This window comes from Equus asinus, chromosome 3 (assembly GCF_041296235.1).
Source record: "Equus asinus isolate D_3611 breed Donkey chromosome 3, EquAss-T2T_v2, whole genome shotgun sequence".
Lineage (NCBI taxonomy): Eukaryota > Metazoa > Chordata > Mammalia > Perissodactyla > Equidae > Equus > Equus asinus.
This window is the reverse complement of record NC_091792.1, coordinates 27,965,988-28,110,166: the sequence shown is the minus strand read 5'-3', so window position 1 is coordinate 28,110,166 and position 144,179 is coordinate 27,965,988. Positions and strand designations below refer to the sequence as shown.

Genomic DNA, 144,179 nt, shown 5'->3' with positions numbered 1-144,179 from the left:
GGGGAAGCTGCACTAAACTAGTAGTCTTGAACCTGTTGTAGCTGTCCTTAAATCATTTACTTTATCTTTGTTTCACTTTCCTAACTTCCAAAATCGAGAGATTTATGACATGTCCTTCAAGTTATCTTCCAATTCCAAAATTTTATGATTTAAAGATCTTTTCTTGAAGACTAAATTCTACTTTGTCTCAAGAAATTGGCAGTTATGATTATAGTTATCTAAATAATTGTTCTCACTATTGAATCTATCATATTTACTAATCATCAGTGGGAATGACTACCATCTTCTCAAAAACCAGTCAACTAGGAGGTGGTCTTTGTCAGGTAAGAAAATCCTAAGCACACAGGATGTCCTTTAACACCTGTTTGGGGCGATGGTCTTCTTGCAGTTTCATGGAAAGAAACAAGAGAAATTTTCTTTGCACTGGTGCTTTCCCAATGTATGGGTTATGGGAGGAAATTTCTGTTTCCTCAGCTTCCTTGGAGCATGGAGAGAAGTGTGTCTATCTTACCAAGAAGGCTCATATCTACTTCTCACATTCATGTTGTCTTTCCCCAAGACTTTAAATTCTTTTCTTACTGTAGGTTCTAGTAATTCATTTTGCTTTGCTTTTCTGTGTAAAACAGCCACTACTCTGTACTTAGAGGATCCTTTCTTCACAAATTTGGCTGATAAGTGGAAGGCAAACCTCTTTCATAGTTATCATACATTTATTCATTTTCTTGCTCAACTTGTAACTTACCTCCCTAAGACCTTTGAGCCATATTCTCTCTCACTCTGCTCCAGCTAAATGGATTCTATTCAGTACCTCAAGCACGCCAAGCTGCTTTATCCCTTGAAGCCTTACCATGCACTGTTCCATCAGTCTGATTTGCTCTTCCCTTTTGCTGTCTGCAAGGCTGACTCCTTATCTTAAATGTTGCATTCTCAAAAAGGGCTTCTCTGACAACCTTAGGCAGGACAATTTATCTCTGTCTCTACGAGTTAGGCCTTCTCTATTGTTTTTCACTTTCAGGTAGAATCCTATTAGTTCATGAGAAGATCCATCAAGTTGGCGTTTGACATCTGAGCACTCTTTCAAGGAAGTAGGGTCAGCCTGTCTGATTTACTGAGTCTCAAGTCTTTGAAGTCCTCACTATACAATGATCCAAGGAGTAGCCATGTGTTCGCTTAAAGCCTTGCCAGGGATCTTTGTGACTGTAAACAATTTTTGTCTTTTCCTTCTTTCCATCTTCAGGGACTTTGACCTTCTTCTCTTCCATTTCCCAAATTAGCTTCATTAATTTTAGAAGAACAATAGGCTCGCATCTCAACAACCTATCTATCCTAACTAGGGTTCCAAAGTCTCTTCCCATGGGACAGGTCCAGAATGACCTGTATTTTTATGTCTCCCTGGTTTCCACAAAAGCCTGGACAGCACGCTTCTCTGTCCATTCTGTAAGATGAGTCTCTTTCTCTGATGGCACACCCAGACACTTTAGGGAGGGATGTCAGGCCATAACACGGGCCATTCTCACAGTTTTTTCCTTCTTTCATTAGGAAGAGGTTCAGTCTTTTGCAAAAAAAATTGAGTGTCTCGGGTAGTGTTTAAGCATCACTTTCTAGACATCCCTTTTTTACAGGAGATCCCTGGAGACTGCAGAGAATCAGCATCCTCAGCAAGCTCCATTAAGGTTGCATTCACACTATTTCCATTTGAGCCTCCAGCCAAGCCCTTCGTGCAGACACGAAGGGCTTTAACTAAGAGGCTGGAAAGTCCTCATTTTCATCATCTTCTCAACTCTCTGGTACTTCCCAAACTTGCACTGATTTCTGAGAACCCACGTCAAAACTCGTGCATGTGTCCTCAAAGAATGTCACAGCCCTTATTCCAAAACCTCATTGCACCTGTTTCTAGGGATGGTAGTTATGAGTTTGTGCATAGATAGATGTGCTTCCCATTAGAATTACTGACAATCCAGGGTTGTATTTAGACATTTTATCAAGCTCAGGATTTAATTGTCTTATTGAACAAACCTGAAATTGGTGGCGCACAAAAACATGAACCTGTTTTACTTTTTCTCCTTGTCACTCTTTAAAGAGATTTATGACAGATTCTAGAAATTTCCCCTCCCTTTTTCATGAAAAAAAGTCCAGTCTGGTTTAGAATAGTTTAGAATTTCAATTTAATTTCTGATCTTAAACCTTTCTTCTCCTCCCCTTCACTGATCAGCCTAAAACTGTGTGTGTGGGTAGGGCTGGGCGAAACTCTAATCCTGAGACATTATCTCCTTCATCTTAGATTAGCTTGCCAGATTTAGCAAAAAGTATAAAACAAAACCAAAACAAAAAGGAAAATGCCCAGTTAAATTTGAATTTCAGATAAACAAATTATTTTTAGTGTAAGCATATTCCAAATATTGCATAGTACATACCTTGACTAATTTTTTGTTGTTGCTGTTGATCTGAAATTTAAATTTAACTGAGCATCTTGTATTTTATCTGGTAACCCTACTCTTATAGCTCTGGATTCTCCAGGGTGTCGGAGCTTGGAAAAGAGGAAAGGAAAGAGAAAAATGTCTTTTGTGTAACTGAGCACATGATCGTAAGCAATTCCCTCTTGATTGATTCTCAGGGTTCTGCTTTGCTGCCCTGAGTGGCAAGAGCTCAAATGGGGGGTCCTCTCATGGGGCCACGTGTACTCTTAGGAGGTTTTGCAGGTGACCTCCCAGTGCTCAATTTGCTGCCCCAAGGAATGTGTTCTTGTGTGACCTCTTCTGAGTCACCTCAGCTGCTGCCAGTGAGACCTCATGGCATAGGGGGAAGATCAGTGGAAGTCTAAAGTTATTAGAAAGCCTTTTGGCTCACACCTAATCTCTCTGAGTGTTTTTTTTGAAGACCTCTTCCCCGACATGATTTTGGTATTAGTTTGAGTGACAATGAGGAATAGATATTACATTTGAAATCTGTCAAATGAAAAGAGGTTTAAAAAATGTTTTAAAGGGACTCTTCACTTCCTATTTAAGTCTGAATGTTATTCCATTGTATGTATGTACTACATTTGGCTTATCCATTCCTGTTTGGTGGATATCAGTTACTTCCATGTTTCAGCTATTGTGAGCAATGGGGTTATGAACATGGGTGTACGAATATCTCTTCAAGAACTTGCTTTCAATTCTTTTGGGTATAGTTAGAAGTATAATTGGTGGATCATATGGTAATTCTATTTTTATGTTTTTAGGAACTGCCATACTATTTTCCACAGTGGCTACACCATTTTGCAGCAGTGCAAACGGGCTCCAGTTTCTTCACATCTTCATCTGTACTGGTTATTATTATTATTTTTAATGGTAGCCATCCTAATGGGTTGTGAGGTGGTATCTCATTATGGCTTTGGTTTGCATTTCCCTAATGATTAGTGATGTTGAACATCTTTTCATGTATTTCTTGGCCGTTTGTGTCTTCTTTGGAGAAATGTATATTCAAGCCTTTGTTACTTTTTTAATTGGCTTGTCTGTGTTTTTTGTTGGTGAGCTTTCGTAAAAAGTTCTCCATATATTCTGGATATTAGTCTTTTATCAGCTATATGGTTTATATATATTTTCTCCCATTCTGTGGGTTGTCTTCCTAGAGACAGAAAGTAGAATGGTGGTTTCCAAGGACTAGAGGAAGCAGGAATGAGAAGTTATTGTTTAATGAGTATAGAGTTTCAGTTCTGCAAGATGCAAAGAGTTCTGGAGATGGATGGTATTGATGGTTGTACAACAACGTGAATGTACTCAATACCACTGAAACATACACTCAAAAGTGGTTAAGATTGTCAATGTTGTGCATTTTACAACAAAAAAATAATTGGAAATAAAACTCACCTGGGAAAGCCTATGGGTAAGAAAGTGAAAATCTAACTTGTTTAAAGTGATCAAAATAAAACAACAAATTTTATTTAGTCATTAAAAAAGTGCTATTTTAAAAAGTGTGGGAAAGATATAGGAAAATCAAGAAGAAGAATTCAATACCCTTGACACTTACTGTCACTACCTCTAAGACTGACATACTAGGGAGAAGGTGGTTACTGGAGCTGGAGACAGAGCTGTGTGGACAAGGTCACCCAACAGGAATTGTTTCCTTCACCTCATGGGTACAGCCAGCTCTTGGTAACACTATAACTCTCCTTCCTCTCCCGCATCTTCTGCCCATTATCCCCAGGCTATCTCCAAGGACAGCCAGAGAACATGGGAAGCCATTGATGCAGCCCATTACAGCTCAGCCTCCCAGGGCAGAGAAGGGTGGAGAAGGGTTGGAAGGTGGATCTGCAGGAGAGGAGAAGAGAACATAACATTCTCTCCTTGGACTAATGACTTGATTCTCATACATTCTCTCTGAATTTTTTAGCCGGCTTTTATATAAGGCTGAAAGGATGTGTGATGTTTGAGGTAACAAACAGAACCCTTAGTAGGTCACATGGAGATGGGTCTGTTTGCATTCTCTAGAATGTGTGTGATATTTAGTATTGATCCCCCTCAACTTTGGGACTTGAGTAGCATTCTCAAATTGTTGGAAGAGTCTTATTCAGCATCCTGATTCAGGCATAAATGAGAGAAAATTATTAGTAATACACTACTTAGGGGAACATATAGGTTTTGTGAAGCCTGAACTTATATAATTTTGCAGAAACTCTTTAAGAAAAGAATATGAAGGGGCTAGCCCAGTGGCACAGCGGTCAAGTTCACATGATCTGCTTTGGCGGCCTGCAGTTCACTGGTTTGGATCCCAGGTGCAGACCTACTCACTGCTTGGCAAGCCATGCTGTGGCAGGCGTCCCAGATATAAAGTAGAGGGAGATAGGCACAGATGTTAGCTCAGGGCCAGTCTTCCTCAGCAAAAAAGAGGAAGATTGGCAGCAGATGTTAGCTCAGGGCTAATCTTCCTCAAAAAATGGAAAAAGAATATGAAAATACAAATACAAATTTAGGTATGAAAGAAACTTTGGATGTAGAATTAGAAAACCACAACATATTTTAAAGAGTTAATTAATGCTGAGGACATCACAAAATCCTCACAACACTAGGCTACTTTTTTCCTCTACTTTTGGGCTAAATACTCTTTGAACACTTCTTCATATAAGAAAGATTTTATAATATTTTCCACAAAGTATAGGAAGATAATTTGTTCTTTCCTTTGGGATGGTTAGTTAAAATTTATTTTCACCACTTACTATTAATACCATCACATCAATTTTCAGGATTGTAAAATTTAAGAAAATTGCCGTAGTGTATTTATAACTGCATACACTTATTTTTCAAGCATATTCTTGACAGAAGTCCATTCTTTTTGGCTAGATGTCAACATGAATCAAATTCTCTGCTTACAATTTTTTTTTCCTGAGGAAGACTGGCCCTGAGCTAACATCTGTGCCCATCTTCCTCTATCTTATGTGGGATGCCTACCACAGCATGGCGTGACAAGTAGTGCCATGTCCGCACCCAGGATCTGAACCAGTGAACCCATGGCCACTGCAACGGAATGTGCGCACTTAACTGCTGTGCCACCAGGTAGGCCCCTGCTTACAATTTTAACTTATCTAATGATTGCAAAAATTTTCCGCAGTCTAGCTTCTGGCTTGGTATATTTCACATCTCGCTTTTTCTCTACTGACATACTCTGGTTACAGGTGCTATAGAATTGGCTCACATTGTGATCTGACCTCTGGACCCGTGTGTTACTGTCATGAAGTTGGGTGTGTCTCCAGAGTGATGTGTTCCTGGAGGCCTCTCCCAGTGGGCGATGACCTAACCACAAACATAAATCCCTGAAAACCACATAAATCCTTCTCATTAAATGCAATAGAAATGTATCCCCACCTCAACTTCCACTGTACTGGATCCCAAACATGCCTGCAACCGCTCCAGTTCCAGAGCAGAGATTGGGGTGGAAAGAGTTCGTAGTCTTTAGTGGTTGAGATTAAAATATCTAATGTTTGCTAAGTTTCTAAAATTCATGACCATGCAAATACTTCTTTAGAACCTTTTAGCACACTGAGGGTCCTTGAAGCTTAAGCTTCATTTGCTTCATGGTAAACCCATCTCTGCTTCCTCGTTGTTTTATCCTGGAGCACATGAAAGCGCTTCCTGTGTGGTTGGATGTGCATGGGTTCTCCTCTCATGCTCAGGTCCTCTTATGAAATCCACCATCCTGTGCTGTCTCCTTCAGCCTCTATAAAATATACTCTCCCAGGGTATTAGCATCCATAAACATTGGGTCCCTTTGCTGTCTCTCTCCCAGTCCCAGAGGCTTTGGTAGATATTTAGAGCTAGGAGATTTAGTGGATATTTAGACAAAGTGGTAGGTTTCATTTTTCCTCCAGGGAGCATCTCAGCTGTCAAATGAACCAATAGGTAAGACTTCATACTTGAGGGAAGGCCACTTATATACTATGAATATTTGAGTCCCAGTCTTTTGTTGGCCAGGAAACCCAGACACATGATTAATGTAAGAAATCTCTAGATAATTGGGACCAAGATGCCTCAGTGTCTCTTTGCTCGCGACAGCCATCAGTAACGCCCTTAGAAAAATATTGGCCAATATTGTTTATATATTGCACATCTATAAAGATGTGAATATAAATTCATTTCATTTTTAGTCATCCAGTTAAAGTCTTAAATCTTGAAATCTCTTTTGGACCACTGACAGTTTTATTGTCAAGGTACTTACTGCTCTGATAATGCTTGTAATTTTAAATGAGGCCAGCATCTGAGGAAACTTGGACTAAAATTCTTGTTTCTTCATCCTGCCAAATTATGAGTAGAATACCAAAGTCAAAAAGACAGCTCTCCAAGTCTGGGAATAAAATGTTTCTCATCACGTTGAATTCTGCTACTGCTTATTTTGCGCTTTTGAATTTGTCATTTAAATAGTGATATCATATGCACATATTTGCAGATGTGTGCTGCTTATAAAGTAGTTTTATTTTTTCAGGAATTTTAACAAAAATAATATTATGTCCCTACCACCAGTGAATGGTCTTTTCTTACAACTGGACATACTAGTGGCAGATATTTAAAATAGGGATCAAGGCGAGATTGCTAATACTTCAAATATGATTTGGGACACAGATGCATATAAAATGAATTCTTTATGACCTCCCTACCAGGTTAAGTTCAGGCTTTTTTCATTCATTGTCATGGGAAAAGAACAAAAGACAATGCTGGATGAAAGTAGGGAGAGAAATTGGGGTACAGGGGATGCTTAAGGTGTATAATAATGACTAACTTATCTATGATATAGAGTTATTGTGACAGCTCAATAAGGTAGAGTACATTAAAACATTTTGGAAAATGTAAATGCTATAGCCAAGAATAATTAGGTTTGTGTTTTACAATTACATTTCTCTCTATTTAAATATAAATATTGACCTAATAATCTGTGCCCAGCAGAAGTTCTTATTTTAAAAATTCACGAAGATTTAAACGGATTTTCTAAAAATTTCTGGGAAGCCTCCTGGTTATAATTATTCCCATTAAGTTGAATGTAGTTTTCTAAAAATAGGTTGCTTTGGGGCAATGCAGATTTTAGAAAATAGAATGTTTGAAGACAGTTTTTACTGGGAAAAAAATTAAGAAGGCCAATAAAGACATATTCCTGCATATCATGAATAAATCTAGTGGAATAAAAAATGCAAGTTAAAGATTTCTTTCAACACAGTGTTAGCTTGTGTCTTATTTTCTTTTCACTATTCTTACCTTCCTATTTGTTAAACTATTGACAATGGTATTTTCCTATAAATTTCTATTAAAACTTTTTTTCTATCCAGTGGAGACAATGACCACAGATGTTGGTAGTTCCTGGTTCCCTTGTTTCTCCAAATTTCAATTTGATATTCTGAATGAATTCCACAAAATTAATATCAGAAAAAGAGGAGAAAAAACTTCATTTCTGATTATTGTATATGCCTGTTTGTCGTTTGTCAGCCAGCAAATTGTCAAATTTTGTGTTTAGTTTACAAACTTTGAATAAAAAGTAATCATTACACACAAGGTGTTAATTTTTAGTTGTGTGACTTCTAATTGATATATATTCAAATGTGGGTGGATATATATAAATAAATAATATGTACATATATATATATTTTTTAAACATTGGACCATAAAAGACTAGACTTCTGTTTTGCTATTTTACGATGTAATATTCCAGTGGTAACAACAAAGTGTAGCTTATAAACAAACTAATTTATTTATTAGATTATTTAATTTGTGAAGAAATGATCCCTTTGCTTAAAATAATTGAGGTCGCACACCTGTAAATACTTTTGAAACCATAAAAAACATAACACCCAAAGTTGCTCTGACGGCCGGAGATCAAAGGTACATATCAAACTGAAAAACAGACATAACATCTGATTTTTAATTCCAGCAAGCCACAGCCCATATTTCAGTTTATGTCTTTTCTAATGGATTCGGCAGGCCTCGCACTGGACAGCACATAATATCACCAGTTTGATGAGGTGTGACCTATCCTAAGGTCACTGGGTAACTGTAAAAAGAACTCTCACATATGCTTTCAAGTCTAGGGTTTCAAAGTTGGACAGCATTCCTTGCAAATATATTCAGAAACGAAGTTTCCAATTGCTATGCACTTTTAAAGATTTACTTTGCTGAAAAATCTCCTTTGGAACAAATAGCAATATTAGAGATAGAATCAAGGAATATTCGTGGCAGAAAATATTGAATTATTGTAGTGCAGCAATGATATTTGCATTTCATTAATGAAACAAAAATTTCTTCACTGTAAAATGAGGAGGTGGGTTCGATATTGTGTCATTTTCTTCCTAGCTGTAACAGTCTATAAGTAAACAATAAAGATCAATACCCTACAAAAAAAGCAGCAGAGCCAAATGGAAGTTCTGTTCTGATACTCCATAAGTTGGATCTTTGTTCCGGCTTTCCCTTTCAAATCATGTTTTCCTTCAATACAATAAGTATCCGAAACAGGAATCATCAAACTTACATCAAGCAAAAACTTACTGATGAGACAAACTAGGACAAATTCAGAAAGGTAGCTGATGTGTTTATAGTCATGCCATCCTTGCTCCTTTTACTTTGAAAATGGAGTTATTTGTTGTTGCTAGCAAATTCCTTAGCAGAACAGCCTCTGAATCTGTTTTAAAATGGTTAGAAGAAAAGAGCAAAAAATAATTTGATTTTCACTCTCCCTGATATTTTCCCTTCCATTACAAAACTCCACTTAAAAAAAAAAATACTTAAAAGCTCTTGTTTTTGACAGGCACCGCAAAGGCAGATTCCATGCTGGCATTCTCCCACAGCTGGCAGACGTCAGAACCCACAAGCACCTGTTGAATGAATCCCCAGTATTATCCAGAATGAGTTATTTGGAATAAGTCATTATTGCCCCCGGCATCGCCCCTTCAGTTTGAAAGTCTCTCCTGTCTAAATATGTTTTCGAAAACCATTGATAAGCAGAGTTGATGTGGGCAGAGATCATTATAAAGAAACGTCCAATGTCCATGCTTGGAAAATGGGTGTGATTTACTATGACATATTTGTGTGTTTGCTTTCTGATATGTCACCTAGTCCACACACGATTTCTAAGTTGAGAGTAGAAAATACAGGCCCAGAAGCGAAGGAGAGTGAGAAAATATGGCAGGAAAATTTGCATCCTAATAATGGAACAAAACACTCTGGTCTCTCTGAAATATATTTAACTTTTGTAATTACTTTCTGGAAATAGTTAATTTTTTAAAAGTACCCAATTGAAGAGTTATGTGCAACATGTGTATATTATCAGTTTTCTCCCTAAAGCTTTCTTAATCTAGAGATTATTTTTCTATAAAGATCAAGGAAATATTCGTTGTATGTAGAAACATTCTGAGTAGGATAAATTACAAAACTGCTTAGAGTAGTATAGTGTACGGTATAATTTTATCGGGAATGTAGCATGGTAACATAAAATTTAAATTATGAAATATGAACACCACAGATATTAAATAAACAATATGATAATGAAATTAAATTATTCTCATGAATAATATTTTACCAATCTTTGGAAAATTATGTGAAATATTTAGGGATTTTTGATAGAATTTAGAAACAAATCAGGATTGTGTCAACTTACCCATTTTGTAGATGAGAAAATTGAGATGAAGACAAGATAAATTATTTGCCTAATGTCTCAATAGTATTTGCCGTAGAATAGGCAGTGAGGACTTTTCTTAATCTATCACACTCATTCTCCTTCTAGGGATATGAGACTGCCATAGTGATGCGCATCAAATGTAAATCTAGTACCAGGAAAATTTTACGTAACTTCACATTGAAAATGTGTGTAATATTTCACAGTCACTCTGATGTAACATAAGTAAAATATCTTATGATTCTAATAAAGGTTTTGATTCATGGCACAATATTTTCTAAATACCAAGGTGATTTGTTATTTGAGCATTGTGCACTCCTTGTGTAATTGTACGCTCTACTTCAGTTATTAGATACAGCATACAATTTATAGAGAGTATGTTCTTGCTTTTGAACTTGAGACCACGTGATTTCTAATTTCTTACTAAACACAGAATCTTGGACGATAGCAAGGATACTGAAAGCTCTATAATTTAAGAGTTCTCCCTAACTGTAAAATATGGATAATAATTCTATTTACCAAATGGTTGGCACTTTTTGAATTCTTATCATGAGCCTGGAACTAAACAATATGAGGAACTAAACATATATCAACTCATTAGACCTCAGGATAACCCTTTGAGGTAAGTTCTAATAGTCATGTTATGAGGATTAAATGGACAAATACATGCCAAGCACTTAAGTGAACATAGCAAAAACTTAGTCTCCAAAGAGTTAATCTCCAAAACATTAGCAATTAGGATCATCTTAATGAAATGGTCTTCAAATTAAAATGAACCTAAGTTTAATCAAGATGAAGTCACTGTTGGTAGTGATATCACCAATGTCAAGAGAGTACATGAACAGTTACAGCCGGGATTATTTGTGAATTCAAGCCTCCTGATAGTGTCTGAAGATCAGAGTAAATCATCCTATCAATGTTGTGATGCTTCACATTTGTAAATCAGCTATTTTTATTTGTTCATTTTCTTTTAGGAAGTGCCTATTTTTACTGCACACAGACATGCCTTGAGAATGGGTTTCTAATGAACTCATTTTTGGTTTTGGCCACCAGGTTCTCTCCAAAATAAATGTAATAAAATAAAATCCATTGAGTGTAGTAAAATTTCAGATTCTGGTTGAATTTAGTCGATCCTTTAAGAATTTCCACCCCTTTTCCACAGTGGCTTGAATGGTTTTTTCCTTGCTATGCCAAAGGCTACCAAAAATCTCCTCCTTCATAAACAAAGCTTTTCAGAAAGAGTTGGGTCAAGGTTCTCCCACATGTTGAAACAGGGACTGATTCTAAGGGACTAGAAATTATTGACTTTAGCTAAAGCTGAAACTTGCCTCAGCATCTCCCTGGTCTGTGAGCAATAGAGCAATTAAGTTAAGTAAGATTGGTATACTGATTCTACTATGCCATGCAGCAACGGGTACCTGTATCAACTGCAGATGAAGAAAAGGGCAAAGGTCAATGCCTTCTGAATATTCACCTTAGAAAATGAGGAAATAGAAGTGTCTTTCCTATTAGATTCTGTGGTTCTCGATTAAAGAGTATTATCTTAAAATCTTTGGCTTTTTCTATTTTTCAAATATTATATTTGTATATAGCAATGCAGTCAACTAAAACAGTTATTAAGCAACAAGTGCTGCAATACGAAGTACACAATGAAGTGATTTGCCAGTGTAGGGGAGCAGACTTTGCCACTCCAAAATGTATCTTTTTGCCTTGAAGATTATTTTGGGCTGATTATTTTCAAGAACAAAAGACTTAGGAAGAAACTTTGACTTTCCCCTTAACTGCCTAAAAGAATTTAAGATAGAAGGTCTGATCCAGGAAGGGGCTGTCATGATAGATAACTCCAGCATAATATGAACTAGTGGTAGACAGGGAGGAATCTAGCAAGGCCCATTTGATCAAAGTCCTCTCCTGTCCCATTGTCTGTGATGGCCCAACAAGCACTGGTTTACCAAACGTTAACTCTTCATCTTTCTGTAAGTTGCTTCCTTTCCCTTTGAAGGCCAAGATCCTTGCCCCCTTCTCCTTAGATCACAATGACAAATAAACTTCCTTTTGCCTGACTATCTTTGGACTTCTTAGTGCTTATGTGAATCCCCTTTGTGCACTTATTAAGCTTTGTGGGTTTTTTGTTACTTTTTTTAAAGAGCCTGAGCTAACAACTGTTGCCAATCTTCTTTTTTTTTTTTTTTAAATTGCTTTTTCTCCCCAAATCTCCCCAGTACATGGTTGTGTATTTTAGTTGTGGGTTCTTCTAGTTGTGGCATGTGGGACACCGGCTCAGCATGGCCTGATGAGCAGTGCCATGTCTGTGCCCAGGATCCGAACCGGTGAAACCCTGGGCAGCCGAAGCGGAGTGTGCAAACTTGACCACTTGGCCACGGGGCCGGCCCCTTAAACTTTGTTTGATTTTCTTCTGTTAACCTACCTTATGTCACTTTAATTATTTGACCAGCCATGAGAACCAGGAGGGGAAGGGGGGAATTTTCCCCTCCCCCACACCAGTTAGGCACATGATTACTATCCTCAGGAAACCTATAATTTAGTAAACATAGGGATATATTTTAGATAGTTTTTTTTTTTAAATAGGAGAATGACATGAATCACCAGGTACAAAATGCTGTTGGAGATTGCAGGAAGTTATTTATGCAATACATTCAACTCAACATGACGGTATTTTTCTGTTATGATTAGGTTGCAGCTTTTTAGATGTAATCGTTAAAGATAATGTGCTAAACTCAAGAGCATATTGTAAAAGTGAAGAAGTTGAGCTCTGATGTTTTTCAGAAAGCCAAAAAAGGAAGAATTGGGAATAAATTTTGAAAAATATTTGTGAAGCTAAAATAATGATCTCAACAAAAATGCAAGAATAAAATATAGGCTGTACTCCTATAAACTAGTAACCTCCTTGGCTGGGCTCCAAGTGATCCTCTTTCAGATCGAGCAGTTTTTCTCCAGGAAAATGCAATATGTACATTGATTTGTCAGGAAAATGAGCCCCTCTGGAATTCACTGATGGCAATTCAATGCTAACTCAGAGCATTATATGTGATCTGATGTTACTCATCCAGAACACTTTTTTTTCAAAATGGGATACATTCTCCATTTTTAATTTCTTTCTTAGTACAGAGAATCTGTGTTGACTTAAGTGATTGCTTTTTTCTCCCTTCTTTTGCTTTCAGTTTTGTCTGTATTGTTTTGAAAGCGGTTCACTGCCAGGTGACTCTATTACTTGGTCAACTTTATAAAACAGTTTCCACTTGGATACAACTTAAATCTTAAATGGATATCCTGATTATTCTTCTGCAATCTCTTTATCAGCAGAAGTGATGACTGCCTTCCACAATGATACACAGGATGTTTTGCTGCAAAGCTATATTTGGAGTTTGCGTATATTATAAACACATGAAAAGATAGCATTTGTCTTTATTGGAAATTGTACAGAGTAGAAATATTTCCACAAATACTTCAAATATTAATTTGTCTCTAAAGAGTCAAGAAAAGAATGTGGTTTTAGACTCCAAGACTCTTTGAAAATGATGTCAGATCTTCCATAGTTGAAGAGACAATCTAGCAGAGTGCCGAATATATAGACTTTGGAGAGAGACGTATCTAAGTTCAACTCATTCCTCGTGGACTTACTGACCATGTGTCAGATTTCTTAAACTCTCTGAGACTTTTCCTTCATCTATAAAATAGGATTGTAGTATATACCCAATAGAGCTCTTACGAGCATTAAGTAGGCTAATGTGTGATTAGCAGAGTAAAACATCAGTGGCAGGAGATGACTATTACAAGGGCACAAAAAATTTTATCAAATTAGAACAAGCAGTTTGGAGCTTTTCCCATTGGAGAAGCTATCCCAGTCGTATTTGGTCTAGCTCTGTGAGAATTGAGAGATAAAGTATATTAAGTAGGTATGTGTAAAAATTATTGGAAGGGATGCCCCACAAACTACCTGTTCCTGACGTTGGAGAATAGTAGAGGGGATCATGCCATTCAGATGATGGTAGAAAAAAGTTTGCAGTGAATGAGTGGGCCCTGGTCTGGTTTTCCCTCAACAGAAAAAAAGTGAAGACATCAGTTTAAATAAGGGTACCAGAATATTTTATATCTCTGTGGCATTGTTCTAGGCAGAGGAGATGGAACAATGAACAAAACTGCCTGATTTTTCAGAGTTTACACATGGATGGGAAAGATAGATAGTAGATAAGATAAATAGGTAATTTATAACATATAATAGAAAGGGAGTAAGTGCTTTGGAGAAAAATCAAGCACAAAGTGATTGGGAATGCTGTATGGGATAAAGAGCTAGCTATCCAGGGTGATCAGGGAAGATCTCCTAGGTCAAGATTTGAAAGAGGGAGGGAGCTAGCAGATTCCTGGGGCTAAAATGTTCCAGACAGAGAAAAGAGCAAGGATAAATGCCCTGAGGCAGGAAGGCACTGGCATTCCCAGAGAACAGCAGGAAAGGCCACATGGGAACGGACTGGACGGGAGGAGGAGTCAATGCTGTCAGAGAAGGACTGCTGGAACTTCTAGGCCATTGTAGAGACTTCTGCTTTCATCTAGCGCGAGTTAAAAACCAGAGGAGAGACCTCAGAAGACTTCACATTTTAGAACATCATTCTCACTTCTGTATTTTGAGTCCTCAGTGATCTGTGAAGGAAATAGAGAAGATGATTTATTTAAAATCTTAAAATGTGAAAAGAGTAAATGATCAGAGTAGCAGCATATATTTATTGAAAGCTTTACCCTGCGGCTAAGCCCTGTATGAATTTAACATTCCGTAATCTCATTTAATCCTCACAACTAATGTAAGAGGTAGGACATAGTTTATCCCCATTTTACAGACAGGAAAATCAGTTCAGGGTCTAAGCAACTGGTCCAAGATCACAGGGCTACCGAGTCACACTGAGGAGATCTGATTCTAGATTCTAGGGTCCAGACCTTAATATGTCCTCCTTCTAGGACATTAGAGGAGATTTTAAAATTTGTTTGTGTATTTAAAATTTTTTCTTTAAATTCTGTCTTCTTTCTACTGGAAAGCCTAATTACTACTTATTAATAAAATACATTGCCTTTCATATTAATGACCATGAGTGAATGCAAATATCTTTACGTTTCCACTTACTGTATTTTGTAGCAGGGCCAGAAGGTCATCAGACAGTTTTCTGTAAATCACATCCAACATTACTTACATTAACATGAGTCCTCAGCATTGAGAGGCTTTTTAAAACATTGATTCACAAGTGTATGCGTTTTACATGTTGACAGTCTTTAGCTAGCGCAAGTGAAAAGTAAACATACTGTTTTTCAATGTACCATATATTTCTTTTTTCAATTTTGATGCATGATTCAGAGTCCTAATTAAATCTCTCCAGGAAAGTAGCAGATTTTGAAATAGATTGAAGAGAATAGATGTTTGCCTTAAATCTAAAGCCTCTTTCTCATCTTTGAAATGCCTTCTGTTCAGGTGCCAGTGGCTGGGTTACAGCCCAAAGTACAGCGATTGCTTTCAAAACAATCGAGATCCCTGAGGAACTTGTAGTTTAAATCCTAGTGGAAATATGACCATGATGGCCAATCCCAGCTTTACACAAGTGGAAGGCCTATCTTACTTTGTGTTTCACATGGAAAGGCTAGCCTTAGCTTGCTCCCTGCGATAGGCTGAATAATATCCCCCAAAGATATCAGTCTCTTAATCTCTGAAACTTGTGAATGTGTTATCTTCTATTGTAACAATACCTTTGAAGGTGTGGTTAAGGATCTTAAATGGGAAGATTATCCTGGATTATCTGGGTGGACCAAGGGTAATCACAAGGGTCCTTCTAAGGGGGAGGCAGGGGATCAAAGAGGAGTAGATGTGGCGACAGCAGCAAGAATTGGGCGTGATGCAGAGGAGCCACGACAAGGACAGCAGGTGGCCTCTAGAAGCTGAATAAGGGAAGGAAATGGATTGTCCCCTGGGGCCTGAAAAGGAACCAGCCCTGCTGCTGACACCTTGACTTTAGCCCCGGTGAGGCTGATGTTGAACTTCTGACCTCCAGCAGTATAAGAATAAATTTGTGTTGCTTGAAGCCATTAAGTCTGTGGTACTTGCTATCGCAGCAATAGGAAACTAACACGCTTGCCCATTTCCCTCAGGTTTCTGCTTCAATGTCATCTTGCAGTTGAGGCTTTCCCTGAGCTCCCCATATAAAACAGCAGTGCTTTTGCTACCAACCTGCCCCCTCTGTAGCGCCTTGCCTCTTCCTTTTACATCCTGCTCTCAAGAGTCCCTCCTTAGTGCAGGGCTTCATCCTGAAGGGCAGCTTCATTTGGTTAGTTGCAGGAGTCCAGAGGGTCCGGATCACTCCAGCACAGTCACCCTTTACTGTGGTCCTTTTCCAGTCACCCATGAATTGGAGCCTGCAAAGCCCACTTGTAGTTTGTGTGTGCGTGAGGAAGATAGTCCCTGCGCTGACATCTGTGCCAATCCTCCTCTAGTTTGCATGTGGGATGCTGCCACAGCATGGCTTGATGAGTGGTGTGTATGACTGCATCCAGGATCCGAACCCACGAACCCCAGGCTGCCAAAGTGGAGCACGGGAACCCAAACACCATGCCACCAGGCTAGCCCTCCACTTGCTCTTTTGACGGCTGTTTACAACTGGGCCTATTAAGCTTTTCAGTGAGTACCTCTCAGCAACATGTGGCTTCTTCAGCTCCTAGGGCCCTCAGAAGTTCCCTTTGCCTTTCCTCTGGCTTCTCCTTAACCGCTGCTGATATTCTGGGGTTCTTTCCTCTTTGAGTGGCTTGTGGCCACTGATTCATATTTTGGGATTTGTAATGATGCTCTGTTACTTAAATTTTTTGTTGATATTGTCTGTAGGTTTCGGGTCTTTGCTTGCTGTTTATATGGGGGATTCAGGGAGATCCTAAAACCATGCCTCTGCTGTCATCTCTTCCCAGAATCTTCTAATATCATTTAAATATTCACTAATCTTGGAATGGAGCTTTCCTTTGTTTTTTAAATAGGTTTTAGAGGAACACAGAGAAGACAAAAATATGTTATTTAGGGATTTGAAACCCAAATTGTTAATCAGTCCTTACTAAGTAAACTATTGGCCCGGTACAAATTTATACGTAACATTTTCCTATAACAGACCTCTCTTATTTAGAATGGAAGTCAAAGTCATTTTACATATTATATGTTAGGCACTATGCTGAGTATTCTGTGTCCATTAGGTCACGTACTTCTCATAGCCTTTTAAGGATATGTTAGCTCCATGTGACAGACAAAGAGACTCAGGCTAAGTGAGGGTGTTTGGTTTGCTTCAGCTGGTGGGTGGGATGCTTACACAACTCCGGCTCCTGAGAGAGATGGAAAGTCAAGGGCCCACAAAAAAGATGCAGTCAGGGTAGGGGTCTAGTTACAGCAGAAGAGAATGTGTGGAGAAACTGAGGCAGAAAATTATTCACATGGGCTAGGCTAGCATGTGGTGGGTTTGGAACAGTAGTAACAGGCTGGGCTTGTGGGTGACCAGGAGCTGTCTCTTACCTGACCGTGGGAAAAATGGTGACAAGACTTTCTCATCGTCCCTCCTGGGTGAGTGAGGTTGGAACTTCCCTACTTGCTCTCAGGAGCACCTGGGGTGAATAACAGGGGGAGCGGTGCTGTGCAATCAAAAGATGCCTTTATGCTAAATTATCTGTTTGGAGGAGGGTCAGCAACCTACTAGAAAAACCCAGTGAATTATTGTGTAAGTATTCTACAAACACATGGAACAAAAGACTGCTTTATCAGAGTAAGCAAGAGATGCTTTGCATTCTTCCATGCCCAAAACCCCCAAACAAACAAAACTTCCTACATGTATCATCAATTGCTTTTAATTGGAAGATACTCCTTTGAGGTTTGAGCTTATATCATACTTAGTATAAATTCCTCCAATAAAATTGCTTTTTTTATTGTTCTATGTAAAAGGAAGGGCATTTTCATGAAAAAAAAAAGATTATTTTATGTTATGAGGCACTTTATTGAAAAGAGGATTCAGTTGGGGGATTTTAAAAGATCAAAAAGATAACAGAAATATTCAGCTGAAAGGAGGGAAAAGGATGAATGAAGGATGCCAGAAATAAATTTTTCCTAATTTACCATTTTCCTAAGTGTGCCGCTGAAAATGTTCTCTTTAGAAGACTTTCCATGCCATAGGTAACCCATACTTCATCTTTTAAAACAGTCAAATATTTTGATTCTGTCAAACACATAAAAATGGTTGACTCCAATTTCTTTCTCCTTACATTTAAGATATGTCAGAGAAACATGAATTATTGTAATTGGATGCTTTTCTCATACTGCATTTGCAATTAAAATGACTGTAAAACACTCAGCCACGTACATATTTTTAAAGAATGACTTTCTTTTTTTCTTTCCTCTCTTCCTTCCTTCTTTCCATCCTTCCTTCCTCCCTCCCTCCATCCCTCCCTCTCCCCTTCCTTCCTTTCTTCTTACTGCTTTCCTTTATTTTTTCCTTCTTTTCTCAAAATGCAAACCAGCGTTGACTCAGTTTGCTAGGAAATGAAATGTGACAAATAGGTACAGTTTGAACCCTTATTTCACTGGCATGTTGAATACCAAGACTTCAAAGCTATAATTGGTCCAATTTCCTACCATTCTTATCTAGAAATCGAAGCCACAAAAATGTGGTCAAATAACTAGTTGTGACAAATACACTGAATGTTGCAGCTGGGCATTTAACTGAAATGGCTGCATTCTGACTTGACGGTAGTGGAAGGAAAAGGTCTCTTTGCCAAATTAAAAACACACTGCCAACTTAGAGCTTTGCAAATTTAAGTTGTTGCCAATCGCGCTGTACTTGAGTATGTAATCCCCAAACATAGTATAACTACCTGCATTATTTCCAAATTTTAAACATGCCCTCTCTGCGTCAGCTTTACTTATCATCTTCCCCTTCCTTTCAGCCTTCTCATGAGCACCTGTCAAGTCTTGATACTTTTTTTGCTTTAATTTTTTTTCAAAAAAAATGTTTGTTCCAGATTCATTGACACTTTCTCAGCACATGATGTATGTTTTGGGTTAGCTCCAGCCTGGCTTTCCTTTCTGGTTCTTTCACAAAACACTGTGCATTTGATCACTGGAGGGTTGGACGGGACAGACTGCTAGGGTGCAGTTTGCTCATTAACTTGGCAGATTGATCAATTCAGGGATTCAGCGGAAGGCAGAACAAGTACACCATGTTGATGTGTTTTGTATGGTTGTCATTTGAGTGGCTGCCTTAGCAGTTCTCGTGTTTACTCTCCCTACCTTTTCAACCAGCACATCCTTGCCACACACACACACACGCACATACATACACACACACACAGGTTTGCACAATCTATTTGACTCTCAGGGGTCATAACTATGCCTGTATTTCTGAGGTTTCTGCTACTGCTTGCCTGTTAGCCAGTCTTAACATTCTTTTTGCTTTGTCCTCACATTGTGTCATGCCATATATTAGACTTTTGATTACTATTTTGGACACTGGTGAATACACACATGCACATACATATATATGCAAGCTAAACAAAACAAATTTTTGAAGGGAATTCCACTATAATGTTTCAATAAAAGCACTGTTGCTATAAGGTACTAGCCAGGACTTCTAAACATATTTATTCCAGTATAATTTACCTTTCAGTATTATTCTTTCAAGACTGACTTGTTCTGTTTTCTTTTGCTTTATTTTTTATTTTTATTTACAATTATGTTTTCAAAATTGTAATGAGGAGGAAAAAAAGACCATGTTAGTTTAAGAACCAGGAAAGAATTCCTCTTCAGTGAAGCAAATGCATTTCTTGAGACAAGTATTGTGACGGGCCATTTGATTTGTGGAATGATGTCTCTCAGTGTAAGAATACGCTGGGCTAGGAGATGAGGCAAACGCAAGCCAAACGCTCTGAATGACAAAATAGGAAGTTTAAGTTTCTCGAGGAAGCCTGAGACTGAGAGAGAAGATGAAAGTAGGTGAGGAAAGACAAACGGCTAGAAAGTTTCCAGTCGTTGGTATTCTGTATGGAAGGAGGGGGGCCAGGTAAAAGTCTCCAGTGTCACTAGTGGCTAAGAGACTCTAAAAACAGATATATCTAATTTTTAATTTCAAGTTGCTCACTGTGTTGCTCTGATATGTAAACTCCCTCTCTTTAGCTCCTATTGCACCAGAGTTTCACATCAGTCTGTTAGATACACGTAAATATGCAACTTTGAGTGGTTGCTATTTGCATGTGTGTGAAAGGGTTGGGGCAGTGTCCAGTGGATTGAAGAGGTGAGGAAAATCAAAAGAATAAGCAAGAAGCCAAGGCAGAATGGTGATATAAAATTCAGCAGAACTAAAATCTCAGTGCCAACAATGGCTGGCAGAGTTACAGGCACTGCCCTCTTCCTCCAATCTGTCGCATGCGTGAAATAAAAGGTTTGCTCAGCTTTACTTAAGGGACAAGGGGACCTCAATACCATGAAGCACTTATTGCATCCAGAGGCTGACTTTTGCATTACAATGTAGTCTGCATGTGGGAAGCATTTCTGATTAGATTAACACCATGATATATGTTTTAAATTGTGCATTTATGTGTATTGATAGCTGAAGGAGATAAAAAGGAATAGAACACAAGGAGAAAGGCGAAAGAAGGAAGAGGAAGTGGAAAAAAAGAGAAGGAGGAAAAAGGATGTCAAAGTTCTATACTTTAAAAATTAATCATGAACTTTCTGCCAGTGCCCTTCTCTCCTACTCCTTTCCTTCTTATCTTACCTTTTTTCTTTCTCTTCTTTCATTCCCTCCTCTTTCCTGCCCTCCTACTTTCATTTTCTTCCGTGCAATGAAAGAACACAGATTGAGAGGTAGCAGCGACATGTAAGAATTTTGGGAAAAGGTAGCTTTCAATCAGCAATTCCTGCATTCTCTTTGGTTTTACTTAGATGATGCAGGAAAATGACTGTGCATGAGTGCTTGTGTGAGTCTTTGTATATTCAATGGGATGAAGTATATTTGCCTAAATATGGAGATGGAGGCCGAGTATGAGCTCATTACTGCAGAGCAGGTCAGGACACCGGAGAGAAAGAGGTAAGAGGGGGGAAAAGGCTGCTTAAAGGTCTCTAGGGGTGCGACACTGGTCTTCAGAGAAAAGCAATGTTGGGGCACGGAGACAAGACAAGGAGGGTGATTCCTGTGCTTTCTCAGGGGCACCATACCTGATTTTCAGATCATCTCCCTGTCATTTAGACTCTTATAGGTTTCCTTCTTGGTATTTATTATAACTAATCAATTTATTAGTTACTTCTTCCCTACTAGATTGTAAACTTCATGAAGGCAGGCATTTTAAAGAGCTTATATAGTGCCAGGCACATAACACACATTATTATATTATTGTTATTATTACTATTATAACTACTAAATATTCCCACCAGGTATAATACATGGCACATGGTATTTGCTAAATATTCATTAAATGTTTGCTGAAGGAAGGAATAAAAGGACAGGTGCACAGTGGGAAAGCATGGATGGAGGAGGGCAGTTTATGGATTGGTTCTCCCAAAGTGGGCGTTCTGATCTAAGAGCTCCGGACAGTGAGGTGTGTGACTTTGTGTATCGTTTATACGCCTTCAAAGGATGTACAAGTGGGAAGATAATTTGCTTAGCAAAATTAATTTGAATGCTTATGAATGTAAACAAATTTGAAAAATAATCCAATTTTAGCAAAATAATTTTATATTTTTTTGATTTTACAATTTATTTGTAGTTCTTTGTGACACCTGCTATAGCGAGTTAGCCATTTTACAAAAATTGTTTTGGTGAATTCTGGCCCTGAATTTCACATTGAGATTTTCATATAACTCAGGACTGTATTGAGTTCACAGTTTATTACTTGTTTTATATTCTGTTAGTGACAAGGATTCCACCCTCCCCTCCTTTCAATAATGCTTTTATTTTATTTGTAACTAAGCTCTGGAAAATTTCTTTAATAAGTTCTTTCCCAGAACAGAGTATGAAGTACAGGGCCTCTGACAAATCATTCTAGTGGTGTCAACATAAATCATGTTGTAGATATGCTGTCAGTAGTGATGAAGGGTGTACCCTTTTCAGAGATTAGGAGATTTCCTGCTTCTCAAAAGAACAAGGAGTGGAAATCCAAGTTGAGATTTGCCTGGAGTTACATTGTGATGATTCAATCTCATGACTGAAATCAAGGCACATGAGTCTTTTATAGCTTGAATTTTTGAAATGGAAATACCATAGGAATCATGGTATTTCAGCTGTACATATGACTCATATTTATAATTTCCCTCATTGCTTCTGAATATTCCCTTTGGAGTTCACACATTTCCAAACAGATCACAGTACATAAAATGAAGAATTTTAATGACTCTACACTAGGTGTTTTGAAATTGCTCACTTATGAATGATTTTAGTTTGCTTAGGTTTAATATAACCTCAACCATCTGCTACAAAAGACCACTTTCAGGCACTCTGTGATGATTGATAAAAATGTATATTACAGGAGGCTAAGTACTCTTCCCCAAATCTCTTTGATGTCACAATTTAGGCTTAGTCGAGTAAAATAATTACAGGCAAGACTAGACACAGCTTATGATTCCGAGAATTCCAGTGATCCCCTTGCTGGTGTGTGCTATGAATCCATCACTGGAAGTGATAGTAGTCACTGGGACTTTAGGTAGATTTTGAGAAGTCAGATTATTATGTCATATAGTTCAATTAAATTTTATTGATAAAATAATTCAAACCTACAGAAAAAAGTTATAAAATAGTATAACAAACACAGGGTGCACAATTCAGACTTAGATATTCTTTTGCCGTGTTTCCATGAGCTCACACCTTTTTTTTTTTATTTTTTATTGTTTTGAGGAAGATTGGCCCTGGGCTAATATCTGCTGCTGATCCTCCACTTTTTGTTGAGGAAGACTGGCCCTGAGCTAACATCTGTGCCCATTTTCCTCTATTTTATATTTAGGACGCTTGCCACAGTGTGGCTTTATAAGTGGTGTGTAGGTCCACAGCTGGGTTCTGAACCGGTGAACCCAGGGCTACCCAAGCGGAGCAAGCGTATTTAACCGCTACACCACCAGATCGGCCCCAACTCACACCTTATTTTTATTTGAAAGAAATAAAACACTAAAGAGCCCAACAAAGGCTTGTCCCTTGCACCCTTTCCTCTCTTGCCTCCTCAAAGGTAACCACTCTTCTGGAGTTGGTTATATCCCCATGTGTACTTTTATTCTTTTACTACATATGGAATGGATTCATAAACAATATGCAAAATTGTATCATGTACTTTTAAACTTTACATAAATTCTATCATGGCTGTGTGCATCCCACAGCAACTTGCTTTTTCTCACTTAAGCTTGTGTTTTTGAGATGTTAATACATGCAAATTTAGTTTATGCATTTTACCATTTGTATCACTTTGTATAGGAATAAACCACAGTTTATCTATTCCCTTATGATGAGCAGTTAGGATGCTTCCACATTGTTGCTGTTATGAACATTACTGCAATGAAAGATTCTTGTACTTGTCTCCTTTGAACACTTGTACGCAAATTTCTTTTAAGGTAGATTCCCGGGAGTGACATTCATAACTCATAGGGCAGGTCACCTTTAACTTTTCTTTTCTAAATTGCTCTCTAAAGTTGTATAAATTTATACTCAGATCAACATTTAGGTGTCTTTTCCCCATATTCTTACCAACATGTTGACGTTACCCGTCTTAAATATCTGTCACCCTGAGTGGGGTGAAATTTTAACTTTTCCTTCGTTTCCCTGTGTAAAATAGCTCATTTAGATTTGTTACTACCAGACAGAAGATACAGTTACCTCTTTTTATTTCCTTTAGGATCTCAGGCATAAGGAATTACATTCATTATATGCCTAGGTTCACGATACAAAGTCATTATTAGTCCATGCATGGCCATGTTTCATTACCTGTGTGTTTATAAATAATGTCATAAACACCCATGAGCTCTCAAACCTTCTCCCTTTGCATTCCATAACCTTGAATTTTTAAGTTTTGTCATTTTCTTGTCATTTAGGAGTTTAGTGTGTTTGCTTTTGCTTGTTTTTGAACTTCATGAAGAGAGTATCATCCTGAATACCTTTTGGGACTTTCTTTTACTTAACATTGTGTAAGATACACCAATGTTGTTGCATGCAGCTATAGTTTCTTCATTTTCACACTCTAGTCTCTAAATAAAACCCAATTTATTTAACATTCTCCAGTCGAAGGGAATTCAGATGTTTGTAGGTTTTTGGTTTCTGATTGTTTTTGTGAACCTCTCCTAGCGCACATGTGTAAGCCTTTCTCTTAGTTAAATTGCTTTGACTACAATTGGTGGGTTGTAGAGTATGCAAATTTCCAACTGTACTAATCTTTGAAAGTTCTTGTAAGAGGTACCTGTAAAACCATTTGAATTTGTGCTACTCTGTTAAGATTTTACAACTCTTCAATTTTTTAATAGTTATAGCGCCATTTGGGAGTTCTTTGTCTTCACAGGTTAGTTTTGTTATGCTAACTTTCTGTAAGAATGTGTCCATTTCACCCAGGTTTTCAATTAAATTTGAATAAAGTTGATAATATTCACTTATCTTTTTAATTTCAGTTGCATCATTAGCATTGTGTCTCCTTTATTGTTTATAATATTATTTGTGCATTGTCTTTTTTTTTTTCCCAAGAAGATTAGCCCTAAGCTAACATCCACCGCCAAGCCTCTTTTTGCTGAGGAAGATTGGCCCTGAGCTAACATCCATGTCCATCTTCCTCTATTTTATATGTGGAACACCTGCCACAGCATGGCTTGATAAGCAGTGCATAGGTCCACTCTTGGGGATCCAAACCAGCAAACCCTGGCCTGCCAAAGTGGAGTGTGCGAACTTCACCACCATTCCATGGGCTGACCACTGTTTGTGTCTTTTTATCCATCAATATTACCAGAAATTTGCTTTTGTTTTGTCACTCTTCAGAGATCCGATTTAGAGTTTATTGAACTTCTCTATTTTATCTTCATCTTCTATTTCAATATTTTAATTATCATCTTTACTTTCTTTGGGCTTATTGTTTGTTTCTGATTTCTTATGTCTGGCATTTACTCTTTAACTTTTAGTCTTGATTCTTTTTTAATGAGCAGTTAAAGCTGTACATTTCCCCTCTCAGGGAGGCTTAACTACTCACCACAAATTTAGATACAGTATTTTGACTTTTATTCATCTCTAAGAATTTTAAAATTTCTTACCATTTATTTCTGACCAATGAGTTTTTAATGAGGATTTTAATATTCCTATTTCCAACTTCTAACTTAATTGTGTTGTGGTCAGAGGATGTGATTTGTATGATACCTTTCCTCTGAAAAGTTATTTGTTTTATGGACTCATATGTGGTCAACTGTGGTAACTGTTCCATGTGTATTTAAGAAGAACGTGTTTTTAATTCTGACTCTGTCTTGGATGAAACTATGTTAGCCTGGGGAGGCCGAGGAGGCTGGATGAGAAGGTTGGTTAGGGACTAGGCATAACATAGGGTAACTTGTAAGCAAATTGTGGATTGCATACTTCTGAGATTGATGGGATAAACCTGGCCTAGATGAGGCCAAATTAGTTTACCTGCAGAATTGCTCTGGGATTATTTATGTCAGGCTAGTTCTGGAGAGCAGATGTCATGCTAAAAGAAAGCCAGGGGGACCTCGCTCATCTCATTCATATGTTACGGTCTGCAACTGGCGAACCTTAACCCCCACCTGTGCGGAAGAATGTAGCTGGGATCTCTGAGTGCACTTGACTCCTTCTTTGTCCTTTAAGCAGGTGAGTCTCATCTGATTTCCCCAAGTGGTGCTGGTTTTTCAGTCAAATTTATTATTACAATTTGTTATAAAGTGGTTGTGTACCTAATGAGGTACACATTTTCATGTTTTCTGCCAACTGAGTTTTCTTTTCTGTAAACAGTCTGATTAAATCCTTTTTGTCTTGAGTTATTTTTTGTATACATTTGCCTATATGTCTTTATATATTCTGGACCTTAAGTCTTTCTCTTGTTAGAAATGTAAATATCGTCCATCAGGTATAGCCTAATTCTATGTTTCTGGTGATTTTTAACATACAGAAAAATTTCAACTTAAGGTAGTAAATTTATAAATACTTCTCATCTTTTCTGACATTTTGTATACTTTTACAAATGTTATTGAGGAAATAGTAGGTACTAGATCTTGGGGATAGAGGAGTGAATACAAAAGACAAAGTCCCTACTCCTCTCTCAGTAGTGGTGATAGTTGCTATGATGGAAAATAAAACAGTAACGGTATGGACAATGTCAAGCATTAGGTATGAGGGCTAGTGTTTTATATCTGGTAGTCAGAGAGGGCCTTTGTGATTAGGTGACATTATAGCAGAGAACTTATTAAGTGAGGAAATAGGCTGTATAGATATCTGTTTTAAGAAAGTTCTCACTACTCTGATGATATAAAATTTACTCCTATACATTTTTATAAAACATTTTTTAAAATTTGATTTTCATTATCTAGGCCTTTAACCTGTCTAAATATTTTTGTGTGTGTATATGGTGTGAGGTAGGGGTGCAATTTCAACTTTTTCTGTCTGCATAGCTATTCCTACACCACGTATTAAACAGGCCACTCTGTCTCCATTGTTTTGTAGTGCCTCCTGTCATATGCCAATAGCTCTCTATATAATTGAGTCTTTTTTAGAAGCTCTCTGTTCTGTTTCATTGGTCTATTTATTTGTTTCTGTACCAATATCACACTAATCTATTGCTACATTTTGGTGAGAAGTCATGATTTCCTGTTGGTTGAATCCTCTTCTTGCTCATTTTTTTTCTAATTTGTCCTGGATATTCTTGACTTTTTACCGCAACATATAAATTTCAGGATAAGCTTGTCTAGTTTTATAAAATATTAAGTTTTTATTGTGAGTTTTCAATATCAATTCACTTAGCAAGAATTGCATCTTTAAGATATTGAATTTTGCCATCTAAGAAAAGAGCATATGTCTATATTATAAATCTTCTTATAAGTCCTTCAGAAAGATTACAATTTTTTCTAAACTTTTAATTTATCTTTAGGTACTCTGCATATTTTTTCAATTATTAATGATACTTTTTTTTAGAAGGAGTAGCATGGCATTTCACTTTTGTTGATTTTTTACTAGGTGTCAGACAATATTCTGTATATTTTCATATATTAGGTCATTTAATCCTCTTACATAGAGCCATCATTTAGGAAATTTGAACTAATGATAATTTTTAATGATACTTTTTAAAAGATTATATTTTAAAATTATTTACTATAGGTGTTTAGAAATGTAATTTTTTAAAATAATGATCATATATCCAGCAAACTTACTGAAAATTCTTATTATTTTTAATATATTTATTGGTAGGTTTCTTGGACTTTCTATTTAGATAATAACGTCATCTGTGAATAGCAAAGATTTTTTAAAAATAATTCTTAGACTTTCTATTTCCTTTTCTTGTTTTTGTGTAATTGGTTAGGAACTCTAATAAAATGTTGAATAGAATATGAATGTGTATATTTTACTATATTTGCATATATAAAAAGAATATATTATTTAAAAGATATGGAATGTATGATTTTTAGCATCCATTAATTACTCAATTAAAAGATTACACTGATTTTACTTTTGTTAAACTAACTTTATATTATTGAGATAGCCTAATTTGATTATTATGAATTATTAAATACATTGTTGAATATAGTTTGCTAATATTTTTAGGATTTATATTAATACTTTAGCATGCATTTATCTATGCTTCAAGTAAAACTTGACTCTCATTTTTCTTGTTTTTACTGTCTTTTTCTATTTTTTGATATCAAGATTACACTAGCTTAATAAAAAGAATTGGGAGATTTTTCTTTTACTACTTTGGGTAACAGTTTGCTTAAGACAGGAATTATGTATTCTTTGAATGTTTGTGGATCTTTTCTGTAAAGCTACCTATATGTATTTTGTTCATTTATTATATATAAGTTTTTAACTGCTGATTAATTTCTGACTATTAAAGAATTCAGAATTTCTATTTACGTTTGAGTCATTTTGGTAATATAGATTTTTCTAGAAAATTGTCCATTTAATCTGATTTTTCAAATAAATTGGCTTGGATTTGTACCTCCTCATACAGTTTTTAAACCAGTGTTTTCTTGGTAGTTTTGACCCCTATTTTTCTTTTACAAAGATTTACTTCTGTCTTGTCTCTGTTTACTTTGATCCATCCTGCCAAAAGTGTGCTTAATTTGCTAGCTTTTCATAGAATCATATGTTGTTTTTTAAAAATTTCTCATTATCATCTTTATATCAATTTCTATTATTACCTTATTATCCTCTTTTTCTTTACGTTCCTAGAGCTTTCTCCATGGTTCTATGTTACAATTTTATAGTTGTTTTGAAAATAGGTATTTATTCACAGTGGTTAAATATCAAATTTAAAAAGTATATAGTGAAAAGTTCTCTTCTACTCTAACCTAATGTGCTTAATCCATGCAGAGGTTTTGCGCAGTCATATTTATACCCACACCCACACAATTATTGTCCGCCTTTTGTTACTTAATATCATATACACTACATCATATTTTAGAAATCTATATCAACACTAAGAAATTTGAAGTTTTTTTCAATAGGTGGTTAGCATTCTGTTTTATATTTGGTTAATTATTTAACCATTTTAGTTTTGATGGGCATTGATGTTGTTTCAAAACTTTTGCTGCTACAGACTATGATGCAATGTTAATATTATACTGCATTTGACTTACCTCTCTTTATACATAGTTTTGCTGAATCACTTGGAAATATATTGCATACATCATGACATATATATTTTACACACATTTCTGAAGAATAATGATATTTTCTTCAATCACAGTTTTACCATGCCCAGGGAAATTAATAAAAATTCCAAAATATAATCCAAAATATAATCTTATTCAAATTTCTTCAGTTGTTCCAAATATATCTTTTATATCCTTTTCTAAAAATCTGAGGTCCAATCAAGTTTCACAAACTACATTATGTTGGACTGTCTCTTTAGTTTCTTCTAATAGAGAACATTCCCATCTTCCCTTGTTTTTTATTACCTTGAGTTTTTTGAAAATCTTAGGCTATTGTTGAATAGATTTTCTTTTATTATGGATTTTTCTGATTGTTTGCTCATCACTGGATTCAGGTTAAACATTTCAGGCAAGAATTTTACATAGGTGATACTGAGTTATCAATATTGGTAGCATCAACCAGCACTATTGATATTCACTTTGATAATTAAGATGGTGACAGTCAGATCTTCATCTTGTAAAGGTATGTTATCTTCTCTGAAATTTGTAAGTAATCTCTGGAGAGATAATTCAAGGTTGTGTGAATATTGTCTTTTCAACAAGATTTCACCCACTGGTTTGACACTCAGTGATATCCCCTTCTGAATCAATTATTTCCCTGAATTGAAAAATCATTGATTTTCTAATTCTTTCGTTCCTTTTACACATATTAGCTGTGATTCTTTAAAGAACTTTCCTTTTCTTCTCTCTCTCTCTCTCTTTGCTAAGTAAACTATACTCATAATTTAAAAAAGTGTTTTAAATCATTGCACTCAATATATTTTCTGATGCTCAAATTATCCCCAGTTAGGACAGTAGCAACTTATTCAAGCTTGTCTTTTTGATTAATTCTATTTATTATTAAGCACATCCTTGATTTATGAAATTGTATTTCTCTCAATATGGGTAAAGTTGAGCATCTTTTCATATGTATGAAAGCCATTTTGTATTTCCTTTTCTGTGCAGAATATATTAACATTCTTTGTTCATTTTCTTGGGTTGTTTGCCTTTTTTATTGATTTATATAAAATTGTTTAAATTTAGAGAGTAGATCTTTGGCTGTGATATTAAATATATCATTCCCATTTTATTTTTTGACTGTGATTTTTTTTGCCACATGGATTTTAAAATTTGTATCCTCTTAATATTATCATTTTTTATCATGGCTTCTGGAGTTTGTGTCGGTTTGATAAACCTGCACCTTTAGATGCTAACTGAATTCTACCACATTTCATTTATAGGACTTTTATGATTTCAGTTTTACATTTGTACTTTTGATCCACTAGGATTTTATTCCTGTTGTATGGTGTGTAGAATTGAAACAACTTTATGTTTTTCTAAATGATTATTCAACTTTCCTCACAACATTACTGAAAGCCCATATTTTCCTCTCTTGTTTGAGATGACGCTTTTAGCATTTGATAAAGTCCTGAATGTATTTGGGTCGATTTCTGGGCTTTGTGTTCTTTTGTATTACTCTGTTTTTAATGTACTTATGCCACAAACTTTTAAATACTGAAGAAATGTAGTATATTTTGATAACTTAGTATTCCCTCAATGCTGTTATTTGTCAGAAATAAAAAAATATTCTCATACAACTGCAGAATTACTTAAAAACAAACGAACTCTTGGCATGTTTATCTGAATCATGTTCTATTTATTAATTTAAGAAATTGATAGCTTTATGATATTAGTCTTCATATCCAAGAACATGACATACCTTTCCATTTGGTCAAGCTGATTTCAAATATATAAGTTTTACAAATTTCCTGTTAATTTTATTCTTTGGTTTTAAGTCTATTACTGTTATAAATGGCAGAACTGCTTTCATTATTTCATTTAAATTGTTGTTTAGGCAAAATCTATAGATTTTTCTATATTTATTTTCACTCATTACTTAACAGATGCTTTGATCGTAGTAGGGATTTTTTATGACCGTTTTGTTTTTTCCAGATAATTAATCATAAAATAGTGAGAATTTTTATCTCCTCTTTTTCATTTCTTTTAACCATGCTTAGGTTCTTTCTCTTGCCTAATTGCAGTGGCTATTATCTCATAGATAATGTTAAATGATAATGGTGACAATGGATTTCTTTGTCTTATTCCCATCATTACGAGGAATGCTTCCAGTGTTCCTAAGCACCAAAGAGCTTGCACAAGGCAGTGCATCCCTTTCCAACTATGTTTTATTCCAGTTCACCTCAGGTTAAAGTCCTAGTAATTGGAATATAACAGACTGACAGAGGCTAGCAATACTCTATTTGCCACTAGTGATGGGGTCCTTACTTCCATTTGACAGGTGAGTGAGTAAACTATGGATCCCGTTCTTGGAGTTTGCATTCTAGACTACGTTCAATATTAACCATCTTAGTTAAGAAGCTCTAGAAAAAGACTGTGAGGTGAGGAATCATAAGCAAATGATTTTCTAGAGAAATACGTTCATGAACATTGGTAAGGGAACACAGAAAGAAGGACAGGGAGAGGAAAGAAGACAAGCAAAGATACAATTTCAGGTAAACTCCCAGGCTGATCCTGCAGGAAGAGCACTCGAGGGTAAATTATACCCTAGAGTCTTTCTCAACGCAAGGCAAGGATGTTGGACTTTCATATTATCAGATTAGTGGGTCATTGGCTGACATCCATTGAGGATTGTAAAGGCCCAGGCACTTCCCATTCTGTGAACTCATGGGAGATGTGACTCCATTAGTCCAAGGGGAGTCCACTGAGGAGAATCACAGTATGCTTTTATAAAGCAGAATCACAAGCCAGGAAATGGGTGCACAGAAACAAGAAGGGTGATGTGAGGAAATATGGATAGGACATCAATAATTTGCTACAATTGATAATACGTTTTCTTGTTGATTCAAGACATATTGAAATAAGAATGTTGATATTCCCAACAACAACTGTGTATCCCATTTTCCTTGTAATTGGATAATATTTGCTTCACCTATTTTTGTGGCTATACTCCTAGGTGCACAAAGATGTTTTATCTGGGCAATGTTTCTGGTCATCCATAATTTTTTCTGTTAAAGTTTTTTGTTTTAACTTCATATGCTCTTTGTAAATAGAACCTAACTGTATGTGGATTTTTAATAATCCAATCTAAATCTTTGTCTTTTAACTGGTGCTTTTAATCCATTTAAACTTACTGATGTTATTGACATATTTGGATATATTTTTATAACCTAATTTTATGCATTTTTGCTTAGCTTGCCCTTACTCTTCTCTTTTTTGACTCTTTCCTGATTACAGTTTGGAATGATTGAAGTTTTTCTGTTTTCTTTTTCCTTTCCTCTGTTTTGGGAGTCATACATGGTCTCTTTTTTCTTTTCTCTTTCTTTTCCTTCCTTCCCTCCTTCCTTCTTTCCTTTCATTTTTGTGATTGCTCTTAAATTATTCACGTGAGTACATGACTTTACATAATCTAAATTATTATTGTCTCTATACTCCTATCCCCAAATCAAAACACCTTGGAAATCCTACTTTAATCACTTCTTACTTTTTATGTTATTAATTAGCTATACTTTGTTTAATTTAATTTTTTTGTTTTATTTTTATGAGAGCGCAAACAAGAAGATAGTTTGAAAATTCAAGTAATCCCACGAGGCTTATAACATAAACAGGTATCCTAGTTTTTCAATATCTCTTTCTATCCTTCCCCTGCCCACCTTTTTGCTCCCCAGAGGCAACACATTCCCCTTGAACCTGATTTTTCTCCTGTTCCTTGCCTCCATCTCTCTAAATAATAAGCCAATCCTGTTCTTTTATAGTTATAGTTTCGTATGTTACATATCAACTTTCTACTATGAAAGATGATAATTGACCATTTTGCTACATCTCTCTCTCCCTAATCCCCCCCTTTCACTTTCCCAATAGAACTATATAATAACATTCTTTATGCTTCGGAGTTAATAATTATCAGTTATATATCCAGTAGTTACTACTCTGTAACAGATAGTGAGTTAGAAATTGAGATGCAGGAATAAAAATTCAGTCCAAGATTAGGGCGCTAGCAATAGAATAAGGGATGGAGAAAATTAATACAAACTAGCTTTGCAATATAATGATTATTATGGTAGAGGTTAGTACAGGAGGTGAGAGAATGAAACATGAAGATATTAAGGGAATAGAATTTCAAGCAGAGAGAAGAGCAATTCCAAATGCCCTAAGGCTGCATGCAGCATGTCTATCTTGTAGGAAAAGCAAGCTCTGAATGTGCAAGAAGAGTTACCAGTAAGAGAGAAAAATCAAAGGAGAAATGGGTCGTCAGGTCCCGTATGTTCTCTTAAGCCAGAGTCAGCAAACTTCTGAAAAGAGCCAGATAGCAAACGTTTTCCACTTTCTGGGCCGCTCAGTCTCTGTTGCAACTACTCGCCTGTGCTGTCGTAGGATAAAAGCAGCCGAAGACAATATATACATGAATGGACATGGCTGTGTTTTAATAAAACTTTATTTACAAAAATCCCTGTCATAAGCCATTGCAGTGGCTTTGCATTGTCCTATCCTATTTGCAGTCAAGATATTACCAGACCAAGGGTAGGCAAACTACACAGGAGCTAATAATAATTTTTACAGTTTTAAATACTCACACACACACACACACACTCTCACAGAACATTGGCCAGGGACCATAAAGCCTAAAATATTTACTACCTGAACTTCTACAGAAAAAGTTTTCCAATTCCTGCACTAGACTCACAAAAATGAATTGGATACTTTTCTTCTTTTTTCATTCTCTTAAATAACTTCTCGAAGAAAAGGGTTATTTCTTTTATGAAAATTTGGTAAGCTTTACCTGTAAAACCAATGAGGCTTGTTTTGTTTTGTTTTGTTCTTTTCATTCAAAGATATCCTTGCTTACCACTCTAAATGGTTACTCAATTTTTCTATTTATTCAATTTTTCTATTTCTTCTAGTACCATTTCAGAAGCTAATTGTTTTATGGCAATATGTTCATTTACTCTAGCTTTTCATATTACTGGCACAAAGTTGTTCACTATATTCCTTTATTATTTAAAAACTCTCAGGGCCAGCCTGGTGGTGTAGTGGTTAGGTTCACATGGTCTGCTTTGGTGGCCCAGGGTTCATGGGTTTGGATCCAGGGCACAGACCTGCACATTGCTCATCAAGCCATGCTGTGGTGGTGTCCCACATACAAAATACAGGAGGATTGGCACAGATGTTAGCTCAGGGCCAATCTTCTTCACCAAAAAACAAAACAAAACAAAATCACAAACCAAAAAACCTCTCTCCACCTCTCTGTTTTCTCTTTTTTGTTTTACATTTAATTAATTTCCTAAGTTTTTCTTGTTCGCTTTTGTCAGACTTTTATTTATATAATCAGTGTTTACAAATAATTAGAATTTACTGTTGGGAATATTTTCTATTGTTTTTTTTCACTCCTGGAATTACCTTTTTTTCTTCTTTGAATATAGTCTTTTTCTCCTAAATTTTGTGCTGAGTATTTAGGTTATTTGCTTTTAATCTTTCTTATTTTCTGATTACTGTAACTGATATTTTAAAATTTTCCTTTCACTAAGAAGTCTTTACTGAGTCTCACAACTTTGAGCATGTAATTTCTATTATTACTCAATTTTAAGTATTTTGTGAATATTTTCCTTGCATTTCTTCTTTAATCTAAAAATAAGTAGATATGTTTTTAAATTTCCAGATAAACAAGATTTATTTTTTTAGTTTTATAATTATATTAATTTCATATTTTATTGCATTATGGTAAGAGTGTATAGTTTGCATGTTAATTCTTTGAAACTTGTTTGAGTTTCCCTTGTGTCTTAGACATGACATTTTTGTTAATGCTTTATAATAATCTGTATTTTCTATTTGGTGGATAGGAAGTTCTCTTTAGAACTGTCTTAAGTTTCTTAATCATGTTCTTCAAGGACCAGCCTGGTGGTGCAGCGGTTAAGTGCACACATTCCACTTCTTGGTGGCGCAGGATTTGCCAGTTTGGATCCCGGGTGCAGACATGGCACCGCTTGGCAAGCCATGCTGTGGTAGGTGTCCCACATATAAAGTAGAGGAAAATGGGCATGGATGTTAGCTCAGGGCCAGTCTTCCTCAGCAAAAGAGGAGGACTGGCAGTAGTTAGCTCAGACCTAATCTTCCTCAAAAAAAAGAAAATCATGCTCCTCAAAATTTCTATAGTTTTGCTTACTTGACTGCTTGATCTGTTTTTGAGAGGATATCATAAATTTCCAACTAAGATGCTTTTTTTAAAAAAAATGGAATTTTAACATAAATATAGAAAAGTACAAAAATCTAAGTGTACAGCCCAGTGAATTATCACAAAGTTAAAACACTCGGGTAATTACCCAGGTTGTAAAATAGTACATTACCAGCACCCTAGAACTGCCTTAGTGCCCCCCTCAATCACTAGAATCCACGTACCCCAAGATAACTGAGTTCTCACACCATAGAGTCATTTTGCTTGCCTTTAAACTTTATGTAAATCAAATCTTATAATATGTATACTTTTGCATCTGTCTTCTAACATTATGCGAGATTCATCTATATTGTACTTAGTTATTGTTCATTCTTTTTTATTGTCTTGTAGTAATTCACTGAATAAATACAATGATACTTCTATCCATTCTACTGTTTATGGACACTTGCATTATTTTCAGTACTGGCTATGAGAAGTGAAGCTACGATGAATATTCTCATTCATGTCTTTTTGTACATGGACGCCTTGCATTTTTATTGGACATTTTCCTAGGAGTGGGATTTATTGGTCGAAGAGTATGGCTATGTTTAACTTTTGTAGATACTACCAATCAACCCTGCATAATGAATGCAATAATTTATACTCCCAGCAGCAGAATAGAAGAGTTCAAGTTGTTCAAGTTGCTGCACGTTCTTATCACTCCTGGTATTGTCAGTCTTTCTCAAGTAAGCCACTGTGATGGTGGAATTTAATATCCCATTGTGGTTTTAATTGCCCTAATGACTAATGCTGTTGAGCAGTTTTTCGTGAATGTATTGGCCATTTTATCAAGTGTCTGTTCAAATATCTTGCCCATTTTCTATTGGGTTGTCTGTCTTTTTCCTATTGATTTGTAGGAATTTATTATTTATTCTGGAAATGAGATCTTTGCTTGTTGCAAATCCCTTCTCCCATTTTATTGTTCACTTTGGCAATCTCTCATGTCTTTTCATGGACTTAAATTCTTAATTTTAATATATTCCAATGTATTTTTCTTTTATGGTTAGTACTTTGTGTGTTCCTCTTTAGAAATCCCACTTACACCACGTTTAGGAATATATTCTATGTTTTCTTCTAGATCCGCACTATCCATTAGAAATATAATGTGAGCCACAAACTTGAACTTCAAATATAATTTTAATTTTTAAGTAGCTCCATTAAAAAACAGAATGAGAGGGGCTGGCCCCGTGGCTGAGTGGTTAAGTTTGCGCGCTCCGCTGCAGGCGGCCCAGTGTTTTGTCGGTTCGAATCCTGGGCGCGGACATGGCACTGCTCGTCAGACCACGCTGAGGCAGCGTCCCACATGCCACAACTAGAGGAACCCACAACGAAGAATACACAACTATGTACCGGGGGGCTTTGGGGAGAAAAAGGAAAAAATAAAATCTTTAAAAAAAAAAAACAAAAAAAAAAAAACAGAATGAGACAGGTGAAATTAATATGAATAATAAAGTTATTAAGGAGATGTATTTTTTAAAATAAGATTTTAAATTCCAGTGGCTCTTTTATAGCTATAGCACATACCAATTTGGACTAGCCATATTTCAAGTGCTAATAACCACATGTGTTTAATGGCTATCATATACCATATCAACTCAGTTTAGAAGCTTTAATGACATGCTATTTACATTGAGCTCTGCCATCCATATGATATTGTTTTTTGTGTGTGCCATGAGGTAACACACTGAGCAAGGAAACTAGGTAACTTGTAGAACTGAAGGAAGATCTTCAGGATCCAGGGCCAATCTGGGTCTCTTAGGAACGAAAACAGAGCTTGATGATTCTGGGATTTTCTATCTCTCATCTCTGCACATTCTCTTTTATTTCATCAAGATTTTCTTAACATTGCAGGGGACATGGGCACTAATTGTTCTGGGCTCACATCTTTACAACTTCCAACAAATGAGAAAAGATAAATCTAATTCTGTTTAGAAATATCCCAGCTCAGGTCACATTCCTATACCCTGTAGCTAGGGAGATGATTACTTTTGGCTAGGTCGTTACATGCCCATATATATAATCATGGGACAGAAATTATTACCAGAAAAAGGAAGGCACCATAGTGTATGTACCATGTCTATTTCTTACATGAGATGCTTTTAGAGACCTGGGGCTATTCCTTGTGCGCAGTAAGCACTAAATAAATATTTATAAATAGCATTAGCATAGTCTCCTAATTTGACAGGAATGCTTAAAATAAGGCCAAAAGCAGGAGGAAGAATATAAACTTATTTGCTTGGAACTCGTTTTTATGATACATACATATTTGAAGACCATCCAAATCCTTAGTTCATAAGTTTAGTTGATTATAAGGGCTTGTTAACATAGAAGATAACTCAACACTTTCTTTGTAACCTGCATTTTTTGCAAATTTCTGGGTGATTGGAAGAGGTATACTGGTGTCATTGGTAACTATGTACAGCTTTGCAGAATTTTTCAATGTAACTCTCTTTTATGTGAAAGTATAATCCTTTCAGCCATTAGTCTAACTTCAGCAAATTTCTTCATAATTATTTTTTTAAATATTGTGAATGAGGATTGCAATGTTATTTGATATTTAAAGAACATTTTTTCCTTCTTTAAAATTTATCTAACTTCCTGTCTGAGTGCAGTGTTAGTCTCAATTTATGAGTTCAGTCATTTAGCACAAAATTTAAAATTGAAGTGAGCTCTGAGTTAGTGAGAGATGAGAAGTTGTGCCCTGAGATTTCTAGTGTTCGACTTTTAACTCACATTTCTTCAGAGCTAATCTGTTCCCTTTTCTGGAAACAAAGTCCTCTCCTCTCTCCATTATGTGCATTAATCAGGAGAATTGTGTGAGTGGAAGGACACACAGAAGCAGGAGGAGAAATAGGGGACAAATCTTCCTTTTTTGGAATTTCCACAAGATTGAATGAGGAAAATTACCCATTTTTATTTTTTGAAGGCCATCCAGCTGAGAAAAAGTATTTATTTTGGCTTTATAAAAACCCTGACTTGGTATACCCAAAGCAAATTATGTAGGGATTAGGTAAATAATATAAAAAGGAAATGATGTAGCCTAATTATTTGGAGAGTGGAGCATTGATGTGATATAATTTTCTCAGGTGCCAACATAACAGAAAACGGCTCTGACATTCTTCATGCTACTTTTCTGGAGGCTGTTTCTTTCTTATATCTGTCTTGACCCTCCTCCCGGTTCCCACTTCTCGCACACAAGTGTTTTGTCTGCTGTTTTTGCTCAGACATTCGGAAGCACATTCAATGATGTTTGCAAATGTAGCCTCAGGGTAATGATAACATCCGATTCTCACTGAATCGAAAACTGCCTATACCCACAGCCAAAAGTGACATCTAAGATTTCTTTTCTTTTGGTATTTGTTTTATGGACTCTTGATTAAGAAAGTTAATAGAGTTTAAAAATGTTTTGCCTTTTTTACTGTTTCAAACTAAACATTCTATTTCTAATTCATTTTAAATTTATAATCATAAAATAACAAAGTTCTTACACTTTAGAAAAAAATCATACATAATATCATCACCTTCCACAAGTGTTATTCTGTGTATTCTTTTTCAAACTTTTGCTATATGCACGTTTTAATGTCATTGTAGTTATTGCTTAATTTTGAAATTGGATTTTTTTGAAATTGGATGGAACAGTATGCAAATGAAGAATATCTTTTACTTAGTTTAAGAGAGCACCTAGTGCTAATGAGAATCAGGAAACGACTATTTTCTAGAGTCACCGTGACTTTTAACTTTGTCACAGTCATATGGTGATTTTATATACTGATTTATTATGGGTAATAAGAAATAATTTTTATCTTTTGAAGTTGAGTCAGGCTTACAATTGTTATGTGCGTGACAGCAGCTATGCAGAATCATTCTAGCTTTGTAAATATTAGATTTGACTGTGTTGCTAGGAAACCCAAAATTTAAAAAAAATTAAACTAATCAGGAAACATCTTATGAAATCTAAATTGGGTTGTAATAAACTATGAAGCTCTTAGTTACGTTCTATTATCAAAACAGTTGCGTGTCAGATGTTTTATACGGAAGGGAAGTTAAAGAAGAAAGAAACTCTTTACAATGCCGTGATCATTTCCTGTTTCATTTTTCATTTTCTTTTTGCATGAAGAGCTTTTGCCCCTCTCTAAGAGTTGCTTTAAGTCTCTGGGAAGTTCTGTTCCTTATTTACTACTTCTGGATGGTTAAGATCCCTTTTAAGTGTGTGCTTTGTTCTCTGAAAAGCTTAGGTCAGTTGAGCAACATGCTGCTAATGTGAAAAAAAAAAAGAAAAAAGAGCTGAGTAATGCTGGCGCCTTCTCATGTGGCTGATGCAAACCTGGAGAATTTGCATCATCATTTAGCTGGAGTAAGTTGGTGTGACAGGCAGGAGCTTAAATACCAGCCCATGAGGAAGCTGAGCTGGTCTGTAACGATAGGGCGGCAGCAGCAGCTGCAGCAGCAGAGGTAGTCAGAGGAGGTGAAGGAGCCGAGAGCACCATGAACACACACGTGTTTCTGAGGAGTTATTAGATAGCCGTGAAAGAAAATACACCTTTGAGTTTTTACCTATGAACACAATAGCACTGAGAGAGACAGTCTGAAAGTAGAGAGGAAGAGATTGATCAGTCACACCAAGAACAACCAAAGTTGCAAGTTTGGGAGTTTTTTTTTTTCTGTGTTTCATTTTTCCCCCGTGTGTCACCACAATGGTCAGAAAGCCTGTTGTGTCCACCATCTCCACTGGAGGTTACCTGCAGGGGAATGTTAACGGCAGGCTGCCTTCCCTGGGCAGCAAGGAGCCCCCTGAGCAGGAGAAAGTGGTGCTGAAGAAGAAAATCACTTTGCTGAGGGGCATCTCCATCATCATTGGCACCATCATTGGAGCCGGAATCTTCATCTCTCCTAAGGGCGTGCTCCAGAACACGGGCAGCGTGGGCATGTCTCTGATAATCTGGACGGTCTGTGGGGTCCTGTCACTATTTGGTGAGTGCAGCTTCTTCTCTGGGGGTGTGTCTGTGGAGCTGGGCGGTTTGCTTTCTGAGAAAGCAAAAGGGAACTTTTAAAGAGTGAATGAATGGCAAAGGCTACGCCGGACTTTCTGATTTCTGTTTAGGTATGCGAACCACCCAAACACAGCGTCCACTGTTGGCAGGATCCTGAATTCCCTCAACTGACTTTCTGCAGGCTGTGTCCTCTTTTCCTCACTAAGACAATCTTCTGACTTTACCCTGTGGCGATGAGAGCAAAGGCTAACTCTGATGAGCCAGTAAAAGACATTTGAGCTTTCTGTGCGGGGCAGTTGTGCTTGGTTACGTATGTTTGGGGCATCTTGGCAGCTGACATGCTGAATGAAACACTTGTGAAGTAAAACCCAGCTGTAGCCTATTTAGACACAGAACTAAGCATTCGGCAGAAGTTTTACTGACTTTTTATTGGCAAAATGAACGGGCGGCAGTCTTTTCCTTTTAATTTTTTTTAACTTCATGTGCTTGCCAGTTCCTAATATTCTTTCAAAGGTCCTCAACGTGAGAAGCTGTGTGATGCACATAACTCAGTGCCTATTGTCAATAGGAATATTGCGAGGATCTGAGCGCACTTCAAATTATTTCCACCTTTCACATCTCCCCAATACCTTTAAATGTTTGCAATATAAATTGTAAAGTTGGAATTAGGCGTTAGTTTGCTGTGCTTGCCCAGATCTGTTTTCTTTCTTTATAGTTCACTTGGTCTCCAAAGACACAGGTAATTTGTCCACCTGTTCAGTGGGTTAATCTGAACAGAACTGGTAGAAGGATAACAATTATTAATTTTTCTTCAAAATCTAGATCTCTTTTATTGATTTGATAATTAATAGTAAAAAGGTAATAAATTCCCCCTCATGTGGTGGGAAACTTACTAGAAAGCTACCTGAGTTAGTTGTAAAGGTAACAAAAACTGGTGAATGGTCAAAAAAATTAAATTATTTTTATACTTTGGGTAGATGTCTAAGATTACTTGCTCCTCTCTGGCAAATAGTGTGTTTTGATTCCAAAAGACTCTAGTACTAATTCTTGGTCATAACTGTAGGACCTCGTCCTAACTCTTGGTCATATAGGTACCAATCTGATCATTCTTAAGACCTTGTGATGTTTTAATGCATTGGTTTGTCATTCAGCTAGAGAACTCAAATTTCCATTATTAGAAAGTATTTTAAATAAAACTTGTTAAAACAAAGCCTTAGTATAGAAATATCATAGAGGAATTATTTTTAGGTTTTTAATAAGAGTTGGTGGTATTCTACAGGGTTCTGGCACGTACACATATAGACAAACAACATAGACAGAAACCTAACTGTTGCTCTTCTTAAATAACTTTGTGCACCCTCAGTCTTTGATCTTCTACAACATTTGGTATATTCAGAATAAATCCACGTCTAAAAGGGAAAACCGTAACCAGCTTCCTGGACTCTGCATACTTATGCTCATGCAGCTTCCACTATGTGATTTGATTTTTGTACGCAATAAAAAGTTATTCAGATATAAAAAAATGGATCACTCTGAGCTTTGAACTAGTTAGTGATGTTGACCTGACTATGAAAATACGCTTCTGCATAAGTGTATCATCACAAGCAGAAGCTCAGGGGAAAAAAAGTTAAAGGGACTAGCTAAGGTGACACGAGATGGTATTCTTTGATTACTAATTGCAAAGTGTGCGCTCCTGTATTAATCTTCTTATCTACAGTTACATTGCCTTTGTCACTTAAGTTACCAGGAGCTTTTTGAGAGGATGCTTCCCTAACAGGAAGCAAAGCAACGTATGAGAAAAAAAATCCTTTGCCTTAAAACTCTAGAACTCTGGGACTAAGAAGAAATAATCTATATATGTGGTTTACAATTTTTTTAAAGTCAGGGTCAGTACATGGAGTTTTACATCCTGTTTTGAACTTTTTTCATCTGGGTAAAATGGTTCTGGAGCTTGACACCTTTAAATGAAAATCTCATTCCTCCAGAACTCAATTTAGACCTAGGGTAACCATCCTGGAGTTTCAGCAGAGCGTACACAGGTCTAGGTATTGATGCTCTGGCAATAAATTCTGAGGTACTTAAGACTCTTTCCAATAGCATTTTATATTGGATGCTTTTCTGTACAGCCTACCAACATGGTTACTGGTTTCCAACAAAGAGTGAATGGCAACTTTAATGAGTTATAAATAGGCAAACTCCCAGTGATCCCCCAATATCAATCTGCAGACTAGTTACTTTAGAATCATCTGTGTGAGTTTGGAAATAATAGATTTTCTTGGATCCCTCTATTGGAGAGTCTGGACTCTCTTAATTAGAGAGTAGTTCTGGGGTATGGCCTTAGAGTCTGTTTTCTATTTGTTTTTAAATAAAAAATTCCTCCCAGTGACTCTGAGACAGTGCTAGGTTCAGGAATAGCATAAGTGATACTAAGATTTCACTGAATATCCAGATTATCTTCATGTCGGACACTTCTACCTGAAGCTTTACTGATTGGCAATAACTTCCCACACTTGAATCTCTGAAGTCGCTCAGGCAAAAGTTGTGTTACATTTGAGTACTTAGCATTATGGATAGAACTTCTCGTAAAATATCCAGATTATATTTTTCATTTTCTTGGTAAGCAATTGCTCAAATTAATAGGTATAACTTTATTTCATGAGGTGCTTTCCGTGTGTCAGGCCCAGTACTGCCCTTGGCATTCATGATCACATTTATACACTCAACTCCCTTATGGGCTGAGACTTGCAATCTCCGTTTTACAGAGAGTGAAACTGAGGTTTTGCTCAAGTCCGTGTGAATTCTATTGCCAGATGTCAAAATTTGGTTTATAATTAATTCTACCTAAGGTACATAGATATAAGTTATAGCAGCTCTTTTTTAGAAGTGTGCTATGTCAACTACCCAGAAGTGTACACTTCAAAAACATCCAAGAAAATATTTTCTAGAAATAGAATATCTGAGTCAAAATTCATTTTGTTGACAAATAAAACATATCCCACAAATTAAGTGAAGTCTTGCAAGGCCCAGAGTCCATACGTTTCCGAAGTACAGATAAATTTTGTTTATTTTGATGTGCCACAGAAATACCTTGATTAAAAAGATTCTCAATATAAGGAGGTCAATTTGGAGTAGTTCCTTGTCTTGGTATGAAGTCATATTCTTCAAAAATAGGTTAGTTATTGGCATCTGTCTTCTCTTTTTCTCTTGTTCTGAGGTTTGAGATTCAAAATTCTTAATAATATGATGTTGTTTTAGAAGTTTGTCTTTACCACTTTAAGTAAAATTACATTGTTTGAATCGAATGAACTAGATCTCACATGTGAAGAAGTTGCAAGATCAAATGTGAAGAATTTGCAAGAGGAACTTGTGGATCTTATCAGATGACTATGTTTTTTTTGTCTTGAAATAAGGATGTCATTCAGACCAAAGCATGCAGTCACATCTCAGGCAGCATAAACGTTGCTGTATCAGTTCTGTTGCAGGATGACTTGGTAATGTTTTAACTTCGTGCCTTTCTGTTATAAACATTTCACAGGAGCCTTGTCCTATGCCGAATTGGGAACCAGTATCAAGAAATCTGGTGGTCATTATACATATATTCTGGAAGTTTTTGGCCCATTACCAGCTTTTGTACGAGTCTGGGTGGAACTACTCATAATACGGTAAGAGCATAGATAGAAAAAAATTAAGGAAAAATAGACCTATTCATTATGCCCTTCTTTGAATCACTTTGATTAGTTTTAACTAATTAGAAACATGAATGTCATGTGACTATGTTGTAAATACGTCTACATAAAATCTGTGATGAAATACCTCAATTAATGTTCTTAAGGAAGTTTTGCTCCTGGCAGTGGTTTGCCAACCATGCCAAACTTTTAAAGTATCTGCTTCTCTTTAATATTCACTTATTCTCTATGACATTTATAGGAAAGATGTTGACCTGAAAGCATATGAAGCATCAAAATCCACCTTCATAAATCATACCTCTTGACTAGCCAGACAAAACTAAATATCATGCTAGGAGTTGGAGCTTTCCTTTTTGTAGATTACACCATTAAGTTGTTTAACTTCACTTAATTTTTATGATTAGGAAACTTCTGTGTCTAACAACTTAGTGTGTCACCAAGTCTTATGCTTTACAACAAATAAAACCTTGACATAAATGACTCACGTCCTCAGCTTAAACAAATCCGTGAACCACAGTTGCGAAAGTCTTTTTTGATTTTATTGTTATGAAAATGTCTTCCTCTTCCTGATTGTCTTGGTTGAAAATCAAACCAAATAGTGCTAAGTCATTCTGAATAGCAAATTTCCTATTGAATGTGATGTCATATGAGAAGTTTAGAGTGTCAGAGTTCCATAAGGCTGACTGCTTCCATAAAGCGTGACTTGCACTTTCTGGTTAGAGTTTAACAGAGGTAACTAGGGGAGTTTGCTCTTACTGTAAACTTATCAGGCGTACACAGCTGAAAGCTCACGTAAGTTTTTATCCTTTCATTGGTGGCTAAGTGGCAAATGCAGAGCTAATAAGTATTGACAACATTAATCATGATTTTTCTAGTCCTAGGAGTCTCTTTTTTAACAAAAAGCTTCAGAGTAGTATTCACTCCTTTGTTAACTCTGTTCTCATTTTAAGAAATTCTGTATTATTTAAAACTTGTTATAATGGAATAATGATGAAGAACTATTTTGTTCCTTTTCTAAAATCTCGGATTTGCCTGAGACATGCCTTCCATTCTTTTCTGATGATCCGAATCTTACTCTTCAAAGGTCAGCTTAAATCTTATCTTTTCCACAGTTAATTTCCTGTTCATCTCGGTTTATAGTATTTCTTTCCTCTCTTAATTCTTCTGAAAAATGAAGTCTCTGCTTCTCATTTGACATTGAACATGATAACTTAGATTCTCGCTTAATATTTTAGGTGTCTGTGTTCTGTTTCCCCATTAAAACTGCAAGCATTTCAAGCACTTAAGACCAGGTCTCGCACTTTTCGTAACCCTTATACTACTTACTTCAGTGCCCTGAGTATCATAGATGTTAAATTCTTTTTGAATAAATGACTGAAATTTTAAGGTAGTAATAGTTTGAATACAACACACTCAGCATTCGAATGAGCGCACTACTTATTTAGAGTGCTTTCCTGTCAGGATAGTGGTCTTTGTATCCTGATCCAACTGGACTTGAATCCCTCTTCAGTCATGTATTGATTGTCTGGCTTTGGCTAATTGGTTATCATTATGACGAGCATGATCATTCCATTTGCGGTAGCACAGATATAGTGCTCATTCATTCATTTATTCATTCCACGAATTGCTACTAGATGGCGAATGGCAAGTTAAAGCTATCTAAAGTGGATTGAGCCCTAATTCCTGTTCCCAAGTAGCTCATAATCAAATGTTACTTTAATTGCAAGAGAGCTGCTTCATGGTATGTGTGTGTGTGTGTTTTGACAGAGGAAATTACCTAGATGTACTCTAGAATCTTTTTTAATAGGCTTTTGTGTTTCTTTGTAATAATGGACTCACATTGCTTGGTTGCTCTTTCAAACAGAGAGTGTAATGAATGACTTGAGGGGTGACAAGGTACCTGTGTACTTTAACATTTCTCTTCAGTTGACAACACTCATAGTACCTAAATACTTACTATTAAAACCATATTTCAGTTTAAGTCACTCTTGCCAGAAATAATCTGAAAAACATATCTTTCAAGGAAAGAATTATCAGACATCTGTACATAGCAGGGGTCATTATAATGAATTCACACATTCACCATAGATTCAATATTTATTGGGTTTCTACTGTATGATAGAGACTATACTGAACGCTGGGGATAAAATAGTGATTAAGATAGACACAGTCTTGTGGTCATGGAGCTCAGGGTCAAAGGAGGGAAATAGTTATCAATCAAGAAATCACACAAGTGAATATAATGTTCAACTATGATAAGAGCTGGAAAAGCGAAGCCATGAGGTTCAGTAGGAGAGTATTCTCTGGAGATCTAACCCAGTCAGAATGTTGGAGAAGCTTCCTTGGACCAAGGAAGATTGGACTAAGATCTGAGGTATAAAAAACCTGTCAGCGAGTTGCAGGGCCCCCAGGTAAAGGGTATTCAGATCCTTCTAGTGGGAAGAAACAAACTGAAGAGGAAGGGAAAGCTTAGACCAAATGGAGACTTAAATGGAGGATTTTTGCATATTCTGAACATATTTTGAAAGCACTAAAATGACATGATCCTATTTTAACTTATACAGCAAAAATTGATAAATGGTGGAGAACAGGAAGAATATGTTTGAGGAGAAGAGGAGAGGATCTCTAGTAAAAGAAGGAAGTCAAGAAATTTGTGGCGCTGCCTAATATAAGCAGGCCAAGGTTGGAACACATAATGGTGGTTCGTTTTATGACAGTCTAGGGACCGAGCTTGGGTGTTGGGTCACCAAGAGAAGGAAGAGAAGCTGAAAGGGAAGATTGGCATGAGAAATTAGGTAATTCCCTGGACTTGTCCGTGTATCTAAAGAGTATACATTCATATATACATATTTTTAAACTGAAAGGCATGTGTAATTTTCTCATAGGAATATTTGAAGAATTAAGGTAGAATGGTTTGTTACCTAACTTGCTACATACCTGAACTTATTTCATTTTCTTGTCTCATGCCTGTTTTCTCAATTTTATAAAATTACAAGGGTACTATTATTTTTCAACTTATACTTTGCATCTAAATATTTCTATGGAATTAAGAATAATCACTTGGCTCTTCAGGTTTTTGTCTGTACTGGAAAAATAAGAATAATACAATGTCAAGGATATAAGCATATATTTGCGATGAGCACTTATTAATACTAATTTTTTAAGTCGAGTTTTGTGTTCATGTTCTGACCATGCCCTGACCCTTGAGATCTGCACTTTTAACATATTCATGCTATGGCTGGGGTTTAGTTGTTGATTTATTGAGAAGAAGACTGCTTCTTGTGAAGTTCAGCTCTGTCAGGATCTCAAGTAATAAACTAGATTTTTTTAAGGAAAAGTGAAATATGAGAGAACAAAACTGATAGCACTTAGTCATGCTCCCATGGATATGTGAAGTTTAAAAACTAGCCACCAGGGCTGGCCCAGAGGTGTAGTGGTTAAGTTCACATGGTCTGCTTTGGTGCCCCAGGGTTCGCAGGTTCAGATCCCAGGTGCAGACCTAGCGCTGCTCATAAGCCATGCTGTGGCGGTGTGCCATATACAAAATAGAGGAAGACTGGCACAGATGTTAGCTTAGTGACAATCTTCCTCAAGCAAAAAGAGGAAGATTGGCAACAGATGTTAGCTCAGTGCCAATCTTCTTCATAAAAACCAAAACAAAACAGAACAAAAAGCCAGACACCAAAGTTATGGACAATATTTCATTTGGAATTTCTCTGACAACCTAATCAAATATAGAGTTCTGAAAACTATAGACTTGCATCTTTAACATGTTCCATATGCTGAATAATGATACCTCAAAGTAGAAAAAGTTTGGTGAAGACACTATTCAGTTTTTTCCTGTGGTTAATGTGAATATATATTTTTATTTTTTTTTCCTAGCCCTGCAGCCACTGCTGTGATATCTCTGGCATTTGGACGCTACATTCTGGAACCATTTTTTATTCAATGTGAAATTCCTGAACTTGCAATCAAGCTCATTACAGCTGTGGGCATAAGTGAGTATCGTGAGTATAAATATGAAAGAGAAAAAAACCCACAAAAATATTTGGCTATAAAGACTTTTTGCCTGGTGGGACTGTGCCCACATTGTAGTGTTTTGTTGACAGTTCCTTGCCAAATTTATGTTGGAAAATAAAAAAAAGAATAAGAATTTGGAGTGATCCCTGATATTCTATTACGTGCCAGTTTTGCAGTGAGTCAAGACATCTGATGGCTAATCTTTTAAAATAGGACAACAAAAACCACTTTGTTAGGAAAACTATAAGTGGATTGAACAAAAGAATAGAATTCTTCAGAGGAAAAATCAATTATTTCATGGATTTTTTTGAATGAGAAATTACCCTTCCTCAGTGATAACTTGTTGAATGATAACTCACTTATCCCCATGGAGTGATGTTTATGTGTTGGGTTTGTACATAGTGTTATACATTTTATAACGTTAGCGGCTGTCACTTTCAGTGTCATAGTTCTAGCTGTCCATTGACGGTCATGATAAGAGTCTTCCTTCAATAATTGATTATTAGTAACATTTCTCAAATTACGTCTCCAAGTTAGGAAGTTGTTCCTTTTTATCAATGGGAACAGATATTAGGAATTTTTTTTAAAGGAAATAAAAAAGAGGAACATGCACAATATTACATAAGTGACATGAAGCCAAATATGACTCTAACTTCCTATAGGAGTCTAGATTTCAAACTCTTGAGTATTATGGGAAACAACTTATAAAGAACAAAAAAAATTTGTTGACTGATTTTTATGAGAAGAGGTCTAAGAATTTTCCTCTAGCAGAGAAGTCTATGGAATGTCAACTTGTTAAACTTGGAGAATTACGCAGCTTCAGTTTTCTCAGGCAGCAGAAAATTGGTGGTAAATGAACAGCATCAATGTGATGTTCAGATCTAATACCATGAGCTTGTGTGGGATGAACCATCTGAGCATAGGGTTATAGTTCAGGTTCTAGAGACACACAATCTAGGACTGAAACTTAGTGTCACAATTTCTTAGTTATGTGATTTGGAGCTAAATATTAAACCGTTTTAAGTGTCAGTTTTATTTATGGGTAAAATACCTGTGAAAAGATAATCTATCTTGAATGGCTGCAGAAAGATGAAATTACGTCAGAGTTTTAAGGCCTTTAGCAGAGTGTGTTCCCCATAGAAAGTTCTTGATAAATCTGGTGTCCCACTAAGGGATTGGACTAACAGCCATTGTTGTACCCATTACATTCTTATCCCTCAAATGACTAAGGTAGAATTATATCACAATTATTATATGCGAAAAGAGAAGGATAGGTAGCATTTTTGAGAGCTCTATAAATTGACAATACTGGTTAATAATTAGAATCTATAACCAGCAAACTTTCAGTAGATTTTCTGTAAACATTTATGAATCCACAAATATTGCCTGCTTGGACTTGAAATGAGATGGATAATGATAAAATATTACTCTTTCAGTAACTCTAAGTGACCTTCTTCTTACTTATCCCAATTCTATTAAACTTCTTAAAGGGAAAATTTGTATTTTAGAGTAAGAGGAAACCATTCAAGCTAAAATTTTAAAGCAATTATAGGTAAGGATAACTAAGTATGGGCCATTTACAAAACTCCTGGAGTAGGAGATTGGAATGGAGATGGGCTAGAGATGGAATAGTTAACAAAGAGCCTGAGTAAATCTTGGATGAACCTAGACACTTCCTTCTATTTTTTTCATTAGTTACAACATTAGTTTACAAATTTTGATCTTCCCATCGCAAGCTTGAGATTCTGAGGAAATGTGTTCTCATAGTCAGAAGCACTGAAAGAGAAAACGGGATGTTCTTGTGACTCAGTGGTTGGTCATGGCAATCAGAGGCCTAACTGGGAGAGTCAAACTGTCTTTGAGAAAGATTTAGCCTTAATGGAGCAACAGCGGGTGGAGAATGGAGACTGAGAAGGAGAAATGTACCTGGGGGCAAATCTCTCACATTCTGCATTGTTCAAAGTGACTATAACAGGTGATTTTCTGCCTGTTTGGGGTGGAAGGGTAGGAAACAGAGTTTAATTGCGTGAGTTGCCTCTATGTATTCCCTGGGGAAGGAAAGAGTTTGTGGGAGTTTGAAATCTCTAGTTCAAGTGGAGAAGAAGAGCAAACCTGAAGGATCTTGTTATAGTCAAATCACAGCAAAAAGAAATTTCAAGCTTTGTTAAATGTCAACCAACCATTTGAGAAATGATAGTGGGGTGGCAGTGGGGAGTTACTAAATACTAATTTACTCCCGTCCCTTTTTTTAACGTACTCTACTTCAATTCTATCAAATTAATAAAGATGAAAAGTTTTTGCTTATCCAAAATCCTGTCCATTCTGGTAAACACGTCAGGCACATGGAGGTTTAACTGGGAAATCTTAAATACTCACATTTGGCGCTCCCTCTAGTGCAATACTGACATTACGCCCTTTACTTTCTATGGAACTCTGTGAATTTTCACTGTCCTTGTAGGTAGGTTCAATAAGCATTGAAGTATGTTTAATTTTAAAATGATATTTGGTCTTTGGTTCTGGTCTTCTGAAACTACACCTTATATAAGAATACACTTGAATGGCAGAATATTATAATAAAAATACTCTTGTCAAAATGTGAGATCTAGTCCCAGATCCACCCCTGACCAACCTCTCTGAGTGTCAGTGCCCTCCCTAGTTTAGTTTATGTAGGAGAGTAAAGAGTCTGCCATGCTTTTCATACCTTGTGGGAATAATTAAGGGCAGCAAATAAAATAACACTTGCAGCTGCACGGTGAAAAAAATTAGCCAGTTCTACAAATGTGTGACTGTATTTGCAAAACTGTGTTATCCTGGCATCATTAAATTACGTGAAAGAAAATCTGGGACCAGGTCTGTGCTAGCATTTCAAATATAGCATGTGGTGTGGCTCTGTTCAAATCTTCAGAAGTCTGGCTATATGTCCTCCTTTTCCACCATAGCTAAATTACCAACACAACCAATTCTTAGGTCCATATACATAGTATTGACATATGCAAGTACTGTGGAACAAGAACCATATCCTTCAGGAGGATGACCAATAAAATATGGAATCCAAGTGTCCTGAAAACCCAGCCAAGATAAACATGAACCTTAGCAGAGAGGAAGAGCCATCAGGTGTTTGAAAGAATGAGGTAGACTAGAGGAAGAATATATGTTTTTTGAGCTACTTCCTCATTGTTACCTATGAATTAGCTGTAAGAGTGGGGTCAGCTTTCCTAGGCTCTGCGCCTATCTTCACACTTAGTTATATGAACAGAGACAAGTTAAATAATATCCTGAGTCTCAGCTATTCACCTCAGAAATAAGGCCAATGATGGTAACAATGTCATAGAAATATGAGGATTAAATAACATTACCATGTAAAGTCTTTGTACAACGTCTGCCACATAATAACAGTTTACATTTGTGTAATGCTTACCATTTTTATTCTCAATCATGAGATCCTGGATACGGACTATCCTCTGCATTTTAATGGTGTTTGTTGGTATACATCCTCTCTGAAATTAATGCATCCAGGAAATAAATGCTAACAAAGAGATAAAAGGCAACCCAGGCAGCTGTTACAAAAAACAGTGGCAGGATCCACTTTAACTCACCAGGTAGCATCCATACGGCATCCATATATTTTCTCAGTTTAGCACGAAGCAATAAGAAGTCAGAAGCCAGGGAGAACCCGAACATGGGAGAAAATCTACTATATCCAGGCTCAGTGATCTCACTCCGCAAAACCAGAGACAGACTGGAATTATGGAAGTGCAGAAAGGAATGCTTGCCAGTCCTTAAATCACTGCCGTAGTCCTTGACATTCCCCTAAACATTCTCTTCAAATACTGCTCCCTTCAAATATATATTTCTTACCTCCAGGATTTATACATTTAGCTTTCATGGCTGCAGTTCAGATCTTAGGAAACTGCATCATAAATAAGTAAATAAAAACTATATGTCCTGGTATTTTAATTTTGGCAACATTTAAGGAAAGCAAAAAAAAAAAAAAAAGAAGCTCAAATTGATATAAGTACTTCCTAATGTGTGAAATTAGCAATTATTAGTCAAAGGAAGTAAAACTAGGACCAGAGAGCTTGCTCAGATTTTCTTGATTATTACAATGTGGGGATAGTGTCTATAAAAAAGCAGATACTATTTGTTTTAGAAACTCAGAAAGCTCTTGCATTTAGTGAATCCCAAATCCCTTTTCAATATTGTTAGATGAGCAAAGTAACGTGGACTTAAATTTCTCTGTAAAGACACATGATGAAACAGCTGTTCTGGCCACTGGAGGACCTTCACGGTGCCTCTGTACTAGCTGCCTTGTTACTTGTTAAGCTGTATCCTCCAGGTCATAGAGGTACCTCTCAGCTGGAATTTGGTGTACCAAATAATGAAAACAATGTCTGGGTGCTCAGATAAAGCAGGGTTTTGAGAAACCTTTGAGAGAAATCAATCTTAACCAGAATTTTTAGTTCAGCATCTGAGAGGAAAGCAAGGCGAGATTATCAACTCACAATATTTGCTTGATTTTTGTCTTCCATTTTTCTAAGAAAACTTTACAAAATATAAAAGGAAATCTCAAATATTCACTTTTTTCCATTCCAATAGACATTAAGTACTTACATTCTTTAGGAAAGTTACAAACCTTCTTTCCTCTTTTCAAATATATAGACAGAAGTTCCAAAAATAAAAATACCTCTTTCTCTCAAAAATAAAAATACCTCTTTCTCTCTTCCCTCTCCCTTCGTCCCTCCTACCCTTCCTTTCCTCTCTCCCTCCTTCCATCCACCTTTCCTTCTTGCCTTCCTTCCCACTTTCCCCTTCTTCCCTCTCTCTTTTCATCCACCCTTCTTTTCTCCCTTCTTTCTCTTCCTTCCTCCCTCCCTGCCTTCCTTCCTTTTTTTCTTTCTCTTTCTCCTTTCTTCCTCCTTTTTCTCCCTTCCTCTCTGTATACTCAGCTCTTTTCTATTGTGGAGTATTTTCAGAAATAGAGACTGTTTGGGGTTTTAGGGGCTCTACTTAAAAGAACACAGTGCTCTTTTTTGCTGGTGGGAACATGAGTCCAATGTTTTTCAGGCCAATGTTGAATCTCCTTAACTAAAATAATAATCCTTTTCAAATGATGACTTATTTGTTATAGTGTAATTTGCATAGAAAAAGGAAAAGAATTGCTGGATGATGAAGATGAGAGGAGAGTTGCATTAAATTTTTTTCAATATATAAGTGCTTTATATGTGGGAGAGAAAAATTATCTTATTTTTTATCCTTCCTCTGATAAAATAATGCACTTTGCCATTAACAATGGACCTGTTTATTTCTTCATGTTTTCAGTTTCAAATGTAGATAAAATATTTCCCTTAGCTTCCCATGTAGCTTCTCACTGCTCTGGACTCCTCATTACTGCTTTGAAACATTTCTTCATTAGTAACCCCCTATTTAGCTTTGTATGGGATCTACTGATCCCTGATTTTTCCCAACGTCAAATTTTCTTCAAAAATAAAAATTGCTTTATTGATATTTTACTTAAAAATGGCGTATGCTCATTATAAAAATTATTAAAATAATGCAGAAAAATAAATATAAAAATTGAAAATTGTTCAGTATTCTATCATCTATAAATACTCTCTGTTAAAGTTTTGGTAAATGCTCTTTTAGATGTTTTTCCTTCCCTTTCTCTCTGTCTTCGTGTTTTTATCTATCTGTCCATCTATCTATCTATCTAGCAATTGTCTATCCTGTCTTTGTAACTTTCTGTATTGGTCAGTAATATGTCATGAACACCCTTTCATGTAATAAATATTTGAGTGCATCGTGATTTTAAATGGCTTCATACTAAACCATTAAAAAAGATGTACCTTAATTAGCCTTCCTTTAGGAGGCTAGATTATTTTAAAATTTTTGCCATTACATGTTCTGTGTTGATAACATTTGCACTGATTCTTAAATTCTGAAATGAGCTACTGATTACAGCAGGCGATGGAAACTATGAAGATAACTCAGTACTGAAGATATAGAAAACTTCCCACTGTAACTTGAATTATAAAAATTCTGTATTTTTTTTTTATACCTAAGAAGTATCTTCATACAGTTTTGTTATTTGTTTGCGGAGAATACACCTTTTAAAAAATAAAGCTTATAGATAATAATTGCAAATGCCAGATAAGAAATAGCTTTTTTCAAGGGTGGAGGCGAGTAACTAAGCATAAGTTTGGAACGAGCGTAAGGTTGGACTCCACTGTCTAGAACAACCTCAGTCATTCTGGCAGAGCACAGGAGGCAGGGTCTCAGAGTATCACCACTCATTTCGTGCCTCCTTGGCTGAAGGTAGTTTTTCTAAATTGAGGATCTAGCTCATTTATTTATTCAACAAAACTGGGCCGGGTATGGAGCTGGATACTAGCAATACAGAGATGAATAACACTTGTTCTATTCTCAAGGTTCTTATGGTCCACAATGTAGGGAGAGTGGATAGTTGAGTGCTGCTCAGGAAACTGGAGACAGCATCGTTAAGACAGAGAAATTCTACTGGCTTCAGTCCCAATGTGTCTTCTAGTCTGAGATCTAGTCTGATTCATCCTTAGAACATTTTTTCAAGTCCCCAAATCATATCTTGGAAGCCTCTACTTTTAGGGTAGGTTGAAAGTCTCTCCTTGATGTGCTAACTGGAAAGAAGAAGAGAAATCCAAAACTTGCTGGCTAAGGCTAGTCCTGAGAGTGAACAATAAGGTCCCAGCCAACTTCTCGACATATTGTTCCATCTCGAGTGCGATTCCACTCTGGCAGGTGAATATGCATGCAGTCATTGAGGGAGAAGATAGCTGCCTGCCACATCAAGCCAAAGAGCCACATCCAGCAATCTGATTGCATGCTGTGATGAGTTCAGGATTTGCTTAGAAGATATTTTTGTATCATTGTCAGGGCACCACAGTCTTTGTCCACTCTTATTGACATGTACAAAGAACAAGAGATGACTTCTTACTGTCTGGAGATTTTATCCAAACTTCTCAAACGTTAATGTACATAAACGTTAGAAGATCTTGTTGAAATGCAGATTTGCATTCAGTAGGTCTAGGACCATGCCTGAGATTCTGCATTTCTAAAATGCTTCCAGGTAATGCCAACACTGCTGGTTCACGGATGGCACTTTGAGTAGCCAGGATCTAAGACGTCTTCATGCCAATGAGGATTCACCTTTTGTAACTTCATCTATTTGTTTGCAGCTGTAGTGATGGTCCTAAATAGCATGAGTGTCAGCTGGAGCGCCCGGATCCAGATTTTCCTAACCTTTTGCAAGCTCACAGCAATTGTGATAATTATAGTCCCTGGAGTTATGCAGCTAATTAAAGGTATGGACTGAAAAGTAAATGCTTTTTAGACTATGAATCTGCTTTTGGTCTAACACTAACTTTCGCTTATACTAGCAGAATCCCTTAATTAGTCTCTGCCTGTGGAACTTAGTCTCTATACTGTCATCTTATTGATTTGAAAGTCTGCTACACTGGGGATGAGTTGGTATTTACAACTGAATGGCAACAAGAGGATTAAGACTGGGTCAAGCAACAAAATAAGGCATCGGTGAATTATCTTGGTATAAACTGTTGAGAGTGAAAATTCAAAGTGGAAAAAAAAATCTGCCTTTACTTATAACCACAAATAAGTAAGTCCTCTTATTTTTACTTTAAAGTAGTTCAATGGTAGTAATAAAGATTAAAGAGAAAAAGATATTTGGAAACTAATGAAAGATGATCAATAATTATTTTCCTTTATGGATATTATTCCTTTTACCTTGAGAATAGAATCTTGACAGAAGGGGATTGAGACATGGGAATAGCAATCCTAAAAATGAAATATTAATTGACAATAAAAATAGTTGTAGAAACAATTTTTATTGTTACATTATTTTTTATGTAAAATCTGCCTTTCTACAGAAATGTGACACCATTTTCTGGGCGTATTTGTCTTATAGAGTTGACTATTTAATAAGAAAAGATGAGATGGTTGAGGAGGCGATGTCATTTGGAGTTTCAGTTGTTTTAGCAAAGAAGGTACTTGTTTGGATTTAGTGAAAACTGTTGGAAGAGAAGGAGGTTGAGGTGAATTATGTAATTAGCAATGGGCATGATAGTAGGAAATAAATAGGAAAGTGAGACAAAATTGTCAAGAAGTGACATATAACTTGGGCATGTGAAGTATTTAATGTTTACATTGATACTGTCTGTTCCAAGAAAGAGAATTTATAGAGAAATTTAATGAAGTTGCAGGAGAAGAATTACACAAGGCGAAAGGAAATGCCAAAATTCAGCAAAATCATGGCTGATAGTAGAGGCATTAAACAATAACAAACATCAAGAGATCAGTCACTCTGCAGCTGGGGAACAGGAGCTGCTGCTGGCCATTTAATAAGCCTAGTGGGAGATAGAGCTCTCCTGGCTAAATGTTTGCATCAAATCCAGCAGCCTCAGCCAACTCAGAATAACCACAATAAGGCTTCTTAACGCTATACCTTACATTGAAGAGAAGACGTGCACTCGCTCTTCTGGTTCATCTTGGCCTCTCCGGAGCTGGCCTGCTCTTGTTTTATGTGATCCATTAGAAATGTAGGGAAAAAAGTCTGTTTTGTTAGTGCTTTTTTTTTTTTTTTCCCCTGGACTAACTCTTTAGTCTTCTGTAAGGAGTTTCTTCCATTTTTGGAAAGTGTCGAAACTCAGGGTCATTGACACACTTTATTCTAGTTTAGTTTGCAAAAGATGATATACTATCCTTTAAAACTAAGATTTTTTTCTTTCTTTTTTCTTTTTGGTGTAATGTAAGACTGCAGTCAGTGTCTACCACTTATTTATATGTGTGTGTGAGGTGAGGTGAGGTGAAGTTGCCAAAGGTTACTGTATTGCAAATTCTATGAAAGCAGAGTCATGATAGAGCTTTTGGACGTTCTTTTGGCACTTACAATAGAATGATTCTTTAATTAAAACTTATAATATCAGTACTTAATGTGACCAGGCTTTCTTATATATTTCACCTAACAGAGAAATACCCTGAGAGTAGTACCAGAGTCTGCAGTAAATTTTAATATTTGGAGAGCATTCATAAAGGGTATATTTATTACTATAAAATGGAGACTTTTTTTATCTCAAACTTAATCACATGTTTTTCCCATTAATTTGAAACTCCAGGAAGAGAAAAATTTTACTAATACACGTTGTGTATTTGTTTCTACTCTAATCAGATCCTGAAAATAGTTGTGTGTTCTGTCTTCACTTACAAAGATTTGTTAAACTTTCCTTTGAATATCATGACTTTCATCTTCCTGAGACCTCTAGTATGCAGCCAAAATATTCCTGAAGTTTAGAAACAGCTCGTTTCTGTAATACTCTCAAAATGGCTCTTTTTGGGATCGCTGCTTGGGATCTGATCTTTACAAAGTTTGTTTTCTCTTATTGATCATTCAGCGCCACACTTTTAGGAATAGTGTCCGTAAGGCCAAGGGGACCACAGATCATGATAAAAGAATATTCAATGAATGTTTTTATCTGAGTTCCAGTATTTATATTTCCCGTCTATGTGGACACAGAAATGTTTCAGTAAAGCAGGCACTTCTGAGTTCAGTATCATTTTAAAAAATGAGCTATATTTGGGTATTGGACGCTTTGAGGGAAAAATCATTTAGTGTATAACTCAACATTCTCCATTTTTAGTCTCAAAACTCACACATATTTTATTGATATGGCAACCCAAGCAAAATGGAGATAGGAGTGAAGAGAGGGTCTTACGTACATCATCTACCTCCCAACTCCCTTTTATTCACTTCTGTGAAGAGAAATTTTGAAACAAAGTCACATTTCCCATTTGGATAATCTCATTTTCTGTTTTCTTTGGGAAATAGAGACATTTTTATGCTTAACTTTGAATATTGGCTGACTGAAGTAAATCTGAATTTCTAGTTTTTTAAATTATTCAAATTATATACAAGAAAAAGCCCATTATGATTCACAAAGTAGAGAAAAATGTGATGAATAAAAGTGTTCAATCCACATGTTGCAAAATTCGTTAAAATCTATTTATTTTAGTGTTCGGTATAATTTCTTTTGGTGTTTCTAGGAGGAAACCATGCCATTCTCTAGGACAGAGTAGCAGACTATGTAAAGGGCCAGATAGTAAATATTTTCAAGTTTGCCTGCCATGTGGTCTCTGTTACCACTACCCAACTCTGCTGCTGTAGGGTGAAATCAGCCATCCAATCATAGTATAAGTCAGAATACTGGGGCTGGTCCCGTGGCCAAGTGGTTAAATTCACGCACTCCTCTTCAGTGGCCTAGGGTTTTGCCAGTTCAGAACCTGGGCACGGAACTAGCACCGCTCATCAAGCCATGCTGAGGCGCCGTCCCACATAGCAGAGCCAGAAAGACCTACAACTAGAATATATAACTATGTACTGGGGGACTTTGGGAGAAGAAGAAGAAGAAGAAGAGGAAGAAGAAGAAGAAAAGAATATTGGCAACTGATGTTATCTCAGGTGCCAATCTTTAAAAAACAAAAAATTAGTAATATGTAAAAAAGTGGGCCAGACTGTGCTCCAATAAAACTCTGTTTAGAAAAGAAGCTTGGCGTAGGAGGGGGGACAGGGGAGCATAGATTTGGTCCACAGGGTTTTCCAACTCCTTTTGGTATCTAATGAACTATAAGGGAAAAGCAGAAAGATAAATGATATGAGAGAGTAGTTTTGGGTTTCTCACCACCGCCTCATTGAGAATAGACCCTTGGATATTTCTTCCCAAGCATTATATCATCTTAAAAAAATTCTGTCACACTCCTAAAAACTATAATTTACAGAAGACCCTTTAGTCTTTCATGGTCAAACTCTGTTAAGAGTAGAGGCATGCTTAAATAAGGGATGCTTTTTAAATGCCATGTTCCTCTTTGCTGTGATTTTTATTTAGAGAGAAATGTGAAGTAGTGTCAGTGATGATCGATCTGTTTTTGGGACTTCTTCTCTAGAATGGATACAGTATTGATAGTTTAAGTTGGTAATGAGCTGAGAGAAAGAAATCTACACCTGAAACTATAATTCATCCCCTTCCCTCCCCCCCTCATGTTTATGGTTAAAGATTGAAAAGTCCTAAAATCTTTCTATGCTCATTGCAGGGCAAACACAACACTTTAAAGATGCCTTTTCAGGAAGAGATGCAAATATTATGGGATTGCCACTGGCTTTCTATTATGGAATGTATGCATATGCTGGCTGGTAAGTTGATATCTCTAGATTTAGTGGTTTGATGGTTCATAAATTCCTTCAAGTGTTTTGATCAAGTGCTAAGCAAGGTGCTAGGCGAATGTGAAAAGCCATGATCCAGTGTGATAAACTTTACTTGAAATGAGGAAGACAGTGTGCCTCCCTCCCCCAGGCCAATTACTGTGCACAGGACTTAACACAAACGTAACTGAGGTTCCCAGTGAAGGCCACTCCTAGATTTAGCAAACAAATGCTGGGCCTTAAGAACCAGAACAAGTCACTTTTAAGTATGTATCAGTAAGGACATAACAGTGCCTTGAGAAATTAAAGATTAATACTTTGATTGTCAAAAGGCCTTTCAGCTGAAGCTCCAAGGGTGTTTACAAATAGTGATTAATTGATTTTTCTCCACCTTGCCATGAGAAAGAAATAATTCAGAGGTAGAAATAAGTAAGATGTTCCCAGGAGGTAAAATGGTACTCTAAAGGCAGAGAAGGAGAAACTAAGATAGTGAAATCGGTGTATGAGTAATCTGTTACATTTGAAAGGACCTTACACATTCCTTAAAATTTCCTCAACATTTGAAAACAAATATGTGGTAAAGATGATTACAATCACTATGCCATGGGTACATTTCTTTTGATGCATGTCCAAGTCTGGTACTGTTCTGGTTGAAGTATTGGAACGCTGTATTCATGCCTCGTTTTCTTCAGGAACCTGAATAACAATAATCATGGATAAGAGTGGGATTTTTTCCTAATTAAATTTTATTGATCTAGTAAGATTTAGTTGAAGTGACTGTTTCAGGAAAGCCCATTGGGTAGAAAAGTATTATTTAAATATAAAAATCATTGTAGTAAAATTAAATTTCACTGTTTTGAAGTAAGTAGTAGCAAGATTTCTTTTTTATTATTTATGGAGCTAATAGTTTCATAGCTTTAGCTGTGAGGATGTTCTATGAGCCTAAGAATAATGTCAGAAAATGACACTAGCTCAAAAATTATGTAAATGCATTTCAAACACAAATATAATTTCCTTTTGTTTCTTTCGTTTTTAGGATCTTATCTTCCAGCTAATGCATGAAATATAAAGATATATTTCAAAATAAATGAACTATTTACTCTATTAATCTCATTGAATTATGAACATATAGCATTAGAGGGGAATGAGGAGAGTACAGGAACTGAAAATTTTAGCACGGCTTTTGAAGCAGAATATGTTTGAAGGTCTTTAAAAATTTGTAGGTCTAAGGAGTCTAGTGTAAAATATTTGTATATTCCCGGAATATTTTTATAACCATTGTGTATAGGAATTAGTCTTGAATCACTCAGTAGTTTTGAAGTCTTGTTTTTTTTTGTCCAAAAGACAATGTGATGTGAGGAAAGTACAGAGTTGTGATCACAGAGTTAGTAGCAGAATAAACTGTTCTAGGGCTACTCAGCCTGGATCAGAGCTCTAGAGGCCTCGGGCAGCAGCCAAGCTACTGGGAGGGTCTCCGGGAGATGCCAGAGCAAAGTGGGGAGGTGGCAAAAGCTTTCAGCTAGAGCCAAGTGTTGGGAGCACGGAATATTCAATCAGGAATTTGGAATGTGGAGATAGTCACAAGGGAGATTTGATTAATTCTATTGAATGAAGTTTCTTTTGCCTGGGAGTACCATGCATCTGTTCCCACGGAATCTTAAAATATTCTTCTACCCAACTCACTCCCCCACTGCCAGCACTGAATATTCAGGTCACCTGCTTTATGGAGAGGAAATCTTCTCCACTTCTGGAGGCTTTTGAGGGCTGATAGATTTCCCTATGTATAAAGATTCTTTTCATTTTGAGTTATCCTATTATCTTAACATTAAGTTTTATTGATGCTGAATCCAAAGTGTTACTCTTCTTAAAATGATTATAAATAACAATTTAGGTGAGACAAGCCATAATTAATACTTCATGAAGCGGGAAGTCTTTACTCTCAAGAATCCAGAGAACTGCAAAATGGAGCAGAAGAAAGGAAGCTTTTATAGGATAAAGAATAAAGAACAAGGGAGAAAAAAATGGAAAATGAATAAGGAATGGGGAAATAAGTCTAGAGCCCAGAGTTGGCTTGGCATTTGCAGATTGAGTGGCTCCATCGTGGGTCTAGAAATTTACTTCAACACTCTGTTTACAGAGTAAATGAGGTTTACATGAACATTCATTTACACTTCTACCCAATAATCCTCACGTCCACTCCCTGTTTTAAAGAAAGGAGACTATTGATTTTCTTATGCTTGAGGGTTCAATCATAGTATCAGAAATTAAGACCAGGATTTTAAATGGAATGTTATCTGATACAAGTGGCTTATGCAGGGGACAGATAAGTAACTATGTTTCCATAACAGGTTGTTATGCTACCTGCATGCTGCTTTGTGGATAGGTAGATATAATCTGATTGTTAATCAATGGCAATCAGTTTAAGAAAAAGGAAGCTGTGTTTAGAAGAAATAGTCTCTTGGTTTGGAGTTCCCAAGGAAAGGTTAGTATCTGGATGTAAATGGAGCAAGATGGAGACTAAAAGAGTTCCCACAGAGAAGGGGTATTTATTCTCTTTCCAAATGTGGGCCTGCCTCTCTGACCTTTCTCTGTCCTTCATGATATAATTACAAGACTGGGTTGTGGAATTATAAATGGGCCACTGTAAATGAACCTCCACTCCCTGTGCTGCTGCTGTGACAATGTTTGATGCAAAAAAAAAGTGTGGGGGACATAGCAAGTAAGTAAGACAGAGCAGCTATTGTCGTCAGAACCTAACCACCTGGGGTGTAAGTAAAAGCAGCAAGACATTGTTGTCCTGGAGGCCTTGCCCTGTTGGCAATTCAACTCATTCATGTTGAATAGGAAAAAGACCCTGCCAAACCTTGAATCTGAATAGGGTAGGCTTTTGGCTATAAGGAGTGCAGAACCTTTTTAGAATGATGAGAACTCCTTCACACAAGCATGATTAGAAGGAAAGAAATCATTAACCCAGGCCAGGTCACAGAGTTGGGTCAGAACAACTTTAATATTACTGCCAATGTCTGCATTCAGAGAAATACGTCTGCTAGTCTCCTTTGTGGCCCGGGGGAACTCAACCAATTTCAGTCCCATATCCAGATCCAAAGTTAAATATTGCTTGGTGGGGTTTTTTTTTTAATTGTGTGATAGAAAATAGTTTCTTGGTGTCTTTTTTCTCCCTTTTAAATCCTATCCTCAGTGGATTTAGTTTTTCTAAAGCTGGGGTTATTTTGTACCATTGCGTCAAATCTAATCTGAAGAATAAGCTTCTTTTTAAAATAATTCACATAGTTGGGTACTGGAATGCATTGCCAGCTTTGGGATGTCTTTTATACACAATCATGGAAAAGCTGAACAATAGATCTTGTGAGCGTTCTCTAGACACCTTGAGAAGATGTAAAGCCATGAGGAAGTTCTGGACTCATTGCTGAAGACTGGGAGAGCATAAAGATCTATTTCCCACAGGATGTGAATGTTTGGACCAAAATAAGAAGCTTTCTCCTTCCCACCTCCCACCCCGCCCCAAGCCCTTTCCTTTTCCCTAGAGCTATGGCAAATATTTGAAATTGTGTTCTTTTTCATAAATATTTCCTTTCTTGCTTTAACATTGTTGGAAAACACCAGTTTCTAAAACAACTGTTAAGAAGGAACAGGCTATTTTTGACATGAGAAGGCTGGAAATATTTCTTAGTGTGTGTGTTTTGTTTGTTGTTTTTGTTTTTTGGCAGAGTGGGGTAGGGGTGGAGGGTTGGTTTTGTGTTTTGGCTTTTTTTGCATTTTCTTCATGTACTTCTCATTGCCTCAGGCTTATAACAAACACATCAAATCCCTAAAAGTGAATATTCTAGATATAAGTATTGATTGTTGCTTGCCTTCCTGGTGTAACTACAACCTCTATGTTTAGAAACTTACCTTCTAGTCATTAAAAAAAAATCTTTTGTTGCTAACTTTTTAGATCACCTTTATTGTTCCTGTTCTTTTGACTGTTCAAATGTTTCTACTTAAAGCATAGTTTTTAAAATATTAGACGCCTTAACCTTGTTAAAAGGTAAACTGAGGCATATCAAAATTTTCCAGAGTTTATTTAAGCAAAAATTGATTTAACTCAGGCAGCATCCACTAGAAAGTAGCCCTGAGGGGCTGTACAAAATGAAAGACTTTCATAGGCAGAAGGGACTGGGAACAAAGAAGTTATACTAGGCAAAAAAGCAGGTATGGCAAGGCTACTTTCATTTAGGGGATGGCAGGAGTCTAGTAGGCAGATTACCTAACTAGCAGTGATCAGGCGATTCCTGATTGGTTTAAGATTCCATTTCTGGGAGAGCCGAAACTATAATTAAGTTTCAGTTTGGTGGGTGGCTTAGCATTTTGGCAACTCCATTTTGGGCCAGTTGTCCTGTTTATAACAACCATAAAGACCAACTGCCTATTTATGAATTTAGATGAGGTTTTTATAAAGATGGAATAAGACAGGTTTTCTCATCTTTGTTTTGTAAGTTATGAGATACCTAAGGTATATTAAAGGCTGATGGGCTAATATTCCAGCCGTTTGGTTTGGATTATAGAGAATTTGTACCTATAGACTTGTGTTTCTCTGTACCTACATAATGGCTATTTTACCTTGTAAGGAATAATAAGAGAAAAGAGTATATGGAAAATATGATTTTTTTATTTTGTGGAAATTTCCTAAGCCTATAAAGTGAAGAGTTAGAAAGGGCGTTGTCTTCGTACGGTTAGCTCTCCCCCATCATGATCCCTGCGTTTTCCCGTCTTTACCACCCAGTTGTCTATGTGTGCTTATTTGAGATTGGAGTCTGACTCAATCTTACATCTTGGAACCTTGAGAGGGAACTATAAGGGTATCCAGCAGTCCCTTTAGATTAGAGAAAGAAATCAACAGTGCAAGGGGTTAAGTATTCCTGGGCGGGATAAGTAGAGTCACAAAGGAAAGGAAAGGAATCTGAATTTTTCTAGGGCCATGACTTTAGGGTAATATTTGTAATCCTATGGAAATTGAAAGTGAAATATTGTGTGCCTAGAATGCTTCTTGTCATGTAAGCGACCCAGAAAGTGTTCAGGATTTGGGAAATATTCAAAATGTTCTGCTCTTTAGTTATCAACTTACGGTGTAATGACTAACAGTGTTTCTAAAATTAGCTGCCTAAATATACAAAAAAGAGTAATAGCAACTTCATAGTCTCGTGACTTGAGACTATTCGGATGGAATGCATATTGGAAAACAGTGAATTGAGAGGAAGAAATGTGAACTGAGAATTTATTAACTTTTATCCCATTTTTGGTTCCTATTTGCCCTCTGTGTTTATATCTAGAAAGCCAGTTCCCTAAAACTGGGAAATGTTATTGTCATACTTCTGTTGCCCTATAAGTTTCGATTGACCTGTCACCATGACTAAAATCTGGACTCCCAGAAGCCAAAGGCCATCTTGTAGTAAAATTCTCTTCTCACTGCCCCTGCCACAGCTTGTGCTGCAGAATGCTAAACTGTTGCTCCTACCCCTGTGCGTAACCACTCTCCCACACCCCCGTGCTCATGGTCTATACTTAGTCTGGAAAGTCCTTACACCACTTCACCAAGGCTAAGTATTAAGCATTTTAAAGACTCAATTTGGGTGGTGCCTCTGCCAGCCTGGGTTAGACCTCACCCCTGGTTCCCCTGGTGCCCTGTGCGTGCTCCAGCATTGTTTCCCAGCCTGTATCATATTATTCTCTAGACCATTCTATAAACTATGAGCTCCTTGATGAGAGACTATGGATTTTCCACTTTCATTCCCCCAGTGACTGACACATGATAATCTCATATATTGCTGGTGGGAACACAAAAATGGTAGAAAATAGTTTGGCAGTAAACATACATCTACCCTATGATCCAGTGATCGTATTCTGAGTGTATGCCCAAGAGAAATGATTGCATGGTTCCCAAATGGACATGTATGAGCTTATTTATGGTATCTATATTCATAAGAGCTATAAATTAGAAGTAATCCAAATGTCCATCAATAGTAGAATGTATAGCGTTACATTCATACAATGAAAAGAAACAATAAAGAATAATGAATTATTGCTACATATAGTAACCTGGATAAGAATCAGAAACATAAAGTCCAGCCAGACACCAAAGAATAAATATTGTGTAATAGTTATACAAGAAAATATTAGTCTATTGTGATGAAACAAGCAAAACTCATCTATGGTGATAAAAGTCAGAATAGTGGTTGCCTTTACAGGAAGGTGGGAGGGATAGTATTGACTGGAAAGGGCCATGAGGGAACCTTCTAGGGTGCTAGAAATGTTTTATTTCTTGATCTTGTCGTTGGATACATAGGTATATAAATGTGTAAAAATTCATCAAGCTATGCATTAAGATCTGTACACTTTACTGTTCATATGTTACACTTGTAAAAATATGTTAAGAGGGGCTGGCCTGGTGGCACAGCGGTTAAGTTTGCAGGGTCTGCTTCGGTGGCCCAGGGTTCCCCGGTTCGGATCCCGGGTGCGGACCTGTGCACCGTTCATCAAGCCATGCTGTGGCAGGCATCCAACAGATAAAGTAGAGGAAGGTGGGCACGGATGTTAGCTCAGGGCCAAATTTCCAAAAAAGGAGGAGGATGGCAGCAGATTTTAGCTCATGGCTAATCTTCCTCAAAAAGAAAAGAATGTTAAGAAATAGAAAATAACTCCATAAATGTGGTTTAACAGAAAAATGATTTGTAGGAGCTTTTGGTTGTTGGAGATTTTCATCTTACTATAATTTTTTTTACAAAGTTTTCATAATTTTGAGTTTGATTTTAAATATTTAAAATTTGAAACTTTGGACAAAATGTATTAATAGTTTGTAATTCATTTATATCTTTTTAGGTTTTATCTCAACTTTCTTACTGAAGAAGTGGAAAATCCTGAAAAGTAAGTAATCACATTTACTCTGAAATATTTATAAAGCATAAAATGTAAAATTAGCCAGTCCTGGTGGTCTAGTGGTTAAGATTTGGCACTCTTGCCACAATGGCCCAGGGTTGTTTCCCAGTCAGGGAACCATACCACCCGTCTGTCGGTTGTCATACTGTGGAGGCTGCGTGTTGCTGTGATGCTGAAAGCTATGCCACTAGTATTTCAAATACCAGTAGGGTCACCCATGGTGGACAGGTTTGAGTGAAGTTCCAGACTAGGAAGAAGGACCTGGCCACCAACTTCCAAAAAAATTGACCATGAAAAATCCTTTAAATAGCAGCAGAACGATGCCTGATAGAGTGTCAGATGATGAGAGGATGTTGCAAAAAGACCAGGCAGCATTCCACTCTGCTGTACGGGGGTCATCAGGAGTCAGAGTTGACTTGCTGGAACTAACAACAATAAAAAATTGTAAAGTTACATAGTTGAAAAAATAGACCTAAAGAATGAATTCAGCATGAGCTAATCAACTTTATCATCATCATCATCATCATCATCATCATTCTCTTAAGCAGATACAATTTATTTGATTTATCATAAATTACATGTAAATAACTATATTATATACTCTACATTTAATACTGAATATCTGATAATCTGAAAGCAGAAGAATAAAGTTGCATTTTTGGTAACCTATCTCATGAAAACATATACATACAACTTAACGTGGACTGTTAGCTACCCACAAGTGTTCCATGAGACACGAACTCCAAAAGTTGATTATTTCTAATAATTTACATGAGTTTTTTCATAACTATGCAGTTAAAGAGAATAATGTAATTAATGAATAATTAGCTATGAAAGCCTAGAAATAACTTTAGGTTATTATAGAAACTTGTAAATTTCGGCAGCTAGATGATTGCTTTTAATTTTTGTTTTAAGGTAATACTTTTGATGATTAGATGATTTGATGATGATTTACATATATGTTTCTAAAATAGACTAACTTAGAAAAATGAATTATTTTTATGATTTGTGTGTAAACATTTTACTTTGTATAGGAAAACAACACATTCTATGGACAGAAAAGGGAAATTTTAAGAAGTATGGTGTAAGATATCGACAGAATTATAAAGTTATTTAATTCACCTGACTTTTATTGTGCATCTACCATATTTCAACCATTGTGCTATGAACGTCCTAGATGATGAACAAGACTTTTGTGATCAGGAGTCTATTGTCTATTCAATGAGTCAAATGTGTAACATGGTGTGGTTGGTACCATAATAGTTTATTTACTCAGTTTAACAGAGAGAAGGAGGAAATACTTAAGTCTATCTAAGGTGATGTTGTTTATATAGAGTCTCAAATGATGAGCAGCTATTCCCTAGGTAAATATGACAGCGAGGGAGATAGAGATAGAAATGGAGATAGAGAGATAGAGAGAGAGGAAAAAAAGGGAGAAAAACGTCCAAGAAAGGGGACGACAAGTACAATAGTATAAAATAGCCTGGACGTTGGAGAATATGCTTAAGGGTTGACAATTCAAATTAAGATAGACTAAGAAATTCTGACATCAAGTATATTGGGAGATAGTAAACTGATTAGATCTGGCCACATACCAAGAGTTGTCAGAGTTTTTTTTTTTGAGGAAGATTAGCCAATCCTCCTCTTTTTGCTGAGGAAGACTGGCCCGGAGCTAACATCAATGCCCACCTTCCTCTACTTTATATGTGGGATGCCCACCACAGCATGGCTTGACAAGCAGTGTGTAGGTCTGCACCCTGGATCCAAACCTGTGCCACTGGACCGGCCCCCAGAGTTGTCAGAGTTTTGAACACACAAACCAGTAACTGAGGTTAAAATGATCTTTCACATTATCTAATTCAACGGTTATGAAAATCAGTGTGTAATTTAAACATATGAAAAGATATTTTATTGAGAAATATGGCAAATTTATGACAATATTGTCTTATTTATAAATGGAATTGTGGTAGAGTTTATACATTTCTAGGAACTAGTTCTTTCTAGTTACCTTATGAAATTATAAGCTACCTTATGACTCTAAAGCCATTGATGACAGAGGTAATAGGTTGGCCTGTCTTTTTAATTGTTTTTGAGAATAATTAGTGTGTAGGTAGCAACACAGGAAAGATGGCTCTTACTAGATTTTATATAAAATATTTATTGAATTTCCGTTGTGTGGAAGAGATTACTATGGATTATGACTCTCTCTTTTTAGTCTAAAAACATTTTAAAGCGACTAATTACTAAAATCTAATATCAGAGTATATTTCTTATGAAAAAATGGCAAAATGTAGGTTTGTGGCTATGACCTATAACATAACATTCCTTATAGGGTACATTATATATATAGTTCACATTTTCTTTTAATGTTATTTAACAGTGTAAGCAAAAATTTTTGTTTGCATATATACAATAGTGTGTATATTAATCATATCTTTAAACTATTTCCACCATTATTATCCTGACCTGAATTCCTGATATATTCTACCAGAGTGGTATGCCAGTCAAGAATTCTCTCTCTCCCTCTGTTTCTTAATTTAATGGTTTTAGTTTCACACATTAATAATGTCTGTGATTCAGTATATACAAATACTAAAGAAGAGTGATGTTTGGATTCAGTGTTTTTTTCTTACAGAGAAATTTCCTCATCTCAAGAAATGAGAATAGTAATAGCACTTACCTCACTGGGTTGTGGTAATTAGTCAATGTGTGTAAAGTACTTAGAGTAGTGACTGTCATTTTTTAATCTCCCTGAAACTGTTTGGTTTTTACTATTGTTGTACCCTTATTTTAGGAACAAAGCAAAATGTTATTCACCTAAGTGTTTCCTAGTTTCAATATCCTAATCAATTATCTTTCTTCAGTGTTTTTGAAAGAAATGTGAATTATTTCACATTGTGTTGAAGCCTGTTCTCTAAACTTTCATTATGGAAACTTAATATGCATTTTACAATCTCTCCATTCTTGTGTATCGATTTCATTGAATTTTTTTATTTAGAGAAAGTAAACTTGTATTTTAAAGGAAAAATGTAAGGTATAAGAGTTTTATAATAATTTAAAAGTGACTATCAAAACTGATTTAGACTAAGGTTATTATCACTGGTTACGTTAGATGAAGTATTTTCATTTCCTGGGAATTATGATTCTGCAAACTTTATTAAATATTCCTGGAGTACTTTCAATTTGATATAATATTGTAAGATCTTAAACTAAGGAACTTCTCAGGAGAGAGAAAGTCCAAATCTCTGGATTTTTGAGGTCAAGATAATGAGTAACAGCAAAGACTTAAGTTGAGGAAAGAAACCTCTGACACATTTCGTTCTTTCATGCTAGGCACTCAGACATTCAATATTTGCGTGGAGGATTCTGTGTAAAACTAAGCCAACACATTTATTTTTTAAAATCAGACTATGAGAAATCCACAGAGAATCCTCTTAATGGAAAGTAAAGTTTAAATTTGTATTATGTATTTATTAACCAAACAAATCCAAGGTTTTGAGCAATTTATTCAATGTCTTAATTTTAAAAATAACATTTCCCTGCTATGTTGACAATCAGTCCAGGTCTTTCAAAACTAAATCTTATTGTTCAAACACAGAGAATGCTTTGGGAAATATTTACGGTTGAGTATAGAGAACAGATGGTGAAATTCTGTGGACCTAGTCCAGACGTGTAATTTGTATTATTTTGTGGGTAGACACAGCTCCAAAATACCTATAGTTATAAGGAAGAATAATTATAATTCCACCTCCTTTGTGACATGCCAAGATAAATGTGTTTCCCAATCAGTCACGGGCGCATGTGTCCAGGTGTGCTGCAACGTGCAACTTTCTGGCAGCTGGTGAAATGAATCATCAAGTAAAGATACAACACCTTTTCCTATCCTCCTCCACCTAGGCCATAAAATTTACCTAAAATTGTGACTAATAGAAAAATTGGTCACTAATTTAGAACACTGAAAATAGCGATGTGATTTAAAACACATAGAATGTAGAATAAAGTTTCATCATCACAATTGACTACTCTTTACGTATAATTTAATTTCAGTGGAAATCTTTCGAATTATCTAACATTACACTATGGAATAATTTCTGAACTGCTATTTGAGGCTGACTTATAGAACTGTTCCTTAAGTGTAACAAGTGAGAGAGAAACTGGGAGATTAACAGAATCAGAATAACTGGCTCATGACTTCTTTCTTCTATCTCACCTACTCTTTAAAGCTTGTAAAGCAGTAAGCCTAAAATTTTGGGCAAAATTCTTGTTACGTGATTACATTTATAATGTTAAAAACGGTTCCCATAGTCTTCCTTGTAATGTTTTCTTCTCTGAGGGTAGCTTTACATCTATGGAAGTATTGATCCTTTAAAAGGCATTTATCATTTTCATGTGAAAATACAGTAATTATCATTGAAATGTTGTAAGAATATAAAAATTTTGTATTTAATAATTATCTCTTGCATGCTGGCTAGCTCCAACAAGAACAATATTTTGAGAAGCATGGAATGTCCAAAATTTGGACCATGAAGGTGACAGAATCCTAAGGAATATGTGAATTTTAAAACGTTATTTTCCCCCAAAATGAAATGTGTAGTAGTAATGATTGCTAATGTGCCCATTGGTTATTAAAAATGGAAGGTTTTAAATTTTCACATATAATGAGTATTGCCTTACGACATTACTTTTGTGGTGACCGTGCAATCTATCATTGTTCAAAAAGTTACACAGTGCAAAGAACGTATCATTGAGATGTATAATGTTTGTAATCCTGCTCTTAGATTGATAAATCATGTCTTGTGTTGATGGAAGCCAAAAAATGAATTGCTTTACTTTGACCTTGGGGCTCGGAGATTATTCGGTTTGTCTATTAGACTTGTTCCAGTGTTCTTCTCACTTCATTTATTCCCTCTGTTCTGAAGAGTTGGAAATAGTAGACTTAGAGGAAGTCAGTAAAGCTTGATATCATCAGTCATTTTTGAAGAGCAGGCTATCAACGTGCTCTGAATAATCAACTTTAATAGAAGGTTTAAATAACCAGTGTCATGTTTAATTAATAGTTTGCCTGCTTCCAATTTATATTAATTGATGCCTGAAAGTCATCACACCTTGTAACAATGATAACTTAGAAGAAGAGAAACTCAGTTTGGGAAAAATGCCCAAAGACATTTAAGGCAGTGTGATCCATCAGACTGGTCCACAAATGGTCCACAAAGGTTCATTTGCATTCAGTTCCGATGTTGCCATTTTAAATTCTTAGTATATGTGTGTTTCATTCCTTGTTGACTTGTATTAAGCCAGAATAAAGGCATTTATTAAGAATATTATACGATTTTATAAGGGCTATTGCTTATAGAACATATAAAACCATTAACCTGATTAAAAACACAGCAAAACAAAACTAAAAACCTTGCCCAAAGGTGTTATAGGAGAGTTACATCATGAAACATCAAAAATTGATTTGAAGTCTTTTATCTTACCTTTTGGCATTTTAGGGATGCAGTTTTCTATGAAAGCAAATCTTCCTCTTTATATGCTTTATAACTTTCTAACTTAACAGTTGCTAGAAAATAGCATACACTGTCTTGCCTATATATGTGTAGATTGCAGTAATATTATATTTTGTGATTTTTTATTACAAAGAAATATTATCTATTTTAGAATATTTCCAAAGTTTCTTTTATAAATGCCCAAGTGATATATCTTCTTAAGGTATGTAAACTAATTTTCACAGAAAGTTACCTCACTATAAATAAATGTATACAGAAAAATATGAATTATTAGGCAGAATTAATTTTTAAAAATTTTGCCAAATGAGTCTTTTAAAAATGATGTCTCCTGGAGCCAGCCCCTTGGCCAAGTGGTTAAGTTCTTGCGTTCCGTTTTGGTGGCCCAGGATTTCGCCAGTTCGGATCCTGCATCTGGACATGGCACTCCTTGTCAGGCCACGTTGAGGTGGTGTTCCACATGCCACAACTAGAAGGACCTCCAACTAGGATATACAGCTGTGTACCAGGGGGAATTTGGAGGAGAAAAAGCAGGGGGAAAAAAAAAAGATTGGCAACAGTTGTTAGCTAAGGTGCCAATCTTTAAAAAAAAAAAAAAAATGATGTCTCCTAATCAAGTTAATTTGTGAAATTGGATTTCTACTCAAGTTTACAAAGATCTCTTTGGAAAAATAAGACGTCTCTGTGTTAATGAGAATACAACATTGTTAGGATTATCTTAATATGTGACAGAGCTTCTCTTTAATTGTTGAAATAATTGACACCTAAATTGAAATCATTCTATTTTGTGCATTTCTTCTGGAAATACATATAGAAAGTTTGGCAAAGCCACTTTTAAACATGTTTCATGGTAGGAAAATAATTATACTGGTCGAGCCACTGAGGCAGATGAAAGGTCAGTATTTGGCCAGCTGTCACAGAGAAGAGATGATTCTATGTTCAGAGAACAAGGTCACCAAGTTGCTTTTTCTTGCCTTTGCTCAGTCTAAAAATTTCTCACTAATGGAACATGTGGTTGATGTACCCTGGGATCAAAATTCTTGCATTTCTCAGCTTCACATATGCATAAAAAATACATTTGGCTCAAACACAGTTTGTTCATGTAAGGCTGAAGTGTCAAATAAGTGGTGCAGAAATTATAGGATTATATTATAATATTTTATCAGGCAGTAATCAAAGAAGACAGATATTAATCCTTCAAGTGCTTTGTGGAAGCCATTTAGATTTTTTTTTTTTTAATTTTAAAGATTCTAACCCTACTATGAGGCAAAAATTTGAAGGTCAATGCTTTTGACTGTTTTACATCCTTTCATATTAGTTGTTTCTAAATTCTATTTTTAATTTTGTCAAAGTTTATATTTTGAGTCTAGAATCATAAACTTGTGTTTTAGGAACAATAGTTGCGGCTGATTTAATTTTACCCTATCTTTCTGTTCCCTTTAATTATCCATAAAATAAGAGACCTCAAGCAGTATGATGAGTAGAATCAAAGAATTTCAGAATTAAAGGGCGTCTTGGACACTATCTAATCCAGTTTTTCACCAGAGACACAAGTCTCTGCTATATCTTTAAACAGGTATAATTTATATAAAATAAAATGAGAAACTGACTATAAGTTCCTTGAACTGGGCTACCCAGTATTTTTCACTTACAGATGTTGATTAGCAACCTGCTAATTGCGATGATCATTTCAAGTTTTTTGTGTATATCTGTGCTAGAATTTCCATTTATTGGTTTACAGCTATTCATTTGCAATGAGAAAAGTATTATTTATTCATTAATTGAAAATTTATTGTTTTCAAATTTTTTATTGAGATAATATTGATTTATAACATTGTGTAAATTTCAGGTGTACAGATTGTTAGTTACCAGAAGGGAAGGAGGATGGGGGTGGGTGAAAGGGGTAAAGGAGCACGTGTGTACGGTGACGGATGGCAACTAGACTGTTGGTGGGGAACACGATGTAGTCAAATTTTGATAGATTGTTAGTTGAGTGGCATAGGTAGGATGGGTCAAATATCTTGACTATAATAGATACAACCGAAATGAGGAATTAAATGACACACACCAGAAGTTACAGAGTTGGAATCCTCTCATCTGAAAGCAATGCCTTCTACAATCTTCATAAGTCAATCATTCGATTGTCTCCTGCTTTCAAGTTCACACTTTACTAGCTCCCCTCATCCAAATTCTCATTTCTGCAAATCAGCTACCCTTCTCTCTGCCCGGGTTTGAAAGTTAATGATTTTACCCAAAAGGTGGCTCGTAAAGAAATTTTACACTCTGTGTTATACTTGGTGAGAAAAGTCTTGGACCACTCATATCTAGTCTGTGGCCTGCTGCCTGGTATTCCTTCAGATACAATGTTGTTTAAGATTCTCACAGGAGCAGAATAACATCCCGTGTTGTTCATCAGGGGCAGAGACAAGATGCACCCAGGTCATTATGTTTACACTTGCCATGCTCTGAAATAATTTTGATCATTTTGTTCTAGTTGTGTTCAAACATTGACTCAGCTTATAGATCTACTCAGGAAAATGAGCAACTTTTGAAATGCATAGGTGCATCTAAAACTGTATTACCAATGTAAACGTCTAAAAGGAACCAAATGAAGTTAAGGCTTTTTAGTACAGAAAGATTTACTTCACTTTTATGAACTATAACAATATTTACTTACTGAGTCTTTGAAAATAGCACTGGTTCAGGAAATCAAAATTCTAATCCTGTCTCCTCTTAACTAGCTGTTTGACCTTGGCCAGACCTCTAAATTGCTTCTGAATCTTTGCTTACCACTTTTAAATAGAGGGTAATAATCCCTATAATATAGTTCTCATGGGGTTGTGAGGATAAAATATGAGAAATTCAAAAATGTTAATGAGCTCGACAAGTAATATACAAATACCATCTGCAACCAAAACCTATATTCTTCAAAGATTAGAATATTTCATAATCTTTGGAAAAAAATTAGAGGATTAGCATAATTGTTTTATGAACGGGGGTGCCTTTTCTACACACATGACCTATTAATCAGCTTGAAAAGTTGTTCTGCATCATCAGCAAAGTACCCAATTATTAGTAGTTAAAAGGTTCAGAAGATGATGAGAACTGCTTTTTATTTAATAGTCTCCAACCTCCCTCAGGTGGCAATATGCTCACGCATCATAATCAGAATGAATTTCTTAGTAGACTTTTTTTTTCCTTCTGAACCAAATCTTTGTATGCCCACACCCATACTGTTGTCATCACACTTTTAGCTGGTGGTGCTGATATACTGGATGGACTATTTGTACTTCGACTGCAGTCACCTATTTTTAGGTGCACTATCTGACTGAGAAACTCCTTTATGAAATCTGACAAACAAGGGCTTGATCTGAGTGGCTGGTATCATGTATTTAAATTTTTATTTTTATTTCCAGGAAAAAAACTATTGAATTAGTACAAAATAGGAGAACATAAGCATTAGTTTACCCCCAGATGGTTTTTATGAATTTTTGTCTAATTAAAAAATGCGCAGTCTTTATTAAAAATATAAATAGTATTTGTGAGGGACATGCCCAGTGGCATAGTGGTTGAGTTCAGCACCCTTCACTTCGGTAGCCCCGGTTCATAGATTCAGATCCCAGGTGTGGACCTACACTACTCATGAAGCCATGCTGTGGCAGCATCCCACATATAAAATAGAGAGAGACTGGCATGGATGTTAGCTCAGGCCCACTTTTCCTCAAGCAAAAAGGGGAAGATTGGCAACAGGTGTTAGCTCAGGGCCAATATTCCTCACCAAACAAAAAAATAATAATTTTTATATATATATATATATATATATAGTATTTGTGATTTGAGTAATAGATGGATTACAGAGTAGCACTTTAGATTATTTTGAATAATACAATGTGTATTATTTCCATTCTTCTGTTGCTAAAGTTGAAACTCATAGATGTGAATTAACTTCTCATGGCATGTAATTAGTATATGAGAAGATTAGGATTATAATCTATGCTTGATATGATTCATGGAGTGTTTGTCTGGCTCCAGAGCTCATACTCTTCCAACATGCCAGTTTGTCTCTTTGGGAGGCAAAACGGAAGTGATCCATGGGTATACGAGGTGGTTTAATAGCTGACTAAGGAAGTAACTTTGCTGTGGAAGAGGAAGTTGGAAAAAGACTAGGACCTCGAAAGGTAGACTAGAGAAGTGAAGGTATCTCAGACATGGGATGGGCATACCCACAGCTGTGGAATCATTTAATGATTTCAGAGAATAATGTGTAGACTGCTCTGTCTAAAGCAAAGGCTTGTGAAGGGCAGTAGAAGACAAGCTGGTGGGAAGGTGTGGATGCTGGGATGTGGCGAGCCTTAGCTTCCATTACAAGAATTTTGGGCTTGATCCCATAGCCAATGGAATAGGGTACATGGGGTGTGTTGCAAAATTTTGGTGTATATGAAGCAGTGATTGGGGAAGATGAGCCTGATGGCGGTTTCAATGGATTTTCTTTTTGTGACATATATAGAGTTTAAAGAGAGTTGTAGTTCAAGCAGTCACATTTCAATCTTCTTTTATATGTTTATTTTTCATCAAAGTAAGTATCTTTGAAAAGTTCATTGCTTCCTGGACTTGAACCATTGCTAGAGTCAGAAAAGTTGGCAAATCATGTGGCATAAAATTCTGGCAAATAGCATCATCATCTCCACACTGTCCCAGCTCAAAGATATGGACTAAATTGCTTAGAGAGAAAGAAGAGTCAACATAATGTGCACATACTCTCTTCAAGAATTTAGAGGGCTTTTTAAAATGAAAAAAATGCTGTCATTTATTCTCCATGCCAATGGAAGAGCGAATGAGATTAAATTAAATGAGAAGAGAGCTCATTTCAAAGTAAAATTTATATTACGAAAATGATCAAACAAGAGAATTTGGTTAGGCATTGGACTTCTCAAAATAGAGATAAAAGGGATTATCATTTAGCCACAATTCTTCAGACATTCAGGTTGAAAAAAATGAGGCAGACCACTGACTAAGTTTCTTCTAGTTCTATAATATTATGGTTCTGTCTTTAGGTTAGTGAATATATAGGAACCAATGTTATTAGGGAGGGGTGCCACATACTAGTAAAAACCTTTACTTAGAGTTTAAGGTAAAATAGAAATCCTAGGTCAGAGTTTGGAAATATTTCAAATAACATGTGTGAAAGATCTAGCTTCCAAACATTTGCTAGTCTAGGGGAAGGGTGTGTTAAGGAGGAGAGAAAAATAGCAATGCCAGTACAGGACAAGAGTTGGGCTGGGAGGCAGCTGGCACTGTCAGGCACAGTGACATTCACGCTGGTCTTGTGGGAAGAGCTCTGAACTTGGAGTCAAGTGACTAGGATTCCAGTTCTGGTTCTGGAAATATTTAATTTTGTGACCTTAGCTACATTCTTTATCCTCTCTGAGTATCTGATTTCTCAGCTGCAGAAAAAGAGTAGTAGAGTAGCAAATTCTGAGTTTCGTTTCAGTCCTAGTATCTTCTATGATTGTTGTAGACGACCCACAAGTACCTAGTTTGACAAGTGGAAGAGATTGTTTTGGGCCAATAGCTGAGGGATAGAAACTTAGACAGTAGATCTGTCTCAGAAAGAAAAGTGTCATGAGCACAGACACAGAAAAAGCAATTCTGTGGTCAGTGTCTAGATCTCATGATGATTGCAAGATTAGATCGAACTAAAATTTTTTGAGTTATTTCAAAAAATGGTAAGAAATTTCAATGGACAAATGGGGAGAATAAAGCCAGATTGGCACCCAACCTTGTGGGAACTTAATTATTAGTTCTGAAGATCTAGGGTTAAATCCAAGCTGTGGAGTCTAATTCACTGGGTTTTCTAAGGGGACCCCTTAAGGACAGGGTCTTGTGATATGTGGAGCGCACCAGGAGGAATACACTTTCTATTAATACACTTGTTAGGGTGGTCAGTAATGTGTGTGACAATAAATCCTGGATTCTATTTATATTTTTATCATATATACCTAAAGAAGGTATAAAATGGTCTCTAGACATCTGTGGTGCAGGCTAGTCATACTAGCCTTTTACTGTGTGTCTCTTTATTTTTCTGAAGAGTCTAGACATTTACTCTGAGGGAATTGCCTATGCAGAGAGGTGTCTTCTCTGATAGCTCTACTACTTTAAGCATTAGACATTTTCAATAATCCAGTTACGATTGCATTTATTTATTGATAATTTTATGCTGCCTACCTAAAGAAAAAGAGAGAGAGAGTTTTGTAATAACTTTCAAAAATGTACATTCATTCTTTTACCCAACTGCTAAGGAGGTATTCTAAAGCTTATCTTGCAGAGTTTTTGTGAGAATTAGAAATAATATACTGCTGTGTCTGACAATACCTGGCTCAGAGTAGACACTTATTTAATGGCAGACCATTTATTTTTTATTATTGTTATCAAATATCATGTCATTAGCTCATCTGTAATCCAGTAGGGACTATCAGATCAGGATTTGTGAATGCGGGCAAGCTGTTTCTTTTCTTCTGCATTTCTTAAGTGTTGGGTTTGAAATCCATTATGACAGGGTAAAAGACACCCTTTTTTGGAACACTTTGCTGTGGGAAGCAGAAATTATCTCAGTCTCAGAGTTAGGAATTTCTAATCTCTGACACTAGAGGTTGTTTTTCAAAAACATATACTATTTTGTTGGTTTTCTAAGGAGCCAAATTCATGGCTTTTAAAAATCAGATGGTTTTCCCAGCTAACTATTTACTAGTGTGCCATATTCTCATTTTCCTCTTTTCTCATATTCTCTCTTTTGCTCTTAAAATTATAGATAGGGAACTGATAGAGCTATTGTAACAAAAGCTTAATAATAATTACTACTGATGCATAATAATTGAGAATGCAGTGATCAAATACCAAGGCCACTGTTTTATATAGCAAGATATACAGTATTATATGGAAAATAGTTCATGAAATTGTCTATGGCATAACATTCAAATATTTCATAATATTTGGAAAACTAAATCTTGTGATATATAGTCATTTAACACAAAATGAGAAAGAGACTAGAAATTCTAACATATGACTTTATAAGAAGAGTTCTTTCTAGGATCTGGTAGACAGCCCATTACCCAGTGCTTTTTATAGGCATCTCGCGTCCCACTTCCTTCAAAGTGTCTTTACTGTTGTCCTTTCATGATGCCATTTCTCTTTCCCCTCTGACATTCTACTGTCATGGTCATTCTCTCAGAGATAGATAACAAAGGATGTGATAATGTCTCGAAATTTCTAAATTGTCTCCATTTCCATGTTATTTGTGTGTACTAATAGTTCTCCACCCATTTCCCTTCTTCCATTCATACACTGGCATGGCTGACCTAGTTTATTAGACTAACTCACTGTCACAATTAAAAACACAATGAACTTGACCTAGAGAAAATAAATCACAAAGGTCTGGGATGTTAGAACTGGAGGGGAAGTAGCCATCGAATTTTCCAACCCTTTCATGGGTAAAGATAAAGAAATTGAAGCTATAGAGATAGATTAATTTATCTGTATTTACAAATTAAAATCCTGATTCCTTTCTACTTCTCTTTCTAAACACTTAGTTTGTTGAATACAAATCTAAGAGAGATGGATCTGGCAAGATTTTAGCCTTGAAATTATCTGGGGGAAGAATGTATTCATTAGAAGTGACCTAAATGTCATTTGAGAATAGAACAAAACTGCTTTTAAAAATGTGTAAAAGCATTAACATTTGCCTGCCTTCAACTTTTTAAAGCTGTTATTCAAACACATAATGAAAGAGGTCCTGGGCTAGCTGAATTAAGTAATCTATTCCAAGTAGTTTATTGAAGGTCATTTGGTTACAAGATTAAAACAGGAACTTTATGATTGGGAAGTGCTGAAATGGTAGAATGTTATAAGGAAATCACTGCTTTTTATTTTCTCTAACATCTTTACAGATATACTGGTTCTTAAAATAGTTCTGATATCTCTTTGGGGGGCAATATTTAATTTTTCTGTATTGATATTGTCAAACGATCAAAATCTCACTTTTTATATTCTGGCCTGAGGCAAGGAAAAGAGAAATTGATGAAGAAAACTTGATTAACTTTGTTTTGAGCCAGAAAATGACAAAAGAAATGAGTGAGTGAGATAGCGAGAGCATGTCATGATTCTAAAATACTGTTTTGTAGCTGCTCAGGGGCTGGAGGAAGAAAGGTTAAATGTGTTTTAAATGTATGTAAATGTTCAGCTATTTGATCCTCATAATGGTGTGTACTCTTGCCAAGGAGAGGTAATCAAGTGGCACATGTGGGGAGAAAGCAGCTATGAATTGAACTCAGTGATGTTTCTCTCTGGGCCATGGAGCTGTTTGTCTTCATGCCAAGCCACAACCTGAACTCTGAACTGCCTGGTGGGAGAAAGCTTGTTTGGCTATGTAGGTGCTTTTCAAGCCGAGGAGTTTATGAGGCAAGTCTGTGATGAGGCAGAGCAGGAGTTTCCTGTTCTCCAGCATAGTGTTAACAGGGCTCCTGTTGTTGCCATTTCCATAGCAACTCCTGGGCGGAATTCCTTCGCCTCTCAAACCCGCCTCCCAACGCCACACCTCTGATCCAGGTGCACCTAGAAGCATGAGATATCCTGATTATCTCATTCTCATATTTCTCCTAATAGACACACTTGCTTATTCCATTTTTAATTGACTGGGACGCAAATCTCCACTTAGTAGCCGTGGTCAAATGATCCATTTAGACAAGTGATGGAAAGGGAAATTTCTATGTATTCTGTAACTTACCAACAAAAGTCAAAGTGAAACTTTATGATTTTCATAGTAATTTCAGTAACAATATGTAGCCTTTCCCCTCTTTCTTTTAGTAACAGTAGTTGGTCAAATTTTAAAATGCCAAAAAAATATGCAGAAGAAAATGAAAATTACCTAAAATCTCTTAATCACATCAAATAGAAGTAATCACTGTTATTATTTTGGTATTTTGTTTTCTCCCCCTCTGTGTGTGTGCACGCGCACGTATGTGTATGTATTACGTTAAAGTATTTGAAACACATTTACATATGCAGTTTTCTTCATAACCGTGGTATTCTATGTGCTTGTTTATTTAATGTCTGTTTCGGCTGTGAGGGCCAGGGCCCTGTTTGTGTCATTCATTGCTGTATCCCCAGCAACTTGAAGGCACTGTGAAGCCTGCCCTGCCATCTACATTTGTTGTATCTCAAGCTCAGTTCTACCTATTCATCTAGATCTATCTTGCATTTTCATTTGATGTCATTTCATTAGATCTTACTAGATCTTTAAAATCTTAGTAAATGTCCTTTTTAATGGTAGTATATTTCATTGGGTAGATGTACCAATATTTACTCATTTTCCTGTTAGGCGTTGAAAATGTTTCCCATTTTTCTTAGTATAATAATGTTGTGTTATACATTTAATATATAAATCTTTGTATATAGTCAATTATTTTCTTAGGAAGGTGGTTGGAAGAGAATTATTATGTCAAAGGCAATGAACTTTTGAAGTCTCTTTCTGTATTACCAGGTTACTTTCCAAAGTGGGTATATCAATTTCCTCTCCCAATAGCCTTAGTGAATAGTTAATCAGCATTGAGTGGCCTTATTTACAAAAATCTTTGTTAATTGAAAAGCAAAAATTACACCTCATTGTTTTTATTTTGTTGTGAGGAATAATCACCCTGAGCTAGCATCCATGCCAGTCTTCCTGTGCTTTGTATGTGGGGTGCCTCCACAGCATGGCTGATGAGTGCAGTAGGTCTGCACCTGGGATCTGAACCCACGAACCCCATGCGGCCAAAGTGGAGTGTGCAAACTTTTAACCACTTGGCCATGGGGCTGGCCCCCACCTCATTGTTTTAAATGGTATTTTTTTAACCAACCTGAGGCCTAGTATTTCCCCCATGTTTAGTAGCTGTATATGGTTGCCATTTGGGGGCATGAATATTTGTGATTCAACAGAATTCTTTGCGTATTATGGATATTAACTCTTTATCCATTATATTGTTTGCAAAAGTTTTGTCACAGTTTTTCATGAAACTAAATTTTCTTTATGTTTGCTTAAGAATGTTGAATTTAAATGTAGTAATTTAATGTTAGATATTTAAATTTAACTAAATTTAAATATAATCATTTTAAAATTTGTCTACATTGCTTTATATCATAAATCTTTCTGCATCTCTAGATCATTTAAATCTCTCTTATATTTTCTGTTTGTTTGTTTTTTCCTGGTTTCTTTTTACATTGAACTTTTTTCTTTTTTTTGAGGAAGATTAGCCCTGAGCTAACGTCTGCCACTAATCCCCCTCTTTTAGCTGAGGAAGACTGGCCCTGAGCTAACATCCATGCCCATCTTCCTCTACTTTATATGTGGGATGCCTGCCGCAGCATGGCTTGCCAAGTGGTGCGTAGGTGCACACCCGGGACCCAACCAGCGAACCCCAGGCCGCTGTAGCGGAATGTGCAAACTTAACTGCTTTACCACTGGGCAGGCCCCTTTACATTGAGCTTTTTAACTTATCTGGAACAGATTTCTTTTAGCATGACATAATATAGGTTCTTGATTTTCCCTCAAATTTCCCAATATTCCAGCATTTATTGAACAGTCATATTCCCCCTTAGTTTATGACATATACTTAGTTTATAATACTCACATTATAAATTATACTTGTCATCATATTATATGTTAAGTTTTATGTTATATGTTAAATTGTATTTCAAGATAATCTATTCTGCTCCACTTATCTTTCTATTGATGTATCAGCCAATTATTATAAAATTTTTATTATTAAAATTTTTAATGCTCTTTCTTATCTGGAGCGAAAGGTGGCTTTAATTATCACTCATTTTCTCTGAGTAAATGAACATCGAGTATAACTTATGTTTGTTTGGAGACAGTTTCTACTCAGCTTTTCATGCATAGAAAGAGAATCTCTATAGTGCTTTGCATTTAAAGCTCATAGTTTTCAAATTATCTTGGCAGTATTATCTGATAATACAATCTGCACTATATAAAGTTGTATTCTACATGAATGGCTAAATCCTTTATAGTCTGGAAATTTCTTTTTCTGTGAATTACAGTTAATTATTAACTTGGTTTCTTCTTCCAGATTTAAAAAATACTAACCAATTAAAGTAGCCTGCAAGGCACCTTCCATTGATATTTACTTTTTTCCCCCTTTTGGCTTTTTTTCAATCCCCGAACTCTACTAATAGAGCACCTTTTATAGTGATTTTCTATTTTCCATAATATTTTTTAACACAGTACTGAATGCCAAAATATTGGTGAAAATATCAATGGAAAGGTGCAAAAAAGTATTTATGATCCTTATAATTGCTGAAACTGCCCTAAAGGGATTAAGCATGAATAAATTTATTATATATATCCAACTAGTTGAATTTATATTTCTGAGAAATAGTTCTTTACCGTATAGATTATAAATGTGGTAAAAAACATGGTTCCTAAGCAACATATGTTAGAAAGAATAAGATACTTTCTTCCTTGACATCCTTCTTTTTATCTTTGAACCAAATATCTGTTGGAAAATATTCAAATCATATTTTTATTCATCTCCTAGATGTTTGCTACTTTCTTACAAAATGAGAACGGCAATGTTAGATTATTTCATTACTAGCCTTTGTTTTCTCATGGTGGTTCCAGTTCACTTGGTATATTCTAAACTTCTGCATAAAAATCAACACAAAGCGAATTGTGTTGCTCTCTCAAATCGAACAGTCAATCAGGAAGCTCAGTGTTTTGACCAGGAGTGTGAGGCAATTGCTGTAGAAATTTAGAAACGAGTCTCCCTTGTTCCCCTTTCCCTCCCTCAGTGACAGCATTTCAGTCTGGGGTCCGTTTCCATTGGCTGCTTCCTCTAGATTGTGAGGCCTGATCCCTTCTATGGTTCTGGCGCCCTGTTTGTCTGTCCTGCTGACTCCCTGCTGCCAGCTGCCAGCCACCTGTGCTTGTGCTGAGTTTGTGTTTTATGGGAAAATGTTCATGTGTGGCTGCTGTGTTTGATATTAAACCTGAGATGAACTTTAGGAGGTTTCCTGCTTTTTATTAAAAATGATTTTGGCTGGGGGCTGTGTTATCCTGTTCATAAATCAGGTATTCTCAAAGATTTAATAATTTAGAATTCCCATGAGGATTTGGTGGAATAAACATTTCTTTTCTCTGTTAAATCTGTCTCTTAACTTTTTTTCTTATTCCTCTTCTCTGCATCCACTTATTTATTTTTTTAAAGAGTTCTTTTGGAGGTTTGTACAGATTTATCTCATGACTGTGAAAATTATGTAAAAGGAGGAGTCAAAATGCTGGCTTAGTTTGGCTGGAGTAATTTAAATTTGTTAAGTTTCGTGAGTCTTCCCATCGCTATTGTAAACATGCTTCTATTTTAATTTGTTTTTCTTTTTAATCCAAGTTATATCTTCCAAAGTAGTTATCTTCTCTCCTTCTCTCCTTGTTTTAATGGACTATTTCTTTTAGGACATATCCTAGAAATAATAGGTTGATAAAAAGCAAAAAAATAACAGAGGCTGAAGAGGCCAGGAACTCTGTCCAAATGCAGTTTACCAGCTGCATGAAAAGCAGAGTTATCCTTGAGGGTGACAAACCGTCCCCATAACTCTTCTCAGAAATGTTTGCACTAGAGATTTAGAGGAAATACTTTGAGGACACTTTATAATGCTCAGTGAACATTTGTAGAATTTGGTGAGTATGAATATGTAAAGATTTTTGAAAAGACTATGAGGAATAAGAAGATGTTTTGTTTTGTTTTTCCTCATATTAAAACTAGTAGGGAATGAGGAGTGGGTGGGGCTGGCAGCATGCGTAGAAAAAGGAAGATTTTTCTGAGGGCGAGACTTTTGATCTGGGTCTAACTAACAAGAATGAGGCAATCACATGAAGAACAGGGTGGCGGGGGGCCTCCATGTCTTTTCCTGTTTGAATTTTGGATTCCACGAGACAATGAATGTTTTGCTGTGGTTGATGTTTTTATCTCTTTACTCATAATAGTGTCTAGCATAAAGATGATATTTGATAAACATTGGTTAAATGGATGAATTCTTTATAAAGGACTTTAATAGATACAAATGACAATATCCTTAATAATATCACTACAGATGTTCTCTTAAAATACAAATGACTTTTAATAAATATTTGCAATAAAGTTTTGATAAAAGCTGAAGGCATAAAATATAGTGACTCATGAAGACGTGTATCTATGATAATAGGGTCCATGTAATGTGGTATTTGGAGGTCTGATCTGATTACAGATACCGTTTTAGACTCTGGAAGAGTGGACAGACCACTTATCCTTTAAATGATCTTCTGTAATGATCAATGTTTTCAGCCAGGCTTACACATTGAAGTTGTATTGATGGAAGGTGCTTTGATGTGCTGATATTCCCAGCTGAGGATAGAATAATAGTCTTCAGAACACAGGAGAAGAGATTATAAAGTTGGCGTCCTGTTCTCTCCTCTGAATGACAGAACAAGGCAAAGGCAGACATTTCCTTAGAATGCTCTGGGGCATGAGCAAGTGCTTAACTGAGCTTCCAAAGTGTTCTGTTAAACAATCTTTATGAATTAGCTTTATTTGCTAAAATGATTGAATAATGAACTTTCAAGTGAAATGGACTTTAGACTTTATTAATTCAACACCCTCTTTAACTGATGAGGAAATTTAAGCTTATAGAAGTCCAGTGATCTCCTGCCCCTGATAGTGACTAGGACATGACTAGACCCAGCCTTCAGAGTGGAGTCCAGAGAATGTTTCATAATTCTATGAAATCAAGTTAAAACAAATATCAAAGGCAAAACTCCAGGGGAAAGATGTTGCAAAAAGACTATTTACACTTGGGGCAGTATACATCAATTTTTTTCTTGATTATAGGAATCTGGGGAATGGAACTGAGGAAAAGCATGGCAGAGAAATATGGAACAGAAGGGAAATTAAGGGGTGGGTGAATGTAACGACCACTTCTGTTGTCCTAGGGCAGATAGTCCTTGCGCCATTGCACAGTATGCATCACTTGAGAAAATTATCCCTGGAAAGAAGGTTGTCTATGAATTTTTATAGTCCAGGAGAAGGCATTAGCAAATACAAAATAAAAGCACAAAAGATTATTTTTCAAAAGGTTTAACTTTTTCCCTGAAAGATAGAAGATCACAAAATTTCCATTTCTGCTGAGAATATGAATCTTTGTAAATGGACAGCCTGAGAAGAGGAGAGGCAGGCCTCACAGGAGGCTCTGCCATTCTGTGGGCCTTTGTGGTCTTTTCAGGGAGCTGTCACTGTTCCAATCAGGAGTCTTTACCATCACTTTTTTGACAATGACAGATCGTCTCTCTATACCGGCAGGGGGATTAGTCCATCACCTCTGTTCTTTCTCATCTTCCTGTTTCTCTACTGCTCCATTAATCTGCTATGTCGTGTTCTCTGTGGCCCTGCCGTGTGGATTTACCAGTTCAACTAAAGACAGGCCATAGCTACTGCCTTCCCCGTGACCATACCTTTCCTACTAAGAATTTCCCCCTCAATTGCCCAGAAGTGTAAATAGGGATTTATTGCAGTGAAAACTTATTTTTAACTTTGTAGGGTCAAATATATACATACATACCTGTATAATCATTCATAATAGACACTTTATGAAACCAATTCATATATTTTTAAAACTACTTTAGGAAACCAGCATTATGTCCAAAAATTGAGCTCAAGACACAATTTGACTGTGGAATCCAGAGCAATGATTTTAAAACTATTTGAAAGCACTGGATCACTTCTATTGTCTGGCAGAATCTCAATACGTAGAAGAGGACCGATCTGGTTGAAGTGAGTGAGAACAGGGTAGTCTGTAATCCTATTAATTGTCCACTTTCAATTCTGATTCCCAGAGCACCTAGTTGGAAAGCCAGTTATCTACTTGACCACCAGATATCGAAGTAAAATGATGACTAATAATTAGTGTTGTTACTGTAGGTCAGAAATGGTGCAGGCAGCTTTTGGGTAGAAGCAGTAGTCCATTTGTCCTGGTTGAATGTCTCCATGTTTACCTGTTCCATTCCTTATTGTGCAGCTGCTCACAAATGTGACTGGACCTGATTTATGTGTGTGTAGTAGGAGAAGTATTACCAGTTCCTTCTAAGACGTGTTTCTGGCCAGAGGGAATTTCCACTCTAATTCCCATTTACTATGCCAAAGTGGGTATATTTATTTTAAAGCTGCCTTGTTCTTAGTATATTTATTTAACATTGTATTGTCTATTATGTATCCTTGGGCAAAACAAAGGGCAGTTGTACTTTGATCTTTATTGAATTGGTGGCAATTGTCAGAATGCAGGAGATTTTATATTTCAAAATAGTTAACAATGGGGTCTATCTTTGCTCTGTTTCTGGGAAGTTTGAATAATAGTAATTTGTTTTATCTTAACTTTTTCAGATGTAAGTGTTTTTATTTGATTTTATATGTCATAATAATGTCCTTTGCGGCATTATTTTAGGAATCGGTGACCCAGATTCTTTTCAATGGTTTTGCCACTCTATATGTCCTCTAACTCACTGTCAGTTAGGGAAAAGGGGTGACAAGGCAATCCATTACTTAACCACCTTGGCCTTCAATTGACACATCAATTGACACACAAGAATGTGTCACATTCCCACCTAGATACAGAGAGTCTGGGAAATGTGGTCTATCTGTGTAGCTGCTTCTCAAGAATAGCTTACACTTTGGAAAGAGGAACATAGAATTGTGGTGGGTCGTTTAATTGCCTCAGCCACACATCTGAATCTCAGAAAGTCTATTCTAAAAAATGGTTCACTGAGTTGTTGCAGTACCTTAGTGTACTTTAGACAAATCCTGAGAAAATAATGCAATTTTAAAGGATACGTTGTAAAAACAATATAACGCAAAATAAGAATTGAGCATTAATATGAAATTTAATTTATTGCTATTAAAGTATTTTGTCTTCTTAATTATTTAATTGCTAACATTTTATTTGAAACCGGTTTGTCTGGTCCATTAGAACTTGCCTGTTAATATCTTTGTGTTTACCCATGATAAATGTGGATAACTGTAACACATCTGAAAGACACACTGTAAATCTTTAGAAAATGAGAAAAAATGAGATGCAGAAATGCAAATTTTTTGACTTTGTATGAAATGCAAGCAAATGAATATTTACTCTCAAGCTACAGTTTGCGGAATAATTTTATTGAGGCATGAATTTATTCTAATAGTAGGATAAAAAGTAAAGTATTGTAAGGGGTAAAAATACTTATACTAAGGCTTCTGCTTGCTTATTACCCTCTGTTTCTGAATGGTAACATTCCATTTTAGTTCATTTTTCTATGTGGTTTTGCTGTACTCTCTTCCTCCTTTATGTGTCTGCGTACATTTCTCCACGAGCCTCCTTCAGCCCTGCTGTCTTGTAATCTGTGTCTGTTCATTTCTTACCTCTCCCTACAGGTCTCTCTGTCTTCTCTTAATGTTTACGGAGTTCTTCATCTGTGGACAATGGAGAACGGTGAGATTTAGATAAGACATCAGTGGTATCGAAATTTAGAATGTCTCTGAAGACACCCACAGCCTTGCCATGCTACTGTAAGAAGCAGGGCAGGTGTTTCATGCTTGAAATCAGTGGGATCACTGTGCACCTTTATGTGACAATCTGCTTGTCACATCACTGTGTTCAGCCTTGGCCCAGAAATTCTCATGAAGGTAGAACATAAACCATAGACCTTGAAGAATGTTCATAAATAGGTTTATTGAATGTATTCTTCCTCTTGCTACGTTTTATCTTTCAGTGACACCCCATGCCTTCCCCCCAACAACTTGCTGTGTCTTCTCAAGTGCCTTTCTTTTGTTTTGTTTACAGACTAATCCCCACTCTGGGTGGATAACTAGACAGAGGGTGATAGCACTAAATGACAGTGAGGCAAAATCACTGAAAACATGCAGAGGAATTCATCTGATTGCAATCATCTGTAACCTAATTGCCTCAAGTCTGGAAAATGATCGAGAACACTTATTTGTTAGTCAGTCCCTGCTAGAAACATCAGAAATCACATAGCCGGATAGGACGCTTGCATGTCTAGGGTCTCGGGAGAGTTTGCTGTGAGCAAGAGCCAGGGGAAGCATGTAAAGATGTATGGAAGACAAATCATGTGAATGACAAATATGGATAGATTTTCTTTGACATATGATCTTATCCTTTTGTCAGTAACACATGACTGAAGTTTGAGGAGGGGGATAAGATTAACAGCAGTGGTAAGAAAAAAAGAATAATTCTGCAAAAAAAAAAAAATTTGGTGGATCAAAAGAGAGAAGTAAGAGATGCTTGAGTCATTTCTGGGTCAGATCTACAGAAAAACTTTCAAGGTCTCTATAGGGTCATTATAAAGAAAATGTGAAATAAGTATGATTCTAAAATAAATACTTGGAATCAAAAGGTACTTAGTGTAATTTTAAATACTTTATATTGAGGTGAATCACAGTTATTTTTCAATTATATATACGCAAATAGTCCCTAGTTTACTAGTAGAATAAAAAAATACTTTGAAAAAGCATTTTTCTTTTATTTTTTGCCTCTCATGTTGTTGGTCATTTTCTTGTCCTTCTTAATCTCTCCTTTTTTTCTTCTTCATTTTTCCTGAATGGCAAATACATGTGTTAAAATATTAATTATTTTTAAATAGAAAATGTGAAGCATCAACCACTTCTCTTAGAAAATTCCAGAAGAGTAAGTTTTAACAGAACTGACTGTTATCACACCCAGCCCCATGGCTCAAACTCAATTTTAGGTGCCCCAGGGTCAATGAGTTCTATGGTCTCCATTGTGTGTATCCAACACAGGGAATTATATGAAACATTTTGGTTCATACAAATCTCAGAAGATTTCATTCAAGTTATAAAAAAATTTTAGGAATTTCCTCAATTTAAGTGATTACAGAATTACTCCTAAGATCTGAATATCAGAAATCCCTGTAACCATCAGCTATCCTCAACTCTCTGGAGAATCAAGCTAGGTTTCCTTCTTCTGTTTTCATAGCAAGATCTTTTTAGCCAATATGAAGAACTGGAACTATGGTCATTTCTGATGCTCTATCATACAATTGCACAGCATATTAAAAAAATGTATCCCGTGCTGCATTATTTGCAAGTTTGTGATAACTATTAGGTGCATAGAAAAATATACTTGGCTTAAAATCTGTCACATTGTAACTGTCAGCCTTCTGATATTTGCATAATTTATATAAAATATAATACCTGTCTGTCAGCATGTAAAAATCCTAGAGACCTTGCACCTAGAGTTAAAGTAAGCACAAGGCAGCCATGATATCATGAATGTGAAACTTAGAGCTGGAAGATCTAGGTTCAAGTTCAGCCCTCTCACTTACTACTTTTGTGACCTTGGCCACACCATAAGCTCTCTGAGTCTTGGTTCCCTTGTTTAAAATGGGCTATTACCTCCTATTTCAGTGGGTTGTTGTGAATTTTGTTTGTTATTTGTTCTTACTCTATCTCATTCCACAAAGGATTTGAAATGACATGTGTATATTTGAAGATAAAATATATTTGCTGGTGCTTTATAGATTATACAAATATAAGATATTAGCCATTACTATTGGGACTATTTGTACTCCTGGGAGGTGTATCCCTTAGAATGAAAGTGTTTCTAAGCAGATGTTCCAGACACTTCCATTTAACAATTTCAAATAAAACAAGTATTTGTCCATGTGTGACATAGACTGGTTAGAGGTGTCAGTTTAAAATAAACCTACAAGAAGAGAAGACTATCCAAGATCTTTTGATTGAAGACCATTTGCAACTAATAAAAATATCAGATTCTCGCATCCTTAATGCCTGTTTTTTGAAAAGACTATATATAATGACAAAAAACTCTTAAGGCTTAAGTAATTCTTTTCAAAACATTTTTATTTTGTTAATCATAACAAACAAACATTTTAGAAAGAGTCAAGTCTTAGGTTGAGTCATTTTTATTCAGCTTAAAGATAAGGCTTTTGTTGCACTTAGAATTGTGGATAGCTCACAATAACACAGAGGCTTTGAAATATCTGTGGCCTACCAGTTCCTTTAATTCCTTTTATTATCATGTGCCGTTTGCCTTAATCTTGGATTACTCACCATGCTTATCTGCCCTCTGCATCTAAAGCTACCGGAAAGATTGCTCTGGCGTGGCCTAATAGCTTTTATCAACTCACCTAGTGAGGCTGAAGCTTTGATGCTTGAAACCCAGGAGTTGACCACATGGTGCCAAGCCTTTCTGAACAAGTCAACAGCTTTCCTCTGTAAATGATTACTGTTTATGTCAAGGCGGCAACACACTCCTCTCCTTCCCTTTGTCAAAGTGCAGTGGAACCTAAGGACAGAAGCTAGTGACTATTTTGTCAAACCTCCTCCAATTCCCATGGCTTAATTTTACCCGGAGAGGAATTATTGGGTGTGTGTGATCTGTGGCCAGGTTAGACCCTCTTTTCTTTCTCTTTTGTCCTGTTTTAAGCTCCTTTGGTTTTTTCCTCTGGTATCTAGATATTATGTTTGGCAGATAGTAAAATTCTTAATAATCTATTTTGGCTTATCTGACAAGCATGCCTACTTTTCCTCCTTTTCTACAAAACCTGTCTATGGAAATTTATGAAGGGAGCCTCTGTTGTCTTGTAAATTAAAAAGAGCAAACTATTTCCTAAACATCGAAACTATTTGAAAACATTCTATTGACCTTACATTCATGTTACACAGAAAAATTATAAAAATCATGGAATAAGTTTTTTCCCCCTTTATAGTCAATGAAACTGCATTTTCAGTGAATCTGTGAGAAATACAGTCTTGATAAGAGCTTTCCAATAAATATTATGTTCAACAATTATGATTTCTCTGAAAATTGAGTTTGAGAACCCACGTGCATGAGAAGGAGAGAACACTTCAGTGGTTAAAATGCTTTGACTTCAAGGCAGGATAGATCTGCAGCTCACTTCTGGGTTTCCACTTATCAGCTGTGTATCCTTGAACAGTTATTTGAATTCTCTAAGACTTCATTTGCTCATGTATAAAATGGTGATGTTGTTTCTAACTCACAGGATTTTCCAAGGATGAAATGAGGCCAATATGTAAAGCGTCTAATAAAATGTGGGGTGCATAGCAGCCACCACGTCAATGGCAGCAGCTGCTGCTGTTGTCTTTGTTGTTGATATGCTGAGGACAGAAAAAGGGAACTGACCTGGAAGGTTAGATTTTTTAGGATCACTTCTACTAAGATCAGTTTAGAAAGTCTCCGTCGGAGAGACCTTCATCTCCAGGCAGGATGCAGACAGGGCAGCTACCTTGGAGGAGCCGGGCTGGGAGATTCTCTGCTGGGAGGACCACAGCCCAAGTTTCCGACTTTCCTCTCTCTGTTATTTTGCAGCGTCACATCATGCGCCAGTGCTACCTGTCCTGGACAGGTTAGGTTACTTCTCTACACTTAACAATAAGTCACCTCCCTTTTTATTAACAGAACCTTGACATTTCTTAATCCTATTCTTGCAAGGCTTTCCCTGCCCATTCTCTCTCTCTGCTTGTCTCCTACACAGAAAGAACTTAACACTCCATTTGGGATGTTATAAAAGCTGAAAGGATTCAAGTTTAAAATAATACAGTGAGTGGTTGAAAAGATGCATCTACACCTCCATGTTCTCCTTCCTACCCATTTGCATTTGCACATAGCCTTTCTTTCAAAGAAACAGAATTCATCTTTAATTCCCCTGATGCCATTCACCCCTTTGTACCTAATTGGCTCAGTGATTTCCTTTGCTTAAATTTAGCATTTATCAATCACAACCAGTAATGCACGTTATGGTGTTAGCAGACAATTCCACAGGACCCTCTTCGCACTGGGGAAGGGGTACATCTGCTACTTTCATATCAGGATGGCGGGATTTAGAGGTCAATGTGTTTCCCCATCAAGGCTTAAGACTTTGGGGAACAGGGGAAGCGTCAGGCTCCAAGCAGCATAATGAATGGCAGTTGCTGGCTGGCTCAGTTTGCCTGTTCTCAACAGGGAATAGTGCTGCTCAGCATAATGAGCTGGGACTTAGTGTGCTAAACACACTCAGCTTTGGGAATGAGGCAGGCTGTGCCCCCTCCTCCTTTTTTCTCCTGGTTCTGAACTGTATTTTCATCTTGGAAGAAATTATATTGAGGTTTTCATTAGTGGCACCCAGCAGGGTTAAGGGCCTATGAGAGCTGATAAGCTCTATGGCTAAAAAAACCATCAGCCTTTGTGCAGAGAGCTGAAGGTTTAAGTTGCTTGAACTGGAAAGAGTCTGAAGAGGTGATTATGTTAAGCAAGTAATGTGTATCGCTAACATGGAATCAAATTATTAGGGTCAGTAACTTCCTGGCTTCCCCAGTGCATTAAATGAAGACATAACATTGCATCTGTGTCAGGTACTTCTAGATGCCACATAGTGTCAGCGCTGTCTGGTCATATGTACTTCACAGTGGGTCACCTCTAATTTCATGGGTTTCTCTGTGCTGTTGCTTTAATAGATACTCATGATCTTGAGCTTCCTTTGAACTCACAGCAGGGCAGTGCAAAGTCATTATTGTGAGCACTGCTGTGATTTTTGTGTTATATACAAAATTATTATCATCCTCATTTAGAAAGGTAGATATATCCTGCTTTCATGCTTTCAAAAGTGTGCACTTATTTGCTAGTAAGGGAAGCTACTAAAGGGGAAAACACTGAATGTGAAAGATGTTTTTCAGGACTGGTATTGGAAAAGTGTCAAGGTGGAAAATTAATATTAGAAAAGCATATAGGATAGTGGTGCCCAAAGTGGTCGCTCGGCCAGGTGTCAGAATCACCCAGGAATTTGTTAGACATGCAAATCCTACTGACTCAGAGAGTCTGAGATGGGGCTCAGCAATCTGTGTTTTAACAAGCCTTCTAGGTGATGCATGCTCAAGTTTGAACAACTCTGCTATAGCGTTTATGGAGTATGTAATGGGATGGACTCATATGTTCTGGGGGCAGAGCAATAGATAAGACAGATGAAGTATCTGCCCCATGGACCTTATTAAATTACAAAGGAGTACGTGGTACTTCACCCTGATGAAATGTTTATATATACCCAACAGAGCCTGTCATTATTGTATGTACCATTTTATTTTTCATTGCAATTAGTCTGTTATCTTCTTTGGTTTCAGAGAATGATTAACAAAAGATGACTAATAAGTGATTCCTTTGTGCATTTCAGAACCATCCCCCTTGCAATATGTATATCCATGGCCATCGTCACCATTGGCTACGTGCTGACAAATGTGGCCTACTTTACGACCATTAGTGCTGAGGAGCTATTGCTTTCCAATGCCGTGGCGGTGGTGAGTCCAATTTGGGAAAATGCCAATTTGAATTTAGGTTAATGAGTCGATACAATTTTTTAGTAGCTCCCTCCAGCAGAAAGTGTTTTGGAATTCAGTAATCTTTTCTTGACCTGAATGATAATGAGTATTTAAAAAATTTAGAACAAACCTTAGTGTATTCCATTTAACTGATGCAGCTAAAATCCTATATGATTTCTCTGTACCGTTAATTTCACATAAAACATTTCCACATATACACTCTTGACAATCTGTCAAGGCCTGTTGAATAGAAGGCATTGTTCTTCCAACATGTCTTTAAGGACAGGTGGGCAGTTACTGAATTTAAATGAATGCATTTTTTCATATGCAAATTTCAGTTTATTCTGTACTCTTTTCTGTTTGTAAACTTTTCAAAGGCTAACAAAATTATTTTTCCAAGTACCCCTTAAGACTTTTCAAGTGGACCATATATACTTATTTTTTCTAGTATGTCTTTTTGAATACTAGTCATGGAATGTTATTAATTTTTGCAAATACTGAGTTATTCAAAGTTAAAAGATGTTGCTACAGCACTTCTTAGAATATTAAAGATGCTAATGTGCAGTTTAACTGCCTTATGCTAATGCATAAATGGATACTCATCATTTTACAGCACTTTCCAAAATGTATTTGGCTCCACGACCATCTTGGCTCTCAAAGGTCATGGTATGGGACTGTTATTCTGTGACGCATACTTTTATTTTGTATAAAAACTTAGCTAGTAAGAGTGCATTCATTCATGACCTCATAACAATGAAGGGTGAAAAAATAACTTTCCATATGTCAATTCCTTTTAAAATAGTCGCTATTACCTCATATCAGCAATATCCACAGGGAACAAATTATCTCATTTCATCTGAACTTATGTACGAGTTCACTGAATTAAAAAAAGACTCTGCCCACTGCTGTAAGTCCTACCAGACAACAAAATGTACAAAGCTTACCGATGTCAGGTCAGCCATCTCATCTTACTAGACAAAGGGCAGCACTTATTCTTGGAGCGTAATGTGGTCCATTAATTATACAGCACCAGCTGCATCAAGGACAATTAAAGAATCCCACATATTTTTTTTGGAAAATACATTCTTGGTGGAAATTTGCAGTGTTGCACATACCATGGCATAAAAGGATATTTCAGAAGTTTTGTTTCTCTTCTATATTTTCTGTGGCTTGAGTTCTTCAAACTTGTATTTGTATTCTATCCTTTTTATAGGAAACCACAGAAGGAACTGGCAGATACCTGAAAGGCAGGGAGTGACTCAATAAACAGAGATTCAGCTAATGTGATTATTCCGTGCAAAAGAATTTCAGCACTGCTCATGTGGATGATATAATTGATTGTCATCAATTATTTTTTGCCACACTTTTATGTCATAACAGTGGGATTGGTATATGAAACAAGTATCTGTAATACTCCTCAGTGTACATTGGTACTTCACTATAAAAATGTGGCTTTCTAGGCTAAAGAGAAGGTATTGGACAGAAGGATTTCTGTCTCCAGAAGGAGAACTTCTGAATTGAGCTTTTTCCACTTACCAGAGTCAGAGACGACAGATGTCATAGTTGATGAAGATTCAATAAATAGATCATTGCTTTTTGAAAGTAGAGAGAAGGTACTTGTTTTGACCTTTGCCCATAGTTTTGCAACAAGCCATGTCATCGTACCTGCTTTTCATTATTGTCTAAGAAGTTAGTCTGACCCTAACTAAAAAAGAAGGATTATAAAACATACACGTATCATCAGGCTAATAGAAAGTCATAGAACGAGTCTGGCCTCAATTGTTTCATTTTATTCCACTTTCTGGCAAAGCATTAATTTTCTTCGTTCTGTCTTTCACTAGACCTTTTCTGAGCGGCTACTGGGAAATTTCTCATTAGCAGTTCCGATCTTCGTTGCCCTCTCCTGCTTTGGCTCCATGAATGGTGGTGTATTTGCTGTCTCCAGGTGAGTGAGTTCAAGCATTTCTAGAAATGCATTTCTGTTTTTGAGATTGGATGTAATAAGGATAAGTTTAAAAAGAAATAGTGCCTCCAAACCTATTGTTTTTAAAGAGACATGCAAGATCGAAGTCTTCATCCAAGCATCAACAGCGTGTCTTATTCTGCCCATTAGAGGGCACTGCTTGTCTACTCATAGCCTACTCTGAAGCTGTCCTGTAGTGGTTTTTTACAGTATATCTAGAGTCTAACAACAGCATTTTATTTCTGGTGATAAAATCTTTTGTTTCTCTAAAGGTGGCGAGAAAAAAAGTAAAGTAAGAGACACCAAAAATCACCACCCCACCATCTGTATCCCTTTTGTTTTTGTTTGATGCAAAAGTTCCTTTCGTTTTAATATAAAATTAAAACCGAACAGATAAGTATGAATGTTACGTGTGTGTGTGTGTGTGTGTGTGTATTGTGTTGGACTGAATTGATAACACACATACAATGCTAGGAATCTAGAACTAACTTCACCATCAGCTATTTATGTACAGGGAGAGCTATGCTGAGTGGGATGTTGCTATTGTTTTCTGCTCAAAGAATAATATGATATGTTGGCAGATTTTACAAAATTCTAAGTCAGATTTCTCATGATGTTTTCTACCTTATCTGAAAAGTGAAATCTAAGTAATTACCTAAGAAATTCAAAACCATTTGGTATGAAAAAGGGGCAAGCTTTCTCTTAGAGTTCTGGATTTTTCCCTTTGAAATGATCAATTATGCAGTCAACTCCACCCACATTTTTCTCCCATTAGGTTATTCTATGTTGCGTCTCGAGAGGGTCACCTTCCAGAAATCCTCTCCATGATTCATGTCCGCAAGCACACTCCTCTGCCAGCTGTTATTGTTTTGGTAATGCATATTAACAAGTATATCTAGTTATAACCTCAAAGAACAGGTTAGCAAAGATTTCAGACCAAACTTTAGATCGTGCTTTACTTTCTTATTCATTGCTAAATCGACTCTGTGTATGTCTTGGTGGAGTTTGGGAGGCAAGATGTTTTCCATCACTTCCCTTTATTCAGTATCTGATGCTTATTGGATGCTATGGGACAATAATCACATCACTTCTTTTTCACCTGTGTAGAAATTTGTGTGGTTTAAGGGAAAATGATTAGCTTGGCTCTTATCATTGACATAGAGCTCACACAAAAGGATATAGAATAACATGTCCCAAGTCTAGTTACTGGAAGTGGAACTAAAAGCCACAGTCCCAAAACACCCACATCTCTCATCATAGGCCCCTTAGAATGAAAAGCGTGCAAAATTATAGAAAAAATTGATGAAATCCTAGACAGTGCAGTGATTCTGTGATTAAAAGTGAGACATTTGAGAGCAAACCTAGGTGGAAGAAGTAAAAGCACCCAAACTTAAATTTGAGTTGTAGAATTCCTCATGCAGAGAAAAGCATTTGTGAAATGTGGATACAAAAGACTACGCAAGGGGTAAAAGACCTCAAATACCCACTGGCAATGTTATACTCATTTTTCCCTACGATTTTGCAACATTTTTCTCAAATGGAATCTGCTGTCAGGAGCAGCATAGCACTCACTGAACATTTTTTTTCATGCATTTAATTTGTTTCAAAATGTTTCCTTGAAATTTCTTTGCAAAGTACCCATACTCTCTGTGCTGAAAGTTAACATCACTTGTGGGAACAGAATGTATTACTCACTGAAGAGGGCTTTCATTTTAAGCCTCGGCTATCAGTCATGCTGTCCTTGGCATGTGCAGCTGCAGAGACTTGCTACGCTGATCTCTGCGCTTCATTCTTTTCTGCGGTCTTGAGGGTCACACACGGCAAGCACACGGGGAGAGACCGCGTGGAGAAAGAAAAGGTCACTGTTTTGCATTCACAAGATGACTGGGTCATCTGGAAGTGGCTGTGTTTCACGTGTGCGCGTACCCAAGAGCTCATCAGAAACTATCTGCAGAGCTTTCTGTGAATTTTGCAATTGGACGCACTTTTCATTTTAATTATTAGTTATTCACTAATCGTCTCAGCCTCTGGTCTTTAAATTTTGAGTGGTTGAGTATCCCGTGTTTTACTCTTTGAAAACACATTCTCTTCTCTCAACTGTAAAAGCAAGTAAAACCCAAACATCCATATAAAATTCTGTCTGAATAAGTGGCAATGACAATGGCCCTCTTATAATGGTACTGGTGGGTAAAGGGATTATGCAGAATATAGAAAGGAGGTTAGTTGAGTATAGGTTTTAATCACAATAGTAGTTTATCAGTATAAATAACCATTTGAAAACGCTAATATAAAGTGTAGTGATGTTATTGTTTGATATCCCCTGTGTTCCCTATTAACTCACTGAGTGTGGTTTTTCTCCCCTTCCCACCAGCACCCTTTGACGATGATAATGCTCTTCTCTGGGGACCTCTACAGTCTTTTGAATTTCCTCAGTTTTGCCAGGTGGCTTTTTATTGGGCTGGCAGTTGCTGGGCTGATTTATCTTCGATACAAACGCCCCGATATGCATCGTCCTTTCAAGGTAACCTCAGCAATCTTGATGGGTTTACATAAATCTTTCTCCTAATACCTAGTCCTCCCTTTGTCATAACTTGATGATGAGGAACTTGGACTGGGGGCAGCATCTTCTGGAATAAAGTGTTTAACTCTTGCAGGTAGTGCCTTCATAGTAGGTTTATTTTTAGCTTGGAAAAATAGTTCATTCGGTTTTTTTATGTGTTGCACTGAGCTTTATATGTCACATTTTTGAAAAGATGTGGTATTAATATAGGATGTTTGCTGTGTTGATTTTTCATGGATGTGCCCAATGACCTGATGTGTTCAAAGTATGGAATACTTCTATCTATCCATAGGCCAAATAGTTGTGGGCAGCCATGTTGAGAAAGAGTGAGGCAGATATGTCTGGAATTATCACTAATTAAAACTCTAAAATGATGGTGCTTTACAAAGTAGGCGTTTTAAGTATTCTTAAATGTTATGACTTATTACCTTGCTCTTTTTCTACATTATACCCTTTAGAAGGAATAAAAATGCAAAATATACAGGGAAAGCGAACATGTATGAATTTACCACTTAATAGAAAGCCCATTTACCATAACCAAGCATTTCCTTTTGGGAGGGCAGAAGAATATGCTTTTCAACTCCTCCAGCCTTGAGCATTCATGGATTGATTTGACCTCACTATTTATTTGCTTTTAAGAAATAACACAGATAACGTTGTCAGTATGTTGTCAGAATTTGTTTCTAATTATGTTCCTTGCCTAATGCTGGCAATGTCTTTATTAGCGGTTGAATAGGAGTTGGCCTGTTTTATTTCTGTCAGTTCTCATTGTGAATCTCCAACAGAAAATCAATATGCACTGAAAGGCTTTAACATGTAACAAGCAGCCTGTGCTCTTGGCTCCACATGAAAGTGGATTCTAATCATAATTATCAAACAGCCAATCTTTTACAATAAAAAACATAAATCATAATGGTACTTAACTGTAAGATAATTCAAACAGAACATCTCTAATGAAACACACTTATTCATCCTTAGGTTTTATTCTATCTGACAATTTTTAAAAATTTAAGGGAGTATGTTTATGACATTCTCTGTGCCCCATTAAGGAGATTTTGCTGTTAAGGTAAGGTAGGATGGTGCCTGTCGCCCGGTTCCCTGATGAAAGTTGTTCACCCCATCACATGACTGACCTGCTCATCTTGAACCACTTTGTCTCTTGAACTATGTTTGAAGTGATTTTTTTCTGTTCTGTGTCCCAGGTGCCGCTCTTCATCCCAGCTTTGTTCTCCTTCACATGTCTCTTCATGGTTGCCCTTTCCCTTTATTCGGACCCATTTAGCACAGGGATTGGCTTCGTCATCACTCTGACTGGAGTCCCTGCCTACTATCTCTTCATTATATGGGACAAGAAACCCAGGTGGTTTAGAAGAATGTCAGGTAAGACTTTGAAGCAATTTCAGGACCTTTTGCGAGACCAAGTTGAAGAAAACCCATCCATGTGTACATACGTGACATGCACATCTCAAAGTTTAAAAATATGTGTGGCAATTGCTAGTTTGAATATGTTATTCCATTTTAATTAGAACTGAGAGAAGACAAAGCAGGAAGGATGTTTAAGGTACAGCCACTGAATCCTTTCAGGATATTTAGTCTGGGCTTCTCTAATCACGTCTTAGGAGAACAGCTCTTTCAGATAGAATTTTGTCCGCAGTTCTGTAAATGACCTAATTGCTCTTCTGAATCCCTTGCTAACCTAATTATTTTTATTCTGGGTTGAATGCAGTTTATTGATTCTATATCATAACATACTGCTTGATGAGTGATATGAGATTTGGTGGCAAGTTAGGCAGAGACCTGCAAAGGTCTTAAATATCATGATTGTAACACTACCCTATTTAATAGGCATGGCGAATCCCGGAAGGGTGGGTCATAAGAACAGCAAGAACAATGAAGAGAATAGCAGCTCACATTTATTGTGTGATTTCTATGTGTTAGCATATCTATGACCTTTTTAAATCTTTATAACAACCTTCTGAGGTAGGGAAAACTATTATCCCCATTTTATAGATTTTGAGATGTAGCATGGGACGATTCATGTGACTTATTCCCAGTCATACAACTATTAAGTAGAAGAGCTGGAATTCAAATTCAGGCAGTTCTGCATTTTAGAAAAATCATCCTGGGCAGTCAGGATGGATTAGAGACGGTTGAGGCTGAGGACAGAGAATCAAGCTTGGGGGTTAATGCGGTAATCCTGAAGAGAATTGAGGAAGGTCTGAGCACAGGTAGTGTCAGCAGGATCTGAGAGAAAATGAAAGATATTGAAGAGGAAGAACCAGCAGTGCTTGGTGTTGAGGTAATTTGGGGGAGGAGAAAGCATAGTTGATCAGTAGGCAGGAAGCGTGCTTAGGAACACCTGCTTTTGAAAGCTCAATGCTCTGTAAGGGCCTCTGCCAAGCAAGCCCTTTCGCTCACAGCATCATTTCATTCTATCCTTCACAAGATCCAGGTGTGAGGCACTGTTGTTTCTCTACCTAGATGGGGAAACCAGGACTCAGGAGATGGAGAATTTATTTTTGAGTGTGCGGGTTTTAAACCATTGAGCTAGGATTTGAGCCCATATCTACTGGATTTCAAAGTCCATAGTCTCTCTAGATTGGATGACTGGTGGAAGAGAGAGAGAAGTAAAAAATACAGCCAGAGGAGCAGATCCATTCTTGCTGGTGGGTTTAGGAGTTTAGACAACAACTTTTGTTCTTCTCATATACTTCCTTTACCACCGTAATTAATTTTTAAAAGCCTAGTAGAAAAGTCAGGGAAATTTAAATAATGTCAGTGTTACTAAAAGTGAAAAACAGAGAAACCAACTTGGTGTACATATTGGAATCTCTAGTGTTCCATACAAACTCATTCAGAAATCAGTCATTCAAAATAGTTTTGCTACTAATGGGCTTTTAATTGATACTTGGTGTCTTTAGACCTTAAACTACTATTTATACCTGAATTTTGCTTTCTAACTGGCAACACTATTCCCCAAACAAGTGTTAGTCTAAAAGTTAGGTTCTTTAAGGCTAACAGGCACGCTGATGACCAAGCAGGGTATTCAGTCGGTTTCTTGTAGGATCACACTGGTTTTCTGTAGAATATTTTTAGTTATGTTTTCTCTGTTGTAGGCAATGAATATAGAGCCTTTTCTGAAAAAGGAAAGTCTTGTTAAACAGTATTGCCATTAGAATTGCTTTCCTCGTCACCAGTGTTCAGGACAGGTTAGCGCTTCTCACCATGAGATCTGTATCTCCGATCCTGGCCAGAGACAGTGAAAACCCCAGAGCACCCTGCAAAAACCAAGAGAATTTAGGAAGAAAGAACTGGTAGCCCTAGAGTGGGACAACAATGAGAAGGGAGCAGGAGGAAAGAGCAAATTCCCTCTTCTCTCTTACTTCATAGGCATTTGTTCCTCCTGTTTTCGGTCACCCAACTCTAAAAATTCTTTCGTTTTGCTAACATGTACGGATTGTGTACCATTTCTTTGTCAGCACATATGAACTACTAGCTTTCATCCTTGATCCTTCTTCGATGTATTTCCATGCTCATGTAATTTTGAAGTTTTTTATTTTTCTTTCTCTAATGACATTTTGAACATCTCCAAGGACTCCAAATTTAGTGATAGCCATTTGTGAAAGTAGCGGCAATGCAGTGGTCCCATAATGGGTATTTGGTTCTCAAAAATGCCCTTAAATCTTACCAGGGAACATGGCAATTCTGCCTTTAAACTGCGATCATTGTAGCCCTTTATCTTTATAGCTGCCTTGAAAGCGAGTAGCAGAAAGCAACAATCCTCCATAATTTTGTTTGATTTTCCTCTTAGGCAGCTTCTTGTAGTAAAATAAAGAAAGTTCATAATATTTATGGCTGCAATAGCAAGTGTTTTCCTAGCCTTTGGCCAAAACAAAACACTCACCCATGGACACACAAAACAAGAGAGTCCTGATCCTCCGCCTCACCTTCCCCCCACCAGCTGCTTCCTTGTTGTTAGAGAAAAACTCAGTGTGAATGTGGAGGCCAGAGGGCCTCTGCTTGGAGCAGTGTGTTCAGTCACTGAACATCAAATTGTTTTGTCGGGTAACATTCTTTAGCCTTTAAATCATTATTTATTTTCTCCCTTAATGTACATGAACAGATTAGCCCTGTGAAATGATAGTCTATCAAAATACATCTTATCTAGGATGCGTCCATAAAAAACGTGAGGTAACTGACAGCCTTCGGAAAATGGTGAACGGCTGCCCGTGTAGATAGCCAGGGAAAGCTCAGAACTCGAGGAAGTGAGATTTTCAGAGATCGGATGAATTTCTCCAGCCACAGGATGCCAGTATTGAACCACGTTTTGTTTGACAGCATTCCTAGGGTGAAAAGAAAATGTGCTCTGAAGGGAATAATCAGGAAGATTTTCTCTGCCATCTGTGACAGAGTGGTTAATTCTTCTGGGTATTTATTTATTTATTCACTCATTCATTTATTCATTCATTTATTCAGGCTCAAGTTTCTCATCCAAGGAAAACAGGGCAGATACCCCACTGACGTACATAGAGATAGCTAGACCTGGCAAACCCCAGCCAGGGCTCGCGGCAGCCGTCTCACTTGGCTGCCTCTGTTTACCCTTTGTAGCCAAACCTATCATAGCTGAAAGTGAATGGGGTGACTGAAAGTTGGTCCCTCTTGCTCAGGGTGAGACAATGGAAGAGAGATGTATTTAAACAAAATCTTTGATTATAAAGCATCAGACTGGGCAACACCGGCAGAATGACTCTAGCCCATCTTTGTGGACAGTGACTTTGCAATTCCTGAGTCCTAAAAGCGTATGCTGCTTACGGTGTGTTAGGATAACTTCATTTATGATACTTCACTGCAAGCTGCTAATGCATTTGACAGACTCTTCACGAAGACTGCAGTGCAACATTTTAAATTAGTTAAGCTTGCCTACATTTCTTAGGGGTCCAAACCATCTTTATGTAAGGATAAAATAAGACCACGCATGTGAAAAGATTTTGAAGACTTTTAAAAAAGCACACGTACTATTCTTATTATGGCTTCCAGGGAAGATTCGTTTTGTGCTAATACTTCACAGTCTTACTCAATTTTCCCCATAGGGCTCACGCTTGCACCAGGTGTGGTTGGGTAAATCAGATTTTGCAAGGTCAGTTGTTTCAACTGATTTCAAGAACAACTACTAGACATGAAAGGTAAAGCTGAAATGCCCCACTTGCTATTTCGTTTTGTAGCTTGTGTGACTGAAAACATAGAATGCAGACGATTGGCTCAACTTTATTTAAAAAAATACTGTCACGGGGTTGATTATCCCCAAAGCCAAAAGCCTTACATGGGTGTGGATGTAGTTGAATGCCACATGCTCTGCAACTTTCCTGGGCAAGCAGGAAGCTTCCACAGAGGCTTACTTGGGTCTGTGGAGCACACCTGTTTGATCCCATGGCTGTAGGTAACTTAGAAGGAAAAGTTGGTGTGGCTCCAACGGCTACTCAGAGCCCAAATCAGTCACTCTACTCAAACCTCCATGATGATGAAAATTACTCAAATCTTGAGATCCCAAGACAGAGCATGAGAAAGCCACAGGAGAGATTATCAACAGGGCTGATTGAACACGGAGGAAGAGAAAAGACTGCGTATGCAGAACTGAAAGAGAGATTCTTTGGCCCCATACGTGCTATTGAATAGAAGATCCAAACTGGGCTTTCAGGAGGGAGAATGTCACACTAGGAGAGCAACAGAATCTTGAAGTTGCTCTCCTGTTGTCTGGAACTGATGCAGTTCCATTATTTGCTTACCCACTATAACATGGGTAAGCAAAATGGGAGGGCGGGGCAAGGAATGTCCCTGCATACAGAAACACACTTTTGGAAGAGGATTTTGTTTGGGGGCACGGAGAAGCAGATGCTGCATAAGAAAGATAGTCATAGTCATTAAAAAAAGAAAAATCTCAGTGGGCAAATACATGAGTACTCCTCCACACACACACATACAGAAAAAGCACTCATTGTGGAGATTCGTTCAGCTAGCTACTGCAGGACTTCTCCAGGGAGGAGGGGCTGGAGAGGTCAGTTCAACCCTACTGCTTTGCATTTGACTATTGCAGACACCTAAGACCTTTGGTTTCAACTTCCTGTCAGATAGTCCAAGCCCCCTCTCTGCTTACAAAAACCGACATCTCCCTTACTGTTGATTGCTATTTACTTTTCCACAAGTCTATCTTTCCAGGATCATTTTTACCATTTCCCTTTTCTATAAACGTGGGCTTTAATTGCTGGAGTGCTCCCTTGTTCTCCACGTACGTCTCAATGTAAACAGCGGGTTGTGAGAAAATATCATTTATGTAAGAAACATTTACGTGGCGTTTATTTGCCAGAATTGTGCTTGCTGTTTATAATTAATGTATATCATAAAAATTAGTGTTCTGAGGAGAACAACTTTGGGAAACATTATTATAAAGCGAAGGGTGGGAAAATATACCCTGTTTAGAGGCATTAAATAGTGCTTGGAGGAGCCTGTTACAGGTGACAAGTCATAAAAAAGAGACTCTATGTCTGGATGAGAAACGATCTCAGTCTGAAACCATCAAGAAGATAGCCTCTAGAGGCTTCAGGACCAGTAGCAGTTTGAAAAGCTTCTGTAGGGATTGATTACAAAGATAAGAGGTGAACAAGAACTAATGTCCTGGGAAATGAGAGCCACAGAGTTCCAGGACTGCCGAGATAGGGTGACCTTAGAAATCATCTAGCCCAGGGGTTCCTACATTTTACTGTCTATCAGAATCACAGATTTCTGGGCCCTGCCTTCAGTTTCCAATTCAATAGGTCTAGGATGGGGCTGGAAAAGATGCACTTCTAATATCTCAGGTGACGCTGATGTTGCCGGTCCGGCAATTACACTTTGAGAACCACTGACATAGTCCAAGTCCCTCATTCCTTTTTTTTAAAAATTAACTTGTTATTGAGATATAATTGACATATAACATTGTGTAAGTTTAAGGTGAACAGTGTGTTGTTTGATATATTTATATATTGCAATATGATTACTGCAATACTATTAGCTAACACCTTTGTCATGTCACCTATTTATCATTTCTTCTTTGTATTGAGTACAGTTAATATTTAGTCTCCTAGCAACTTTTATAATACAGTAGTGTTGACTGTGTTCACTAAGATGTGCATTAGACCCTCAGAACTTATTTATTTACTAGTTGTAAGTTTGTGCCATTAAACATTTCCTGAATTCTCCCACCCTCCAGCCCCTGGTAATCACCATTCTTCTCTCTGTTTTCACAAGTTCAGTGTTTTAGTTTCCACATATACATGATATCAAACAGTATTTGTCTTTGTCTGATTTAGCTCACTTAGCATTATGTCATCAAGATCTACCCACGTTGTTGCAAATAGCAGGATTTCCTTCTTTCTCATGGGTGAATAATATTCCATTGTATATATACACTACATCTCTTTATTCATTCATCTGTTGACAGACACATAGGTTGTTTCCACATCTTGGCTATTGTGAATAATGCTGCAATTAAAATGAGTGTGCAGATATCCCTTCAAGATACCGATTTCAATTCCTTTGGAAACCTATCCAGGAGTGGGATTGCTGGGTCATATGGGAGCATATGACCCTTTTAATTAATGTCTTGTTGAATTCAGTTTGCCAATATTTTGTTGAGAATTTTTGCATTCTACATTCAGCAGGGATATTGGTCTGTAATTTTCTTTTCTTATATTGTCTTTGGCTTTGCTATCAAAGTAATGCTGGCCTTGTAAAATGAGTTTAGGAGTCTTCCTTCCTCTTTAATATTTTTGGAACAATTTGAGAAGGATTGATGCTAATTTTTTAAATGTTTGGTAGAATTCATCAGTGAAACCATCTGTTCCTGGGCTTTTCTGTATTGGCAGGTTTTTGATTACTGATTCAATCTCCTTACTCATTTTTGTGTTTTTTAGATTTTCTATTTCTTCATGATTCAGTCTTGATAGCTTGAGCGTTTCCAAGAATTTCTCCATTTCTTCCAAGTTATCTAGTTTGTTGGCATATAATTGTTCATAGTAGTCTCTGATAATCCTTTGTATTTCTGTGGTATCAGTTGTAATGTCACCTCTTTCATTTTTGATTTTTTTTATTCTTCTCTCTTCTTTTCTCAATTAATCTTGCTAAAAGTTTGTCAATATTTTTCTTATCTTTTCAAAGAACCAACTCTTCATTACATTGGCCTTTTCTATTTTTCTGGTCTCTATTTATGTCTGCTCTGATATTTGTTATTGCCTTCCTTCTGCTAACTTTGGGCTTAGTTTTTTCTTCTTTGTCTAGTTGCTTGAGATGTAAAGTCAGGTTGTTTATTTGAGATCTTTCTTGTTTCTTAATGTGGGCATTTATTACTATAAACTTCCCTCTTAGAACTGCTTTTGCAGTATCCCATAGGCTTTGATATGTTGTCCTTGCATTTTCATTTGTTTCAATAGATTTCTTGATTACTCTTTTGATTTCTTCATTGACCCATTGATTGTTTAGGAGCATTTAGTTTAATCTCCACATATTTGTAAGTTTTCCAGCTTTCCTCCTGTCACTGATTTCTAATTTCATACCATTGTGGTTGGAAAAGGTAGTTGGTATGATTTCAATCTTTTTAAATTAGCTAAGACATGTTTTGTAACCTATCATGTGCTCTAGACTGGAGAATGTTCTGTGTGCACTTGAGAATCTGTATTCTCCTGCTGTTGGATGGCATGTTCTGTAGATCCATTTGGTCTAAAGTGTCATTCAAATCCAATATTTCCTTTATTGATTTTCTCTCTGCATGATCGATCCATTGGTGAAAGTGGGGTATTGACGTCCCCTACCATTATTGCATTGCTGTCTATTTATCCCTTCAGATCTGTATTAGATTGGTGGTTATGAGAGGGGAAGGTGGGGAGGGGAAGTGTGAACGGGGTAACAGGGCACATATGTACAGTTATGGATGATAATTAGTCTTAGGGTGGAGAACATGATGTAGTCTATACAGAAATTAAAATATAATGACGTACACCTGAAATTTATATGATGTTATAAACCAAAGTTACCTCAATAAAAAAATAAAAAATGATAATAAAAAATGTTTAATATATTTAGGTGCTTCAATATGGGGCACGTATATGTTTACAATTGTTATATCCTCCTAATGACTTGACTTCTTTGTCATTATATAGTGACCTTCTTTGTCTCTTGTTACAGTTGTTGACTTAAAGTCTATTTTGTCTGATATAAGTACAGCTACCCCTGCTCTCCTTTGGTTTCCATTTGCTTGAAATATCTTTTTCCATCTCTTCACTTTTGGCCTATGAGTGTCCTTAATGCTTAAGTGAGTATCTTGCAGGAAGTATACAGATGAGTCTTGTTGTTTTAAATCCATTCGGCCACTATCTTTTAATTGGAGAATTTAAACCATTTACAGTCATGTACTGCAGAATGATGTTTTGGTCAGCAATGGACCACATATATGACAGTGGTCACATAAGATTAGTACCATATAGCCTTGGTGTATAGTAGGCTACACCATCTAGGTTTATATAAGTACACTCTATGATGTTTGCACAATGACAGAATCATGTAATGATGCATTTCTCAGAATGTATTCCAGTCGTTAAGGGATGCATGACTGTACACTTAAAGTAATTGATCAATAAAGACTTACTATTGCTGTTTTGTTAATTGCTTTCTGATTGTTTTGTAGTTTCTTAGTTCCTTTCTTCCTTTCTTGTTGTCTTTCTTTGTGAGTTGATGATTTTTTTTGTAGTGGTTTGCTTTGATTCTTTTCTCTTTATATTTGTGTATCTATTACATGTTTTCATAATACATCTTATAGTCATAACCATCATTTTTAAGCTAATAAAAACTTAAATTCAGTTGCATAATAAAGTTTTACCCATTTACTTACCCTTCTCCCACAATTTATGTTGATGTCCCAATTTTCATCTTTTTATGTTATATGCCATTGTAACTATAGCTATTTTCTTGACCTATATGGTAGATTTCAATGTAATTTATAAACCACATTGCAGTATGAGAGTATTTTGAATATATATTCACCTTTATAAGTGAATTTTAAACTTTCACATTTTCATATTGCTGATTAGCATCTTTTTGTTTCAGCTTCAAGAACTCACTTTAGCATTTCTTGTAGAGCAAATCTGTTTGTTATAAATTCCCTCAGCTTTTGTTTGTCAGGGAAAGACTTTATCTCTCCTTCATTTCTGATTGACTGTGTTTATGGGTAAAATATTATTCATTGATGGCAGTTTTTTTTCTCTGAGTACTTTGAATATATTGCCCCATTCTCTCCTGGCCTGCAAGGTTCCTGCTGAGAAATCTGCTGACAGCCTTAGCATGATTCCCTTGTATGTGTTCTCTTGCTGCTTTCAAGATTCTCTCTTTGTCTTTGATTTTTGAGAGCTTGATTGTAATGTGTCTCAGTGAAGATCACTTTGGGTTGAATCTGTTTGGGGATCTTTGAGCTTCCTGTGCCTAGTTGTCCATACCTCTCCCCACATTTGAGAAGTTTTCAGCCATGATTTTTTAAATAAGATTTCTGTCCCTCTCTTCTACCTCTGGGACTCCTGCATTGTGGATATTGTTTCTTTTGATTGTGTCCCACAATTCATGTAGGCTTTAGTCACTCTTTTTTATTCTAATTTCTTTATTCTCCTCTGACAGGATAATGTCTAGAGATCTGTCTTCAAGCTCACAGATTTTTTTCTTCTGCCTGATTGAGCCTATTGATTCTTTCATTTCATTCATGGTTTTCTTCATTTCCAGGATTTCTGTTTAGTTCTTTTTTATGATTTCTATTTCTTTGTTGAATTTATCATTTTGTTCATTTATTGTTTCTTGAGTTTATTGATTTGTCTATCTGTGTTCTCTTGAATCTTGCCTAGCTTTCTTAAAATCATTATTTTGAATTCTTTTTTGGATAACTCATGGCACTATTTCTTTGGGGTCAGTTACTAGAGCTTATTGTGTTCCTTTTGTGGTGTCATGTTTCCTTGCTTTTTAAGGCTTCTGATGAGTTTGTATTGATGTCTGTGCATTTGAGGGTGCAGTCACCTCTTCCAGTCTTTTTGGACTGGCCTCAGTAGGGAAGGATTTGCACCTGGAGCTGGCAGCAAGAGCACTGACTGGGTAAGATGCAATGTCTGTGGTTCCTGTGAAGGCACAGTGGTGTAGTCTCTGTGCCTCTTTGTTGGCTGAGGTTGATTGTAGGGGTCATCTGTGGCTGTGGTACCTGCAGGTGGCAGTGGCAGGTAGGGCTATTGGGATCTTTGGAGGCTAATTATGCTGAAGTCTTACTGTTCCCTGTCCCCCTGCACCCCCCCCCCTTTTTTTTTTACCCATGGGAGGAAGTTCTAGCTGAGGAGAACTTCTTGGCGCTTTGTGTAGCATGCTGACACTCAGAGCCCTCAGAGTAGTATTGGAACCAGGGTCCTAGGATCAGATACACATGGAACGACCACAGAGCCTGGCTACTGAGCACAGATGAGCTTGCTGTGGCTGTAGTACTGGTGTCTAGTGTATGGGCATGTGCAGACATCCCGTGGAACTGGTACCTGCATCTCAAGGGCTCACCATCATGACTCCTGCTGGTGGGAAGGAATGCAGTAGTGGCAAGGGCACTGGGATGACAAGGTGCAGTGGTGGCTTGGGCCTAGGGGGCAGAGTGCAGTAGTAGTACAGCCTTCGGATGGTGGCTGAAAGTCTCAGGTCTGGCCCCTGGGGGGTGCTCACAGGATAGCAATAGCACAACTTTGGTGGTGTTCTGTTAAAGCCATGTGTAAGGGCCCAGAGAATTGGGCGCAGAGCTGTGACAGCATGACCTAGGCAATGACAGTTCAGAGCTAAAACCCAGGAGCCAGGGTATAGGGTTCAGGAGAGTGGCAGCTTGGTCCCAGCAATGATGGGTCTGAGCCTCTACCTACCACAGGAGTGGGGTTCATGGTAGTGGCAACATCCCTGGCAACGATGAGTCAGAGCTGCTACCTGGTACCCAGGGGGTGAGGCTCAGGGCAGTGAGAGCCTATCTCAGCAACGACAGTTCAGTCTTGACCTGATGTGTTGGGTGGGGCTCAGGGTAGCAGCAGCATAGCCCCAATAATGGCAGCCATAGTGTGACTTGGGACCCTGAGGACAAGGCTCAGGCAGGGGAGGCTGCCTTTGTCATGATGGGACAAAGCCTCCACCTGGGGCCAAGTTGGGCAAAGAGCAGCGATGGCTCTGGTCTTCTATATGATGAGGTGCTGTGGTCTCCAATCCCTGAGAGTAGAGGAAGGGAGACACAGCAACAACCAGGGTCCTTGAGGGTAAGTCTCACTTCAGCAACAGCTCTCTCTGGGACTAGATGCAGAGTTGGGGCACTGCAGGCTGCTCCATCAGCTGGAATCAGCATCACTGAAGACTGTGGGAGACCTCTGGAGCAAAGGCTGCAAACGGCCGCAATAGAGAGGCTTGCTGGGGTGTGCCTGTTCTCCCTCTCCCCATGTGGTGAACTTCCTCCAAGGGGATTACCCTCAATGTCCAGCTGCTCCCAACGGGGGGAAGGGGTGATGCTGGCAAAGTGCTTCCGTTACTTGTCTATGTGGCCATCCATGATTTTTGAGCTCCACTAGGTTTTAGCTCCTGCTTCTTTGTTGTTTAGAGTTTTCCCTGAGCTGTTTTTCTCAGTTTGTAGCTGTTTATTTATTGTTCTTCTTGTTTTTTTTCTGGGGAAACAAGCATTGGGACCTCCCAGTTCTCCATCTTGCTGATGTCACTCCCAAGTCCCTCATTCTACAGAGGAGGCAAATGAGGCCTGAGAGAGAAGATATTTTGCTCAATAAAACCCTACAAGTTTCAGACTGGAGATTATATTCTGATTCTTCTCCTGATTTTGCTAAGGAATTGGTTATAATCTCATGAGTGCAAAAACAACAAACCGATTTTAAATCGAGTATGAAGTGCATTTTTGAACATTTATTTATAATCTTGGACCTTTTGTCTCAGAATATTTTCAGCCTCCTGGTTCATGAATAAAAGTCTTTATTTGAATACAAAATATTAATATATTCTTGCCGAGAAGCCATCATGGGAAGTTACAGAAGTGACAAATAAATTAATTGAGCATGATAGGATTCTAATGAAGTAAATAATTCTTGAAAGTGCTCTGTGAAATAGGCGGTTGTGTGTTTTCAGTATTCAACCCAAGATAATTCACATTTTGCTGTTTATGTGCATTTCTGACTTCTGTGCATTTTTAATTTCTCTTCTTTATTTCCCTGTAGACAGAATAACCAGAACATTACAAATAATACTGGAAGTTGTACCAGAAGAAGACTGTCATAAATTATGAATTAATATATTTGAAATCTTGGCGATCTGTCCCGGCCCTTGTTTCTTCCCAAAGGGCTGAAACAAAATATGGATCTTCACTTCATTTTATGACAGTCGAGAGGATTGCAACTTTGGTGATGGACTAAAGGAATCGGTTATTTCCATTCATATCTTTTTGTATGTTCAAACTGGTTTCTAAGTTATACCATGAGTTCTCATGATTGTTTAGTCCTTGATACCTACCTGTTGAGGTTAGGGAAAAAGACTGCGGAATGAACAATTACTTTAGTGGTCTTTTTCTATAACCTATCTTATAACGGCTAAGAACCTTCAAATTGATGACTGAGATGTTTTCTGTATATGTGGGTTTTGTAAAAACTATTTTTACATACTGTAGATGACCATACTGTGAAAGTGTTTTCTACTTTTCTGGAAAAAAAAAATCATATGTCATCCTTATGGACAGAGGAAAGAATGAAATTTATTTTCCATTGGCATTGCATTGCTTCCCTTTAGATACCAACTAAAATACCACTCATCTTTTAATGGACTATACCCAGAGCATTTTGAACAAAGGACAGAGGGGATATGCCTAATTTTAATGAATGTATTAAAGAAGAGCTTCTAGGGGCTATTGTTTATGAGACAAATCCAGGAATTCTATTTAAGTAAAAATCCTTGAGAATTTATTATGCTAAGATTTTTTTAACTCATTATCAGGAAGTTCCACGGTTATGTGCCATGTTATTTTCATGGTAGCCCATTTGATCAGGAAAGGATATGGCACCTTTCTTAGAGCAAAGCAATACTCAGTTTGGTGTTACAACCTCTTAAGCACAGTAACTTGTTTCACTAATAGTTTAACCCTTGAAAAATGTATCTAAATATGTGTATTTTTAAATCTTCAAATTGCAATATCAACATAACACAGAAATCACCAAGAAAAAATGCCCAAAATATTATGTTCAACCCTACAATCAAATCTATATGCAGTGTTAGTAATTCTGAACAATTTTTCTTATTTCATAGCTATTTTTACATGGTGATGAATTTTGACAGTTTGTACATTTTCTTTATACATTTTATATTCTGTTAAAATATCTCTTTGGATAAAACTGTCCAGATCAATTAGGAAAAGGCATATATTTACATAAAAATTGAGGAGGAAATGTCACTGCTAAATAAGATTTACAACCAATGTTTCTAAAAATTTTCCACTTCTATATCTAGGCTTTGTCAGTAATTTTTTCACCTTAACTACCATTTGACTTGCAAAAGAGATAACTGATAACAAATTCATTGAAAGGAGGAGAAACTGTGCATGATGGTGCGCATTCAGACAGGTGTTGTTATGCTAGGATTCGAAAATATTGTGAAATTTTCAAATGAAAATAAGATAATGGTGAAATTTGTCAATTATTATTTACATACAGCTAAGATTAAATAGTTATGGCCGGAGTATGTTTCACCCTTTAATATTTGTCGATTTTAAAATAAGAAATTTTGAAAGAATTACACTGATTAAAATCATTAAGAGCAGATGTAGAGTTCATAGATATTTGACCAAAGTAGAAATGATTATTTATAATTTGAAGCAATTCCAATTCATTCATTTCAATTTTTTCTTTTGATAAACATTTAATATATATCCAATATTGACATCTTTCCAGCCAAACCTAGTGTTTGGGTCTTTAAGTGAATTAATAAAAGTTCCTTACTTTTTCTCTTACCATAGAGTTTTAAAATTTCGTCTGGAATCTTTAATACCTATATCCATTTGTCTACATCTTTCCCCACTATATTGTTCCTAAAGGGAGAAGTAGATTTCCTTTATTTTCCTATTTTTTACAGTCTAGGTCTATACAATCTCAACCAGCAAACTCCTTTTTTCTCTCCTAATAAAAAAAAGGTAAAGTCTCATGAAGAGGTTTGTGTAGTTCTTGATTATTCCTGAGATTAATGTGCTCATATCAATAGTGGTAGATAAGTTTCCTCATTGTGTTTGCTTATTTTGGGTTCTAATTTCTCTTTAAATATGTTGTTGTACAAGATAACTAGAATACATATTCATTATTCTTTCCATCAATTTCAAAAATGATTTTTGCATTGTTAAATTTCTAAAGCCATTGTAATATCATTTTAACCAGAGAGAGAGTCAGTCGGTAATTTTTTAAAAAGTGATGAAGATTAAGCTGTATTTCAACTTATTTTTAGGACAGATCATGACAAGACACAGGGTTTCTGTAATCAGGGAATCAATGCTTAGTTTTTATTCAAAATGGTGTCATGCCAAGCAGATTCTAGTTCTAAATCTCTCCTGCACACTTTTATATATACGTGTATTTTATACTAAGTAAAATTTTTTCTCATATATTTAGAATTTTATATATATGGCATTATATATATAAATTATTACATGTGATATACTTGTAATAGTGTGCATATTCAAATGGCTATATACATATTGAGAGTTGATTATAACACAAAATAAAAATGCTAATACGGTGTAAGACAACTAGAATACTATTTTCAAGTGTTCTGCTTTTTGGGTACATAGAATCTCAACTATTTAATTATGAATTAAACAGATCTAGTAAAAAACTTCCAAAGCTAAAACAATCTGGTTTAAAAAATGGAATGATTCTCCTTCCACAATTATGAATATTTCAGAAATATTTTTGATCCATTTTTTAAAATATTAGATTATCTTCCTAAGATTTTTCTTTGATCAAATGAAGAAAACTGGACTGTTATAAATGGTGACTTGGTCAGCTGAAAGTAGACCCTGTTCTTATCTTTCTTCAGGAGATTAAAGATTTGTCCAGAAAAGATGGCTGACTCCAGTACCACACATAAATGTTAGGTGTATGCACGCACACATATACATATGTGCTTGTACTGTATCTCCCTCACTCCTGCTGGCACAAAATTAGGATAGATTATTAGGTTACGTTCGCAATGCATGGCAGTTTCTCTAGCACTAAAATATGCATGTTGAAACAAATTTCCAGATTGTCTTCTGTGTCCGGTAAAATTATTTCCCCAATTGCTGTTTGATCTATCAACAGATGGTTAACATGAGTATAATTACATAACTCAACAGAATTCTTCATGACCTGTAATCAGTCTTCTGGGAACTCATTATTTTATCTCTATTTACAGATGAATGTAATGCTAACAAAGAAAGGGAGCATCTTTGACATATAGTTGATTTCTTGTAATTGAAGTACAGGTTATGAAAAGATAAAAAACTGAAGGTCAGGGTAGCAGGAAATGGAAAGTAGTAGGGGATGGGAGGCAATAATATTTGGGTGTAATTTATTATGCAATATAGTCAGAGAAATGTTAAAAATTCATCGTCTGCTGCACGTAGGTGGATATCCTGAGAAGCTAAAGAAATGTAAGCATCAGTGCCCCTCCCTTAGACATGCCTCTTCCAAGGGCCTGTACCTAATTTTGCATTAGGAATTTTGTAGTAGTTTTCTTGATGAAGATCAGCAAAATTATCTATACTTCTGGCCCTATGAAATCTGTAATTGTCCCTGTGCGTAAGGTAAAATAACTCCCATTACTTCTTCTATTAGAAATAAGCATGAGCTTTTTGTAGGATATATTTTTAAATAATGAAATTGTGAGGTAACTGAAATATCTATATATAACTTTAAGCGGCTTTCTCATAAATATTATGTGATATATAAGGAGAAAATTTCACCTTTTATGTATATTTTGTGTCAGTTCTGAATGTTAGAAAAAACAATGGGATTTTAATTGTAGCTCTTTTTCTTAGTTTGGAAAGAAATAGATTTGGGATTTGGATGCAGATTAGTCAAGAAATCTGGTTTTACTTAAATATAATCTTGCGTCATTTTATCCTATGGGCTATGTGTTGGTGCTGATAATGTGGACAGAGTTCGATTTTACCCTCCTAACCATTCGAAGTTAGGAATTAAAGTGTGGCGTTGTATACCTGACAAGAAGTTGGTGGTGGATATAAATTAGAATAGATAATGAGTCATCCTGACAGCTTCTGTTTACATTGTTTATATAAAGGTAAAAGAATTGTTACCTATAAATGTATTTTAAGTTAATTTTCTCATAAACAGTATTTTCAATCTATCTCGATATATAAAATACCTAAAAGTATAACCTCTCGGTAGTATTAGTACTGTACTTAAAAGGATATTTTAACAGCCAAGTTTTGGAGATAATTATTTCTTCTTTTTGTTGCATTTTCAAATTAGTTGGTGTCTAACAATAAATGCTTGGTCTATTTTTAGATCTGATACAAATTCACAAAGGTGTAAATCATGGTCTCACAGAAAATTCAGCAGTTTTCCATATGTTGTGAGCCATATCATCCTTCTTTACAACCTCACAAGGATATTAACGATCTTTTTGAGCAATTTCTGTTTTCTTTGAAAGAATCAATGATTCCCTTTGTTTTTTTTTTTTTTTTTGACACGCTCCTCCCCCAAGATAAGAGTGTGTCTTAATTTGAGTTTATACAATTACCTGGGTATTAGTGCGAAACTACCACTTAGGTTTCCTTTCTTGGAGTCCCTGCCCCCCAATCTTTGTTAGAATTGGCTTTAAAATATCGCTGGAGCATGGTTACTGTCTCCAAATAGTTGTCTGTTACATGTGTGTATTTCAGCGACTTGGATCCAAGGTACATTTATAGTTTCAATAACTGTCTTAACAGTTTTATAGATAAGAATTCTCTCAAGAAAATGGAGCATTAGGCATCTGAGAGCCATACAGATGGATGCACTGGTTTGAAAGTGAGCATACTTTTTTCCCTCAACGTATACACTACTGATTTTTTTTTTTACAAGGTATGACTAGAGAAAGTGAATTAATTTTTTGTTTAGAAGACTTGGTTGCTGAGCCCTTATTACCTCTGGTTGAAGCCTCTAAAGGCTCACAGCTAGAGGGAAAAAAAAGACTAACACACAGTTATCTCTTTTGTAGCAGTGTCTGCATTTTGAGCACCTTGTGCATCAGGGTATTTTTGCATAGCTTCTTGTGGGAAAACATATTAGGCCTTTGGTTGTTACAGCTGTATAATTGGTTGGGTGGTGAGTGGCCTGACTTAACTGAGGCTTGTGAAGTTAGACCTCACTTATTCCTACTAATTGACATTCTTCAGCACATGCTCCAAAGCACATTTGCATCTCACTGGGAGGCAATGCAATGTGGTTCCCTGGTTCTAGGTTTGAATTTCATATTTCAAAAGATTTCTGAATTTTTTTTTCCCTACCATTCCTCCCTCGTTCCAAATTTCCATTTACTGACTAATGTAATGTAAAGAATATTCCAATAAAGTAGAAAAATACTTTGGAGAAATAAAACACATTGTTTCAAATGAATGTATGCTTAGAATAGAAAAGATCTACACCAAACTACTGTGTATGCAGTTGTCCCCTCTTATCCATGGGGGATAACTTCCAAGACCCCTAGTGGATGCCTGAACCCGGGGATAGTACTGAACCCTATTTATACTATGTATTTTCCCATACGTACATACCTATGGTCAAGTTTAATTTATAAATTAGGCACAGTAAGAGGTTAACAACAGTAACTAATAATAAAAAAGAACAATTATAACAATATACTGTAATAAAAGTTAACCATAGATCGTAGCAACCTCAGTATACGATTTTCTTCTTTCCTTATTAAATCAAGAACTTTCACCATTCACTTAAAGCAAGCACTTTACAGCTTCTCTTTGGCATATCCAAAATGCCAGCATTATTACTCTTGTGCTTTGGGGCCATTATTAAGTAAACTAAGGGTTACTTGAACACAAGCACTGCGAAACCACGACAGTCGATCTGATAACTGAGATGGCTACTAAGTGACTAAGAGGTGGGTAGCATATACAGCATGGATACACTGGACAAAGGGATGATTCGTATCCCGGGCAGGACAAGGCAGGACCACTTGGGATTTCATTATACTATTCAGAATGGCGCACAAGTTAAAACTTATGAATTGTTTATCTCTGGAATTTTCCGTTTAATATTTTTGGAGGGCAGTTGTCTGTGGGTAACTGAAACCACAGAAAGTGAAACCTCGGCTAAGAGGGGGCTACTCTATTAACGGTTTCACATTAGTACATACATATTACTTTTGAATTGTTCTGGAGACAAAAACCAATTTATATAGCTACGGTTATAACACAAAGCACAAGAATCCTCCCCAAATATTAAGTAGTCTGGGATTATTTTGATCCTCTCCTTGAAGAAATTTTTTACCTAATAGTTTTCCTTTGGGAATGTTATTACTACTGCTGTAACTCTGGAACTAAATGAGTGATACTTACATTTTGAAAACTGGGTTTTTCTCTTGACATTATCCATGTTCAGACAGTGGCATATCACTTTACTCTTTTAGGATATTTGAGGCTAATGCCTGTGTTCAAAATAATCATTGGCATTGGCCCCAAATGTTTATCTCTTAGTAGATGGATTGCTGCCAACGGTAATGCGTTTCACTGGTAGCTCTCAACATTTTGAGGATTTTGTGAACGTAAGAATCAGATGTGTTGAGTGCATTGCTTAGTACCATGAAATACAGTGTCTTCTCTCTACGCCATACTGATGAACAAACATGTAGTTGTGTTTTACTGACGCTAAAACTTGGCTACTTGTGGTTTTATAATAAGCACAAGTCAGAAAAAGTAAGACAAATGGCCTCTTGTACTGAATGCTTGGCGAACTTAGTTTGTCCTACTCTTCTGACAAAGATTTGACTAGATTTCATACAGCTTGGTTTTTACTTATCATAGAGTGAATTAGATGGTAGTGATGCACTGGTAGAAATGGTTTTTAGTTTTTGACTCAGAATTCATCTCATGATGAATCTTTCGTGTCTTTCTGTTGTATGTATATCTGTATTTACTTTATAAAAATGTGTTTAGTGAGCTTTGTGTTAAAATTTGACCTAGTAGCAGTAACTTCTTTTTCAATTATCAAGGGGTAGAAAAATCCACATATGTGTTGGTATGTTCATATTAACATATTATTAGGTACTATATATGAATATGAATGTATTTAAATGCCTTTTATAGTCTAGGGCAAGCATCAATCATTTGCACCAATGGAATCAGTTTAGCCCACTGGGAAAGTAGTGGTCAGATTACTCTAGAGGGTTGTGCTGGCAGCTTTCTCTTTGACCTGTGACCAGCTATATCCCTTCACTTGGATCTGGAATGCATTTGTCATGACCTTGTACCATTCCCCTAACTGGGGGGCGAGGGGAATGGTGGGTTTGGCCTGGTGCTCTAAAATACAGGAAGTGGGAAATCCAGTTGAGGAAGAGTGAGCCTCAGTATCCTCAATGGTCCTCATCTGTGGTGTGGTTTCTTCACTCTGGCATTGTGATAATGAAACTTGGTAAAGGGGATTGTGCATATTTTATACAAATTTTACACACTGTCATATTGATAAATTATTAAAGAGCAAAATTGCTTTTCTGCATCTACATTCCAACCATATCAGGAGTACTAAGATGACAAGCCGACTTGACGGCACGTAACAACAAGATAATTAACTATGAAAATATAAATGGTGCAAAGGGACTTTGGTTTGTGGATTGTGTTGTGTTTCTTAGGGTTCTCTGGCCCTGATGCCTATACCAGCATGTGATATGTAAGATAAAATGGATTTGTCTACAGCTTAATGCTTTCCCTCCGGGGATAGTTCTGGTGCAGCAGTCACACTGCCAGATGGTGTTTATGGCTATTTGTGTAAGTGGTAAGATGCTATGAAATAAGTGTGCTTCCATCTGATGGAAACTATTGATGCGTGTGCTTTTGTATTGAATAAATTTTGGTGCAATATGATGTCACTCCATTTTGCATTGAATTTAATTTCAATTGTATTTATGTATGTATGCCCGTCATGCTTCTAGTTGCTTCAACCTTTGTATATATATTTTTGGACATATTTTTACTTGAAAACACTTTAATGGAAATTAAATAAACATTTGATAGTTTACATAATCAAAGTCATGTTTTGCTTTTTTGAAAAAAACTTGAGGGTTTGGGTTTTAATGATTGGATTTATCTATCATTGATTTTGTGAATTTGTTGGAGTATCATACTTAACATCGGTTTCCTCTACCAAAAACTCAAAGTGGTGGCAGATTCAGAAAACGCTGTCGACACTCTTCTTCCGCATGACCTACATCCATCTGTTCTCTGGTTCAAAATATCTCGTAACTTCTCTCTTCTATTTTCACCTGTGCTTTCGGTCTTCTTATTTCTTGCCTCAACAAAAATCTCGTCTCTTGTCTATCTCTAATTCAGCCTTCACGTATTTCCCCAGAATGTTCTTTCTGAAAGACAAATATGGTAAAAATCTTCAGTGGTTTCACATCTATTTATTTTTTTTTCTGGTTGGATAAAATCCGAACTCCTCTGTATAATATACAGGGCTTTCCGTAACCTATTTCCTTTCTTTGTCCAGTTACAAATGACCACTTCCCCATTCTCTGCAGCCATATTAAATGTCTTTACAGTAGTTTAACAAAGAAAAGCTACCAGTATTTCAGTTGACACACTGCAGATTCTTACAGGAATTATATTTCTCCCCCCCACCCCGCCCCGATTCCTATCTCCTACTCTTCACATAGCAAACTTCTACCCAATATTCAAGACTGAGTTCAAAAATCATCTCTTCCCAAAACCTTCCCCAAGCTGGTTCAGGACTGACCCCTGAACACCTTCATCAACATGGGCACACTGCTTTTGTAGAATTCCTTGTACACCATTGTAATTGATTTACTAGACTCCTTTCTCTGCCTGGATTTACAAATATTTTTTTGTCTTTCAATAACTAAAGCATAGTGGGTACTTGGTTAATATTTATTAAATTCATAAATTCAATAAATGAATGAATGAACAAATGACTTTTATTCATTAGGTTTCATGATAAACTTTTCTTAGAAGCAATTTTTATTACCTCTAATTTTAAACAATCTGTTAGATTCCATGGAAAGAATGTTTCTGTGAATGTCTTACCTTCAGAATGTAAGAAAACTAAGGACTTCCAGTCTCTCTTCTCCTCTCCCCTCTCCTCATCTCTCCTCTCTTTATCTCTTTTCTCCCCACTGCCCCCACCCCCAGTTCATGTTGGTAGGTGAGTCTTGATGGGGGAAACGAGCAGTCAAATGACCTAATATGAACTCTTGCTGGGAAAAGACATTTAGGTTCTTATATTCTTGACAAGTTATCTTTTTCATAATAATAACTTGAAAAAAAAATAATGCTCTGAAATATAGAGCAAAAGGAAACCTAAATTTTGATGACCACTCTTTGAAGTAGACGTGGGAGATTAAGTAGCACTTTTCCCTGGTGAAATGTTTTGGGAGAACAATAAAAGGGGAAACTCATAACTTTGGCACGTATTAAATTTAAACCATTTTGAAAAGAAATGCAAACTCTGTGATATGTAGGTATACTTATTTTAAAATTGGTCAATATGACTGGAAATGTGTTTAATGAAAGTAAATAAGAGAAAGTAGATGATACATAATGGCTGATAATTTGTTTTCAAAACTATCATTAGGTTCTTTAACATGCTGGTTTAGGTTCACAAAGGTTTTTGAAGCTAAAGTACATCTAACAATTTTCTACTTGAATCTTTAGACTATGTCTAATTTATAAAGATTTGCGATGATTATGCAAGCCGGGACAGGGTTGGAAGGCCGTGATTAACTGTACTCTTGCTTTTGCCTCCACACGCCCTAAACATTTTATTTGCAGACTTCGTAGAGGTCCAACTTTGAAGGTCATGTCTTCATAGCCTTCTTATTGTTTTTATAGTCTTAAGCTTAAGAACACCTGGTCACCAGCGGGAACTGGCTAAAACTATGATCTAAAAATGTTTGATGTTTGAAAGAATTCAGAAATAAAAATATAATTAGGATTCAATACCCTTTAAAATTTTAGCTTTGAAGATTTATTAACCTCTGAAAGACATGAAACAGGATTTCAAAGGTGTTAATTCAGGTTAAATACTACCAAATTTGAAATACCCTCCAGCAATAATAAAATCACTTAGTAAGTATAAATGAGTGTAACCCTAAGAAATCTGTGAGCAAGCCAGATATTTTCCTCTCATTTTAATTTTCCTTAAAATAAGAGAAACTAATCTTACTTTTGCCAACATAATTAACATTACAACTATATAACAAGATGTCATTATTGTCATCATGTATTCTGTTTCCTAAAATCTAAAGACACCATAAAAATGTCTTTCATCTTCTGAATTCTGTCAAACTTATATTTACTTCTTACTCTCACATTGCCATGTTTCTTTCAAAATTTGTTACTTGAGGAGCTCAAGTTACGGTATAATTATTCACTTATTGATTCAACAAAAGTTTACCAAGCATTTCGCCTATGCCAAGCAATACGGTGGGTGCTAGACATATTATGATTAACAGTTGATATTGCTTCTGCTTCACGAAGTTAAAGAGAGAGATTTTTTTCTTCATCATTCAAATGTATTGCTAAAAATTAGGATAAGTCTCAGGTGCTATAAGACAGTATGTGTACCCAGATGTGATCTTGTCTAGGAGGTTGGGGAAGGCTTTCCTGAGAATGTAGTACAAACTGATATTGAAGAATGGGTGCATATTAACCAGGAAAAGTGGAAGTGGGATGAGGAGTGTTACAGGCAAAGTGGACTGTTTGGTAAAGGTCCTGAGCCAGAAAAAGCAAGAATTGTTTAAGGAAATAAATGCAAGATCAATGTAACTGGAACATGAGGGTAGAGTACATAATGCACCTCTAGACAGGAGCAATTGTAGAGGACTTATTGGCCAATGTACAAGATTTTGGTCTTTACTCAGCATAATGGAGATGGCATAGACAAATGAAATTCACACATAATGTGAACATTGAACTGTATCAAAATTTCAAATCTTACCTCCTAAAATCTCTAAATAGAATTCTTTCAAATAGTAAAAAATAATTTTTTTGCTTTTTTATTATTCTTATATTTTACCTAATTAGTTCATGCTGCTAACTGTTTGCAAACTAGGCTCAAGCCATATATTTTGAAAGAAAAAGTAATTGCAGAAATTACGTATCAACAAATGAGACAAATCTTTTTTCCAGGAGTTTTATTGTTGCTTCTCCACAACATGATTCCTCATCCTCTCTTCCAAGTTCGATTACATCTGATGTACATTGTTGAACACTTGCCAACTATCATTTTTAGGATGTTTTGTGATTTTTTTTTTTTGAGAAATATTCTGCTGGTGCTATAATTTCTTAACCTAATCTTAACTTTTAAAATTTATTTTTTGCCCAAATGAGAACATTAAGTGAAAACTACCTTGCATGACATATTATTAAAGAGTCATTGTCTAACAAGCAAAGGTATCCTTCATTTGACTCTAATGATTTAATATGAAAAATGGTAATGCAATAATATTACTTAAAGTTTTTTCTGGTTCTGTAGAAATACAGAGAATGCATTTTTAGGTTTTGTTTCACTCTTCATAATTTACAATGACCAAAAAATGGCTTTCTTATCAAGATCATCAGAATTTTGTGTAAGGAATTAGGGAAATAAAGAGGGAAAAATTGAGATTGTTTAAAGAACCCTTCCATGGAACACAGGGAATTATCTGATATAATTTCCCCTCCCCCAGCTTTATTGAGATGTAACTGACAAATCACATTGTGTAATTTTAATATGTTCAACATGATGATTTGATATATATATATATTGTGAAATGATTACCACCTTAATGTTAGCTAACATATCTGTCACCCCACACAGTTACCACTTTTTTTGTGGTGACAACATATAAGATGTACTCTTTTAGCAAATTTCAAGTGCGCATTTTCATTATCCATTCATCTATTGTTAGACAGGTTGTTCCCATATCTTAGCTATTATGAATAATGCTGCAATGAACACTGGAGCGCATGTATCTCTTTGAGATCCTGATTTTCATCTTCTTCAGACAAATACCCAGAAGTGAGATCACTGGATCATATAGTAATTCTATTTTTAATTTTTTGAGGAACTGTTTTCCACAGTGATGGCACCATTTTACATTCCCACCAAAAGCTTGTAATGATACCCTTTTCTCCACATTCTCACCAAGACTTGTTATCTCTGGTCCTGTTGATGACAGCCATTCTAACAGGTGTGAGGTGATCTCTCATTGTTGTTTTGATTTGCATTTCCCTGATGATTAGTGATGTTGGACATTTTTCCATGTACCTGTTGGCTATTTGTATATCTTTTTGGAAAATATCTGTTGGGATCCTCTGCTCATATTTAAAAAGAGGTTTTGCTTTTTTTGCTATGAAGTTATATAAGTTCCTGTATATTTTGGATATTAACCCCTACTCAAATACGTGGTTTGCAAATATTTTCTCCTATTCTATAGGTTGTCTTTTCATTTCATTGATTATTTCCTTTTTCTTTTTTTAAAGATTTGATTTATCCTTTTTCTCCCAAAGCCCCCTGGTACATAGTTGAGTATTTTTTTAGTTATGGGTCCTTCTAGTTGTGGCATGTGGGATGCGGCCTCAGCGTGGCCTGATGAGCGGTGCCATGTCCGCGCCCAGGATTCGAACCCGTGAGACCCTGGGCTGCTGCAGCGGAGTGTGCGAACTTAATCACTGGGCCATGGGGCTGGCCCCTGATTGTTTCCTTTGCTATGAAGAAGCTTTTTAGTTTAATGTAGACCCACTTGTTTAATTTTGCTTGTGCTTTTGATATCATCTCCAAAAACTCACTGCCAAAACCAATGTCAAGGAGAGTTTTTTCTATGTTTTCTTCCAGAGGTTTTATGGTTTCAGGTTTTACATTTAAGTCTTTAATCAATTTTGAGTTAGTTTTTGTGACTGGTATAAGACTGAAGTCCAATTTCGTTCTTCTGCATGTGGTTATCTACTTTTTACAACATTATTTATTGAAGACTATCCTTTCTCCATTGAATATTCTAAGTTCCCTTGTCAAATACTAGTTGACTGTACATGCACGGGTTCATTTTTGGGCTCTCAGTTCTGTTTCATTGGTCTATATGTTTGTTTTTATGCCAGTACCATATTGTTTGATTACTACAGCTTTGTAATACAGCATGAAATCAGAAAAGATGATGCCTCCAGCTTTGTTCTTTCACAATCTTGCTTTGGCTATTCAGGATCTTTTGTGGTTCCATACAAACTTTAGAATTGTTTTTTCTATTTCTGTGAAAAATGCCATTAGAATTTTGATACGGGTTGCATCGAATCTATAGATCACTTTGACTTGTGTGGACATTTGACAATGGTAATTCTTTTAGTTCACAAAAGTGGGATATCTTTCCATCTATTTGTGTCTTCTTGTTTCTTTCATAATTTTCTTATAGTTTTCAGTGTTGTCTTAAAGTTTTCAGTGTTATCTTAAAATTTACAGATATCTCACTTCCTTAGTTAAATGTATTCCTAAATATTTTATTGCTTTTAATGCTATTGTGGATAGGATTGTTTTCTTTATTTCTTTTTCAGATAGTTTGTTGTTAGTGTATAGAAACACAACTGATTTTTATCTGTTGATTTTGTATCCTGCAACTTTACTGAATTCATTTCTTAGGTCTAATGGCTTTTTGGTGGACTATCTAGAATTTACTAAATATATGATCATGTCATCTGCAAAGATAATTTTACTTCTTCCTTTGTAGTTTGGTTTCCTTTTATTTCTTTGTCGTGCCTAATTGCTCTGGCTAGGACCTCCAGTACTATGTTGAATATGAGTGGTGACAGTGGGTACTCTTGTCCTGTTGCTGATCTTAGAAAAGCTTTCAACCTTTCACCGTTAAGGATGGTAGCTGTGGATTTGTTGCATATGGCCTATATTATGTTGAAGTACATTCCTTTTTTTTTTTTTTTTAAAGATTTTATTTTTCCTTTTTCTCCCCAAAGCCCCCCAGTACATAGTTGTATATTCTTCGTTGTGGGTCCTTCTAGTTGTGGCATGTGGGACGCTGCCTCAGCGTGGTTTAGATGAGCAGTGCCATGTCCGTGCCCAGGATTCGAACCAACAAAACACTGGGCCGCCTGCAGCGGAGGGCGTGAACTTAACCACTCGGCCACGGGGCCAGCCCCTAAAGTACATTCCTTTTATACCCAATTTGTTGAGAGTTTTTTATCGTCAAAGGATGTACTTTTTTGTCAAACGCTTTTTCTGCATCTATTGAGAAGATCATATGATTTTTATCTTTCACTCTATTAATGTGGTGTATCACATCTATTGTGTATATTGTACCATCTTTTCATACTCCCACTTGATCATTGTATATGATCCTTTTAATGTGCTGTTGAATTCAGTTCACTAGTAATCTGTTGGCAATTTTTGAATCTATGTTCATCAGGCTGTGCTCCCCAGCCAGACTGTACCACTGGCTAGACTCTGGATTCAGGCTGGGCTGCAGGCTGGGTTCCGTGATTAGGCAGTATGCTGGTTGTGCTCCACTCTTGGGTGAGCTCTCTGGCTGGGATCCCTGGTTGAGCAGTATCACCAGCTGTACCTTGCAGGGGCTGGAGGCTGTGCTGCATGGTCAGGCAGGGCTGCTGTCTGGGCTGTCTGGTTGGGTGAGGCCATAGACTATGCTCAGTGATTGAGCAGTGCTGTTGACTGGGCTCTCTGCCTGGACGAGGCAGCAGGTTGTGCTCAGCAATTGGGCAGTATCATAGGCTCAGCAACAAGGCTGCCTGGGGTCAGTGTTTGGACTCCCTTGCAGACCGGGTGGGCAGAGGTTATACTCTGCAGTTGGACAGGGCTGCTGGCCTGAGCAGGGCTATAGAATGGGTGCCACAGTTGCTCAGGGTCTCTGGCTGGGCTTGCTGGTCAGGCAGGGCTGGAAACTATGCTCAGCAGTTGGATGGGGCATCTGAATTTATTCCCTGATCAGGAGGGCTGCGGGATGTACCCTGTGTCTTCCTGGGGTACCTGGCCAGGCTTCCTGGTTGGGCAGGGCTGGAGGCTATGTCCAGCAGGTGAAAGGAGCTGCTGACTTGTTTCACTGTCTGTGCGGGGTCATAGAATGGGCTCTGCCACTAGGACAGCCCACTGAATTTGAACCCAAGCTGGACAGAACTACTGACCAAGCTCCCTGGCCAGACAGGGCCAATGACTCAGGCCTGCAGATGGGCAAAGCCTCTGGCTAGGATCTATGGTCAGGCACCACTGCCAACAGGAACACCATCTGCCAAGCTCTGCACACGCATTACTCTGAGCCCTGCTTCTCTTCTCCATCTCTAGCTGATTCCTCCAGTGATCCCCATGAGGCCATAGCTAAGTAGCCTTCCTAGGAAGCTTCCCGGAATGCTGGAGAAGCTGGGTGTCCACCTTGGGCTCTCTTTTTCCCAATAGAGAAAACATAGGCCAGGGGGACCCCCGAGGTGTAGTGTTGCTCTGGCCTGGGGGAGGGGAGATGTGGTCAAAGTGAGACCACTCCTCTTATGTTTCTCGTGCAGTTTTTCTTGCCTTTCCTTTTTTTGGTCCAAAGGGTGCTTCAGCCTCACCCCCAGGTTCTGGGATCTTCACAAAGGTAGCTTGTCTATAGGTAGTTGTGAGTTGTTCTTTCTGTAAGGGGAACTGAAGCCGGGAACCATCTCTTTTGCCATCTTTCTCTGACACAGTTTTTTCATACTTAAATTTCCCTTACCTGAAGTTCCATTACCAGATGTTTCTCTATACACTTATAGTGATATATTGATTTCCTTAAAAGAATAATTTGATATCATCCAGGTGTGGCTAATGATAAGAAAAGGTTAATAAAGAAAGTCTATGATTATTAGTAAAACACTTTCTCAAATTAAAGCTCTCAGATTTCAGTAAGAGAATATTGAATCAAAGGACTGAAATGGCAAAAGAAATTGGACAATGGTTCAATTTTGTAATAGACGTTATTTATCATTTTTATTAAGCTTCGTATTAGCCATGTGCTTTACATTGACTAGAGTATTCCTCACCACTCCCTAGGAATAAGACAGATGACAAGTCTTACTTCCATTTTGGATTAAGAAAATGAGTCTAAAATAGCTAAAATGGCTTGCCTAGAGCAACAAAGAAAGTCAAAGAGGTCAGAGCAGAAATTCTGATCATCAAATCATTCTTAGATTTCAGACTATTGAATCAAACCATCTCTTAGGTGAAGACTATCACTTTGTTTTATTTATAAGTCAACCAGTCATTAAACATTTATTTTATTTCTGCTATATGATTAACACTGAATTTTATGATATGGGAAATGTACTATGATTCTTCAGCCCTAGGAAGTCACAGTAATTCAGCTTGGATAAAGCAGAATCTATAATCGGCCACAGGAACACACAGTTTAATGTAGTGTGTGATTAACCGTGACACTGTGTGTTACAACTGTAAATGCGCTAAAAGATAAGAGCATTTGGGCTTTGCATTTGTCCTTAAACATTTAGAAGAGATGTTCAGGAGGGTAGAAGTTGATTTTGGATGATGTGTATGTGTGGTTTACAATTTAGAAAAGGCATGTATGCAAAGCATACTATGCTTTGGGTTCACAAGAGAGCTAAATCTGAGCAGAGTTGAAGATAGTAAATATGGAGAGGTTGATTGTATTATGTCCACTTATGGCAGAGCCTTTAAATCAGGAAAATGAGTTTGATCTGAAGATGGAAGCCACTGAAGGCATTTGTGGAGGGAATAACATGCTCAAAGTGGCAACCGAGCAAGGTTATGTTGTCAGCTCTGCTAGAAAGTTTATGAGGACAAATCTGGGATCAGCAAAATTTAGCTGATGAGCTTTTGTGATAAACAAGCATGAAGGCTATATTGGGACTGGAGATCAAAGGGCAGATGAATGAAAAATTCTGGAGGAAAAAACCCAGCAGTTCTTTACCCCTAACTTACTTTGGAGGATTAAGAGGAGGGGTTAAAGGTGACTCCTAGGTTTCAAGCCTGAATCAGCTGATGAATAAAAGAGCGTGTGACTGAAAGAGGCATGTTTGGTGGTAAACTTCTGATTTCCTTTTATGAGATGATTAGAGATTGGAGATGGGAGCACATTTCCATTCAGGAGGTGCTGAATTTGAGGTGGTGAAAATTCCATCTGGGTAGATCCCTGGCTCATTAGATTGCAGGCAAGAGCTCAGGTGAGAGGACAGGATTCGAGATACACGTTGCTACTATTCTTGGGGAGGCTTATAAACAGCACTTCTCTTCCCCTCCTAAATTATAAATCATTTAAGACATAAGTCAAAATTGCAAGGCAGGTAGGAGCACAAACTATCACCTTTGTTGAGAATACAGATAATACAGAGGACCGTGATTCACAGCTCTGGGCGAGGGGGCTTTCTGATATTGAAGTCCGGGGTTGGAAAGATTTGCCTATCCCATTGCGGGCCCCCTTTTACGATTTCAGGCCTCTTTCTACGGATCTCTGACCCTGTAAAACTTAAGTCATGGAGCAGCACAGCAGAATTAATGTCCTCTGATGGCTCCCAAGTGAGAAAAGACACATAACCATTTTTTTTTCTTTCCGAAATCACCAATAAGATTAAGATAGTAATCTTCTAGAATGAGGCTAAGAGTGTTTCCCTAATGTGGAATCATCTACATGGAGTAAATGTCAGATATGGGAAAGAACACTTTCCTCCTCACCCACCCTATCACATTTAGGAGTACCCTGCAAGGAAATGCACCTTGGTTCAGAAAATGTGTCTTTTGCACTTAGTACCCACAATCTAACTCAAGTAACTCAGTTACTCAACAAATGCTTTTTCATTAAATGAACTAAATAAACTTGGAAGTTGAAGATGATGTGAATTGATGTTTTTCTATTGGAGAGAGTGTAAAAAGAGAAGAGAGTAGCCCCATGGAGTAAGCTTGGGTGTTCTAGATAGGAAGTGGAATGGGATAGCAGAACTAAAAGATAGAGAAGCAGTGGGTATCTATTAAGACTCTTTGGATCTAAGATGACTGTCTGTTTGGATGATGACACAACATATTGTAGTTTCAGAACACTTCCTTTGATGTCATCCTCTGTTTCTCATGTTTTGTTCGAGTTGGCAGCTGTCCTGGTTTCAGGTATGTGGTAAGTGAAAAGAGGTCAAGCAATGCTTATGTTATTATCTTCTGATGGCAGAAGCATTCAAAGACACAACTCTGAGCCTTAACAAGCGTGTTGTAGCCTTGACAAGCTTGCTGTGATGTATTATATTATTTAGCACTCTTTTGGATGCAAGTAACAGAAACCAAGTCAAGTAATTGAGACAAGAAGGAATGTGGTAAGGATATAGCCACGTCTTGAAAAACCATTTGTCAGGTGTGCGCTCTGGCCTCAGAAAGGGCCCCAAATCTGGAACTGAAAAGCTACAGGGAAGCAGGCAACATTCTGTCTCCATTTCTTATCTCTGTGTCTCTGTGTGATTCTATTATACTTCTATTATTCCATATACTGACCTTCTCTATACAATGCCTGAGTTTATATATCTCCTCTAACCAAGAGACAAACTCAGACAAGAACTCAAATCTTTTATTCACAATTACAGGTAACAAATTTTAACCCCAAGCAGAATGCAGTAATGGCCCTCAGGTCCCTGAATGAGTGAATGGTTTTGAGGAGGTGGAATTCTGAGACTGTACTAACTATAAGAGGTTTCCCCTAGACACACATACACACAAATACATACTACATACGCAGACACACACGCACATAAAGCGTGAATAAATCAAGAAATTGGAGTAGGAAGAATGAAATGCAGCCAGTAAGAAGATAAAAATAACTACTGTTTAACAAACGCATGTATAATGTGCCTTTAGCACTGTTCTAAGCACTAACTATATACTAACTCATTTAATCCTCATGACAACTTATGAAGTCCACACTATTAGGAAGAAACTGAGGCAAATCAGAGTCAAGCAGTTTGCTCAAAGTCACACTTTAAGTGTCTGGCACATTTGAGATGCCTTTAAATAAAAGCATTTAAAAATTATTCCTATTCTCCAACACCAAATGTTTTCTTTCCAATGTGTTCATAAGTATTGAAATTGGTTTGCTTACTGGGAAAAAGCAGAAGAAACTTCCCTCAATAGGAGGATTGATGATGAATATTACCGGCTCTTTTGGACAGCCATAGGTCACAGGGCGTACTGGTGTTTGTCCGGATGAGGCCTTACCTACTTGCCGGGAGATGTGAAGAGTGGAAGTGTAATTTGGGAGGTTCTCTCACCACTGGAAAATCCTGCAAATAGTAAGGCCGTTCAAGTTAAATTACAGGCCTCATTTCTACACTCCTGACACAAGGCCATAGCTAGTGAACATGATTGTACTTCTAATTCACAGTTCCACCTTCCCCTTAGTTTCTTGGCTTCAGAACATTTTGTTTTGGTGGAGGTGAGCAGTGGACAAAACAACAGGGAGATTTGGATGAATTACCAATTTTAGTTGGAGGTTTTAACACTTCCTCAAAAATTGTTAAGATCAAACCAACAAGGGATGAAGCTATAGAATGTTTGAAAATCACAATTAATTATATACATATATAAAATATATATATTACACTTATATGAAATTATATATAATTATAATATATGCTTTATTCATAATATTATAATAGTATATTATGTCATTTATTTATATAATTAGATTATGTATTTATATATAATTAATTGATATATTATATATAAATTATGTATTTATATATAAACTTATATATATTAAATACCTGATAAACAAGTATTATTTTTGAGCACCTATAAACCATTTTCAAAAATTGAGTTTCTATTGAGACTCAATGAAAATGAACTAAATCTCAAGGAATTGATATCTTGGAGACTACGACAATAATGTAGCGAAATTAGAAATCAATAATAAACAAATAGCTTAAAAAGTTTGTGTATCTGTAATCTTAACAATAGACTGCTAAGAAACTCTTGGATAAAAAAATTACAAAATACTTAGATAGGTGATAATTAAGAAAAAACAAGCCAGAATTTTTAAGTTCCAGCTAAAACGTTCTAAGAGGGATATTTAGAAGGCAACAGAGATGGAGATGTGAATTTCAGGGGAAATAACAATAACAATGACAGCCTGACAGCAGCCACCAGACCAGCAAAGGGGCGGCATGGGTTGATCAAGAGGAAGGATCATGACCCAAGGATCTGCTTAATAGTATTTCTAGAAGGCAATAGTTTTGAATGAATTAACTGCAGTAATGCAATAATAATGTGTTCCATTAAAATCAGTTGTTAGAAAGGAAGGGGAGTTATTCAGCAGAAAATTAAAATGATGCTAGGAGCTGGGATAGAAACGCAGGCACCAATGAGATAATTGTCAATGCGCATTGTAAAATACCACAGCTTTTTCAGTTACTTATGCATCTGAGGTCCATAAGAGAGAGAAGAAAAAATAAAGAATAATAAGGATGGTTAGTTTGCCATGTTAGCAAGAGGAGTTCATCTCCTCCATAGGTTTCTGCGATCACCTGCTTCACTATCCAGGAAATTCACCACTGTTTTCTAGATTTCAGAGAAATACCATGCATAGAACAAACTTTCTCATCTCTCAGCTTCCCTGGGAGAATCTCTGACCTAATAATCTGAGTTTCCAGGTAGTGTAATTTTCAAATACTCCTATCACATGAGTCATAAGATATTCTCTACAATTTACCTTTAACTTGCTAGTAAATGAAGCAACAAAAAGAAGCCTTGAGATGGGCTTATTAACCTTATAGCTGCATAGCAAGATAAATGTGGTAATGGAAGGTCATTTCATTTCAGTTCCAATGTGAATACGGATTTTAAATTACTGCTTTATCCCGTAAAATCTTTTTCCTTCATTTACCAAACGTGAGTCTTATCTCTATCATACAAGTGCAAAGGTAATTTATACTTTTAAACTGGAAATTTACTATTGCAACCCTGATTTGCTTTATATAACATTTTCTATCTTAGACGAATTTTCCAGGTTATAAATAACTGAATGAGTTGTGATGTTTTATAACATGCATTAAAATTTCTTTCACTGGTGACATATGTTTCTATCAGTTCCTCAATATTATTCCAATTTGCTGTTAAGTCAGTCCCTTCCCATGCTAGAAACTGATCTTTTTATAGCTGTACAATATTATGTAGTTTAATTCAATAATTTAATTCATTTAACAAATAAGAAGCAACTGCTGTGTGCCAGGTTGCGTTCACTTTGATGTGCACTCAGAGATAAAGCACAGTTTTTCTCAAGTAATTAACAGTCTGATAACAAAGAGACCCATAGACAGATATAAAACAGTATTTTAAGGGCCAGATAGAGGTAGGCATGGGGCATTATGGGAGCATTTAACAGTTACACCTAATCCAATCTAAGGAAAACAGAGATGAGATCCTGGAAGGATAATTCATAAACTAGGCATTAAAGGCTAGCCAGGCAAAGAGATATGTGGGGGCTGGGATCCGTGGAAAGTATTCCAGCTAGGGGGTGCTATACGTGTTATGTCAAGGAGGAAGAAACTGTACGGAGTGCACAGGGACCTCAAGTGGAGTTTGAGGCTGAAAGGCATGAGGCGGGAGAAGTGGCAAAGGCCTGGTCATATGGGACCACACAGGCCTTGGTGGGCAATCTTTACATGATTCCTTTGGGTGGTAAGCAAGGGGAAGGTCTCAGAAAACCCTATATTGAGTAGAGACTAGATTTTAGAGAATCAACATGTAAGAAGTGTTACAATAAAGAGGTCGTGACAGTGTTCTGGGCAAGACATGAGGAGAACCAAACCAGGGCTGTGGACGTAGAGACTGAGATAAGGGGATGTATTGGTTTCCTATTACTGCTAGGATAAATTACTACTTACTTAGTGGCTTGAAACAACACAACCATATTGCCCTACAGTTCTGAAGGTCTGACGTCTGAAATGGGTCTTACAGGGCTAAATCAAGATGTCGGCAGAGCTGTGTTCCTTCTGGTTGCTTCAGGGGAGGAGCTGTTTCTTTGCCTTTTCCAGCTGTCCTGCATTCCTTGGCTCATCACCTCTTCCTTGTATCACTCTGACCACTGCTTCTATTGTCATGTCTCCTCTGACTGTCACCCTCCTGCCTCCCTCTTATAATGACGGTGGTCACTTTGGGTTTGGCTCGCCTAGATAACACAGGATAGTCTCCTCATCTCAAAATCCTTAACTTAATCACATCTGCAAGGTCCCTTTTGCCGGGTAAGGTAATGTATTCACAAGTTTGGAGGCTTAGGGTGTAAGCGTCTTTGATGGACCATTATTCTGTCTACCACAGGGGACAAATTGAAAAAGTATTTGGGAAGACTTGGTAACTTATGAAGATGGTGTGTGGTGAGTGAAAGAGAAAGTAGAAAACTCCCAGGTATTTTACTTAGCTGACTTTAAGAAAGGAGATGTCATCAACTGAAATGAAGTGCACTGGAGGAAGAATCATTCAGGTGTGAGGTGTGGCGCGTGTAGAGGTGGAGATGCCTGTGGAACCTCAAGCCAACAGAAGATGGCTTGCAGGTATGTTGCTATCTGACCCTGAAGCCTGAATGAAAATTGTATTGGAGGTTTAGACTTGGATGTTCTCAGCCTCTAGAGAACAGAGTTGAAACCATTTTGGAAGAAAACACACAGGGAGAGATTGAAAGTGAGAAGAGCAACAGGAAGCCAGCGTTGGGGTATTTAGAAGTGAGCAGCCCTCAACAACTTGTCAGAAATGGAAAATTGGGAGAAGACAGGGTCTTGGGAGTCAAGGGAACAGAGCAATGGTTTTTACACTGTTGTCCCCAAAGTTCCACTAGGGATTAGCACATTTCACAATAGTAGAGAGGAGTGAACAGATGGGAGTCCACACCTCTTATCAAAATCAGAGTAACTGTGCTTTTATTTGAGATATCAGTTAACATTTTTTCCATAAGGTGTTATTTAAATAAGGAGCTTTGTGATAAAATTGTGTTTAAATTTTGAAAACCTCCAGATCAGAGAATCTGAGGAAGAAGGAATGACAAATGTCCTGTGGTCGCTTGGCTAGGTGGAGTGTGAAGATAGACAAAACAGTGCAGCCACTGATGACTTAGATCAATCTGTATCACTAACGATAAGCTTTGTTGGTTCCCGGTGTTCTCAGAGCATCTGGTACATATCTCTATCATGGCACCTTTTATCCTCTACTTTCATTTTTAACTTCTCTGCGTCTCTTCTAGACTGTGGACACACTAAAAATCTCTCCAGTGACTTTCTTCTTTGACTTCAAGTGTAAATAGTAGATGAAGAAAAATTTATTCACTAGACCTTATCTTAAGGAGAAAACTGCCTGTCATCAAGTACAGAGAGAAAGACCTCAAAAGCATGCTCAAACAAAATAGAGTGCTTACTAAACTGCTTTGCAGGAGAAAGATGTTAATTGTTTTGATCCTGAGAAGAAAGAATGAATGAAGAATAAAGAGCAAAATAAAGAAAGCAAAGAGAATGCAGAAGATCTTATGATGCGACTCTGGCCCATAAATTGTCAATAATGTTTCTACACTTATAAATCCTTTTCTTTAAGTTAATAAGTGATAATGGTTATGAATTTTTGGCTGAGCTAATATAGAGCAAAATGCAGACAGTGTGTATAGAGGAAGTATGTGATGGACGTGCCATGAAAATGCAATATCTGGGAATTTGAAGAAATCATGAAGAAACTTTGAACTTTGATAAGCGAAGGGTATTTGAAATAGGATATTTTAGGTCAGTGCTGCCCAATGGAAATATAATGTGAGTCACAAAAGGCAAGCCACATACATAACTTTAAATGTTCTTGTAATCACATTAAAAAAGTAAAAATAAATAGGTGGAATTAATTTTAATAATATATTTTATTTAACAAAATATATCCAAAATATTTTCATTTATGTGTGTAAACAATATAAAAATTATTAATGAAATATTTTACATTCTCTTTTTTGTACTAACTTTTCGAAATCTGATGTGCATTGTATACAGAGTATATCTCAATTTGAACTAGCCACATTTCAAGTGTTCTGTAGTTACATGTGGCTAGTGGCTTCTATATTGGATCTCAAAAATCTAGATCTCAATAGTATAGGTAACCTGCAGTCAATATTAAGACTTCATTTTTAGTGCTTCTCTGGGATTGTTGAACTTGGACGAAATATAGAAGTGCATCTTGGATGACACCTACCAGTAATACATTCTCACCATAGCTGCCTAACTGTTGAATGTGTCTAAGTTAGGACTCAACTCAGCATCAATGAACACACAGTTTCCTATGTAGGAAGGAAATGGTTAATCAGGTCTTCAATCCATTCTCTTCCTTTACCTGGAAAATTCATCCAAGAAAAAACGAAGGTGACCCAGTCAATTCCTATTATAAACATTCTAATTACAGAATTCTTGGGCAATGCACTAATGGTATTTAGTGGTGGGAAAGTCTTTTATCTATGGACTGCTTTGAGCAGATGTGTCCGGTCTGTCAATGATTACTCACAGAAGTCTGTGGATTTGGGGGAAATGAAATCTAGGATGTGTATATGCGGATTTCTAGAAAATGTCATGAAAGCTATTTGGGTATAAAGTGGAGATATTTCATGATTAAAATAGATCCCTTCTGTGTAAGCAGTGTAGTTGCATATATTATTGGTGATCATACACATTAATCAGGGCCAGAGGTATTCTGACGTGGTGAGAAAACACAAGGGTTGCTGCACTAAGGATGCTCGTCTTTTCCTTGCTTTGCCTGTGCCATGGATTGTTTTTAACTCAGAATTATTAGTAGAGCTTGAAACTCTAGTTAATGTGAGTCTTGGTGGATAATTCAGTCTTTCATATTTTTCCATTAAGAGATTAGAATATTTAATATGAAGAAAATGAGGTCTGTGAAGATGCGCTTAATAACTTGGTTGCTAATATAGCTCTGATTATTAAGCAAGTACTTGAATGCCTGGCAGAAGTTACTTTATCTAAAGTGGTGCTGTCCTGTATGATAGCCACTAGCCACATGAGGCTATTTAAATTTAAATTAATACAAATTAAATAAAGTTGAAAATTCTGTTTCTCACTTGCACCAGCCACATTTCAAATCCTCAATAGCCACACGTGGCTAGTGGTCATTCTATGGACAAGATGAATATAGAACATTTCTGTCATTGCAGAAAGCTCTATTGAACTACCTGCTCTATAAGTTAGAGGTCTTATTGGGAAATAGAGTGTCACAAACTAGAGAGAGATTTTGTTTTGAGTTAGAATATTCCACTAAAATAAGGCAGAGGTGACAGGCATGCAGCAGGAAAATAATTTGTTTTGGTCTTGAGAGATGAAGGAGAGTGGATAAAAGGGGAGAGGTACAGTGAGGAGGGATGCAGGGGACCAGAGAGATGGGGGAAGGCTGTGTGTTCTGCCACACAGTTCTATACTCGTGAGTTCTATGTTTATAACAGTGTTATTGAACTTGAGAATAAGCAGGAGTGTGTGTGTGTGTGTGTGTGTGTGTGTCTACTGTTAAAGAAACTAAGTTTCAGATATGGATATGTTTGGAAGCAGATGCCACCAAGACAAAGCAGGGCTCTGGAAGCACAGCAAGTGTGAGAAAGGCTTTGGCTTTTCTAGTAGTTTCGAATTTGCAATTTAAGCATATATCTAGGTCCCTCAGAGAGACAGGGACTATGCACTTAATATTTTGGTTATATTAGTACGTGACATGATGTCTGATGTAAAATAAGATAGTCGAATGAGTGGATTAACCCAGTACCAATTGACTTCCTTGAAGCAACTTTTGTTCATAGACAACTGTTAGTGTAAGGAAGGTTGGGGCAGCACAATCTTTGACTTGCTTTGATTTTGCATTGACAATGTGAATTTAGATCAATGGCAGTTCAGGTACAAGTAGACTTAGAAGCTCAAAGGTAGACTAGCTTGTACTGGAGGCCCCTTCATCTTTGGAAATCTATAGCATTTCTTTATGTTAGAATTATTGCTACACTCAAAATTCTGAAGTAACTAAGTGTGCACTAATCTACTGCACATCTTCTTCAGCTACAGAGTAGACCTTAAGTCTAAAAGGATTTTGCAGACACCATCAAGTTGAAGAAAATGTAAAAAGTAGATGACACAAAGACATTGACCCTTTTGACTCGTCCTAATAAAGACAATTCTAGAAGTGCATCTCAGTTTTGATCCCCAAAACCCAGTCCTGAGGACTGACTTCAGTGCTGAAATTGTCTTGTCTGGAAACTGGTTTAGATTGAGTGTTACTGAATGGTATAAAAGAGACTTCATTAAGTTGGCTTTCATTCTATTTATGCCTTTGTCATTTCCTTCAGTGTTTAAGTGAAAACAACACATAAGAAATCATTGCTGACAGGCCTAGAATTTATCTTCTATTATTTACTGTGATACTCCTCTCTCCACCCACCATTACACTCTAACAAGTCAAATATCAGTTAAAGGGATGTTTAAGACCCTGTAATTCACAGCATGCTATCTGTTTTGACTATATTTAATGGCCAGCACTTACTCCAAATGAGTTAAAGGATATTATTGTGTAAGCATTTATTTTCACTACTTTACTGCCTTGGTAAAACGTTTTCCTGTTTCTCCGCTGCTTTTCTATTCCCTTGTAAGCTGAAATCGCAGGATGTAACCAGCTAATAAACAGGATTAAATACTGTACCATCCAGCTTGAGAAGTGCAGGAAATTACCACCACCCTAACAAATCGATAAACACATAGATATCCATCAAACACCCTGGTCCCACATTTTTCCACAAGTCCATAGCTACAGGAAAATTTTTCCTTTTGACTCAGCTCCTGAACATGAGTTTCCCTCTCTTGGAGAATGGCATTACCGTTTGTGTTGTTGCTTAAGTCACAAGTTTGGCTGTCATTCTCAATTCTCACCCCCGCTCTGTCTCATACGTATGTTACATGTGGTGAATTTAGAATCTAATTGTATAGCATAGACGATAATTTGAGTGAAGCTAAGTTCTCCATTTTTGCCCCCTTTTAGAATTATCTAGATTGTCTGCATGAATGTGTATCATTTACAGATGACTAATTGTATAGACTTTAAGTTTTCTTTCATTTTCAGGACTTTTCTATTTTGTAATTTAGGCAGTTATGATCTTGACTATGTAAAATATTATTGTGTTTAATAGCTATTGGTTATTGAATAAGGGGGGAAATAAGGATTTGGATGTATTAAAATATTGGTTTTGCCATTTTCTTAAATTGTCTTCTGAAGAACTCTTCATATCTATATCAAACGTAGAATAAAACTCAGTTTACATGTTAGAATTAGCCTTCCTATAAATATATATAAATGTTTATGCAGTTAGGTCAACCATACAGTGGCTATTATTAAGAAAACATTCCACAATCCTCTTAGTTATCTCTATAAGAGTCAGAGAAAAGTATGTATATAACACTATTTGGTTAGTTGGCTAGTTATAATTATATGTGTTATCACCGTGTAATTTACTGGACTAAGTGTCAAGGGAAATTAAGAGAAAATAATAAACATAATATGTGCATATTAAGAGCTACAATCTAATGCAAGGGACAATACAAAAAGAGATTTTAAATGAGTAAAATTCATAGTCAACTAAGGTTGTAAAATTACATACTCAGAATTTGAGTATCAAGATGATGATTTTTTTAATAGTATCCTTGAAAATGGTAATTAATAAGAGACGAGCCAAATGTCAGTGGCACAATAAGTAAATAAATGGGATAGAATATAACCATTAAAATGTGGTTTTCCAAAAATGTTTAAAGCATGAAAAATGCTCACAGTATCATGTTGAGTAAAAATAATGTATGAATCAAAATCAAATACAGAGTGAAAAAATTGAGTCTATGCGGTTTCCAGAAATTACCTTTCATTCTTAACGTGAAAAAAAAATCTCTTTTGTAACTCAGTTCTTCCAGCTGTGTTTTGCTCTACCCTCCTTGTTGGCATTACGTACTATATCCCCCATCGGTTTGTGAAAGCTTTGACACGTGGCTTATATCCATCACAACAGGTTATTCTACACTGCAGTCATAACTCAAAAATCTTATTAACTTATAATGATAAATGTTTATTTCTCTCATGCTAATATCCTTCACTTGTTAATTCTGGATCTACTCCTTGTATTTCCTCTAGAACTCAGGGTGATGGAGCAGTCTCTCTCTGGAATGTGGTCCCTACACAGAGAAAAGAGAAATAGCAATACACATAGGCTCTTAAAGCCTCTACATCTCATCAACTCACAGCACTTCATGCGCATTTAATAGGCCAAAGCGAGTTCAAGTTCAGCAGAATGGGAATTTGGAAGCATTCCTCCAAGAGGGACACAAAAAAGGGGAGTAACAATATTTGATCTCACAGTAAACAGTGACCCTCATCTCTCATTTCCTCCATTACCTCAATAATTTTTGCCACTACTCCACTTTAATTATCCATACTCCTGTCACATCCTATGCTATGGCTTTGTCCTTTCAAAGGAGCTCAAATCCTGTTTCTCCACACAACCTCCTGACTCCTCATTCAAGAAGAGATGAAAATATTTCACTTAATGAGCCTCTGGGAGACATGTTGCTCACAGCTAATATGTATTATTATCCACTTGCAAACAGGTAGGGGCTTCTCTGTGCTAATTAGAGCAGTCTCGTCCTGCTGGTGGCCTGAAGCATCCTCGTTCTTATAGATGGTGGATCATTTATATTTACCCTCTTTCTCTTTTTTGGATCCTTTCCCACATAACCAGGGAGGATGGGTGAACGGAATAGGGTTGGGACCAGTTAGCTCTTAAAAGTTGAGGTAACTATTCTCTGTCTCTTGAATATCTGAAATATTCTCCATTCTGCTTCTTTCTGAAATGGTGGCCTTGCTTTGCATTCAATGCATAGAACATGTGACGATTATTTGGGCTTTGGTCTAGAAGTAGAAAGAAATACCCTATTTAACACTTCAGCTCCAGAACTTTTAAACTTAAACACTTTGTAGATTCTTTCTAAAACATAAATAGTGATTGTCTCTGGCTTTTGGGATTATATACGAGCCTTGATTTTTAAAAATTTTTGTAGTTTTCCAAATTTTTTATTTTACGATAAGCAGATCATTACTTTTACATTTAGAAAAAAATACAACAAAATTATTTTCAAAAGCAACATAAGAAGAAATAGAGTATTGCTAGGGAAAACTGGCATCAGAGAAGTCAGGGATAACTTGAGGTCTTTTGGGAATATGTATACTGTCTTGCTCATTTTTGTAATTCTCACAGTTCCCAGTGTTGAAAGGTGTTAGTGTGATCTTTTGGTGGTATTAGTCCCAGAGACCACAAGTAACCAAATCAACACTAGACAGATCAGCCTTTTTTTTCTTTTTGCAGTTCTGGACAAAGATGAACAGAGGAAGGGACCATAAGGGAAAAGGACACTGCAGGAGTTTCTAGGGCTTTAGATTCATACTCCAACATAAAACTCTTGTGAGTTATCCTGAACCAAAATGATGAAGAACATTTTAGATGGAGCGTTTCATCTAAACCATCTGTGTTCGAAAAACCTAGAAACAAAGTAAACCATATGTCCTATCTTATTATTCCCTTACTGAAGCACAAATATGTTTAAGAATTTCTACTTCAGAGCACCCCACCAGTAAGCAGAAGAGAATGTAGGAATAAGATACCAAGCCTTTACAAAATGCTTGCATGAGAATTTTCTTAGGCATGGAAAAGCTTTCTGCTTTTGGATCTATTTACCTAACAGAGGTATGATGGGGAGAGATGGAGACAATAGGGCCAAAGATGCAAAGAAAGGGACACAGAAGAGAGAGAGAGAAAGAGAGAGAAGAGAGAAGGGTAAGAGATTGAGAAAAAGAGAGATTGATCTTCTCAAGCGGTTTAGGTCATGGGACGTTATTCCATGATCCTAGGAAGAAAAGGTCTGAGAAAGGTACACCCACATGCATTCTTTAGCAAAGTGTCCAATGAAATATTCTAGGATCTGAGTATTTCCTAGGAGCATTTTTTCTCTTTGTTGAAGAGAAGTGAAACTTGTTCTGAGCATTCTGCATCCAACAGTTGACACAATTGCAGAAGCGAGTCGCTGCACGTTGAAATGAAGAGATGGGTGTCAGGATGGGTGAAGCTTCTAACATTTCAAATGGACTGGAAGGTAGATTAGGAGATTTTTTTTTCTTACAGCTACAATCTTCAGCCTTTGTTCATCACTATATTAAGTTTTTACTCCAACCAAGTGGAAGATTTATCGTCAAATTTTCATTCATGCATTAATGAATAAAATTAGCAAACTTTGACATCTAACAGATCTTCTAAGAAACATGTATCTGAATTTTCAATTTAATGGTCATAAAATGGACAAACTGAACACTTCAAATGTACAATCCTTTATCATATTGACAGCTTTACTTACTATTATTTGCATTATTTTACAAACAGCTTTTGGGGAAGTTATGGTTTACTGGAGCAATACATTTGTACCATCACGGCTTCTCTGGCTGTTATGAAATTTCCTTTTGAAAACACTTCAGAAGATATTTCAGACTTAAGAAAATAGAAGCCAGGTCAAATTATGAACATTAAAACAATTCTAAGTCAAACCTGGCCATGTAAGAAGTGAGTGAAATTCAGTATAAAAAGAAAAGTTAAAGCAATCTTCAAGAGTTTAAAAGAAAAAACTAGCATTTTCATATAAAAAGAGAATTCTTTACTGCCTTAATCCATTATTAAAGGTGACCATTCATCCTTAGTAATCAGATCAATTTGTGCTGAAAATTTAGTTCTATATGTGTGAATTGGAAGTGATCTTATTAGTGTCCTACTACATCAAGTTTGATAAAATCCCCAATCCATTTCAGTTAAGTTTCTATTGATCCACTTAAGAGATCAATTTGGGCTTGTTCAATTCTTTTGTCAAGGGATTTCATCTGGCTTGAGTTTAACGTTATGAAATAAATGTGATTTAGAAATGCGAGCTGGAATAAAAACGAGTCCAGCTGAGTGTTGACAATTATTTGAACTCAAGTGTCTGCATCTGATCATTTGATAGGGCATTGCCAGTTAGAAATGGACTAGAAAAACAATAGGACAAAGGAGTCAAAGAGTGCTTTTCAGAGTAGTTAACAGTCCTACCTTCCCTCACTTCAACTAGTGATTAGGTTTCCTATGTCGTTTAACAATTTTAAATCTGTCAATAAAATGTAGTTTTAGTTCTTTCTTAAATAAGTTTTACATCTATTTATACTTCCATTAACTACATATTTCCTTCATATTTATTTTTCAATTTCCTATTATTTTCTGCATTTCACTCTAATTTCTCTTAGAAGAGAAAGAATGGATTTTAAAATGTGTGGAAGTCGCAGGGACAATTACCAGAGCTCCACCTGATAACCCTTTTTCTGACTTCTTCCTCCCCTCAGGAACAAGTTTAGAAGTGGGCCTAGAAAGAGAACTGCCCAGAGACGTTCCTCTTTCATCCCTAATTCTATCCTCTTATTCATAGAATAGGTGAGGGACTCACTAACAGGAAGCAGTCTTTAGGACCTTGTGTTCCACCTGGGAAAGAATAAGGGCGTAGATATACATGATTCTGCATCTGTAACATCGGCAGTGAAGTTCAAGATGAAGTGAGGACAAAGAGATTTGAATACGGAGACCAAATAAAATGCAAGAAAGTCAGAAACTATCATTGCAGGTCAACATGTTATGTAATGCCATTGTACCCATTACTTTTCATTTAGGAGAACAGAGCCACTATAAGTTTCATGGCAATAAAAGATTTGTTAGAATTTGTAGAAGAAATTAGACTATAGACAAATGCGGGGGCTTGCTGAGGAAGTGATGTTCTAGAAGGGGGACGCTGGAAGATTAGAGAAGTAGTTACTTAAAATCGTGAAAGTACTGAGATGAGCAGACAAATGGAATCTTGTGGGAAATTCAAGAAACTAAGCCTTCCTGGTAGCCAAGATGGAACCAGAGGAGCGCACACACACATAGTCCCACAGGTTCTACCAGCATAGAAAAGAGGAGACAAAGACGATGAAGAAAGATGAGGCCTTGGGCAAGGAGTCAAATAAGGTCCTCATTTTCACCATATTTTTATTTCAATTATTATTACTATTAAATAATGATTGAAGGTAAATTTTAAAGACCTCTGTTATGGTATTTCTCATCTTTGTTGGTTTACTAGGTGAAAGGCAGTAAGGTAGGTAAAATTTTCACCCTGACATACATAGAAGATTTTGGGTTAAACTTGCATCATTTCACAGATGAGTAACTTGAGAGCCAGAAAGTTTAAGAGATTCATTCAATATAACAT

The 144,179-nt window shown here is 36.7% G+C and overlaps 1 protein-coding gene across 1 annotated transcript; it reads left to right on the top strand.

Moving 5' to 3' along the window:
* The first annotated feature begins 39,579 nt into the window (after window positions 1–39,579).
* Window positions 39,580–114,396, top strand: SLC7A11 (solute carrier family 7 member 11). Its single transcript, XM_014850841.3, has 12 exons — window positions 39,580–40,199; window positions 43,755–43,881; window positions 47,788–47,903; window positions 55,134–55,259; window positions 59,056–59,155; window positions 66,041–66,085; window positions 93,872–93,995; window positions 95,858–95,961; window positions 96,755–96,851; window positions 98,351–98,500; window positions 99,742–99,919; window positions 111,829–114,396. Exons 1-12 carry the CDS (start codon window positions 39,923–39,925, stop codon window positions 111,894–111,896), a joined length of 1,512 nt encoding a protein of 503 aa, XP_014706327.1. The 5' UTR covers window positions 39,580–39,922; the 3' UTR covers window positions 111,897–114,396.
* The last annotated feature ends 29,783 nt before the right edge of the window (window positions 114,397–144,179 follow it).

Excerpts from the sequence above, each read along its gene's own strand:
- SLC7A11 (XM_014850841.3), top strand. The coding sequence starts at position 39,923 with ATGGTCAGAAAGCCTGTTGTGTCCACCATCTCCACTGGAGGTTACCTG. Across the intron at positions 93,996-95,857 it reads TTTCCAATGCCGTGGCGGTG|ACCTTTTCTGAGCGGCTACT; the intron begins GTGAGTCCAATT and ends GTCTTTCACTAG. Across the intron at positions 96,852-98,350 it reads TGCCAGCTGTTATTGTTTTG|CACCCTTTGACGATGATAAT; the intron begins GTAATGCATATT and ends CCTTCCCACCAG.